Source organism: Falco cherrug, chromosome 15 (genome assembly GCF_023634085.1).
Source record: "Falco cherrug isolate bFalChe1 chromosome 15, bFalChe1.pri, whole genome shotgun sequence".
In the NCBI taxonomy this organism is placed as follows: domain Eukaryota; kingdom Metazoa; phylum Chordata; class Aves; order Falconiformes; family Falconidae; genus Falco; species Falco cherrug.
In genome coordinates, this window is record NC_073711.1 from 15,177,398 (window position 1) to 15,321,576 (window position 144,179).

Sequence of the window (144,179 nt, forward strand, 5' to 3'; positions counted from 1 at the left end):
CAGTAACGCTCAAAAGCAGGAGAATTTACAAGCAACTTTCTTACATATGAACACTTATGCCAAGAAGGGAGATGTTGGAGAAGTCAGCCCCTCTGAACACAAGGGCTTTTGTTCCACCACTCTCTGAGCTCTGAAGAAGTTTAATTTTATTTTTTTTCTCCTCATTTAACTTTGCCGGCCTGCCAGCTGGGTATAAGCCAGAAGGGTTATCCAGTCAGACCTTACTGCGATATATTTACAATGGTAGTGCATCTAAGGTTTGTTTATTTCAGGATTAAAATTCAAATGGCTAGAACCATTTAAATAATTAAAGGGCAATCAGAAAATGCCATGAAACCAAACAAATCAGGAAAAGTCATGGAAACCATCAGCAATATTTAATTCAGAAATTCTCTTTGTTAGGGAACTTAGCTGAAAGAAAACAGCTGGATGTAGTTCAACCCTCTAAATTAAAAACAATCTAACAAGGTCTATAGGGATAACTCTTTCAGCTACATATTGGAGACCAGATTCACTTCTACCAAGTAAATGTAATAGCACTCAAAGCTAGAAAGGAAATTCCTCAGAACTGAGGTAGTTTCTAAGTATCAGCACATTTTCCAATTCCTTGCAAAGCAACTTAGCTATTTACAATCCATTTTTTCCCACACATAAATTTATAACTTTTTCAACTTTATGGTTCCATGATTTATTTTCTAAAGAAAAATAATCTAGCCAGAATATCCCTAACTCTACTAACATCATGTTTTAATAAATAACTGGCTACTTCTAGTAAAATTAAGCCTCCAGGATTGTTTATACCAGCCAAGAATACTCCCGTCTTTATAGCTTTGCAGAAACTTGGTGTGAAAATAAAAGTTGAATATAACGCTGACCCTGAGCTAACAAGTAATTAATGCTTCAATATAAAAATAGAAAATTATCCTTACAACACAAGGGTGGAATACAGCAAACCCTCTCTCTCTGGATTGCTCTCCCAGCTGGATCCCAGTATCCAGCCAGACCTAAAGGCTACCTAAAGCAGGAGGAGACATGCAGAATAATTTTGAGTCTTTCCAAAGACTTTGTTTTCCCTAAACTCTTTTAAAAATTATTTAATCTCTTTTCTTAAAAATATACATTTCTTTTATTAATGAGTTGCTGTTCACCACAAAACTGTTCCAACTACAAAAGCGCAGGTAGAGAGGAAGGTGTCTCAGGTAGTGCCTAAAAGCTACAGTCGCTGGGCATCAGCTCCCAGGAGACCAAATACACTGAAAAAGAGACATCTTCAGCCCTGCCAGCTCCTGACTGCTCCTACTCCGACCTGCCTGCAACGGTGCCGCGGGGCACTGCCCGCCTGCTCCTTCCCTTTTGCCCCCCCATCAGAGAGAAAACAGAACTCTTGCAAGAACAAACTCGGCACCCCCCCGCCTCCCCCTTGCCCGAGTATTCCTTAAAAACAAACAAATTTTAAAAAATCAATCCAACATTCATCTTAACAAATTTGCAGACAAGACACATGTTGGCATTCGGATCTGCGAGACGACACGTTGCTTCCAACCGAACAAGTTTAATGCCTTATTCCCACGGGGGATGGACGTCGGGAACTGACCTACAGGTTACAGCTAATTGCAAGGATCCCGGGGAACAAACGACAGCTCTTCTTAGCGCCTGCGGAACTGGAATTCTCTGTAGACTCTTCCAATTTAACCAAACCTCCTGTAAAGAAAGTACAACCTGCTCCTCGCATTAACGCCCTATGCAAACAGGGCACTTGGCACACCGACCAGCTCTGCCTTCACCTTCTGTTTCACCACGTAATAAAGACAAATTACTTCCACTTCTTTCCAGATAAGGCAACTAACATAATGTGGATAAATGGGAAGTTAACTACATGAAACATGTTTTCTGCTTGTTGGGCAATTATTTTTTTCCCCCATAAGATAACATGATAAATAAAACCTGCTTCTGTACAGATATTTCTCATTTCAGAAACACATACTTGTTACAGGCCAAAAGAAGACCCTGGGTTTTTTTTTTTGTTTTCATAAGAAATATAGTAAAAAAAAAAAAAAAAAAAAAAAAAAAAAAGGAAAAAAAAAAGAAAAGAAAAAAGTCATAAAGACACAAATGCAGAGCTAACTACAGGCTTGTATATACATTTTTGTTATCCACCTCTAATATGGATTCTTGGTGAACGGGACAGACTGGTAGCCCCCGTCCATTCCTGTTATTCCCAGAATAGCAAGGGAAAAAAAAAAAATACATCAGTATCTTAAAACCAGTGGCAACGTAGTAAAAACTGTACACTGTTGTCCATTAACTTAAAAAGCAATGTCCCTAGATGGTATAAAAGTGAAAGCAGGTGCCTTCTAACTTTGATAATTAAAAGTCTTTCCCCCCCCCCACCTACGCTGCACAATTATCTCCATTGTCTTTGCATGGCCAAGAACAAAATGCTAAGGAGCAAGGCTGCTTGTGATAAACCGCTCCTGGTAGCGGCAGAAGTGTTCACGTTCTTATCACTCTTGTTGGAGTTCCCAGTGACTTCGGTGGCATTGAATTCGAACTCTGAGGAGCACTGCTGGAGCTCGCAGCCACTGCCGCTCTCCTCCCCGCTGCTCTCCTCACCTGTGGGAGACAAACACACGCACTGTCCTCCTCTGCCACCTGCAGCACCAAGCTTCGCTCGCAGAAGGCAGCGGGGGCAGCGAGGAAAGCAAGCGCATGGATGTTTCAACATTTACGCAACAGAAGCCCAGGTCCTCTGGTTAATGTGGCTTCGGCGTGCCGTCCATCGCACCCATCCGTGAGCTGGCAACGTGTGCTCATGGCCCAGAAAGCCAACCAGAGCCTGGGCTCCCAAAAAGAACCATGGCCAGCAAGGTGAGGGAGGTGGTTCTGCCCCTCTGCACTGGTGAGACCCCAGCTAAGCACTGCCTCCAGCTCCGGAGTCCTCAGTACGGGAAAGACACGGACCTGTTGGAGCAAGTCCAGAGGAGGGCGAGGAAAATGGTCAGCGGGCTGGATCACCTCTCCTATCAGGACAAGCTAAGAGATTTGGGATTGTTCAGCCTGGAGAAGACAAGGCTCCAGGGAAACCTTATTGCAGTCTTTCAGTACTTAAAGGAGACTTATAAGAAAGATGGGGACAGGCTTTTTAGTAGGGTTTGTAGCGATAGGTATAAGGGGTAATGGGTTTAAACTAGAAGAGGGTAGATTCAGGCTAGATATAAAGAAGAAATTCTTTAGCGTGAGAGCGGTGAAACGCTGGAAGAGGTTGCCCAAAGAGGTGGTAGATGCCCCATCCCTGGAAACATTCAAAGTCAGCCTGGATGGGGCTCTGAGCAACCTGATCTAGCCGAAGACGTCCCTGCTTATTGCAGGGGTTGGGCTAGATGATCATTAAAGGTCCTTTCCAACCCTAATCATTCTATGATTCAATGGAAACAAGCCTCCTCACACAGCCTGTTGGAGATGCTGTTTCCCACCCTCTTTACCAACATGCTTTACCCACAGCTGAAGCTTAACCAGCTACTCTTGTGTTAGCATGAAATGCAATTAAAGAAAAAGGCAAACAGGAGCACACATACTTATGTCAATGAAGTCGACATCGTTCCCACTGTACGCATTCTTCAGCTTGTTGGTCATCACCCGCAGAGCCATGATTTGCCGGCGAATCACCATGTCTGGTTTGGTAATATCAACTTCTACCTCCGGGTTATTCACTTGACTTGCTAGGCCGTTCCCAGTCACCGCAAAGTCATACCTGAAAAGAAACCACTCCTGCTGGTACCAGAGCTGCAGCTTGGCAGGGTCCCACACCGATGGGCAACAGTGTGGGAACTTGGTGATGCCACCTTTGTTCCAACCTGGGAGATACTCTGAGCCCAACACGATCTTCCCACATAATAACCCTCATGGAGCCCTTCTCCAGCTTCTTACCCCATCTCCCCTCCCTGCAATCTGAGCAGCATGTGGAATTAAACATTGTTTTCACATTCCCCTGCCTTTGCGGCACAGGGTAAGGATTTTCTCCCCAACCTGAAAAGTGAAGGAATGTCTAGGGCTTATAGTAATAATAGCTTACAACGGCATAAATCAGCTCACTGCAGGCAACAGAGAAAAACAAGCTGCTGAGATGCCTAGGTGCCTCGATGCCCAGTTAGATGACACTTCCAGGAAAACAACCTTTGGGGCCATAGTTATCCCAGAGAAACCTATAGTAACTGTTGGAGCCAAGAGTGTCATTCTGGCTTTGCATAATGCACCTTAACCATCAAGCTGGGGTATTAAATGTGTACTTCCCACCACGCAGACATGAGATGCAATTTCCCTAATAACCCCAGCAGGAGAAACATCTGTGATGTTGAAGATGAGATAACATAACCCCATGCATTGAAGCAGAGAAGAGACGAGCTGCTCAGCCTGAGGAGGTGTGCATGCTCAGAATTGAATACACATACAGCCTCTGGGTTTAAAAGAGACTGAGCAACAAACCCCAACAGAATACATCTCCTGAAACAGGTATTTGGAGTATCACCTTACAGAGCAGGGATATAACAATTTTTTCTCTCCTCCAATTACCTGACTTGACAAGCAAAAAAAAAATAAAAATCATTGTTTAACTGAAGAAAGCATTGCTTTTCTTAGTTATGATGCCAATGTCAGTATCACGAGAAAAAAGCCTTTAGCACAACCTACTGACCCTTGAGACCAGGCAGCGAGATATAAGCATACATATGAAGGGCATGCTCAAATCCTGTCCTATATATGGAAGGCTTTATTATTATTATTGGTTTTGTTACTATTTGTGATCAATATTATATGTTTCAAAGAAGTCAGAGAAACCACTGAACTTTTAGCTTATTGGAGCCACAGAGAAAATACTAACAACAAAGCAAAATATAAGATATCCAGCCTCCCCTTTGTCTCCTTGCCCAGTGCTGCAGAGTCTCCATCTCCCCTCCTTACTGGTGCTGGCCCCTGTGCGCACTGGGGAAATCTGCTGTGGAAAGCCCTGTACGTGCTGCTGATAAACAAAACCTGAAGAGGACTGAGTCATTTCTTGTCAGAGACACCTAAACCATCACCCCGGCCAAGTGAGACGAAGTTAAAGGCGCGCACACAAAACAGCACAAAATTTATGCAGTACGGCTTTGCCCTGTGCCCCAAAAATAACAAAGGTAAAAACTACTATTACTTAGAAAAACTGCTGAAAACCCTGGTAGACTGTCTTGGTTGTTTTTTGTTTTTTTTTTTCTTAATGGAACATCTTCGATTTTGCTTATTTCCTTAGTAAGCAAACAAAAAAAAGAAACTTCTATTTCCAAAACAAAGGTTAGTTACACAAACAATATGACAGAAAACCTTTGGCTTATTCATATGTTGGCAATTTCTTCCTCACAAGAAAGAAAAGAGGGGGAAAAAAAGCTTTGTAAGTATTTTTCCACAAAAAGCATGCAAGAAAACCACGGGCCCCCTTGTGTCACTGACCTCAGCAGTGGAGAAGAGGACCTTTCACCAGCCTCCATCTCCCCTGCTCTTGCTCAACAGGGAGCCCAGCAACAGCTTCTGATAGAAACACCAGCTGGGGGCACTGGGGCCACAGCTCTGTCAGACACCACAATCATCCCTACCCTGTGCCCATGATACAAGATTTTGTACAAATTGCCTCCAAAAACCCGTAAGCAACCAGTAAGAGGTTTAAATCCAAGGAGAGATGCCATATCTGCATATCTAGTCTCAGTTCCCTCCTTTAAAACAAACCACTACGCAGAGTTTGAACAACCCTTTAGCTTTGTGTTCAAGCTCTCCCACCTACAAAAAACAAAGGGGTAATAGCAGCAACCTGTCTTGGGGGAGCTGGGATCACTCCTGTAGGAGAAGAACACTTGGGGAGAGGGGCCAGTGGGCCAGGAAAGGCTGGGGTGAGGGGGAAAGAGTTAACTGGGGGTGGCCAAACTTCGCCAAACCTGCTCTTGGCGCTCCCATTCCAGCACTCGTTCTCATTGACTGTGCCTACAGACATCTTTTCATCATTGCAAATGTTGCCAGGGAGAGATGACCAAAATTTTTTGGCTTGCTTCAACTTCTCTTTCACATCAGTAACCTATTAAGTAAAACAAACAAAAAAAAAAACCAAACAAAAAAAGAAACACGGCACATAATCCAGAATACCAGTCATTAAAAGTGAAGCTGGAAAGGTATTTTTTATCACAACAGATGTGTATAGGCCAGATCTTCAGGCTGCGTGTTTTGATGGTTGATTTACTTTTTTAATACAAAATTAAACATGGCTCCTCACACACATATTACTCATAAGCCAAGCCTTAAACACAGGCACTTTTCTAACATAGAAGTGTTGAGGTAATTCATGTCTAGAGCCATGGGCAGATTACACCCCTCAGAGAGTTTAAGACAGCCAAGGAATATTAAGAAACCCTATAAATTACAAATGGAAAATTATATGCTATGGCACATGGGTGCAAAGCGCCTGTGCAGCACTAGCAGGATCAGGCACTCACCAGTCGGTCCAAGCTCGTGCCGGCCGCTGTAGTTGGCCGCTCCTCCGGGTTGTAGGGTCTGAAACGAGCGCTGAAACCGCTTTCAGAGACAGAGCGAGCAGTCCGGCCCTGGGCAAGCGTTTTTGGCTGGCCACATCCTTGGAAAACCTACACAAGAGGAGGAAAGGGTTTTATGAAATGGGAGGTCACAAGAGCCTCCCTTCTCCAGGCTCCAACCCAGTCCCTGCCCAAAATAATACGTCAGCTTTATATACCTACTTGAAAAAGCATCAAAGAAAAAACATTGACAAGAGTGTGAAAACAAAACACGTTGGATAAATAAAGCCTCAGTGTCTTCTTGGCCCTTTTACCTTCTGAGACACCTGCATGCTGTTCTCCTGCATGTTCATGATCGCATCTGAAATTTTCACATCAATGGGGTCCATGACGGACTCGATATTGAAAGGACCCTCTAGCCTCTCTGCTACCAGCAGCATCGAATCTAACACAAAGAAAGAAACAAAGGCTTTTAATGGTGGCGCTTCAGGAGTAACAGTAACAAGGATAACAGATTGAGCACACAGCCATTACCCACTGCAACACCGCTTCTGACCAGCACACATCTCCAGGAAACATTTTGCTGTTCCCAGAGCCTACAGCTTCACCAGGCACGTACAGGCTGCCAGCATCGAGCCATGGGCTCATATACATCAAACACTACATTAAATGAGGGAGAGCCATCGCAGCCTGCCAGCAGGCAGCCTGTAGTCAGCTCCTCCCATTAGAACGAGCATTACTAACACTCTCCTCTCCGTGCCTGTTTATTAAAAGTTGCCTTGTGTCATTTGTTTTTCAAGACTGCTTTCAAATCCACTGGCTTCCTCAGGCTGGTCCTGAATACAAGACACCAATGCAAAAGGGCCACAAGATGATCACTGCTACCATCTCTCCCTTACGGAAGGCTACAGGCTTTGTCGTGCATTGGGAAGCCAAGGGGTCGCACCTTCTGCCATTACATGGACAATCTGCACAAGGGAGACTGCATGAGACCAGGGTAAACGCTGTGCACTACTATTTGGCACATTTCCAGGCAAGGGGAGATGGAAAAGTCCCTCAGCCGACATGGGGTCACTCCTCCTGTGCAGACATGCACATCTTCACCAAATACATCATTAAACACAGCAGCTACTGAACATCCAGCACTTCTTCTGAGAAGTTATTATTGGCACAAAGGCCTTCACCCTGCATTGAATTTAAGCCTTCTCTCTGGTTCTCCCCTAGAAGGTGCCTCCAGGTACACACCTGGTGCTCAGCACTTGTCTCTTCTCACCCATCACAACCTTTATTTAGTTTTCACTGTGGTCCCTCAACCCAAAAGCACTCCGTTTGATGGCCTCCTCTTCTGCGTCACTTCATGACACTCTGCCATAAACTGATTTCCCAGTTGTGTTTTTTTCCTAGCCTTGTGACATGGAAGGCCAGGGCACAAGGGCCCCACTGGCCCAGAGGTAAAATAGTCTCCCGAAGAGCTCCTCCCCACTCCCAAAATAGGCTTGTTCCCTTCCGAGAAGGAGAAATGGGCATTTCACAGTCAGTCTATTAATATCTCATGAAAAGTGCTTCTCATGACATTCACCTTTCTCCTAAGCACAAGAAGGTACTTCCAACAAGCAGAGAACTTCTGTGGGCTCCAGTTAACCTGTTAAAGCCCTATAAAGATATCCCACATACTGAACAATTTAGTAATACCTCTGCCTGAGCACCCAAGTCATGTTAAACTACACTAAAAAAATCCACAAGCTGACGACAACTATATAACTAATCTACTTGTACTTAAATTATTATTGTAACATTAATAAATAGTAATAAAAATAATAAAAAAATCGCCCTACACCAAAACCCCCACTTAAATTGCAGGTGCTTTCCTACCCTGTAAATCCATTTTTTTCAAGACAACTCAGTATCCTAGAGATTTGCTGGGTGTTAGTTAACGGTCTATCAGTTGATCAATCCATCCTAAAAACCGTGTCAGCTAGGACTCACAGAGCTCCACTAAGGTGCTGGTGGTGTTTAAGGAGTGAACCCTGGGAGGAGCTGGAGCCCCCAGGAAAGCCACTCGCCCCGCAAGCACACACCACCAGCATCAATGATGGAGCTGTTGCAGGGCATGGCTGGAATTTAGCCGTAGGTCTGAACTAAACACATTTTTTAAAAAAAAAAAAAAAAAAAAGGAAAAGAAGAAGGTAATAACAAATGAAACAAAGAGTCTTAGACTGTATTGTGGTGGGCTCCAATAAAGTGATGCTTCAAATCTCTGAGTAATGACCGCTAGCATGAATATACCATTGTGCCGGAGGGGAGAAAAATGCTTTTGATGTGCTACCAAATGGAGACTTTTGTAAACAAGTGGAGCACAACTTAAATGTGTTCATCATTGTCAAAGCTTTTGGGGTTTTTCACGTGCATAAAGAACATCCCAGTGCAGTTTGCAGGAAGCCGCTCATTTCAAATAAAAATATTATGAATAGACAGATAATAAAACACACAAAATGCATAGTTTAAAAAAAAAATCATTCCATTTTGTAACTACTTAATTCTCTGAGTGGCCAGGAAAGGCCGCAGATCAATAAAGTGTTTGTGAAAGACTGAAAGGAAACATAAACCCCAATTCTTCTGGCTGTTTGGCGTCTTTGTAAACTTTGAGCCGGGCAGGCCATCCACAAGACCATGGGAATGTAGAGCGAATTGGGTCCTTTGTTAGCAGGGGTGCCATGGCGTTACATGTATCACAGCCCAGGAATGCAGCCTCCGCTTTGACTGCCGATAGAGAAAATGCATTCGGCCTCCAGCAGAGCTGCCAAAGCTGGCGAGAAAAGATAAGGAAAGTAATAATTGCCCTTGGAAAATATATTCAACTGGAGCTCTTCAGGAGCTGGGATTGATACTGGCAAGGAGCACTAAACGAAATAAACTTTTATTAAAATTTAGAAGGGAGGGGGGGGTGGGGTGGCTCTACCTCATCCACAATTTTGATTTTGGAAACATCCTGCAAAAACTTTTACCTCCCACCAGGAGCTGGCTGGTGTCCCCACCAGCAGTCGTGGTGAGCAGCGATTCCCTCTGGCAGCCACGTTTGACATTAATAAGGTTGGCTGGGGTTCAAGATAACGCTAGCATCACTGCGCGTCGAGAGGGGAGGCACGCTGCACTGACACCAGAAATGAAGCTTCAGTACAATTCATCTCCCAAAAAGACTTCCCACTTCTGGGAGAGACAAGCTGATTATAAATATCAATTATTTTGCCCCAGCTGTGGTGCAAAATAATTGATATTTATAAACCACGGTGAGGCGGCTCAGATCTGCGTCACCAAAAAAAAGTCTGGCAGAGTGAAAAATGTACCCTGGGCACTTATTACAAATACACAGCACGACAAAGACTGTCTCTCCTCCCTGTGATGGGGAGACAGAAGTGGATTTGGCGGGGGGTGGGGTAGGGTGGGGGGGAACCCCAACCCACACCATATAGGCCATCACTTAAAGACCCTTTTCCTCCTGCATACATTTGTCCTTGCTACTGGCATTGAGACAATCCTTGGCGACAAAGCACCTCACTCTCATGAAGGAAAGCAATTCTTTCGCATTGTGCCACCAATAATCAGAAACCCACATCTTCAGCCTCACTGTCTGACTTGAAGAACAAAAGGCAGTTTTCAGTCTTAACCCCAAGATCTGATTTAAAAGGGGAGGGAAAGAGGGGGAAGACCTTGACCATTCATCAACAACAATCTTTTCTTCTTTTTTTTTTTTCTTAAGGGGAAAAAAATTCTTTGCACACAAAGTAGTACTCCAGATATGTGTATGGAACCTAAATTTGACATCTCTGAGCAGAGTGAACCTTTGGAAGGGGGGGCAGGAATTATGAAAAGGCACTGGAGATTAACACTGTTCATTCAGGAAAGCTCTAACTCCCCCCGAAGAGCTTGTTTGAAACAAAGTCTAATTGGTGTACAATTGTGCCAGGAATAGAGGGTGAAATAATTCAGATAGTTGAATGGAAGAAAAGAGGGTAATTCAGTCATTATTTCATATACCACAACTTTAAAAGGTACTTTGCAGAAGTAAGGAAGTATAAAGTCTTGTCTTGAAAACCTGACAAACTTTACATCCCAGTTTGGAAATGCTTTACATAACTGACTTATATATAGACCCATTAACACATGCACATGCATATTTCATATGCACATGCACCCAAATTCATATATACTTGCAACATTTGTTGCAAGTTCTCCCATTTACCTATCTTTAAATTATTTTGCTAGGTTCAAAATCTGGTTTTCACATGTAATAAGTAATTGTCATAACATAAAACTTAAGTTTTGACATAATTTAAACCCACAATGCAAAACAGCATTGACCCCATGCAGGTGGGCTGATTTTTATGGGGGGGGTGTGTGTGTATGTAGGATTTTTTTATTTTGTTTGTTTGTTTATTTATTTATTTAAACCTTTGTACGCACATGCAGGTTGTATTTGTGACACATGCCCTGCCCCAAACACCAGATCTATTTAATTTAATTTGCCTCAAGTGGCAAATTGCAATAGAAACCAAAATCTGGAACATAACCAGCACCTGTTCAGGTATTAAACCATCTAAAAAAGCACAACTGAAGTTTTCAGTATACACACTCCACTGCACGAATCAACCCAGAGCGCAAGAACCAAGTAAATACTGCCAATAAATGTAACAATGCTTAATACCATACTTAAGTAATGAGCAAGCAAGAAGCCCCTTGGGGAGGAAGCACTGCAAGAAGAAAGCTTTGCTTCCAAACTAGAATCACATTTATTTATTTTGTCTTGTTTAATAATCTTAATTATTGTATGCAGTCCCTGATCAGTCTCGTGTGACAGGGCTCGCCAGCTTCCCCTGAGGTTCGTTTTTAGCTGCATACCACCTACAGCAATTAGCTGCTTGTGCTTTTGTCTGTTTTCTGGCATTATGCCCTTCCCTTTCATGGGATTCCTCTTTTCTACTTGGACTAGATGTTTGCAAGTCTCCTGGCTTTGAGCTATTTCAGCAACAATTGTAGCTGAAATACTTAATATTCTCATGAGAAAGACGGCTGGGAGGAATGGGGGGGGTGAGGGGTGTCAGCCTCCCAGAGAATGACTTGGAAACCAAATTTAATGTCACATTTAACTCCCTATATGGAATACACAGGCAAAAAAATGCCTTCTGAAAATAATACCCTGCACACATCCAGTCGGCATGGGCAACGAAGTGAAAAGCCAGTGCACAAAACATGAGAAAACAAGTTCTAAGATTTAAATCTAGCTTGAAATGCCAATTACCAGCAAGTTTCCTTTTTTTAATCTCACGGCTTAGTAAAGGGAAATCTTTTCTTTCTAACAGTCTTTTTCTTCCATGAGTGGGATGGGAAGAGTACTGCAGCCTTGTCAGTAGCGGCAGATACTTTACATGTGCACTTCATCACACATCAACTGGAGTGAAATGACTGCTCCCAAAGGATGCTCATTCAGAGATAAATCAAGCCTTCTGGAAAAGGAGCACAAATGAAAACATTAAACATTGCCTATTGCCTGTGCCCCCAAAACATGATGCATCACCAATTCTGCTGAGCCTTGACCCAAGGTAGAATATAACATCTCAGTCTAAATTTCATGTATCAAATAACAATGTTCATGAGCAGATAAGAGACAAAACAAACAGGAGGAACAGGATGGTGAAAACACTTGCAGAGCACCACATAAGGCCTACCAACATCTCAAAACAACGGTGGCCAAGCACCAAATGAGCTGTTTAAGAACAGATTCAGACACATGTCCCATTCAATTTTTGAATGTAAAATAGAGGCCTACAGCTTTTCCCAAAGGTCACCACGGCTGGCAAGGAGACTCCCAGGCTGCTGAGCAAAAACACTGGCTTCAAGGAAGGACAGCTGTATGGTGACAACAATGTATAATGAGTAGTATGGAAAAAACATTTGCATACATGTTTGGTCCAGCAAGAGGAGACACCCCAAGCCTACAAGCACACTGCACCTCCACCCTCCTAAAGCTCGCTGCAGCAGAGGTCACAAGCATGACAGAAGTCTTATTCATTTAGAAACTAACGTGAACAGCAAAAGGTGTGCCGTATACAGAGATGTGGAAGTAAAACATACCCATCAAAAACCTGCTACAGCTCAGCACAGCCACTCACAAAAACTGTTCAGGTGAGGGATGCAGTATCAATATATACTCATGCAGTTTTAACCCCATGTTGCCTTACCCATAAAGATATTCCACTCGGCATCCAAGTCCCCTTGGTTGGCCAAGCAGCCTCTCATGACGTTAAAGCAGTAGTTGTAACAAGGCTTCACCGATACCAGACCTCGGCAATGTGGGCAGTACATCATTTTCAGCAGTGCTCGCGTACCCTGCGGTGTGGGGTTCACCTTTAAAAGGGAAAAAAAGAGAAAGAAGAAAATTAGCCCTCTGTCACTGAAGCAAAAAACTTCACGTATTTACCCCAGGGTGGGTGGGGACAGAGCTGTGCAGAGGAGATGCAACAGAGCTCCCCACTTATGTGATCCAGGGATCCGAGGAGCAGATGAAGAAGCCTGGCTCACCTCCTGGGTATACATGCCACTCCAGGGGGCACAGACAGTCCCCATCTCTGCAAAACATTATCTGCACTGCAATACACCTTGCGTATTTGGGCTGCAAGGACAGGAGCCCTGAGGGAACACGCAGCACTCGAGCTCAGGGAAGGCAGTAAAAAGAAACCAAGCCAAAAGGCATAACTGCAAGGCTGCACTACCCAAGCTCTGCTGCAAACACACACTGAAGACAACGATGCCAGGATTTCTTGGGAAAAAACGGATGAGATGAGATGTGTGCCGCTATCCCTGCGCCAAACCCGCCATGAGCATGCCCTCCTCCTCTGCGGAGCCCCGGCTCAGCTCTTCCCAGACAATTGCACAGCAGGGCTCTCCGGCAGAGACTGGCTCCTTTATCTTCTATTCAACTCCTGCAACACAGCATTTACATGACAGATACCCAGGTTCATTTATACTCAGCACTCATCATGCTAAATAACACTGTTCCCCACACCTGAAGGAGGTGGCAGCCACAGCCCCACTGCTGGGGACAAGCTGGGAGGACCCTCAAAGCCAATGTGCAACTGCTGGGCGCGCAAGCAAGCAGAGCTATCTGCAGCAGGCACGTCACCCCCCCACACCCCGAGCCCTTGACAGGGCTATTTTCCAAAGTGACTCATGGTCATTCATGTTTGATTCACTCTCTGGCCCAGCTTCAAAACATTCATTGAAACCATTTCCACCCAGCCGGTCTGAGGAGCATTCACTCCAGCATCACATACTAGCACCGACCACATGGTGGGTCCACCTAAAGCACTGAACAGAGAAGCTCCCTCAAGAGCAAGTTTAAGTGTTAATTAGCCACACGTGAAAAAGGAAAATTACGATATGATCAGAGATACACGGACAAAATAGAAGTGGTCTCTGGTGTTTTAAGCAATGCACTTGAGACTTCTTGTAAGGTGTTTATGGCGAGTGCTCTCAATACGTTATGATCCAAGACCGTGCTGAAGGAGACACACACACAGCCCCGAGGAAGAAGTCATTATGTCATTCAGTACGAGTGGCTGGAGATGTGGATGGCCTCCACACCTCATGGCAAAAAGGGTGACAGGACTGAATGGCAATGAACATACACGAGGAAGACCTGGTACCACATGTACGCTGAGGACCTTACTATTGTGAATCCCATCTCAGCACAAGGGCTATGGAGAAACTGAACACAATCAACTAGTTGGCAGCACATGAAACTAAGAGGCAACAGATTTTAACAGAAACAAACCAGAAAACAAAAACACCACTACATAATCAGGCTGGCTTTGCTATATCATCAGCAGATTCTTAAACCCTCTTTTCTTATGAAAAAAGATGACAGATAAAAATCTGTTGTGTTTCTGACAACTCCAGAAAGATCACAGTTTCTCTTCAGTAGGCAAGGAAACTTAGAAAGACAAGACAATTTTCTGCAGTTGATGGAACTCAGCGTTGGATTTTGGCTGGCCAACAACGTTTGTTCAGACATCGCTTTACCCCTCTTTTGTCCACAAAGAGCCCGTTTGGCTGAGCAAAAGGAGACAATGTAGAAAGCTGTTTGTGGGTGGGGGGAATCAGATTCAGACGTTTCAGGGTGCATATATATATATATATATATTTATATTTGGAAGAAGCAGCAGGAGCCCCAGCAGAAAGCTCTCTATTGGGGCAGCATGGCTTTAAAGCAGAGCTAGTTCAAACACTGGAAGAACTCAAGCAACAGAAACCAGCCAGATCAGATGATTTATAGTTAGAAAACTGAAAGCAGACAAATGTAAAGGTATCATCTGCCATCCAGATGGCGCAGTCCTTGCATAACAAAAAGTTGCGCGCGCGGGGGGGGGGGGGGAAGAACTAAATAACATCTCGCACCCAGAGACAGAGCTCTGAAGGATGCCCCAGTTTAGCAGTTTCTCTGATAAACATCCCTTTATGTCATTTGGTGGTAGATGCCAGGACCTCCACGCCTAGTCCTGAGGCTTATCAGTAAATCCTGGCTATCCTAGCACTACTGGCCCTCAAAGAAGTGCTCTGCATCCTCCTCAGGAAGAAAATTATGAAAATGCTGACAGCACCAGCCAGGTACTAGAGCAGTTTGAAGTGGGACAAGGAGCAGGATACTTCCCAGCCCCATCATGCATGGCACGGGATTGCATGGCAGCGTGTTGCACAAAATCACCTGCCCAGCAGTGACCCAGGAGGCAGCTTCCCATCTTAGGTTCCCCGCTTGCGACTGCAATCCTGCAGCATCCCCTGGCTTTGATATTTCATAGGGGTTGATCTTTATGAATCCCAGCAGATGCATAGGAAACTGAAGCCGCTTTCCCACGTTCCACGGCAGACAACTTGGGATGGTCAGTCGGATTAGGTCCTTTGAACAAAGACCCAGGATGATTTTAAAAGCAAAGGGGGTTTTGCTTCCTTGCCTGCATAGGTTTGCAGCTCTGAGCCCTACAGAGCTGAGCACAGGGTGATGGCAAAGGGGACGAAGAAAAGACAAACCCCAGCCTGCAGCAACTGCCAAACCGAGCCCTAACTAGCAATGGACGTAACCCACAGAGATGATGTTAGTTTGCAATATAGTTGCAGGTGAAGAGGAAGACAAAGAGGGGAAATTCATCAGTCCAGATCTGACATTTTATGGTGTCAGAAAGCAACAGGAAGGCACAAACACAGATCACCTCCAAGAGAGTTTCGTGGAAGATTATGAGCAATTACACCTCATTACAACAGTGATAAATGCTTAACTGCTGTGTATCGCAGCAATGAGAACCTTAACCCCTGGCAAGGGGCCCATACCCAGTCCAGACCAACTCTGGATCTGTCAGTGGGATGTGCCATATGTTGCACTGGCAATTCTTCACAAGCTTTTAATGTTCACTCTGCCACGCCAGGTGCAAGCTCTTAAAACACCATTGTATGTAACCGTAAACCCAGATATGCTTTGTTCTGGGGTTGTGTTTATCTTGGAAAGCAATCCAAGTTCATTCAAACTCTACTCTAGAATGACCCTCAAAACCAAATAATCTCCTTTCTAATAAAGCAGAAAGCTTTATTTGCTGAAGAGGATTTACTCTAGTAGATTTGAGCCCAGGTAGTACTACGCTATAGTGCTCATACCCTGTAAAAACTTCTAATAGAAGTAAATGCACTCCAACCCCTTCCTTTTATCTTGTGAAATTTATTTCCTTTCCGTGGCGTTCCACACCACTGCAGCAATCCATCACCCTGTGGTTTCATCATGTAAATTACAATTTGTCCGTATCTATATGCTTTGTCAAACGTGAAGATTAAAAGCTGCTAACAGATGTGTTTTGGCACCAATCTTCACATTCGTATTGAACTTGCTCCTTAAAAATACAGATTCACACACAATTCACAAAAATTAAGTGAAAAGCAAACAATTCTGGGCTTAATTCAAATGCTTCATATCACGTTTGTTGAAATAGCCCCCCAAATTCCATTGACTGTTGAAGGTACAATCACGTTCTTGTAAAAAAGACATGCTCTTGGTATAATAAAATCTAGTTTTAGTTGGTACCTTGTCATACCCATCCTGCTTCATTTTCACATAAGGGAAACTGCCTTACATCCTTAGCCTTTTCCAGCTTGTTGGCAATTACATCTGGATGCATACATCTGGTAGAAACTACACCACTGAAGTACACACCTATCAAGTGAAACGCCTTGTTAACAGCCTACCACAAAGCCACCAAAACTCAAGATAAACCAATCTGTGCAAGCAGATAAAAACTCAAAGAAGCAACCAGCTTCTTTTCCCCCTCTTTCCAAAGGCAAGGAATAGCTGAGGAAGGATGAAGGATGACAGAGCTCCAGCCATGGATGGTCCTGCGGGGAGCTCCCACCAGCTGCCAGACAGCCAGAGCCACATTCTATTCTCTCACTCTACCCTCAAGTTAACATTAAGAATGTTAATAACAATATTTAAAATCCTGTCAGCTTTAATAACTATTTATAATAACACTGATAACTCAGGCTTTCTTATTTTCCAAGCTTGCGCAACAACAGTGTTGCCATGCCAGCAGCACAGCCACCAGAAAACATAAAAATCCAACAATTTGAAAGTAAATGCAGTAAAATTACTTTTGATTTATACTGTGTTTTCTTTGGAGAAAAAAATGCATTAGGGCGTATATATGCAATACTGCATAAGGAATACTGAAGGAGTAACTTCCCAGTGACATGGAAAGATGATTTCATGACTTAAAGTAATTCCAAAGCTGACTGAAGGACTGTGGGATGTTCCAGGTGAGCAGCCAATTTAGACAAGTGAAGTGTCACCGATTTTTGGGACCAACACAGCCTTACTTGTATCACTTTTTCCTTCCCTCAGTGTTGTGCAAGAGCATCATCCTGGCCCGTGCCAGTCCAGACATTCAGCTCATTGTGAAGCAGAGAATCACTCCGGAGGCTCATGGTTTGCTTCCCCACCCCAAATATTCCAATGAAAGTGTTCTGGAATTCACTACACATTTAACCAATTTTTGCTGGCCCAGTGCTAGCACACAAATAATTTAGAAAGCATCTGGTTCAACCACAAAGTTGAGCCTCCGAGGTCTTGCACAAGGGAGCACATTTAGGAGTGATATTTGGGAACTGCACAGCTCTGTGCCTTGTCAGTACTTGCTACCCATGGCAGTGTCTGCTGCAGCTTTATCTTGGGCAAGGAAAATTTCAAGACTACACTTATGCTCTACTCCCTACTTACAGCTTGCTTTACCTCCCCCCAACCCCACCCAGATGTGACACTGCCAGAGAGGAACAGCAGAGCTCCCAAGAATCACACCACCAGTCACTCAAACAGCTCAGTCTTAATATTAAGAAGTCAAACAGAAGCACTGCGTGCTTGTCCTCCCCATTGGCACTCCCAGCCTGCACAGGGCAGAGGGGACCCCAGGGTGCCAAGTGGATGCCTCTTCCACTGAACGCTTATGGAGTGATGGCAGCATTAGCATCTTCTGCACTCCGTGTCCTCAGGACCAATGTGCCTTTCACACAAAGCTTGGTCTCCGCAGCACCTGCCTTTCCTTGACCCAGAGACACAGCAGATTTTTAGAAGTGTTTTGTTTGCTTTAATGAGCAAAACAGCGAGAACATTTCATCTTGGTAGCTATACCCAAAAACTTCCTTAGTTATCCCTCACATCGGTTCTGCTGCTAATGTTGAAAATACAGCGCAGGGCAAGGCAAAGAAAGAAAAAAACCCTGAAAAAAACAAACAAAAAAATACCCCCAAACCCAAACCAGTGGACTGAAACACTCCTGCATGATGCCATCAGCTCCAAACCCACCGTCACATCCATGTGCACCCTCAGCCTGTCAAATCCGTGACGATTGCTGCTCGAGCATGCTTTGAAGGCTATGCCTAGTGCAGACCCTCAGATCACGGGAGCAGAGGCAGATGCAGCCACATTCTTGGCAGGTCTTCTCAGGGTCATCTTTGATATGGAGAAGTGCTTGGTATTGTTTTCTGCATTGATGTTTGCCCTTGGCACATGGAAGGCAACATCCTTATGTACGGCAGCCCCTTGGTCTGGCCTCACAGCTTGCAACTTGCTGCCTGGACAGTGTTGCTTCTTTGGAGGTCCCTCCGCAACACTGAAAGGGCTCCTCGGCTCTTCCTCAGTTGCCCATGAAGCAGCATGATCTGCACCCCATCTCCCCTCAGTGCACGCAAGCAACACATTTCATTTATTGTCACTTCCCTGGGAGGGTTCTCCTCTTGTCTGAAGGCTGCCCAGCTTCATGGGCTACAGGGATATGAACTTCTTCCTGAAGAAGGATTAAGGTCACATTCCCCTTCAAGTCAAACCAAGGGCAAAGACTGCACAAAGGGAGACTGGACCTTTGCTCTCTGCCTAAACTTTTAGAGCCTCAAAAGGTAATTAATAGGGGCACTATTTTTAATGAAATGGGAGCTCAGCGCCCTTATGTTTTTGATGATACAGGCCTTAATTCTTGTTTCATTATTTTCGTCACCGCGTTTCCTAAGCTAATGTCTGGTCCACATGCAGCATCCATGCCAAGAAGGGTAGGAGCCACAGTTCAGGAGATGCAGCCGGAGGTAAGGGAGCTCACACAGGCCAGCAATAGGTTGGTTTATGCAGGTTCAGAGCTTCAACTTGTGCTCCATAGAAGCCTGAGTAAAGATGAGGCAGCTCAGAGCAAAAGAGGTTAAAAAAAGCCACCGGGCTCTCACTCCAGCTTTGGAACAGCTGTGGGAAGGCAATCACCTGTCCCCGCTGCAACCATCCACCATAAACGCTTTGAAGAACATGCCCTCCTTGGCTGCTATCATCACAATTTATTAGGGAAGAAATGCTGATACCAAGGAAGCCGAGCCTTCTCCACCCACTGCGAACATCTCCAGCAGCTTCCTCTCAGCTGTTAATGTCTCTTGAGGACAGCAGAGGAGGTAGGTGTATTCTTCATAGGAAGCTGTGCATTATTTCATACAGCTCATATTTGTGCTTCGAAATTAAACGCTCTTTCTTGCATACAACTTTGAAGTTGTCATCTTTCCACGTTTCCCATGGCTGGGCTGCAAGCCCCTTTTCCAATGGCCCTGCTGCTTTGGTTGCACCTCATGTGGCTCCCCAAGCACGCAAACGCCCATCGGGGAGGCGATTTGGGAGTCTCCAGAGCTCCCAGCAGTTCCTCACACCATCGGACACAAGGGCAAAAGTGGTAAAAGAATCCCAAAACAACAGTTCATCATCATCAATCTCCTGGGGGGCTGCAGAAAATTCTCACCACCACTGCAACTGCAGGAGGTCCCATCTGCATGTCCCCATTCACAACTCTGCAGAGACACAGTGACACAAACGCAGGGATTTGATGTCAAGTGGCTGCACACTTCACCCTTCACACTCCTCCGCTGCTGACCTCCCCTCCCAGCCCGTGGGTCAAGCAGGCTCCTCCTGACCCTACAAAATGCTGTCAGGGGGCTCAATCCTCGACTTCACCTTCTTCTCCCCCCTCAACAGGGACCTCCACCCCATACCTATAGTTGACCTGCCCTCAGCAAGGCCCCTGGGCACTTTGCTCTCAAAGGTGTCATGACCCTCGACCAGGCTGGGATCTAATCACATGTTAACTAATTAAGGGAACATCTCTGCAGCTTGAGAACTGCCCAGTTGCAGGTTCTCATCCTTTTTCAGTCACTCTGGGCTCTGGCTTGTATTTGTTCCTTTTTTCCACCCCTGACTGGGGCAGGAAATGTCACTGCTGGCAGCAATTTAACCCGGCTGATTTTAGTGCTTGTCGAGGGCCAAGTAGCAAGTGAGCGATTAGGGGATGGAGATATTTCCGTCTCCCAAAGGCAGGGGCAGGAAGGTCAGAGAGAAAGCACCACGTGTCAGCAGATGGCAGAGGGAAGCACTGGAGGCCCCCAGCCCCTTGCAGCCCACCTCAGATGCAGGACATCTCTAGCATCCTAGGTTTTCTTCTCAGACCTGCTGTTCAGGACAGATTTGGAGAATTTTCTACTTTTTCATTCCAAAGGAGGGAATTTGAGGGGTGAAGACGAGCATCAAAACCATGGCATTTAAATGCAGTTTGCAAAAGTCTGTGCTTTCTCTCAAAACCATACAGCTTTCTCACTGTTGTGTGTTTGGGCAGCAGCACACAGCTTCTGCTTCTTCCAAGGTCAAATTCAAAGTTATTTCCTAGAATTCTGGCTCAGAAATCAAGCATACTCACAGCTTTTCAATATTTCCTCTTCCTTTCCCCCTTTACTTCCAAACTCATGCAAGAACAATACCTTTTTAAATGCATCTCCCTAGTGAAGATGTAAAAATATATAGGATCATTAAAAAAACATCAAGACCATTCTACCATAAAGTGCTCTTTGCTCTCCTCAGAGCACCCCAGGAAAGTAAAAAGCAGCTGGGTCTTGCAGTAGTTTGTATTTCTCCTCCTGAAGATTTTCAATTAAGCATTTTTAACTTCCTTGTTACAAAACACATTAAAAGTAAAACTAATTTGCATTACTTTGGACATTTTTTCATAAAGAAGAATAGAAGATTTATCCCTCAAGTTAATCCCTGGTATAAGCAGTCATTCCACTATAACTCCTGAGTAAAAATAATAAGAAAGCAGAGTCAATAGAGTCATTATACAGAGCTCAGCAAAGCCAGGCTAATCTATATGTAATGTGGGATGCCCCAAAACACAACCACAAAGCAGCAGGCATAAACACATCAGCTTTTAAACTCACATACAGAATTTCCCATTGTGTCTTGCAGAAACGTGATGTTAAATTTCCACTGAATCAGATTAGAACTCACAATTAATAGAAGATTATTATTCCTTCTACTGCCGCAACTAAAGCTTAGGTGACCAGCAGCAGGGAGTTTTGCTGCTGCTTGGAAAAGTGTCTCTGTTGCACGATTTCCAGTGCAACTTGTGAAAGTGAAGTGGAAAGTGCAGTAACTGTGATCGTCCACGGTGTGTGAGCTATTTTTGCAGCTGAGTGCGTCTCTGGGTAACCTTCCACACTCGAGCAATTAATTCTAGGGTTGAAGGCAACTCTACACTCAAGGATCTTCAAAAGGGAAAGAGAAATCACGATGCCACCTTGGGTTCACGACTCTGATTCATAACAGATGCGGGGACTGTAGCCCTCGTGGTCCCGTGTCAAGTCTGGAGACGATTTGATGAATTCTGAGCAGATGGAGCATAAACACGATCCCTCACCCATGCACGTTTACTGCCTATCAAGTGATTGCACATTCCCGAAAACCATACTGGAGCTTAACAGACGGACCTCCCACCCAAATACTTAATCTGCTCTCTCCAGCACTGAAAACCCCATCCCCTGACCACAGTATCTGCCACACAGCCAGAAATAAGAGCCACCAAATCTGAAACCCCAACCAAAAGGTTGGCAGGCTTGGCCAGTGACCTGGCAGGGAGACACGATGCTTAGCCTCACCCAGCACCGACCCTCCCTCCCACATATTCTTCCCACCACAGGACAGTGTTCCCGAGGCTGAAGGATTTTGTGGTCTTATCCTCAACCAGCAGCATGCAGACATAACATGAGAGTCATCACTATTAAACGGGGAGTCAAAGTGCCCAAGGACCTAAACCTGCCCCTGCTAACTTACAACTTGCTCCTGGAGCCTGCATATTAGTATAGCAACTCTTCCCTTGTTAGTATTCTCTGCCCTATCGCACATATACAGGCTTATCACAGGCTGTTTTCCTCACTTCTCTTTGAGAAAAATTAACATGGAAACAATTTTTTTTTCTTTCTAGAGAGATAGAGTATTTTAATATTACCCCTGTAAAGTCAAAGCAATATGAATTATTATCTCACTTAAGGATGCTGCTTGTGCTGCCTCCAAAATTGCATTCTGCTTCTAAAAGTACCGGAACGGTTATTCTTTTATGGTTTACTACTTTTTTTTTCGTGGCACTTAGGGTGATTCAAACTACTGCCTGCCCTTTAAGCCTGGTGTTTCACTACTCTGTAAGCAGGCAGACAGAAAGTAAACCTCTCTGCCCGATTAAATCATTAGACTAAATCTTCTGTAGCCCACAGGAAATGAGCTGAGTTTTTTAAAATCACTAATATTTATTATCTTACACAATCACTTTAAAGGGATTATTGACTACACCTGTTCCCTGTACCATACAGCTCAGACTAAAATTAAAGACAAATCTCGTGTCAAAAAAAAAAAAAAAAGAAAAAAAGAAAAAGAAAAAAATCACCTCACTTAAACCACTTCAAAGTGGTTTATAAGAAGAGGGAGGTAAACATTTAAGTGACCAACACATATCTATTTGATCAGAAAAAGAATTTACTTTATCATAAAAGTCTGAGCTGTAACTCATGCAGTGTGTGTGGCACAAAGTACAGCTGGCTCCTGCCCCGTGCCCATGGCTCCAGCTTACTGTTATCATAAAAGTACTGTTTGCTCATGCGAACAGCCTCTCCCCATGCCTGGGAGCAAGGAGCAAATCATCAGCTGCTCCATAATAGAGGCCCACAGTATCCATGACTCGCTGTAATTTGAAGGCAATATTAAGAAGAAGATAGGGCCATTACACAAGCAAACATTGTTATTTCCACTGCAGAAGATATTTAATTTCCTGCTCATTGCTGTACCCTGGACAGGAGGACAGCATCAACCTGGGAAACATCCCTGCTGCTGGGATGCAGCACTGGATGGTGGTGTGCCCAGAACGTGACCAAGGGCACAGCCTACACAGATGGAGTGCAGTCCCACCTGTGCTCAACTACCACCAACACCTTTGGGTACCTAGTCAGGACAACAGGGAAAGATGCTACCCATCACAGGTCCACGGGACTTGGGAATTATCACAAGACAGAGCTCACCGCAGACACTTTGCTCACAACGTCCCTTGCGACGGCAAGGCCCTGCGCGAAGGTGCGGGCAGCCACAAATGCTCGTGTGACTTGTAGCTTGAGCTTCCTCGGCACATCCCCGAAAGGCTTCAGCTGCTCGGTGTACTTGCTAACGCACTCGAGGTACTCGTCCGTGAAGTGGTACTGGGGATTGACCAGCCGGAACATGCGCTCCAGTAAGCGTGCCCAGAACTCGTTGAGCATCTCCTCCAGGTTGACGTTGCCGCCCACATAGTACCGCTTCAGCTCCACGAAGAGGTCCTTGAACAGCTCTGAGTTCTGCATGTACAAACGGCCATATGTCCGCACAAACATGTCATTCAGCGACTTCTCAGCATTTTCGAGAAGTTCTTTGAAGAACTCTAGAAAAGAGGAAGAGAAGATGTGGTAAACACAGGCATTGGATTGTGTGTTCACACACTTCTACAACCATTGCAATTGCTTAACTGGAAAATTCAGCACAAGACCCTCATCCAAATGAAACGTAAGGTTAAAGGACTCCCAAAGATTTTCAAACAATTTCTGTATCTCAAAATTTTTTTATTACACTTCATAAAACACCCTCCACCAAACCTCTCTCCAGATCAAAAGACTTGCATGAATGAAGTCTCTTTTGATGCAAATCTGAATACCATGACAAAAGGGGGGGGAGGGGGGGAGCCAGTTTCTTATGTTACCATTCAGCCATCTTAAAAGTCGTCATTTCAAAGCACAAGAATATCAGAAAGCAGAAAGCAAAAAAGGTGGTCTTTTTCTTAAACAGGTATTTTGCACAAAAGGGTCTTTCTTTTCAGTTCTCATCAATTAACTTTCTGAAATGATCATAAACCAGCCTCAAAAATGAACAAATTTTAATAAATTCAAAGACAAACCCAAAAATCTACCTGTGGGTTCTTTCTCTCATCTTGCAAGTTTATCATCTCTCAGGGCAGAGCCTGTCTCTAATTACCTAAATGGTCATGATTACAGACAGGGCTTCAGATGTTTAGCAGTACAAAAAAAACCCCACGACAATTAAGCCAGAATCTGCTCAAAATCCAAATGCTAAACACTTGGCATAAGAATGACGAGATTTTTCAGATTACAAAGGACACACAGGGGCCCCTGGGTTTCATCACTTAAAAGCAAATCCCCATTTCAGCTCACCCTCCCAGAGCACCAGACAGCCTGGTGCTAGAGAGCGGCCACTGCTGAAGCACTGTCACCGTGTCTTGGCAGTGTCACACACATCTCCAACTCCAGTAACAAGCTGATCTGGCACATCAGATGCAACCGCCAGGTCAGTTTAAAGAACATCCCTTGCCAAGACAGCACCACTGAAGCCTTGGCATGTGGCTCTACGCAAAAACACAAAGTCTTTGCCTTGGAGACTCTGTGCAGATTATTTAAAAGATAGGGGAGGGGTCCATTAAGCCAAGTGCATCTGGGCAATTTTGGAACAAAACTCCACACTATGTGGCCTTGGGAAGGAGCTAAGGAGAGCAAGGGTAGGTGCCACTGGGACAAACCATCACATGCCGGTGGTGCTCACGCCAGGCTGCCACCCGTTTGCCCCAGCCCCAAGCGAGACACTGGGGCACAGGCGCAGCCTCTCCACCGCCACAGCACAGTCAAGAAGCATATTATTTTATGCATGCCATCAGCAATTGACGATTCTGACCTCTGCTTTTCTGTGACTCATATTCAATAAATATTTTTTAATCAAACATGCCTCTGTGGGTTTTTTTAATCCTCAAAGGAGTAATGTTTAAAGCCAGAAGTTGTTAGAAGGGGGGGGGTGGGCGCGATATTTTGGCCTAGTGTGAATTTAAACCTTGTTAAAACATATTAAAAGTATGCCTAAGTTCAGCTTTTCGTCTTCAAAGTGCTCCAGTACAAACAAAGCCTAACACAGAAAACATCTTCTGGAAAAACTGAAACATTCTTCAAGTTCCTGACGAACAAAGTCATGGGGCTCAGTGCCTGACATGGCTGTATATAATGCAGCCTCTTAGGAGCACAAGAGAAATGATCCAGGGAAGAAGAGATTGATTTCAAACACCCAACACATCCTCTGTCCAATATCAGCAGGAACCTCCACTTTCGTTCCCATGACTGGCATTTCCTCTCCAGGAAGATTTTTTTCTGTTGAGTTTATACTATAGAGATTAGCTTGGTGTATATTAATTTCTAATTCACTTAATCATTTTGAAGGCTCACTTCCTTCCTTTGCTCAGACCTTTTAGCATCACAAATAAGTAGTTTATTTAAATACTTTTGTGCCAGGCACAAGAGCTGGCAGATGCATCAGCAAATTCTTCAGAAGAATTACATACTATATTGATGGGAAATCTGTTAAATAGTTCCAACCACCAGTCTAAAGGAACCAAAACCAGTGTTTTGAGCCAAGGAAGTTATCTCAAGTAATACATCCATATTACCATAACTGAGTTATTCTCCTGCCCAAACTCATTTTATTGGTTACACTCCAAAGTGGAAGTTGAATAAACCACATCCAGGCTTTAGAGCCCTTCATCTCTTAGCAATTTTTCATGTGGGCTAGAACCAAGTGTGTTCATTAATTATCCTGAAAAGAAAAAAAGGCAACCTAATTAGCAGCATATACCTGCACACCTGCAGTCTTCCAGCCAGCAGCTTCTCCTTGCCCAAAAGGAAGGTAAATAAAAGAAACAAAAACTTCACAAGAAAACCAGCCACTTCTAAAACCCCAACACAACACCGCTGAAGGAGGCACCACTTACTAGCCAGCACTTCCATATGCAGAAAACACCCATTTAGGTGCCACTTTCCAACTAAGAAGGGGAGGGGGACAGAGGAGGGGCTGTGTGTCTGTAGCACAGAGGCAGCACCCACCCTCCTGCCCAGTGAAGCTTCCCTGCCAGCATATGCCTGCATCCCCAAACTGTGCTGCATGGGATGCCCTGGTGACTGGCACCAACGGCTTAGCCCACGGGGGGCCTCACTGGCACCTCACAGCTCCTGGAGTGGGCATGGGGTTGGGAAAAGGTAGAGAGGAGGGGTGCTGAGCACGGCACCAGGGACAAGGAGCCACCCCACACCAGCAAGCAGGGATAGACCCAGCAGTGGGATGTGCATGGCAACATCTTCCCCCATGCAATGCACAGCACTCAACTTGGGCAGCAGCAGCAGCAGCAATTAAATGAGATTATATATAGATAAGATTTACAGTATGCCAACAGCTCGAGTAAAACTTCATCCTCAGTTTCTGTCTTCCCATCAAGAAATCAGCTTGGGCACAGGAAGGAACATTAAGCTTTTCTCTGTGCAAACCATGGGCAAAGGCGTCTGCAATGAAGAGAAGAAAGCCCAAGAGTCCTTTTTATGGTTTAAATGCTAATCTGACTAGTAACTCCCTACATCTAATTAGATATTAATTCTCCCCTTCACAGAAACGAGCTGATTAGCAAACACCAACATAACCCAGCATTAACCTTGCCACCACAAGAAGAAAAATGGCAGCTTCCTCTCTTACGTCTTGACTGTTTGCTGGGTGAAATAAATGACCACCTTTCATTTGTATTAGAAGTTGACTTGTTCTCAAACAAAGCAAACACACAAAAGCCTTGGTTGCTTATTTTACAGCACTCTAAAAGCATGTTTTACAGCTGTGTCGCAAGCAATCTGTACTCATTAAATTATCACTCTGACAGGCTTCCTGTGAAAAGCTGTCAAACGCAAACGTTTTTCACAGACAACGAATCATACTTTGCCAGTACTCCCCAAGACACTGCTATCTAGAGAGATGGCAGGCTCTCTTTTCCCTCCAGTTATCTTGTTTAAACTCCCAGAACAAGGGCTGGCCCCTCTGTCCACAAACAGGCATAAAAGCACACACACCGACGGGAAAGGGCTTCACAAACTGACCTGCAGAAGCAGCACGTGGCTGGAAAGTTTCCCTGGTTCTCCCAGCTAAGAGCAGAGCACGGAGAGATGTCTGGGTTACACAGAGAGGACGGACCATAGAGAAGGTGCTGGACTAACATGGCTCAGCCAGCTCTGGTCCAACCTGATATGGGAGCAAGTCCACATTTTACTGCTTCAGCCCATCTCAGCTAAGCCCTGCTGATGAAAAGTCATCTTGTTGCTCAGGGTGATGCTCAGGAGGGTGAGTGCAGGGGCAAAGATACCAGCGCTGCCACCCACAGAGCCCAGCCAAGCTGTCCAGTGGGACCAGAGCTACAAAACCGTTCCTAACGTCAAGAAGAAAGTTTAAAATTTGTCTGTATTGCAAAATAAATCCTGTGGATGCTACGGACTTTGATGTTCAAAGGAAGATGACATTTCCAATGCAATTAACTTTTAGAGATAGAAGAGGCTGTAATCTGCAGTCAAGCAATCTACAGCTCTGGGCTCTGTTTACTCTTTTAACACATTAGAATTTCAGGTTAGAATTTAAATAGCCAACACTCAGGAAACCCTAGAGATGTCATAAAACTGTAAGAAAGACTGGATGTGACATATCTGGTATTTCTGCAATAAGAACCCTGGGTGGGAGTGGGTGGAATCTTTGCTTTTGAACAAACCCTTCCATAAAAGGGCACAGTGGGAAAAAAAACCATAGTTAGTTGGCAAATTCCTTTTTTGAGGTATTAAGATGTATTACCTGTTTGCAGCTTGAGGGCAGACCAGCCCTGCCAGTAACCCAGTGCAGGAGTGCACCACACCTCCCCAAGGTGCTTCCACATGACGTTAGCTTCCACTGCCAGAATAATTCAAAACAATTTTTCTTCCGAATTGCAGATACACGAGCTACTTGAAGAAATGCAACCGCTCCACCCACTGCGAGGCGCAGGGCAAATCCACCTCCAGATAACATAGCCACTTTGATTTTTGTACCCAATATTTTTTTGACCTTGGATTCATAGGTCTCATCTGAAAATACCCTTTTTTTTTAAGTAAGAAAGGGATGCAACATTTTCCTATTCCTCATGCTAACGTTTTCATGTGAAGAGTGAGATTTTCATACAAGAGGGCTTTTGATGAGGACAACCTGCTGCTGTAGGGCACAGTCCTACCTAAATCAAAGGCAGCTCCTGGAAATTAGATGAACACATCAAAGGGGCACATTCCCCTTCACCCACAGGCAGGTATGGCATTTCCCCAAGAACACTGGTGACAAAAGCAGCAGCAGCACAACTGCCTGGCCTGAGCTGCCTCCTGCCACCACCAGCACCCGCTGCCCCTCGGCAGCAGTGAAGCACTGGCATCCTCTGCCCCTCCAGCCATGCCCCAGGCAGGGAGCCCTCAGGATTGAACCCATAACCACAGTGCAAAGTTTTGCCTTGATTTTGCTGATCTTCAGGAACGAAACACATTTATTTCAGAGAATAATTTCACACCGAGAAGCACAGTGCTCCATGGCACCCCACTTGCCCCTCTTCCAACTGCAAAGTCAAACTGTAAGCGATCCGGAGCTCAGCACAAAAATAGCAAACATTACCTGCAGTGCAAAAAAAAGGCTGCAAGTCTTATCCAAGAGCTCAGCAAGGCTGTTGAGCCAACATGCGCTCTACAGATGACCATCTGTTGGCCATGTTCAGGTGTGCTGGTGTCCTTCCAAAGGGAGACCAGAGCTACCACGCACATTTCTGCTCCCAAAGGCTACCAGACATGTTACATTTCCCATGCACCAGGTTTGCTTAAGTTTAGAGCTGAGTTTTCAACTGGCCTAAATTTGGAAACCTCAAACAGAACAACTAGGCAAACAGATACCAGGTAGACATGCAATTACTTGACACACCTTAAAAACCAAATAAAACCCGGCTCAAGCATGCAGAGGGAACATGATGAATTTTTATGGACACAATTAATTAGTTTCAGATAATTTGCCACCTAGCTTTTTGGGTATACCCTTAATACGTTGTCCAGATTATTATTAAGGACTGTTTTACCAAAACCTTTAATTTGCTTGTCTGTATAGACAATTATGCTTTCTAGTATGTACAGGAGAACACTGCCACAAAGACATTAATTATATTTTCTTGTAAAATGGTTTACTCATAAAACGTCCACAGCAGCAAGATGGATTCCTAGACGAATGCTCTTGCCCAAGCCATGGCCCCAAAGGCTGTGCTGCAGAGGGGCCGGCACCAGCCCAGTGCCTTCACAGAGGTGCATCTGCAGATGCAAATTCCACCCTGCAGCTGCTCCTACCATGCAAAGCGAAATTCAATCCAGACAGATAAAAGGAATTTGGAGGAAAAAGACAAATTTTCACAGCTCTCATTTGTAGCCACACCACCTACTCCAAAGGAAAGAGAGATATTTTTTTTCTAAATGTGCCTCACGATTTTTAATATGCCTTCACTTCCTTTATTGCATATACCGCATTTGTAATTTCCACCAGGGAAAAACAAACCATAGCTTAACAACCTTTTTCCAGAAGTGTTGAGAAACTGATGAATACATAGTGCTAACACATTTATTGAATATGAACTCAGGAAGGGCAGGGCAAATCCACAAGCTGTTTCTCTGTCCTGTTTTCAAACATATGTTAGCACTTACTGACATGGGAAGAACTCTTCCACAGAGTTTGAAATAGTACAGGCTTAAATCATGGCAGTGTCACAGCAACAGCACCGACATGTAAACCTTGGAGAGCTAGGAGAGACAACAACATCTCCTCAAACTCTGCTTGATTAATAAAAGGTTTCACAACAATAACAATTGGGCTGCAGCCTCACAGGGGGGGGAAAAACCAGAACCCAGGATTTCTACAACTTCTTGTTTCTGGAGGGCCCATGAGCATGATCTCCATCTGCACCCTGGGGCTGGCAGAACCCCAGAAGAGCAGGGCAGAATGTAACACAGCACAAGATCACCACCATCACACAGAGACCAAGCTTGTTAGAAGAATAAGAAGCCATGAAGGAGGAGGAAAAACAGCAGAGACTGTAGTCTTTGATTCAAGAAGCCAATAGCAGTGCACTGCATTCTGCTGCATCTAGCAGCCACCCCACAAATTAGGAAAGCAGCGACAACAGAAATGCTCTTGGTCCCCTCTTGGTCCATCCTGCTCTCCAGCATCCCACATAGCAGGACAAGGCAGACTTTGCAGCCTCCTCATCTTTATTTCCAGGGACCGCCACTGCTCATGCATCCTGTTCTGGATCAGCTATAGCAGGTTCCTCCCACTGTTCCCACGCTGCCTCCTCTCCGAGCAGCAGATCCTTCATTCTGAGCTCTTCCATCCTCCTCTTAATGACCACAACTCAACAGCAGTCTTCCCCAACACACCTCCCTTGCTGCCGCTTCTTTTCCCTCCATTTGCTTCCTCCATAGCCCCCCACATCTAATTTCCAGTGCACCCATTCCTCAATCCCAGCTGACCTTTCAAACACATCTACTACTGCTCAGCTGCTTTAGCCTGCTGACCTACGTCCATTTGGTACCAACACACCGACTTCCCACACCAAACAGCCAACACCACCTGCAAAATCTAGAAGCGAGCTCCTTTCAGGTTGCCTCCCACATACCCCCGATTCAGAGGGGCTTTCTGGGACACTCACCAAGGTATTTCACATACAGGTATTTCTCCAAGCCTCCCTTCCTATTGCTGTTGAAGAGCTTGAGGAGGACCCGTGCTGCTGAACAGTGGGGATGGTTTTCTCATTCCTGTTACCTCAGTTCCCCTCATCTCACTATATTTGCAAAGAGAGCTCTTCCAGTTAGGGCCACCTCTCTTATTTGTTCATCCAGCATGCACATGGCTGGATGCTAAGACATTACAGCATATTTAACACTAACGAAATAGTTCTAGCTCTGCACCAATCTAATATCTTATCCCGAAGCCCACCACAAGACCTCAAAATGCCACCAACTCAACCAGCATTCAGGGGAGCAGCCTGCAGGACTATGCAAGCACACCAAACCCACACATAGGCTAGGTGGCTCTTTGTGCAGGAAGGAGGAAAAAAGAGAGTTAATTTTAAACAGACAAACAATAGCTCATTGACCGGTTGACAGCAATTAGTAACCAGAGGGCACCAGGCACATTTCCTGTAGCCAAGTATAAAGGTCTTTGCTTTTGGAATAAAACCAAAAGGGTAACAGCAGTTTACCTGTGATCTTAACAGCAGAACTGCTGTTCTGATGGTAGAAGACTGATCCCTCGAACCTCATACACAAAGTGGTTTTGCGCACTGCTGAGGTCTTTGCTCACTTACAAAATCTAGTCTCCCTCTCTACCCCAAACCTACAGGGCAGGAGCCTCCCCCACTTTGAGATTGCCTTCTTCTGAGATAACTTGACCTCAGGATCTTTCTGAGCCTCCCAAAACAGAGGTTTGGTCCCCACGACTGTCAGACAAGCATCACCCTTCTCAACGAGCAAGACTAAAAACCACAGTGGTCTACGGACCTCCTTAAAAATCTCCAGATGGAGAGGAGCCAGTTAAGTGCAAACAAATAAACAAACTTCCACTGCAGAGACAGCAGACAATTTGTTTCATTATTGTTGTAGTGAGTGAGAAAGCACAAACAAAAGCCCACAAGTGGCATTTTCTAAAGGAAGCGTGTTGGTGGTTGCTCCCTCCAGCTTCTCCGAGATCACTCCATCCCTACACCTCTGGTAAGCACAGGTCTGAAAACAAGTCTGAAGGACTGGCTCTCAGCAACTGCTGCTTCTGCAAAACTTAAAGGATCTTCCCACTGTTTTCTGCCCTGGTTAGTATGAGGTTTGGTGCCATCCCTTTCCAGAGAGGAAAGGACAAGGCTGTGCCTTTATATCCAGACATGAGTGGCAACGGATAGACAAAACCACTCTATTATTTGTACGTTAACGATGCAGTCATCAGCGTACCTGCCAGGGGATGGGTTGTAATGGCAAGAGCTCTCTCCACCACACACAGATTTATTCAGAAGCACGAACACCACGCACCTCTGGCACAGTAGGCATCAAAGGTCCACCAGGTCTCTCCTCTCGGCGCTCCTGCTGTGCCACAATACCAGGAGCAGCCTCCTGCAGAGATGAATGTGCTGGCAGCCAGGACTAAGCCCACAGTCCTGGGTGCCATGGACATGGAGCAGGGGGGAGGACTGGCACACGAGCAGGATGAGGCATCAGGTCTCTGCTCTTGCAGGCAGTCTCCAAGAAAAGAGTTAATGCAAGATGAAGGTCCCCAAAGGGCAGTTATTTCAGTAAGGCAGAGAGCCCCTCTGGTCTGCCAGATTCTAACTATAGGAGCAGTAGGCTGGGCACCTGTGAGGCTTGTCTTTCACTGTTTGCATCCGCACTGCCTGGAGCAGCAGAGGGGAGACCACCAAAAGCTTTCCCTTGTCCCTTTGTCTCATTCCCAGTTATTAACACTTCCCAGCCATTCATCCTACTGTCCCAGCACACCTCCCCGCAAACTCCTACCTGGAGACAGCAGCTGGAAGCCAGGGGTTACCAATTCAGACATGACATTCCAGGGCATTTTTTCCCTAGTTTCAGAATAGTTTGGAAGGCATTTAGCCAATGCCCCTCCCTGACTAGTCACACGGACTCAGCCACAGCCTGTTACTGGAATTAATTCATGCACCCAGGAGTAACACAGAAGATCAAGGCCACCCCATGATGCTTCAAAGCAGCACAGTACAACTGCACTTTACACCTGAGGCTACTCTGCCCAACATAAACACGGAACTCACAAACAGGGGTCCCTCTCCAGCCCCTCTGCCTGGTCCCCATGCAGCAGAGGGGTGGACACACCACAGTTATGGGGACCCCTGGCAAGCTCCTGCTGCTTGGATTTGGTTTCATTCCACTCATTACCCCAAAGGGGGGTTGTTTTACACTCCTGTCTTTGTTTTATCTTAAATGCTAATGGAAAAGTCAGGAGGAGCAGACCAGAAACAGGACTCTGGGCATTTAATAGTTTCCCAGATGCTTGCTTGGGTTGTACCATTTGTAAAAATCTGTTGCTTGGGTGCTGGGAACACCAAACCTACTGCCAGCCCAGCCCACAAACAGACCACCTCACATCGGAGAGTTCATCTCTTACATCATTCCCACACAACAAGAGTTGCAGAAGCTTGCTTGCCTCCCCTAAATCCAGACCAAGCAGAAAGGACAAGACTTGGTTTAAGTGCAACAGCAAAAGCACTTGTCAAATGCAGGGACAGGAGAATAAGCATCCACTTGCTGGACTCGGCCCCACAGGGCAGAGGCTCAGCAGCCACTCTGCTCACAGGGGTTTGGGGCTCTGTCCTCCCCAATCCCTCTGCAACCAGCCTACAAAAAAACTATTTTTCCCTTCAGAAAAGGCCTAGCACAACAGCTAGGTCTTCTGGGAGATTCAGGAGGCATCTTTAATAAGAAAAAAAACCCTAAGAACATCTTCCGTAGAAAGCAACAGAACAGCAGAAATGCTCAAGAAGAGTTATGGGCTATGTCCTGTCCCTGCTCCAATTCCTCAAAACAGCTGAACAATTTCCCCAAAGCACTGCTTGGCTAGCACAGACCCCAGTGTGGAAAACTTCAGCCTGAAAGGGCAAAAGAGGTGAAAGTTTGAGTTTAATGAATGGGACCAAGCATTTATGCAGTCTTAATGTCACCATTAATCCTATTAATGCTATTAATCCCTCGGAGAGGGAAGGGGAGAGCACTAACTGCTGAAGATGAGACAAGGCAAAAGAAATTTTAAAGGGGGAAGGAAAAGAAAAAAAAAGAAAAGAAAAAAAAAAGGAAAGGCTTAGCTGCCATAGCTGCTTCTGTGGCATGAGATGTCACAGTCACACAGCTTTGTGGCTTTCCCACGGCTGTCATTGTCAGAGGGAGATGCTTACATAGTCAGAGAATCTCACCTGCTAGTTTCTAAACGCAGCCCATACACATATCTGAAATCAGGTATGCCAGAGAAACCAGCAAATTTTCACTGCTAAAAACATTAGCAATGGGGAATCCAACAACTCCCAAAGTATTTTTTATTTTATCAAAAAGGCATTTCCCTTACTCCTGAAAATATATATCTTACTGCTACACTGGGATCAGACTAGTGGTTTAAATCACAACAGGAGACCCCCAGGAACATACATAGCTATACCGTAAGCAAATATTTAGACAGGATATATACATTATGGGACTCCAAAGTTCCAGTTTTCTCCCAGTGTCTGCAAACCAAACAAATGCAGGAGGATCTGACGCTGTTGCATTACGCATTAGGAGCCAAAATTACTTCTGGTCAGCCCTTTGGGGACGGATAATCAGCAGCTTGTTCCATGCTCCCGATTAAGAGGAGATAATCCATTTCTGTACGGCTTTGGTGTCAGATCAGAGCAATTCTGGCAACGGTTCCAACAGCACACAGTGCTCCAGCAACAGCTGATGCAAACGCTCCAAAAGCCACAGGGCATCACAGCCTCCATCCAAAGGACATGCCGCCTTTTTGACTATCCTTTTGCAGCAGCAACTGCTGCAAAGGTCAAGCACATAACGGAGGCAGCATGGGTTTGCTTCTCCTCTAGGACTGGAATGTCAAGGCTAAGAGATTAGCAGCCAGAGAACCCATAAAGATTCCCAAAATGCTGGAAGACACAGTTTGCTGCTTGAGCTGCATCCTGGAGTAGCCTTTCGCAGCATGGGCATGTGTCACCCTGCAAGAAGAATGTTCATCCCACTTTCTGGGAGGCCAGTTAAGCAAAGTAAATTTGGTCTCTGCAGTATCTTACCTGCTCAGTCCCCCTACACAGCTGTAGCACAGAGGATTTCTTGTTAAACAGAGGAAGGTGCACAGCTCATGAATAGCTTTGGCTACTAGTAATGAGGCAGCCCCAAAGAGCTGCAAACGCTAAAATCAGAGCATGGGCCCATGCACAGGAAAAGCTCTGGAGGGGATCACGTGCTTTTCCAATCTCATCCCTAGAGGTCAGGACAAATATATGGGTCTTGATTGTCTCTCCTTCCTGTAGTTTGGGCACATCACATCAAAAAGTGTGGGAAGAATTACTTTGGACAAGAAGTCGTCAAACATGCAAGGCAGAACTGACCAGCTGATCCGATGACCAAACACCAGGACCAAAGGAAGGGAACACCACACCACAGGCAGCTGATCACTCAACAGCAGGCTCTTGACCAAATGAAACTACCACGGCAGTCTAGGGCACAGCACTCCAAAATGTTTGCAGAAGAGTCTGAGGACCTCAGAGGGGAGACTCCTCAACGAGCCCCAGCCACCAACAGGAGTGCTGCTGAAGATGTGCCTTAGGCCTCCAGGTGGCTGGGCTGGAGAGAGAGAGGCAGTCACTATTAAAAAAATTCCAAGAGGTAAATGATGGACGACAATAATCAGTTAATCTCTGCTTCCACCCCAGGTAAGATTAAAGAATCCCTAAATTAGCTTTGTCTGCAGCAAATGAAGATTTAGATCTGCTATTAGCAAACGCTCAGAGACAGGGCCATTAGGCTTTGGTACAAGCTGAGGAGGTTATGAATTCTCCTTCATTAGTTTTGTGCAGGGCAGAGAAACACCCTTCGGGGACAGGCTGGGCATAGTAAATCCAGCTTCTAGGAACAGTATCGCACCATCCCCTTCCAGAGTTGCCTGTCAAGGACTCCCAGGGCTAAGACCAGGATGAGACCAGCACAGGGCATGCTGCGAGGGGCTGGTGGAAAAGCCATGCAGCACAAATTAACTAGCTCATACAGGGCTCCCTAGCAAAGCTCACCCATTTTGAAGCCTTGTGCTTTGACAGCTATACAGCTCAGCTTAGCTTAATGTCCCCCTACCATCATGCAGCCCTGCAGCCATCTCTCACCCTACAAACGGGCAGACACACCTAGCAGTATGTCTGCACCACGTAAGGGATGCTAATACAGCGAACCATGCATGCTCTTTGTTTCAACACAGCATTTCAAAAAGCCTCATCGTTCATTTAAGGTGAAGTAGATGCTGCTCATCTAGTCTCTTTGAAAGAGCTTATCTATGGGCTGGATTTCATTAAGTGTCTTGTTCTGCATTTAATAAGCTTGCAAGTCCAGACACTTCTGTTCTCTCTCTATCACTCCTTTGGTGTACCAGCAGGTAGAGACAACAGAGGTTAAGAGAGAAATATTTAGCTAGCAGATTTAGATGCTATCAAGATGATTGCGTAATTCCTCTTTGACTCATTGCAATTTCATACCCAGGGACTTCTTCGCTCACCCTAGTGCTAATCTGTTTTGAAAGAAAGGGGCTGCAATAGTGTAGAGGAGGCCCTGGGAGGTTCAAGGCACAGACTTCAGGATGTTAGTAGAAAATCCATGTCAAACCAATGACCGAACAAGGGAAAGAAAGGTCCAGAGGAGCTGTGCAGTGGAATTGTCCTCTACTACCAGACAGCGATGATGACCTATGAGCAGAACAGTCTCAGCAATCTAGTCCACCTGACTCTTCAGATATTTCCATGTGCAACCAGGTGTTGCCTCATTACTCCAGCCAACAAGGACACACAGGCAGGAGCCTGATACTCTGCTCCTCCCCTCCTGGGGATGCCCAGGCACAGGGGCTGCAGTGACTGGGAGCCCTGCAGTGCCTGCAGCACCCTGCAGGAACGGTCACAACCAAGAACTCAGCAGCAAAACTGAGACACACCGCTCAGACCTCATAAGGGTGCTGTGTCTGATGCCTGGGCATCAACTTCAACTCTTTGCAAGAGGCACTCCCAAAAGAAAGGCACCCGGCCGCAAGGTGGGTAATGCTGGGAAGGGGTGTGCCAGCTACCTCCAGAGGGAGATTCTTCCTGCAGCTTCCGTGAACTTGGCATGCCCTGCAGAGGCCCAGTCTGATGGGACACCGCTGCAGATCCCAAGGCAATTCTGAGACCAGTCATTTGCCTATCAGACAGCGTCACTCGAGCGACAGGAACTCAGCCAAGACTTTGTTCATTTTGCTTCTGATCCTGCATCACACTTGAACCCTCAGCCTCTGATAAACCACCTCTATCTGCTGTACTGCTTAGCTCCAAAGGCTAAGTGAGATAGATACAAATCCTGTTGGTTCACAACACACTGGGAAAGATCAGCATTTTTGTGGATCAGGGCTGCAAGATGCGCATATTACCGTTACACGTGCTGCAGGGACGTACCAACAAAACTAACTGCAATCTTACATTAAGAGCAGAAATTTTTTTTTCAAATGATTAATCAGAAAGGAAGATCTCTCTCTTTGGGAAACACACAGGCATAATCAGCAGATAGTTCTCTCTCACGGGATTGCAAAACAAGGCATGCTCTGCCCCCTGAGCCATGAACCATGAACTTTCCCAGCAAAGGGGGAGGCACAGCAGAATAACTACATAAAGAACAACAGGATGGGTGGTGTTTTTTGTTTGTTTGTTTGTTTTTTACATTTTATCCCAAGGAGAACAAGTTCAAGGTCTCTGCACTTACCATCAAACTTTTTGTATCGGGAACTAAACATGGTTTGTAGGTGATTGCTAAGCTCTACGACAGCGTTTCTGAAGTCGTGTTTACTCTGCTGGCTGTACTTCTCCTCCATTTCTTGAGAGCAGCATGTGTAGTCTTGAGAGCAGACTTTCAAGTGGTCACCTGAAAAGCAGTGAAGAAAACACCCCGAGTTAAAAAGGCCTCTCTATGCAAAGGCAAATAGGTCAGCTTACAAGGCAGGGGGCACGAGGACCCGCAGCCCCCTATCCTCCCAAGGGGACACGGCACACTTCCTCCCCCCTGCCACTGCAATTGATGGACCAGGCATATCAAAACTCGATTCTGTAGAGGAATTTCATAGCCACACATGCAAATACCATGCGTTGTCTTTCTGCAGCAACATTATAAAGTGTCCTCTTACTTATTCGGTTAATAAACAAAACAAACATATCTTGCTCAGTATCATTTAAGAATGAGCAAATTGACCTGTATATACTATGATATCTTCTATGAAGTTTCTGCTGAGTATTTTAATTACTTCTAATTCATTCAGTGAATACACAACATAGTATCAATGGCAATGGTCCTTTTTGTACAAATAAATCCTTTTTTCTTCACAACCCGCCCCCCAGTTACCGCAGGAGCAATAATCTCTCTCAGAAGCACAGTTATCACTGATACTAAAATATACTTGTTTTATGTAATGGCTTATGAAAAAGCTTTATATTTCCCAGCTCCTACATTTACAGTTTTTTGTCATCATCCTGGGTGAAACTGGTGGATGTTTTTGGAGAATTCAAACAGACTTTTCTGCCTTCACAAATAATTCTCTCCTAAGGGTCACCTCGCAAACTGGTTTGGTCAGAGAATCATAAAGTGCTTCAGTATCTACCACAGCTCCACTTCAAAACTTCACAATTTGAATACAGGGTCTGGCCCCACATAATTCGCTTTTAGAGCCTCTTGCTGCAGTGCGGGATGAAGCTGTCCTCTTCTAGCACCACCAATAAAATGCTGCTGTCAAGTATTGTGGACCAAGATAAACTCTGTGTAGCAAACCTCAAGCTCCAACTTCTCTGACATGCCCCACAAGGCAGCACTGTCACAGGCAGGTGGGCTAATGATAAAGTGGTTCAAAATTTGGGCAAATTGTGCAAATCTTTGTCAACGCTGAAGATATGATCAAAACAAGCAGTCAGGATGAGAAACTCATCCTTTCAAGTCAGATGGTATTTTAAAAGACACAGCTTACAAGTAAGCTGCTGCCTTCTCTCCCATTTCACACCCTGCTGCCAAACCGTACCCTGCATCCCAAGGAAGCAGATGGAGAAGCGAAGGCTCATCCCTACCTGCTTATATCCTGGAAGTCACCAACAACCTTTAACTACCACCAAGGTTCAGAGACTCACTACCAGAGTGCAAAGGACTTGTCAGCCCCTGCACAGAAAATAACATCTTCACGACAGGCCGCGAACCATGCACTTACTGAAGAACCATCCTACCTGCTAGAGAATCAAAAGTGGGTTCAGAGAAACAAAAACAGATTCTGCACAGTGCAAACCAAAGCCTGCCCGTGACTAACACAAGCAGCTGCTGCTCTGTCTGCCCTGCACAAGATCTTGTAACATCATTTGCCCAGCTATTGAACCTTTGCATCACTTTGCATGACTTTATAGCCCAGAAATGTTCTATCTCTCCTTTCAGACACTTAAGGACCATTTTAAAATAAGATACAAATATTTTTTTATATATAGATACAGATATATATAGAGATAATTCCTAAGCACCCCTCCCCCTAAATCTAGTTTCCTTTTGTGCTACAGGGTTTGTTTGTTTTCCCTAGCATTACAGAGCGACCTTGACCGACAGATAATTCTGCCACAGCTGATTTATTGCACAAGACCATCCGCTGCTCTTCAATTACGGAAAGCTCGAAGTCTGTTATGGGAAGTGGCACTGGTCAGGCACAGCCTTCAGAAAACACAGACAAATCTCGCTATCTTCTTACAGATACATTTTTTCTTTCATGGACTCTGTTTCTTTCAGTCTCAGAGGAGCACCTCCAGCAGCAAATACACGGCACTAAGTGGCACAGCACAGAGGGATGCAGCTCTGTTTAGCTTGCTAACTCATTTAGAAGACTCACACCCATGATTTTCAAATCCTGCCCACCAATCCATCCCAGAGCATGCCTGGGCACTCCTCTATAAGCCTGCCTTACTAGAAAGCATTAAATAAAAAAAAAGTGCCCGAGCACCACCGCTTTATTCCACTTGGAATCTTTTTGCTTCAGTTCGAATACAGGACTATGGCTCTTTGACACAACGGGAAACAAACAGCAGCAAAGCAATAATTAGAGCTCAAGTGACAGCTAGTTTCAAGGTGTCAAAATAATTTAGTTGCAAAACTCTTGTATGGGAGGGAGTATGTTGGAAATATTTCACCTGAAACCTACTTCATGATTTCAGTACCATTTCCACAATGCATGCCTGCCTTTGGTTGTCACAATTTACATACTTCCCATTCTTTTGTACTGGAGTGGTAAGCCTCTACCCTACTTGGCACATTCAAACCTACTGATAGTTGGATTTCTTTTCCTAGTTACACTTTGCAGATACTTCTGAAGTTGTCCACAGATGCCCTGGGATCCCTGAAACTGTGGTTTTAACAACTACTCTGATTTATTTATGATAAACAAATAAAACCCCACAATATTTCACAAATACAAGTTAACAGTTTTGTATCTATTTATCCTATTAAACTAAAGTTACCATCCCACCTAATGTTACAGAGCAAAGCCATTTTTCTTTGATGCCTCTCATCCCAGATTTGCATGGTGCCTCCCCAGGACATACATGCAAAGCCAAGCAAGGAGAACTCTACTGATAGTAAATCAATCTTGCACAGATTCCATTTGGTTGATCATTAAGAAATTACGCTCCAAAATGTAACTCAGACATTCAAAAATGAATGACCAAGCAATCTAATTATGGAAGATATTTCTCAGTCTTGTCAGCACTATGTGGTCTTGGCTTGTGATCAAGAATTATATCTACCTGTCTGGAGCTGAGGAGCTCTGGCTACTCAGTGCTAATCGTAGGAGGATGCACTGTGTTACTCAATGTTAAAAAACAGAAAGTTTAGGGCTGTGGGCTGCATTTCTTGCAGTTTTATTACACCACAGTGGGAGATACCAATGGAGAGTCACTGAAAGACACTGGGGGCCCCAGTTTTCCCACAGGAAGGGTTGTCTTTGGCACCTACACATCCCTGAGAAGATACCCTTGCTTGAGCAAAGAAACATGCACTGACATAATTTGCAAGAAACCTGATGTCTAGCCTTCATTTTAATATCGGCCAGCAAAGCTGATCTGTTCAGCATCCATCCACAGGACTCATTCCGTGCCTGAGTCTGCAGGGAGAACAATGCAACAGTCCAGCATCCCATTGCCTGCTCAGGTGATGGATCCATCACACGCCCTTCAAAGAGCGGTTTTAGCATTGGGAACTGCTTACACCTCCACAGACAGACCCCGAAGCATGGCACTGTCAGACAACAGTGCTACAGCCATGGTATGCAGAGGAATTAAAATGATGAAGCTTGGAAAGCAGCTGTTGCCAGTGGTCCACGTGAGCACAGACCAGTTATGCATGCAGAGAACACCAACCTAAAGCCGAGACCAAAGACAACACTCTTCATCTTTCCAACTGGCAGCTAACTCCTCCAAGGGAAAAAAAAAAGAGTGAAAAATACAAGCATTTAGGCCTACTTAAACAGAGATCTAATGTTTATGTATATTATGTAAAGAACACTCATGGTGTGCGCTCACTGTCAAGGACACATTCGGCAATAATTATTTCCCAAGTTAAAACTCATCAAACAATGCCCATACAAGGCAACTCTTCATCTACTGTTGAGTGTTAAAGACTCGGCAGCTTTTCTAATTTATCACCATGTGAGCACTGCAAAAATATAACTCTGCCACAGCTTCCTTTCAAGTTAGGCTTTTTATTGAATTGTTTGGCAGGGTGTGCAATCATCACATCGGGGGCTGCATGGCAAAAAGAGCTTAAGTAGCAGAGAATAACTCCAAATAAATATCTACCGCATATGCACACCATCACTGCAGCTTGTCATGCATTTACAGCAGATCTTTCCCATGGCCTGTTGCAGCAAGACTTTTTCTCTATTTTATATTGCATATGAATACAGAGGGAGAAATGAGGGACCAAAATTATGAAAGAAGCTTGCTCCTTGGCTAGTTAACAGCACACCTCTGGCGAACGGAGGCGGTGGTTTAAAGATAGAAATGCAATGGCACACGATGTTACCATCTGCACATGCAAGGAAATGTGCTCAGAAAGGTAATCTTGCAAACTTATGATTTAAGCCATTACAGAAACACCACATTTAGCAGACTCCAAGCACACAGAGTTTCTTCCAAACAAGTAACTATTTTGCAGTTTTCATCGAATGAGTAAGTGTGCAGCGCAAACTCTGGGGCTCCATGATCTTGAAAAGCAGTTCCCTTCACCAAACCATTTTCCAAGAACTTTTAAAAAATGTTGTTTCTGGATGTCTAACATGCCTTCGCAGCTTGCTTCTCCTCACCTTGATCAAGTTCATACTTTAAGTATAGCTATCAGCAAAACTAGCTAAAGTTTCAGGAGTGGTTTGCTGGGAGACAGGGGAGGTTATTTCTTTAAAAGACTCCCATACGCAGCCTAACCCTTCATTGCAGCTCAGTAAACAAGCCAAATCAGTTTACAACCTGAGATGTTACTTTTGGGCTCTGCTCCCATATGAGAAAACAGGCTGGGGCAAGGGGGACCGGTTGAGGAGCCAACCGGGAGATGAACACTGCTGGAGGACCAGTAGGCAGGGCTACCATTTCAGCCTCATGTTCTGCCTCTTCCCTCTAGCACACATGGGCTTGTGTCATCTTTAAAAGAGTTTTATGACTTCCTCTGAACCAACTACCAAAGGGATCCTGGACTGTAATGTCAGGGTCTAATCCGATTTCACACTAGACTTGCCATCTAATTATCACAGAATATTAGGCTTCCACCCATCATATATAATTGACATGCTACTGAGGCTTTACAAAAACCCCAACAAAGATGACAAGAAACACTAGCATCACCCCTGAGCACGGCTCTGCTGCTCCAGCCCCACATTAACAAGGGGCAAGAAGAAAGAAAAGCGTGAGCTTGCAATCAACTCCAGCGGAGTCATTGAGACAGACAAGGCTGCTGAACCATCCACCCAATCCGATCACTTTTAATTGTACCAAATATACCAAAATCTGCCCAGTTTTCCTGGCTACAAAATGAGCCAGGGATGCTCGGCACCTCCGGGAATGGACCATGATCTCTTGCTCATCTGCATCAGTGCCGCAACTTCTACAGGCTATCGGCACAACCACACACCCCACAGCCACCACTGTCCCAGCCCTGCAAGGCAAGGCTGGGTCACTCAAATCACTGCTTATGCTGCTTTTAGATATCTGCTATCAAAGAGCACTACTAAAATGCAGATAGCACCTTGGCATATAAGTATTTCCAGGTGAAAGGACACTAGGCTGCAAACACCAAAGGGAAGAAAAAAATCCTGCTCAGAGGTACACTGCAAACTCAAAGTGACCCTACAGCCTCCTCCCCAGCTGTCACACACGCACACTGCTTGAAGGCATGCTTTTTACCTAGCATAAACAGCAAACTTTAATTTTTAGTTGATGACTCTCATCGGAGTATTCCTTTTTCACCTGGTGGTCAGTCTTCCGCACTTGCTTTAAAGCTGTGCTGTTGTGGGACTTGTTTATTTTACTGGGGAGAATACTCCTGTGGAGACAGTCACGTGCCAGCAAGGAGAGAGATAAAACAGCACTGAGGTCCTGCATCCACGAACGGCAGCAGAGTTAGAAATTTCTAAGCTCACATCCTGCAAACACAGCACTGCTGGTACCCTATGGTTGGAGTGTGTCAAACTGGGGTGCGACATTTGGAAGTTGTATTTCCCTCAGTGCTCCCAAGCACACGGTGCTATTTCCAGCCCAAACCACTATTCCAATTGCACACTTTGTGGAGAAGTGCTTTGAGCAGCATCCTTCCCACATCTATCACCATCAGACACAATGTAACATATCCCATTTCCAGTACAAATCATTTCCCATGCTAAAGGCCACCACCATGCAACCAGTCAGATTTCCCTTCTCAAACACATTTCCAATTGCCATTGGGATCTCAAACCCAAAAAGCACCAGAAAAGAGTGAGCACCCCATGTACCCATACCCAGGTCCTTGCTGTGGAGGTCAGCAGCCAGCATTGCCTTCTAGCCGGGCACAGGGGCACCAGCTACAGAAGCCCTGGCCCTGAATTCAACCATCATGGATACCTGTCCCCACTCGCACCCCTTTCTTCCAACTGCCCAGGATTTTTTAGGCCAGAAAACATCCTCATGTGCAGTTGGCTCCCAAAGCTAACTGGTAGGGTTATGGAAATACTGCAATTCGGCAGCATGTGCCAGTGTGCAGCATATTTAACATCCCACTCAATTAGCAACCGTTTCATATAAATGGTTTATTTGCCTTATTAATGTTAAAGCCACTTGTTTCCCCTGCGCTTCCACTTAGGTTATTAATCAATGTGCATTTTGGTTTTCTGCTGATTACTCTAATGGCGCAGAAGAATTCCTCAGACTCACAGGGAAAGTTTATAATATTGAAATGATTTTTTTTTTTTTTTTTTTTGCAAACTTGTCAGGCAGTCAAAATACACTCTTTGATACGCAAACCAAAGCCCTTTCACCTACGCTTAACAACCGTCAACTATTTTCAGTCGAGCTTTACTGCATCTGTTAACTCAGCTGCTAATCCATCTTGCAAGCGCAGGGAACACCAGCGCACACAATATCTCAGTGACATATCTCCCTTCAACACAACAAATAATCCTAATTATTTCTATAGTGCGTACCTACAGTTACTTAAAATATCGTACACAACCAAAGTCTGTCTGGCTTCTGTTTTTCCATTTCGCTTTGTTGACAGCTGCGGGTTCCCAAATTTACTGCCAAGAGGGTCAGGGACTGAAGAGAACAAGAGAGATTTATATCCACGTGTGTACATTAAGCCAAATGCACATTAGGAACCTTAATTTTCCACTGGAAAGAGCAACTTAGGACACAAAAAGGGCTCTTGCCTTCCACCCATTCAGGTCCAAATTAGTACTGCAAAGCTGGTCTTAGAGCTGATGACAGAGTCAGGACCGAGTCTGGGCAAACACAGCCCATTGAGGCCAACCAGTGTGATTTTGGGACATCCCTCCTAGGGGGGGAAGACCAGGAAAGCCCTTCCCACGCTCCTAACGCAGCTCTTCAACCGTGAACAAAAAAAGACCAAGACCTTGTCTCCACTCTCCACAGCGCTGAAGAAGCATCACTGGTCAGCTGCAGCCCCCTCCTGCCCAGCTCTCCTACTGAGGTTGGGGCAATAGAGAGGTTCAGGTGGATGTCCCCAAGGACCAAACTCGAACTCCCTACAGTGCATCAGAGCCTGGGACTACACCCTTTGCAGGTGATGTCCAAGTGAAGAGGATGTAGGGTCTCACCTTCAGCAGGGTTTTAAGAATTCGTTTAAAGTTAAAACCCTACTCACCTGAGGAAAAATACCATCACCACCTCATTTCCACAGTGTAACAAACAATTTCCTTCCTGACAGGGTGGCCCGAATACTGCAAGGTTTTACACCCTGGAAAAATATGCCACGTTAGAGTGTGTTTTCATTCCAACAAACAGGATATTGAGTCAATTAGTGGCACACCAAACACAAACCAGACAGATGAAGATAATGCATTTCTGCAAACATCAAAAGAAAGAGAAACCACACAAAGACCTGAATATACAAATAAGGCAAGAGGGAAAAAAAAACCCTACATAATTAAAATTATTTAAACAAACCTGGAGAGTAAAACAGCTCTGGTTAACTAGAGGGCTCTCCCTGGCTCTAGCCAAGACAGAAACCTTCAATGAAAACCAGGAGTTGTTTCTTAATTAAAAAAACAAAACAAAACAACCCTATTTGACATCACTGAGTGAGAACTTAGGAAATGCAAATTCTCTTTATTATCACTGAATTCTTTAGGCATGAAATAGTTTTTGTAATGTGTGTCTGCCTACATGCACTAAGTGAGACATGTTACACAACAGACAAGTTATGCTGAAAATTATCTTTGCTTTTTTTCCATTTCTCTGGCAAGGAGGATGGATACACAAGGCACAAGAGAGATCCATCTCCAGGATGGCCGAGACAGGTAGTGCCCTGTCCCTCCATCAACCAAAGCACAGCTAGAAACCCCAACACTTCCAGTCAATAATTCTGAGTATATGTAAAAGGTAAGAATAAAAGTCATGACAAAACAAAAAAAAACAACCCTGCGCAGAGCCATTGATCAGATGTAAAAATTCAACAAAAAAGTCATCCAGCACATTTTACAGGGATAAGCCCCAAACACCCCACCAAGTATAACTTCATGCAATTAAAGAGTTGGGGGGGGGGTGGGGGGGTGGGAAATCCATTAGGAACAGCAAATACACAGAATTACTGAAGCTTCCTGCACAAGGAACAGTAAATAGAAGAGATCTGGATGGAAGACAGTTACTTTCTTGGTAAGACTTCTAATTTTTTCCTCAAACTCCCCATTAAGGCGGCAAAACAAAGCCAAAAAAACCTGCCTCTTTGGTTTTTTCCATAAAGCTTCAGGCTATTTGCCAAAAAAGCAGCTTTTAACCAAAACAAATTCCACCACAAACACTGTCATTCGGACTGGAATATTTTTCCTTCTTAACAATATTGTCTCCCTTCAGTTTCAGCCCCTCCATCAGGGAGGCTGCCTGGTGCAAGAAGGCGCCAGACATGGGCAGGCAGGAGAAGCAGGAACACACCACTGGCAACTTTGCCAGCAATGTTTCTTTTTTTCCTTTTCAAACATAGCCGATTCCAGCATCAATGCACAAAAACACGTTTCAGAGCCACACAGTAGTTTCTTGTGAGATGCACCTCACCTATTTGTGCCAACAGACTGGTCATCTGCTGGCAAGTCCCAGATCTGGCAGTAGATGACCCTCAAAAATTTCAGCAACATTTTGAGGTCATACAGTCCTAGTGATTCTGAGGATTATGCTTTATTTGGAAAAAAAGCCAAACAAATGACCAAAACAAAACCCCTCAAAGTAAGGTGTTCATGGTTTTGTGGAAGCACTCTGTCTGACAGAGGTCTCTCCAGTTGAGAGCTGCACCACCACAGAAAGTTGCAGCTCTTTCCTAATGGTGGAACCAGCACATTTCAAAGCAAGAGCCACTGTCCCAAGGTGCTGGTGCTGTGGCTGTGTGGTCAACCTCCCTGAACATCCCACCTTTCCAATGTCGCCAGCTATGCAGGGGCTCCACAGAAGTGAAGTTTTCCTGCTTGTAAACGCAAAAACAAGCATGAACCATTGCACAAAGCAAAGCTACCATTTCCACATGTTAAAAGCACACCAACAGGAATAGAAGTACTAAGGGCATGTGAGCTGGAAGCTATGACCCAAGCAAAGTTTTTAAAAAAATGCACCAAAACTTAAAGATGTTTTTAATTCTTTAAATAAGAAGCAAAGCTTGTGAAATTCAGCCACAATTTCCTGTTTTTGACTTAAGATAAAATTTAAAAAATATCCCAGGCTTTACACAAACAATAATCTAATCTATAAATTGGAATGCAAGAGATGTTAATTAAATTTCAGAGAGATTAATTCTGTATTGTGGGATCCAAAACAGGCACTGCAGAACCTGCTGCAATTCTGAGACCAACCTTACACAGAAGGGAAGGGGAAAAAAAAAAACCCCACCCCAAAAACCCGCAAAACACAACACCAAGCTGCAAGCAACTCTATTGAAGAGCAGTATACAAATAAATAGGCAAATATCTGGGAAGTTGCAGGGTGTTTCTCATCCATGAGGAGACACCTTTTCTCCCTGCCTTGGGTGGTTTTGGACAGGGAGGACAGCGGGTGGCATGCAGGGGCTTGGTGCAGAGCCAGGACCACCTGAAAGCCCTAGGTAACACGGACAGGTGGTCTTCTTTTGCTCCCCTTGCAGTGAGTGACAGCAAAACCCACACAAGCCCCTCGCTCTGCACAGCTGCCAACAGCAGGACTTACTTCCCACCCCGCACAGGCAGCCTGGACCAGCACCAGACTGGACCAGTCGGCAGAGCACCGACTCCTTCTTCCCTTCCTCCTGCCACCCCACGTGCCACCGGCCACCCACACAGGGCCACCCACCCACACTGCAGCACCCGGCACCACTGATCCCCAGGATCCCATGCCGGGAGCAGGGGTGGCGAGCCAAAGTGAGCCAGAGTATTGCCTGCTTGGGGTTTTTGGGGGGCAGTAGTTCAGATTTCTGGTAATTGAAAGCATAAACAAAAAGATGAAAAGCTTTAAGGGTTCAGGTGTAGCAAAGTCCAGCTATAACCCAACAGTTGGCTCATGCCAGGGAAGTGGGCACTCTCCCCTGTCTCTGCTCATGCCCCAGAGGTGCCCTGTGAGCTTTGGGCTGCTTCTGTCAGGAATGGCTGAAGCCCAAGGGCCAGGGAGGAACAAGTTCGCTCACGCAGGTTGCCCATCCGCACCCGCCAAGAGCCACAGACAGTTCCGCCCCATGGCCCTGCCCTGCAGGTGCCACAGCCGCCACCCAGGCGAACAATGGAAGGGTTTACCAGGCTGGGAAGAGCCTGACACCAGCATTTCAAGACCAGCTGGGTGTAATGTTCTTCCCAGGCCTGGTCTGGAAGAGATTCGCTCTCACCCAGCAGCACCGTGTCGGCACCCGGAGCCGTACCCTTATCCCGCTGCGCTGCTGGCCTGGAGGGCCCAGCCTCCACGTGCAAACTCCACTTTCACAGAAATACAATGTGATCAGCTCTTTGATCTGGCGGCCCAGCTCCCTCAGGTCCCCCTTGATGGACGGCTGGCTCCAGCCAGCATTTCACGCCCCTTTGGCTCGCCACGGACCAACCCTGAGGGCCTTCGCTCCCCAAATCCCCCCTCACTCAAGCTGAGAGATACCCATGGCCCAAGCAATGAGCCTGACCTGCGAGGGGCTGCAAGGTTCCCAAAACACCTTTGACAGAACCACACTGTTTCTGAAAACAAACTCCCTGGCATGCAACGTCCTCCAGGGAGAGAGAGGCCTGCAGGCAGCTCCAGCGCAGCCCCGGGCCGAGCGTCCCGCCATCGCAGGACGTCAGCTCCCTGCACAACCTGACAGCTGTGCAACGCCAGCAAAAACAGCCCGGGCATGGCGAGAGCCGATCATCTGTAGGACGTTTCCCACCAACTGTAGAAATATTTGCTTGAACAGCCTTGGAGTCTTTAAGGAAGAACTCTACCTTTTTTTTCTTTCCCTTTTATCCCGCCCTTTCCTATCCACTATTTCCATTTCTCCATACAGCCAACTAAACCAACCTGACCCACCCAAGCCCTCCACGAACAGACCCAAACTACCAACCCTTCCCCTCGCGGAACAGTCACCCCGCGTGGCCACATCCTGCTGCCCCTCGTCAGACAATTAGCCTTAATCCTCGTTAGTTCTGTATGTTTCCTTTAAATCCTGTTACCACATTCCTCCGCGCACTGGAGCGCAGCTCAGCCAGCCTCGGCCTCCTTGGTGGCGGCGGCGGTGACCTCGCCGTGCCTCCCGGCTCCTGACCTGCCGGAGCTGCACTGCTCCCAAGGGCTGAAACACTCCCCAACTAATCTATCTTCACTGATTAGTTCTTAATCAGGAAGGCAGACATGAACGAAAGGTGCAGATGAAAAGAGAAAGGGGGAGGGGGGGGGTCAACAGGAAAAAAAAAAAAAATACGGTTTTCTTCAAGGAAAGGTTCCCCTTTGCTGCTGCTTTAGGAGACCACTACGAAAACTTGCTCCAAAAGCAGCGTTTGAAGTGTAGCTACTTTCATATTTATAACATTTGAGTCACTCCAGAAAACCTCTGCCAAAGCAGGCCAAGTTGGACTACTACATTCATTTATTTTGGAAGTTTATCCAAGCCTTGGTTAAAGATAAACAGCGCGCTTGGATGTGAAAGAACATCAGAGCCGGGCTGCCAGAGCAGCGGGGAGCTTCCAGCCGCTTTGATAGCGCCAAGGCACGAGATGGTATCAGCGCAACCCAAAATGTACTTACTCCTTCCTGGAGAGGCACGGCAAAAAGCACCGGGAAGTTACTGCTTCTCCTTAGGAGGCATGCGTGCCATACTAACGTTATGCAAAGGATTCAGCTTTGAAATCTCAGGCACAATCAAGGCATTTAGACCTGACTCATTAATGGCTTACAGTTAATAGGCTGGAGCTTTAATTCCTCTGTCTGGGGGCTTGGGGGTATTTAAGCCAAATCTGTAAAAAAAAAAAAAGTTATATATATTACAGCTGCGCTATTGATCTCTTACTGCAGGTAGGAAGCACCTTCCAGTCCAAAACACCCTAAAAACCCAAAGTAAAACCAGACTTTATCAGGTCTCCACTGATTCCTAAACAAAGTAAGTGTGTCAGTATTCCTAAACCTGTTTCCAGCAGGGACATGGAAAAAAAGTAATTGGTAACACATCTTAACGCTCACTACTCAAACACGCCCAAGGAAAATCCTCCATGAAACAAAGGTTTTACAGAGTGTAATTCTCTCAAGAGCAGCACCTGCACTTCCAAGACTGCAAATTAAGTCTTTCAACTGAAATTTTAAGGCAACGCCAACACACCAAAACCCTGGATCTTTCTTGTGAAAAGCTGATCTAAAAACACATGGTTAACATATTGCCAAATTTGCGAGACACCCCGAAAGTGACGATGCGAACTTTTGGGACTTCAAATAAACAAATTTGAACTAATCAATCTGGAAAGTCTGTTTTCTATTTGTGGCTTCGGGTTTGCTGTTTTATGTTTCTTTTTTTGTCTTCGCTGTTTGTTTGCTTTCAATTACCCGGGCCCCTTCTTATCCTAACCTCTAAAATTCCCTGTGCTGTGTGCCGGCCGGGAGGCGGGCAGCAAGACACCATAGTCATGCAATTCCAAATGTGAGCTGGAGGATGAGCTGGAGCCTGCTCCTTCTTCAAAAGCTGCTGGTTTTGCTCTCAAATGAACATTATTTTTTGGTGTGCATCCCCCACAGCAAGAGTATGGCACTGGCAGCTTGGCGCCCTCTCCTCTAGAGCAGGGACTATTTGCTGTCTCCCAGGTCATCAGGAGGTAGCAAGCAAAGCTTACCAGATGCAGGTTTTATCACCTCAAGTGGAACTACTATTTTCTTTATGGGAACCCTGGTTTTTAAGGTTTTATCAGATCACTGCGATTACAAAAGCTTCACTTACATGCTCAAAAGCTCCTATAAAACCTCTAGTTCAAGGTTTATTTGGTCTAGGTGGTTTTCAACTTGGAGGAATGACTTGCAGACACAAGTAATTTGTCCTGTAAGCTTTGACTGACCAGTCGCTCCATGTGCTTGAACCACGCCTGCCTTCTGAGCAAAATTCCATCAACTCACTGACCAAAAGGTGTTCTTTTAAGAATATGTTAAAAAAAAATGGGGGGTGGGGGGGGTGGGGGAAGACCTTGCAGCAAAAAGGAAGTTTCAATTACTTTGTGAAATCAAGCAGAAAAATTAAGATCCAAGCAAACTTTATTAGCTCTGACAAGCAAATGCTGATGCCTTTGTTTCCGATGTGTGCAAAACTTTTACTAAGGAGGGAGGAGTGTGTGGCTTGGGGTTTGATTTTTCTTCTTTTTAAACCACAGAAATATGCTTGGTTTTTTGTTTTGTTTTGGGGGTGGGGGGTGGGGGTTTTGGTTGTTTTTTTTACAACGTGCTTTGCTACAACTGGGTTTTGTAAAGGTATTCAAACAAAGGAATTGGCACAGAGCTATTACTAAGCAGCTGATTCTTCTCTAAGCATCCACCAACATTTCCATATGTCAATAGTACTTCGCAACCACATTTATCTATCTAAGAATCCATATTAATAAGCCCTTCCCCTGCCTGCAGAACTTGCCAAGCAGAGTAACAGTGCAGATAACTTAAGAACTTAGAGCAGGTTAAAAGATTCCAGAAAAAGATATACAAAAGGCCAGATTTTTTCAAATGCATTTTGCATCCACGCATTTTTTTTTTTCCAAGGCAGTTTGGCTCTTATTAAGCATTTCAGTTTGTTCAGTTTGTGGTCTGCGATCCAGGGGCGACTGGAGGGGTCTCTGGAAGCGTACACAGAGGCAGCAGCCTGAAGCTTGCAACATAGGGAGCTCCGGGCCCCCCCCCCCCCCCCCCCCCCCAAATTAATTTTTAGAGAGCTCACAAGCTAAGTCAGTTCAAGAGCTCTACGGTATCCACTGCCTCGCTCAGCCCTACACCCCTCCTGCTGAACAAACTACCTCCTCCGCCAGCAACTCCCACTGGCTCCCAGCTCCCCCAGGGCAGGCAGGCTGCAAAGCTGGCGGAACCGTTTTTTCCCCCCCCACCCTCAAGGACCAAAAAGTCTCATTTGCTTAGAAAATAAAATTCAGTCCAAGAACAGGTCCTGGACAGACATAAATGAGACTTCAGTTATAAGCGGAAAGTTTTCCACAAGACATTTTCATAGCAAACTGAGACCGTTTTGGCACCCAAAGGGAAGGCAGCACACTTGCGCTGCTCCAAGCTTGCAGCTCCCTGGTTGTCCCCCCAGTTTAGCTCAGTGCAGGATAACCACCTCAGCCCAGACAGAGGCAAAGCCTTTTCCACAGCAAGCTACTGTTGAGCCCAGTATTTCAGCTGGGAACCACCCACTGCAGAGCAGCTTTCCAGAACAGGAGCCTGGAGGAACCACTGCCATCAACCCAGAGATGCTTTTCCACAGCATCACAGCCACAACGCAATTTTGAGTTTATCAGCAAGAACCCACATTACATGTCACTATGTAGCTGCACACTACAAACATCCAGTAAGGCAGCAAGTTTGTGGCATGCTGCATTTTCCAGCCTTGCCCACAAAAGCACAGAAAGCCTTTTCTTGCTTCATCAGTGACTCCAGCAATGCTGCCAAGCCCTCGCTTCAGCCTGCCTTCCTGGGAAGGAAGGTGCTGCTCTGCCACACATCTTCCCTCTGCTCATGACTGGAGAAACAGTTTCCCAGTTTCAGCTGGACTCAGAAAGAGGCACCAATTAAAGGGGTTTCAGAAATAATTAGCTCACGTCAATCTGATGCAAACCAGGGTTGGGGAAACAAAGGCAGATGAAGGGCTCTAGGAGAGACAGCCAGCAGAGCTTGATCTCACAGCAATCCTTCCATCGCAGCTGGAGGACCAAGGCACGCATGTGTGCTCCCCAGCTCACCCCCTCCCAAGGTCAGAGCTACCAGGGACTGTTGGGACACATGACAGGCTCCCAGTGGCTATCAGGTCCTGGCTTGCCAGGCCATCAGAAGAAAGGCTGCATGGGAAATTAATGAGCAATCTGTGTATATGATGTTGGGGGGGATGATTAAAAAAATAATCATCATACACTGCTGCCTGCAGCAAGCAGGACACCACGATTTAACATAACTTTCCAATTTTAAAGGTTAAAAGACACACACCATGTGTTATTACAAAAGGCAGGCAAGAACATATTGCTCAAAGGGGACGCCAGCACTGAAAACAAGGAGGTGGGTCAGATTTAAATCTAAACAGGTCCACCGCACATCCATCCTAGGGCCCCTGTTTATAAGTAGGGAAAGCCAACTTTATACACAAAGATCACATACTAGTAGTCCTGGCTGCTCCCAGGAAGAGAAGCTGCTTTTCAGCTGAACTTTGAGAACTGTTCGTGTAAATAACACGAACCTCCAAAACCACATGTGGCTGAGCCTGGAGCATCACAGAGAGCGAGCAAATAAGCAGCACAAGAGGAGACAGGGGAAGTGCAGTGCCAGAACACCTAAGGTGCAACTTTGCCAAGACCTTTGAAACACCCCTGAAACTGGGCCACCGTGCACAGCTAAGAGCCAGGGAGGGAAGAGAGAAACTGCTGGTGGAAATCCTCCCTCCAGCAAGCAGCACAGCCCCAGGTTTAGCACCCCTGAAAAAAGGGGAGCAGACCCCTTCCACGCCCCGGAAAGGCAGGAGGCACCAACCCCAGCTCTGCCTTGCCCCAGGCATGGCAGGCAGGACACCCACTGGGAGATGCCACCCTGGCAGAGCCCAGTGCCAGGGTTGCTGCCTCCTCACCTGGGGGTATTTATTGGGAGCAGCAGCATGGTGATGGGACCACAGCCCCCCCAGCACTGGTGACAGTCTGAACCATCCCCTCCACCTCCCACGTCTCAGCTTTATCTCCCCTCAGACAAACCACCTCAGAGCTAAGACCACAGCTGAGTTTGAGAATACGATTTTTACCTGGGGAAAAAAAAAAAATGTGCTTTTAAGCCCTTGCCTGCTACTCCCACCAAGCATTACTTTTTTTAACAGCCTGGGCATCTGCTGCAGAAGCCACCCAGCTCACACAAGCAGCACACTGTGCTCAGCCAGCATAACACGACCTACGTCCGAAAACCCATCCCGCTGCTGGAACAGACTCCCAATGTATTCATCCAGTCTGGAACTAGCAGCCCGCCAGTATTTGTGGAAAAGGCAAGACTCAAATAGCTTAACCTACCCTGGAAATGGTGAGGAGAGGGTGGGAGACAGGGGAGAAAGGATTAAGATAAGGATATCACAAAATTAAAAATTCCTCCTTCTCCCCCTATCACCCTGCTCACCTCGGCACAGCTGTGAACACCAGCCTTATCTGCCAGCAGGTTCACAGGGGCACTCCTCCTCCTCCTCACATTAGCATAGATAAACTCAGCATCTTTTCAACAAATTACAAGCCAGCTTCTTTGCCACCAAGTTCGTTTGAGCCAAGTCCTCCCAGGAGGGACAGCAGCATCCCAGACGAAGGACACAGCCCACAGGGAGAGCAGGAGGGCACGGGAGGCCACCTCAGCCTTTTAAGACGAGACCACCTTTTAGGTTTTCCTGCCCTCCCTCCAAACACTGTGGGGGCACATGCCTTCTCGGCACTGCTCTGCACAGGAACATGGCACCTCTCCTTCCCCACACCTGGGGTGGCTTCGCCTGCCCCACACGTTGGATGGCTCATGCTGCCAAGGCAAGCTGAGCCACCTGGTTTTGCAGAAACCCCTCCCCAGCCTGGAAAGGGACCCAAAGCTGGGATCTGCCCTGCAGCCAGCAACAGACCCTACACCCACCCAGGACAGTCTCCTCCCCTCTAGCTAACAGTGTCACCTTTTCTTAGGCCTTCCAGAAAAAGCAGGTTTGGGAGACCTCAGTCCCAGGTACCACAGAGCGTCCCCCTACAGACCCAAATTTTGATCCCTTCTCATGCACAGCAGCCAGGCTTGTGCAAACAGCTTTCGTGGGATGGAAAAGCAACACACCCAGCTGAAAAGCACCTTATCATACCAGGGCATAATTGCATCAAGGCTTCTGCTAGCAGGAATCGAAAGGGTTTATTTTGTCTTTTTAAGAATGGCCCTGAGCAGCCTGGGGGGAGCACCAAGTGCAAACAGGACCTTTGCCATCCACCTCCCAGGTGGTACCATCCAAAATCCACCAGCAGGAAGGCAAACAGCCCCTGGCACACTGTGAGCCCCAGGGAAGGGATGGCTGATTAGAAGGATAGGATGCACTTACCAGTTTTGTGAGTCCTTCCCAAGCAGGGAGAGGGGCTCCCACCCTCCCCACAGCCACTGCTCTGCTGTCACAGCACCCTCCATCAGCAAACACACTCTGTAAAAAATTTGCAGCTAAAATGAGCGCAGAGGAGAGCTGGGCAGCCCCCACAGCACGGGGACATTTAGCAACCTGCAGGTGACACGAGGAGATACTAGCAGGGCTGAGGCAAGGCTTTAATGCGAGGGCTGCCATCAAGATTTATTTTTTTAAATTCTACTCCCTCTTAAAAAAAAAAAAAAGAGAAGTTCCCTATCCTTCATTACCAAAGGGACAGAATTGCAGCCTTCCATCCTGCACCCTGGGACAAAAGTCCAAGTTAATTCTGAAGCCTTGAAGCTTCACCCAAGCCCCCAGGTAAGAACATTTCCAGGACTGCGGCAGGCTTAGGGACAGCGCCCCTCCTGCTCTCATGCTATTTTCAAACAATGACATTTTTTCCAAAACAAAGTGTTTTGCAATCCTTGAGCAATCCTTTCCTTTTCCAATAAAAAGTTAAATTCTTTTCATTCTCTGCCAGTCAAGATGCACAACCACAGGCAAAACCACCAGCTCTAAATCCACCCACCCCACAGCCAGCCATGTCAGAGCCCTCTCCCTGGGCTCCCGCACTGGGCTGGCACCAGGCAGGTCTTGCTGCACCATAAGCTGCTCCCAGGAGATTTGGGAAAGGTTAAATTATAACTTGAAATTTTCCCTAAACGGCTTGACTTGTCTTCTGAACCTAGCTCCTGTAATTGAGGGATTTCACTTAATCTATTTAACTTCCAAGTGTGCTTCTTCTGCCATAACTTGTTTCCCCAAAAAGAAATTGCTTAATGTCTCAGAATATTAAAATATATTTATTACTGAAAAGCCACAGAGCTGAAAATGATCTATTTATCATAGCAATATAAATATTTCCAGCTCCTAACAAAGGCACAGGAGAAAGAGCTCTACATCAAAACATAACTGAAGCCAATAAAGAGATTTGCTCTGAAAAAAAATTAATATGAATCAAATCCCGAGGAAGCGGATTTCATGGCACAATCCTCCTATGTTAACTGCCCGGTAGTCTCCCAAACTGCCAGTCCAAAGGCAACATACAGTAAAATTTACATTCTGTGGTCACTCAGACACACATCTGGAGCAAAGGCCTGCACTTTAAAATAAAAACCCATTGAGAACATTTCTGGAAGAGCTCTGCAGTTTAAAAACACCACCTAGGAACCAAGTGGGACTGAGCAATTTAATCCCAGAAGACACACAGTCAGCCCCAGCACACATCCCTGGATCCAGCTGGGAGAACACAAGGGGTTAAAACATGTGGTGGGCTCATCCAACAGGAGGAGCATGAAGAACCTATTTAAAAGGAAGGATCAGAAATAAGGAATTTTGCCAGTTTTTACCCCTGATAAATCTGCATTCCAGTCTGTCAGCTATCTTGTTATCCCCAGAGCTGCTGAAGTGTCTTTGGCTGTAACTATGCATGACTCCGGCTTTGAGTAATGGAAATAAAGTATGTGCATTGCAACTGCAGCGTTCCTTTCCCAACCCCAGAAAAAGACAGACAGAGCAGGAGGAGATCCTAGAGCAGCTCAGGGATTTTGTACAGAGAAGCTGGAAAGCTGCTCACACTCTGCATCAGCTGCCCACCCCACCAAACCTGCCTGGGGAAGGATGCCTAGAAGTTGTAAAGGAGATGCCAAGTTTTAGCCTAATACAGCAGCTTTTATTGTCTGCTATAACAAACAAATAAATACTCTTCCAGATTCACAAGTCCAGTTTAGCTGGCAATACATACCCGGCAAACATTTGGAAGCAGTATTATAAAATTAAACAAAGCTATCATTTACAGGAAACCCTGCCTCGAGTACAAATTATAGAGTTGTTAAGTTTATCTGGCAATGCCTTGCCCCTGAGTGCTATATAATTATTCCTAAATCTTTCAGGAAAGAATGCAAATATTTTAAAACCGTAATTCATTGACAAGTAGGAAGTCGCATTTAACCTTTTGTGCATATTTTGATACCTAGAAGTTAACCCTTGCTTGACACAACTGTTTTTGAGTAATCTATTGAGCTGGCTGGTTGGCGAGCGGACTCATCCCTGATTTCTTTCGGCAAGGCTGGCATCCTCACGGGCTCAGACACTGTGTTTTCAAAGCAGCTTTGGGGTTGGTTTGGAGCAGCATCGTGCCAGCCAGGTTGTTCCCCACGCAGGAGCCTTCCCAGTAAGGGAGGTTTTCAGGCTGCTGAAAGGGCTGGCTGTTCTCACGGGGGTTACGGCAAAAAAGTGGTATAAAGGGGCCTTTAATAAAGCGGAGGGCAGAGTTATGCAGTTTTTGCCAGCTAGGCGCCTGCCACCGGGATCGCCACATCCCTTTGGTGGGCTGGATTCAACAGGACAGAAACAGCCCTGAGCCCTGTCCCTTCAAGCCTCCTCTACCTACCAAGCCTGCTCTCCAACCAGCCCCAATTAACTCACATTAATTAGCAGAAGCCATGTGGCTAAGAGCACTGCCACCTTCCCCACCCCCACCCAAAAAAAAATATTGTTTTGCAAAGGTGGAGAAGGTCAACTCAGCCCCTGCCCAGGCCCTCCTTCCAGCAGCCAAGCCATAAAATCTACCACCGGCCGCAAATAATTTGGGGCATATTTCTAAAGAAGTGGTCACCTGTAGCCAAAGGGGAGAAGGCATGCATCCCCTGGGACAGGCAAGCAGCATCTGCAAAGCCACACACACAACCCTCCACCCTCCCAACAGCACCAGTCAGACAAGCACCTGCTGCCCTGCGGGGACTCATCCTGCTCCAGAGCAGCGCAGTGCCCTGCCGCTGGCGCTCAGCTCTGCCATCAGTGCTGCTCTGAAACCACAACACACCTGCCATTAAGCTAAAAAGGAAAAAACAACACCTCACAACAAAACATCCACCCTTACCTTTTCAAAAAGTAGCACCCACTCTACTGCATTCTCCCTCCCAGTGACATTACTTATTAGTAAGAGCTCAGCGGTGGGTTTTATCCCCCGGCGCTACGCAGCAGCTTCCCGGCACTGCTTCTCAGACAGCAGGATACTGCAGGAGGCAGGTACTAGCAGCCTGTCATACAGCAACGCCACCGTTCACAATTACTCAGACACAGAAAGCAAACAAGTACTGTATCAAGGTTAGGCTACAGCAGTTAATCCAGTAGCTTCACATACACAAAAGAATATCGGCGATGCACGTCAACCATCACAGATCAGCGCTTCTGACACGGTGGGTCTCAGGCAAAAGGACCTGGCATCTTCCTCCCTGTGGGAGCAGGTCAGTGGACTCCCTTCCTTGCAAACAGCTAAAACCAAGAGGTTTTAGTACAAAGATAAGCACTGTACTGAGATATCGCCTAAAATGAATTTAAACCAACCTCTGCCAAGATGCTACGATGCTCCAAACCACCACTTGGGTCTTTCAGAAGTTGCCCCAGCAGTACAAGCCCCCTTTGCCTCCTCTCCTTTGCAATGACAAGTCATAAGCTTTCTTCCACAACTGGAGCCAGGGAAGGGTTACCTCCTCACCCCAGTGCAAGCCCACTGCCCTGCTCAGGGAGCAGGGAGGCAGAAGCATGTAAAACTGAACCAGGAAGCGATTGCACTAGAAGAAAGCAATCTCATTATAAGAGGTAATGAAAGCAAACCACAATTATTATGTAAACAGCACTGAATCGTTAGCAGACACTATCAAAGCCATTTTTCCCCCCACTGAAAGGAAAAGCATGTGGTCCTATGGCACCCTCAGCTCCGTCTCTGAACTGAGACAAAACTCCAGAGGAAGCCCGTTTGTCTTCCTCCAGCCCAAACTAAACCAGTGGCACCACTCTGAGCTGCACACCAGGTTTCTGCCGGCTGCCCACTCCCAGTGCCTCTGCCCTGGCAGGGGCTATTGCCACTGGTGCCCCACCACCTCGTCCTGCCAGGCACCTTGTGCTCCCTCACAACTGCCAGCCACTGCGCTTCAGAAATCCAAAGGTTGGCAGGTGGGCAAAAAAAAAAATCCGTCCCCCACAGACCAAAGGCAAAGCCAGGGTGCCCATGCATATCTGCCAAGGGAATAATTTTCAATCAGGCTCGTAATTGTGCTGGTTTCTTTTATCACATACCTGCCCTGTCCTCCCATGGGAATGTGCCAAGGAAAAGCCAGGGAGGGTGCTGGAGGCTATTTCCCCCCCACTTACAGCTATCACCAGTCTCACCCTATCACAATGTTCTTTCCAATAGCACCCACTGGAGCTGGGCAAAGCTGCTTGCTCTTTAATCTTCCACAGGGCAAAGTTACCTTTAAAACAAACAAGCAAGCTCCCTTGTAAAGAGGACACTGCCAGCCAGTTGGCTATAAAGACACTCAAACAAGATCCTCGTGTTTGTAGAAGCAAAAACTGCATTTCAGTCCAGTAAAAATCCTGGCTCCGTCTTTATGTTCCAAGAATGCTGAATCAAAACAGGCTTCGCTCTTTAAAAAGAGGAGAGTACAAAGAAGCAAAAAGTTTGTATTAAAACCCATGTAATCTTTTTAAAACACCATTATTAGAACCTGTAGCACCAGCCAAGAGTGATTTATCACCCTCTGTCATCACAGCCTGCAACACAGAGCTTTTTATACCAAACTGTCAATGCTACCAAGCTAAAGCCCCAGCTCATAATTTTTTAAAGTTGGCCCTCCGTTGCCAACAAATCCCCTAAACCTGGGGATCTGGGGGTCCAGAGCACTGCTGCTCCCCATCACAGCCACTGCCAGGGGGACCAGCGGGGCAATGCGACCCAACACCGAGCGTCCAGCACAGGCTCTGCACCCTGCTTTGAGGCCAGAGGATGTTGTAAGTCAACACAGGTAAACAATTCGCCAAGGGTTATTTCAGCTTCTTTCAAAAGGAAAGTCAACGGGCCGTAAAGGCTTTAACTACATTTTCCAATGCGAGCACATCCCTTCGAGGGACGTACCAGGAGGTGCCTAGTTTTCACACAGCAAGTGGTCAGAGCTCTCCAAAAACCAGACACCCTGACATTTGGGGTTTTCCTGTGAAGTTGTTACTCCAACACACCCCAAATCACCAGTAATTTCTAGAATAGCTCTACAAACCACAAGAGGTTAAACCGACTGCACATTACTTAAACTAACCTAAGTGTGACCCCTGGAAGGGAACAGCTATTGGATGTTGTGGTTCTGTAGAAACTCAATTACCAAAGCCAATTTCCTATGAGCATTTTTAAAAAAAGAAGGAAAAAAAGCAGCAACAATGCTGACAATGTGTAAGGGCCACATATTTTCACCTCCTGAAAGCTGCAGCCTCGCCTGTATAAGAACAGTTCCTATTCCCACAAAAATGTTGAAACATATTTTAAACATTTCATCATTGTTTGCTCCCATCTGAATTTGCTTAAAATCCAGACAATTCTCAACTTCTAAATTGGAAACATTAAGAGAAATATTCCTTTGAGATCCTTCACTCAGGGCAGCTCCTCTCTGCTGACCACATACCCTTCCTACACCAAAACCAGCAGAGAGAGCAGTCCCTCACAGGGAACACACAGAAATCCAAGTCCATCAGCCACTGACGGCATAAGCCACAGAAAATACAAAGATGGGAAACTAACAGATTGTATTTTTCTGCTCAAAAGACGAGCAACAAGAAAGAAGTATTTCTAAGAGTGCCTTTCTGGGGGGGAGGAGGAATCGGGCAACGCTTTACACAGGGAAGGAGACACTACCACCCCAATTTCACATTAAAATCAACATTGAGCAGCCCTTAACAAATGCCGATGCCACTGGTAGGTACCCACACACACATTTCTTAAGCACCATCTCCATCCTTTCAAGCACTGCACTTGGCCAGTGAGGTGATGCACCACTGCCCTTGGGGGCCACCACTGCTTCCCCATCCCACCTCACGCCATGAGGACACAAGATGTGCCAGACTGCAATGCATGAACTGGTGGGGAAGATGCCTACACCGGCCATGGCCGTTTGCAAACACAAAACACCACCCTAAAAAAACAATGTCGCAGCCGCATCCTCATGGGGGCAAAGCCTGCTGACAGCCCACATGGCTGCCACCGCACCCATAAAACCTCTGACACCTCCTCACCGGCTCCCTCTTCCCAACGTGCTGCTTTTATCTGAGCACCATTCCTTGAGCAGAAAGGTGTAAACAAGAAGAAAATCCCCTGGAACAAACACCGCACTTCAGGTGCAGCCTCCACAGGACTGCACGCATGCTGCACAGGCAAAGGAACACACAGAATGAGCAAAATCTCTGCTAGAAAAGCAAAAGTGTTTCATGAAATGCTAAGGAATGTCCTTAAACTGGGAAGCAGGTAAGATGGGCGGCAACAAAGTAGTTCTCTTTTAATTAAAATGCTTGGCAATTAAAGAAAAAAATAATGATACAAGCAGCAGCTTTCTTCCAGAGATGCACAAATCCCAGCAAAGAGTACCAACTGCCCCTTCCAGGGCACCCGAGGGGTTTGCTATGGGGCATCTTGGAGCACACAAGGTAATTTAGGGAGCAAGGAGGAAATTTAAGCGTTTTCACAGGCCCTCGCATTGCTTAGCAAAGGGAGAAGGAAGTTATCTTCATAATCTCAGAAGAAAGAGAAAGCAGGAGGAATGCAAGGAATGCAAGGAGGTTATTGCCCCGGAGACCAGGGCTGGCAGCCCGCTCTCAGCCCCCCGGCTGACAGCGAAGAGACCCACATCCTGACCTCTTTGGCTAACAAGAATTTTCTTGGGGGGAAAAAAAAAGGTAGAACAAAAGCAAGGAATCAGGTCCCGAAGGGCTGCTCCTCTTTTGGGAGGAGGCAAAGGATTTTGCCCGATAATCCTGATGCTCCACGCCAGCACTGCCCAAAACCTGCAGTTTGGAGAGGAAAGCAGGAGGGCAATGGGAAGAATTGATCCCATGCAACTCGACACGCATGCACACCCATAGAAGCGCTGTGGTGAGCACCCCCTACTCATCAGGGGAGCAGCTACAGGTGGAGGGGACAGGAGGTGAGAACCATGCGCCCAACATCTCTCAAGAAGCGCTGGCAGCCTTTCTCCATCCACACAGGCTCCAGGATGCTCGCAGGGCTGGCAACCCATTGCACATAACCAGGACGATGGGGTTCCGCACAAAGCCTCAGGCAATACAACAGAGCAGGCTGAGACCACGGACATCACCACCCCGAATAACCTGGGACCCTTCCAGCCTCCTGAGAGAGGTCCCAGCCCCGCTGGGCAGATACCACCTGCACCTCCAAGACAGAAGATGCTTGTCTGGGACCTCCTCCCATCAGAGCCATCTCACACCTATTGCTTGCAGGCAGCAGGGATGCTTCAACCTGAACTTCCTTGGCTCTGCAGGTATCAAGGATAAATACCGTGGCAGAGGGGAGAGGCAGAGACCTGAGGCAAACCCAGCGCCTCGCTGCCGTGTCAGCCTTGCTCTGCTGCTGTTTCAGCGAGAATAAAAAGTCTGTTGACATATGAAAAGCCACAGAAAATCTCCCTGAAACTACAAAACAGTACTGAAAACATTGTGCAGCTCAGGCCTCTTGCACAATGTACACACATCTATTCAGCCTCTTAAAAAACAGCTACATGTCTAAGGAAACATCTGATAATTAAGGCAATTTTAATAATAGATAATAATTTGACTATGAATTGTATGGAATGTAATGACTGCTTATTCTGGCAGAAAAAACAGAACTTTCTATGAAGTGTCTGCCAAGGAAAACGATACTCCTACTCAGCCCAGACCACTGCAAGCAGTTGCTGCTAACCACATGCTTTGCGCTGCCGGCTGCTAGGACACAGCGCGCTGCTGCAGTCGAACAAAACCCCGCGCTGCAGATTTACAGAGAGCGAGCAGAGTCCCAGGCGAGCGGCGGATGGAGCCGTGACTCAGCCGGGGGCCGCCGGCAGCTCTTGCCAACACTGGCCGAGCCACGCAGCTGCCAGCACCGGACACCAGGGCGCTCGCCAGTGGCCTGTGGGCAACTCCACGCTGCCAGCTCCCCCCCCCCGTTGTTTCCAGTTGCTAAATGACATTAAGAAGCAGCTAAAAATACTTGAAGCGATTCTCTCATTTACTTTTCCATGCCAGCACTTGTGTTTGCCGTAGGGATGTTCTCCAATGGTCACTTCCCTACCCACGGGTGGTCAGGCAATTCTTCTATTAACACATGCCAGGCAGGAAAAACCACCCTGCAGGCCAAGGACCACTGCCTTCACTGGACAAGAGTCACTGCAGACAGCTACAGCTGGTGGCCAGGAAGCTCCACACCTTCAAACGGATGGCAAGGAGGACCAGGCGTTATCTGGTACTTCTCTTATCCCAACGAGCCCAGGAGCCGTCTTGTGCAAACTGCCAGACACAGCAGTGCCAGACAGCACAAGTAACACAGCCCTGGACGAGATCCAGAAACCATTTCTCAGTTGGAAGAGGCCACATGGAAGAGGAGCACATGAAAACCTTAAAAAGCGTTTGCTGAAGCTTATACATAAAACAGCAACGCCAACAAAGCAGCCTTCCCGGTCGACCAAGGCAGCACACCTGGGTGACGCATCATCGGCATCCAGCTGACAACCACAAACACGCCAGGGACGGGTGAGCAGCAGGACATCGGGGCACCCCTGCCAAAGTTACTGTGGGCAAAATCCCAGGAGTCTAAAAACCAAGGGCCAAGTGATTTCCTCCGTCATGGTGAAAGAACTGCTCTCCATCACTCCAGCCAAATAAATGCGGCTATTCCATTAATTCAGGGACAAAGATCACATCGAGCATCTTCACTAAGACTGAACACAGAGTCCTGCTTGTGCCCAGCTCCCTGCAAAGGCAGGCGCCAGGCTCATTCCGTGCTTCCCAGCAGGGCACCGTCCACTCGAGCCTGCCTCCACGCCACTCTGAAATCAGGACAGCAGTGCCAGTGAGAGAGGCATTGCACTTCTGCAGGAAATTTGCAGGTTAACTCATACAGTTTTCCACCAACAGGCAAAATTTATTCCCCCCTCCCCTTTTCAATCCAGGAAAAGAAACATCTATTTCTTCCAATTAGCAGGAAAAGGGAAGGAATTTCCATCCATTTAACACCTGATGGCAAGAAGGAGCCTCTTGAAAGAAACATTGGGGGTTTTTGTTTTTAAATCACAGCCACCTGCTGTGGGCCTCTGGATGCCACCAACACCAGCTTGCTTTGCATTTCATGCTGCAGCCGCACCAGACCAACCAGGGCGAGCAGCCCCTGCAGATGGTCACTCTGAGGGAGTTTTGCTCCATCACCACTACAGCCCAGAGACACGTACGTGGGTTCAATAAGGAACTTCGAGTAGCATTAGAACAAAAATAGCAGCTACAGACTGCAGGACGGAGACCTTCCCAAGATGTGCCCTTTCCTCAGGAAACTTTCAACATCATCTTAGAAAGCAGTTACAGGCTGGTGCTCTCCCCACACCAGCCGTTATCTATACACTATCAAAAGCCAGGTTTCACAAACCAACCATCTACATCAGCTCTACGCAAGCACTGATCTCTCCAGCAACAGCAGCATCAAGATTGTATCTCACCACTTTCGTGAGCTCTGCAAAATATATTTCACAGGGCTATAGGTGCAGAAGCTACTGAAGATCCCTTGGATACAAGGCAGTACCAAAGGGCCGTGACTTATGAAATGTTTCCGTGAAGATTTATAGCAGCTGTCTTTACACCTCTAACACTGAGTTAACATAAAAGGAAACAATTTCTATATGCTCCACACTACAAATAACACATTTTAGACCTCTTATCAAGCAAGCAACAAGCTGACCAGCTGCACACTTCTTTCAGAAATGCTTACGTACTTCAGTTAAGATATAACCTGCCATTTACGCATACTCTAATTGGGTCCTAAACCTGGTCTAAACAAGTATTAAATTGAACTTATGAGTAATTACAAACAAGGAACAGGTGTTTAATGTGACGGAAATAGCAACGATACAGATAGAAAGATTACTGAAATAGGCATTTCCTTGAAAGAAAACAAAAAGTTGTACACAGCTACTGCTCCAGAAGAATATAAGTGTAGCAAAAAAAAAAAAAAAAAAATTAAATCCATGTGAGATGCTGCTAAGCCCCAGATGACCCCTGTGAGGGGCAAGTTTCACTTGCGGTCACACAGCCCAGTGCAGGGGCACATCTGCCCTCATCACCAAGCTGCTGCACTTTAACAATTCAAGGACAACATTTTAAACCCTGACATGAGAGAAGTCTCTTACACTTACAGAAACTAATTTGCCACAGCTTTTAGGACACCTTTTTGGAAAGGTGTGAGGAAGTTTCTGTCTGTGCACTGTGATCTAAAGCAATTGTGTAGAAGAACGGGAGAATAAAGCGCAATCCACCAAACTGGTACAAAAATCTAAAGAACTTACTTGGTGGACTTCAGACTCGAGTTCACGCCAGTAACAACCATGTTTCCATACGTCATCCCATCAGCACCACAGCCCGCTGAACTCTCTCCAACCTGTTCTCCACCACAGTTCAGGGAGCAGAGAGGCATCTGTGGATGCCTTCCAAGTGGAAGTCACCAATTTCCACCATCACCCCAGCAGGACACTCCTCCAAACACCCAGTTCTCCCTACACAGATTTATCTCGTTCTCACTGATCAGCCAGGCTAACTGCCTTCCCAATTCACTCACCCACCTGGAGGAAAACACACTGCTATCACCTGAAACACAGACTGACATCAAAGGTTTGGCAAGTGACTCATTTTTCAAGAGACAGTACGCACCACGGACCTTCCACCCTGGTGCCAGCCCTCAGCCCCCAGCATCATCAGCAGCATCATCGCAGGCAGCGCTTCCCACCCAGCCCACCACACACCCTCTCCCTGCGCTGACTCCGCAAAGGCAACAGCAGGTGAAGCCCCACACGCTCAGGAATTAAAAACCAAAACCAGCAGTGGGGTGAGTGGTTACCACCTGCCTACACCAGCTGAGCGGCACAGGAGGGGAGATCCGGAGCCTCTAAATAGGACACACCACAACCACACGAATTCACAGGGGGAAGGTGAAACTGCAGCAGGTGTAGCACCCCTCTCGAGGTTTAATTTTAAGTGCAGCCGCACTTGAGGTACACCACACTCCGAAGCCGTACACAGCACACCTCCTTTAAAGGCTTCCACCATCCTCTCCAAAACACCCTGCGGTGCAGGATGACTTTTAAAAAGTAACTTTGCCCGACCTGTTGCTTACCAGGTGAGGCCAGCCGCAGGCTCCCAGCATCCCCCAAACAGTGACGTAACCCAGACGATATTTTCAGCGTACCATTGCAGAAAGCCCTTCTTTTGTTAAATAATCTTACCTTGCTCATCACATTTCTCCAACCCCTGATTCCAAAGGGACAGGGTCAAACCAACAACAGTTTCTGAGCCTCAAATAGAAGGCCTGCCAGCACGATCTACTCCCGATATCCTTCAAAGCTCACCAAGTCACCTTAAACAAGAGTATATAGAATAAGGACTAGGTCAAATCTTCCCAATACGGGATGTATGAGGAAGCCTGCTCGCGTCCTGATCCTACACCGATGAGGGCTGGACTCAAACCAAATCCAAGCCTATTTACTAGGGACCATTTTACAGAGCAGGGAGGGTGATGGGGAGAGAGTATTTTAACTGCAACCAGTCAGACGTTTCTCATTAAAATATTTCTTGGAGAAGTAAACGGGCCTGCAATTTTATTCCAACAGATGTAGGCTAAACGCATATCATTAGCCTGACAATATAAAAGCGCAAGCGACTGAAATCATTTCAGTTTTGTCAGTGAAAAGGATAATGTATGCATATCTGGAGGGCACACCAATGGTAAAGATTACCCCCAGCTTCTATCTCAGACGTCTAAAGGTATTTACTTGGGGTCTGTCTGTGTTGTGACAGTGTCCTAGACCGAAATGAATGCCTCTCACACTCCACATTTTTGAGCCATTCAGTCATGCATTTTTGTTATTGTTGAAAGTAGTGCGAAATTGCAGTGCATGAGCTGGAGTCCTTGGTGGTCTCCGAGGGTTCCAGCTAAAAAGGCACTTCCTTTGTTCAGCGGAGAATGCGGTCCAGTAGGTCATTCAGAAGGGGAAATAAAAGCAGCGGCCCTGGGAGGGAGATGAAGGATGAAACAAAAAGAATAAAATGTTTTGGGTGTGAGCACATTAGCTACCATTTCCTACTGCTGCCGGCTGCGAGCACTCCTGTCCCCTGGATGCGGGAGTACCTCAGGACGAAGGTGGAGGGAAGAAACAAAAACGGGGGGTGGGAAAGGAAAGAAAAAAGCGGAAAAGAAACCGTTCCTGCGGCCCTCCGCCGTGCCAGCGGCACCTGGGGCGCCCCCCCGCCGGGCAGCGGGGCCGGCAACAGGCGCGGTCCGCCCGCCGCCCCGCACGGGGGCCGAGCGCTCCGGGTCCTACCGCTGCCGAGCCGGGCCGGGATAAGCGCCGAGCCCCGAGGGAGCCGGGCCGGGATGGAACGAGCGCCGAGGCCCCGGGAGAGCCGAGCCGGGCCGGGAGAACCGCCGAGCCCCGGGGGAGCCGAGCCGGCCGGGAGAACCACCGAGCCCCGGGGGCGCCGAGCCGGGACAAGCGCCGAGCCGGCCGGGAGAGCTGCGCCGAGCCGGCCGGGAGAGCCGGGCCGAGCCGGGACAAGCGCCGAGCCGGCCGGGAGAGCCGGGCCGAGCCGGGACAAGCGCCGAGCCCCGGCGGAGCCGGGCCGGGCCAAGCGCCGAGCCGAGCCCCGGGGGAGCCCCGGCGGAGCCGGGCCGGGCCAAGCGCCGAGCCGGGCCCCGGGGGAGCCGAGCCGGGCCGGGACCAGCGCCGAGCCGGGCCCCGGGGGAGCCCCGGCGGAGCCGGGCCGGGCCAAGCGCCGAGCCGGGCCCCGGGGGAGCCGAGCCGGGCCGGGCCGGGACCAGCGCCGAGCCGAGCCCCGGGGGAGCCGAGCCGGGCCGGGCCGGGACCAGCGCCGAGCCGAGCCCCGGGGGAGCCGAGCCGGGCCGGGCCGGGCCGGGACCAGCGCCGAGCCGAGCCCCGGGGGAGCCGAGCCGGGCCGGGCCGGGCCGGGACCAGCGCCGAGCCGAGCCCCGGGGGAGCCGAGCCGGGCCGGGCCGGGACCAGCGCCGAGCCGAGCCCCGGGGGAGCCGAGCCGGGCCGGGCCGGGACCAGCGCCGAGCCGAGCCCCGGGGGAGCCGAGCCGGGCCGGGCCGGGCCGGGACCAGCGCCGAGCCGAGCCCCGGGGGAGCCGAGCCGGGCCGGGCCGGGCCGGGACCAGCGCCGAGCCGAGCCCCGGGGGAGCCGAGCCGGGCCGGGCCGGGCCGGGACCAGCGCCGAGCCGAGCCCCGGGGGAGCCGAGCCGGGCCGGGCCGGGACCAGCGCCGAGCCGAGCCCCGGGGGAGCCGAGCCGGGCCGGGCCGGGACCAGCGCCGAGCCGAGCCCCGGGGGAGCCGAGCCGGGCCGGGCCGGGACCAGCGCCGAGCCGAGCCCCGGGGGAGCCGAGCCGGGCCGGGACAAGCGCCGAGCCGAGCCCCGGGGGAGCCGAGCCGGGCCGGGACAAGCGCCGAGCCGAGCCCCGGGGGAGCCGAGCCGGGCCGGGACAAGCGCCGAGCCGAGCCCCGGGGGAGCCGAGCCGGGCCGGGACAAGCGCCGAGCCGAGCCCCGGGGGAGCCGAGCCGGGCCGGGACAAGCGCCGAGCCGAGCCCCGGGGGAGCCGAGCCGGGCCGGGACAAGCGCCGAGCCGAGCCCCGGGGGAGCCGAGCCGGGCCGGGACAAGCGCCGAGCCGAGCCCCGGGGGAGCCGAGCCGGGCCGGGATAAGCGCCGAGCCGAGCCCCGGGGGAGCCGAGCCGGGCCGGGATAAGCGCCGAGGGGGAGCCCCGGAGGGCCGAGCCGGGCCGGGCCGTGCCCCCGCACTCCGCGGGTCCGGGGCCGGGCCGAGCGCGCACAAAGGCGGCGGCGATGACCGCGACTCACCGCTGATCTCGTGGCTGGGCGCCTCGCTCTGGCTGAAGCCCTTGGCGGCGTAGAGCCTCCGCACTTCGGAGCAACTTTTGGCGCGGGGCTCGGCGGCCAGCAGCAGCGGCAGGCTGAGGGCGGCTAAAGTGCAGAGCAGGGGCGGCAGGCAGCCGCGCCGCCGCGGCATGGTGCGGGCGGGCAGGGGCCGGGCGAGAGCGCCCCGAGGCCGGAGCCGGCCCTCCGCCGAGCCTGCCCCGCCGCGCCGCGCAGCAGCCGCGCCCGCTGCCGTGCACCCTGCTCCGCCGCGGCTCCGCTCCGCTGGCCCGGCGTGCGGCGGCGCTCTGCAAACTTGGCCCGGCAGGAAGCACATGGGGTGGTGAAGGAGGAGGAGGAGGAGGAGGGAGGCGGGGAGGGCGGCAGCCAAGCAGGATCGCGCAGGGCCGGGACAAGCCTCTGCAGCCCCCGGGAAAATCAGGAGCTGGGATTCGCCCGCCCAGCGAGGAGGAGCGGAGCGCGGGGCTGCCCGCCCCCCCTCCCCGCCAGCAGGCTGGCCCCGGCCCCGAGCGGGCGCGCCCCGCTGTGCCCGCCCCCCGCGGGGAGCCCGGCCCGGCCTTGTCCGCCGCCGGGGCCACGCCAGCCCGGGGCCGCCGCGCTCCGCACCGCCGCGGCAGCGCTGGCCGCAGCATGGAGCCGGGGCTGCGCATCCCCCGGCCGTGGGGAGCTGCCACCCGGTATTCCCGCTCCCCTCCATCGCCAGCTCCGGAGTGCCCCGCCAGGGAAGGAGAGATTCCCGGGAAGGGGCTGGGCTGGCTGTCCTTCCTGCGCTGGAGCTGCAGACGGTTCAGCTCTGCACCAGGTTAATAGGGCCACCAAGCTGATGAATTTTGGCAGCGCTGTGACAGGTTTGAACTATGTACATGAAAGACTCGACAAAACCGACTGGTGTTTTTCTCCGATCTTCTGTGTCCAAGAGTTTGGCAGGACAGAGGCCTCAGGAGCACACACACACCAAGGTGCTGCGGCCACTCTTCCTCCTTCATACCCAGCCCTGCTCGCAGACACATGCACCGGTGTGTACAAGCCCTGCTAAACCCTTGGACCAGGGATTTAGGTCCAACAATTACTGCTTGCTTCTGTTTACTGAAAATCACAGAAACACTAGTGCAAGAATAACAGACACTGTCGCAATTCTGCAGGGCTGCAATGTCACTTAAAGGGACTACTTAAGGAGACCTTGCTCCCCACCTGGCAGGATGAGGTCTCGCTGTCCGTGTCCCCTGGGTGCAGATGCTGCACCGGCAGCCCTGTCCTGCTGCAGCATCCCTGTGTCTGCACCCGGTGCTGTGTCCCGGCACAACGTCATTTGCCCCATGACACTGTAATGGCCTTGTGACAGCAGCATTTAAAAAAAAAAAAAAAAGAAAGAAATGTGTGGCAGTTTACATTTCAATATGCTCCTTTATGATACTCATTTCTCTCATTGCCATGTTGGGGAAGGACAGGCTGAAACAACAGCAAAGGAAGTTGCTGGCTTCACCCCCTTGCTCTCAAGCTTTCGTCAGTGAAATGCCAGGCGGGTCAGGAGGAAAAGACCCTCTATTTATTTCCCTGGCCAGGGCCCGCGGACAGCAAAGCACAGCCATGCTGCCCCGCCAGGCACTTCTCATGGGAATGAGATGCTCGCTCAGCTCTGAGCTTTCCAGCAGCTTTCCTTGGGGCAGTGCAGGCGGCTGCAGTCAAGGAATTACTCCAAAAGCAAGGGAAGGCCATGTTACCACAGCCCAGCCCAGGTCAGCCGTGATGGAGAGGCTCCTGCTGCGGCAGGGCTTCCCCTTGGGCAGAGATGCAGGGAGCATCCCTTGCCTGCACAGAAGATGGGCTGCACCATCCCCAAGGGCAAAGAAAGCTCGAGTTTGCTTTATCATGGTTTAAAAACTCTCCAGAGACAAATCCAGTCATCCTGATGGGAAAGGGTGTAGGGTTCTCAGTCACCCTGTCATCCTCCGGGGCCACTCACACCCAGCTGGTGAGACAAGCCAGGCCAGAAGTTCTCATGAAATTATAAAGTGTCCAGAGAGAAAATAATCCTCTAGGATCTGGCCCTGCAATGTATGACTGAGTTCTGGTTTTCAAAGCACTACCTCACCCCCCCAGCCTTTATTTGAAGAGACAATGTGAATTTTAAAGAGAACTCAGCAGGGAGCACTGCATTTTTTATTCCAAAGTGAGAGAGAAAACGAGAGTGAGAAAGTCTGCAGGGTTAGAGACAGCTTGCCATTTGTTGTTTCTCATAATCCCATACCTCGGCGGGATTTAAGAAACCTCCTGAAAAACACGGAGGGTTTTGTCGAATACTTGATCAAGTAGTTAAATCAAAGGCTGCAGCAAAACAATAGGACTGCCTGAAATTTTTCATGAAAAACTTTTTTTAAGGAACACAAAAGTAGCCTCTCTCAAAAAAGAGATTTTTCTCTGAATTTTTCGCCTTCTCCAGCATTTTCACACATCTGACAGAACCTCCCCAGCCTCCTCACCCCAAACTGCTTGGGTGATTCCCCTTCCCCAATTCTCTCGCTTTCCCAGGATGAAAAGAGACAAAAGCAGAGCCAAAAACTTGCAGTTTAGTTTTAAAAAGAGGGTTTTTTCCAGGGTGAAAACTTCTAATTTCCCACCTCCCCCAAAACTCTTCTCTCTCCCCATTAGTATTTCTGCCCCCAGACTCAGTGTTTCTTTTCCAGCCCTAGAAGATACCTTGAGGACTGCCATGGTAGCACAGGATGCTCCCCAGTTCTGGGGCTCACGTCCCCATCTCCCCTACCTGTCAGGGAGCTGAGCTCCTGCTGTCTGTAGGGCTGCCAGAGCTGTTTCGGCTCTGCCCACACACAAAGTTGGCTGCAAGTCTCTTCTGTTATGTAGGGGGACCCCCAAGGTGACCCCACCACTGGCACGGGCACGCCTGGGCTGGGCAGACCCGGTGCAGCCGTTGCTGGCCCTGGTGCAGGAGACTGAGACACGGTGACATCACCCGCATTGCGTCTGCACGGAGCCTCTTCCAGCATATACCACGGGCCTTGCACAACTTGGCATTTCAAATTTCCGTCATCTCATTCAGTGGAAAAATTGCAGCCCTGCCAGCTTTTTGGAGAGAAGGAAGGGTAGGGAAGGAGAAACCAGAGGAGACCTGGTTACCCTGCAGTTTCTCTTCACCTTCCTCCAGTATGCCACCTCTCCTCTCCAGCACAGAGCTCCAGCCACGCTGCTCCTGCCCGAGCATTCGTCCGCACAACAAAGTTATGTCTTTTTAACTAAAACCACTTTGAATTTGCTCCAGACAAATTGGCACAAACCTTTCACAGGGGTGTGGTTAAGTCAGTATAAATCTTACTGGCATCGACCGAGTCCACATCGGCGATGTACGGGCTTACACTAAAAATCAATACAAGTAATTCCCACCTGTGTGGGATTTGCTGGATCGATTTTAACTTCAGGTCTGCGGGAGCGGGGCAGCCGTCTAGCACCAACGAATCTTGGCAGCAGAAAGGAACCCCAAGCTCAGAAGCAGCACCGATTATATCTGAAAATCCAGCTGGGGTCCTGTGAGGGCTTAAGCTTTCAGTTTGATCTAATTCTGGTCCTGGCCAGAGGTCTGCCACAGCCTGGTGGTGTTTCCAGTTGTCTGTCAGGGAATTTACTTGCGAGGTTGTTCTGGGATAAAGATTTCAGATGTAACCCTTTAGGAAAGCCTGGCTGAACGCAGCCCTTGGGCTGGCTGTCGTTAAGGGTGGTTAAATCCTACACTCTGGCAGGAAAGCCTGGGCCACAAGGAGGTTTGAAAGTGTTGAAAGGGAACTGGACAGGCATGTCTTCCCTGCTCCAGCTCATCAGCAGGAGATGGCTCACTGTAAAACTGAACCAGGTGCATTCACTCTCCTGAGGCAGAGCAGTGGGGCTGGAACAAGGGAGGCTTGAGTGGAAACAGTCTCCTTTGATAAAACCCCAGATACCACAAATTCAGGGGGTGTTTAACCCAGGGCATCTGTCACAAGGATGGGGGGATTCTGCTAGTTGCAAAGTGACGCTCTGAATCTGGGTTTCGAATGTCAACGGCCTGATATTTTAGGGCAAACAGATCTGGTGCTTCAGCATGGGCTGATGTCTCCATTTATTTTTATCGCTTATTTTTATCCTAGGGCTCCTTCACCCATCCAGCAGACGGAAACCTCCCGCAGTAACTGCTTGGCTCTGGGGTAAGGGGTGGGTTTGCTCCTCATTGCCTTCTGCAGGGGTGCTGACGCCAGCCAGGCTCTGCCACAGCAGGGTGTGAGGTGCTGTACACACCAAAGCAAGATTGAAAGATGCTAAGGGGATGGGGGGAACAGGCTGGGTGTGCAGCAAGGCTGCTGTGAGGGTGTCACTCAGCTTCCCACGTCCGAACCGGCTTCCAGTGCACGAGACTTGCTGTGCAGAGCTCAAGACCATCTCCATTTTAGGGAATGCAAGAGCTTGTCTCTCCCACAGCAGGACAAGAAATTGTCCCAGCTCCATCTCCAGACACCACAGGGAGGAGACTTGGGGACACATGGCTTTGAAGGGCACAGGAATACACTCTCTTTCACAGATTTTCATGCCTGCACTTTCCAGCTCTCCCAAAATGACTGTGTGGCAGATGGCTCTGACGTGTAGCACACTCACACCCAGCAGATAAAAATATTCCCCAACAGATTCCCAGCAAGCAAACGTCAGTCACTGTTGCTCCAGAGCTGGCCACGGCTTCCTCTCCTCCCCACTCCCCCATTGTGGGGGTGCAAAGGGGGTCCCCAAGCTGTACATCCTCAACGGCTACCACGGGGCTCACTAGACCAACGCTGGCAGCTGGGCTGGCATCCCATATCCACGCTGGCTCACTCACATGCCTTCCCACAGGCCAGCATCCCCAGCAACATGTCCCCATCCTCCCTGCCCCGGGTGGCCATACATCTGGCTGCCACCAAGGAGGCTGGATGGTAGGATGGGACCCTGCATCTGCCTTGCCCAGGCCTTCCTTGGTGTGAATTACAGCCACGATGTTTAATTCTCCAGCCACACTCGCATAATCTTGCTATAGATGTGAATGAAGGGGGGTGGGAGTGTACCGGGTGGGGTGAGTGCAGGGGAGAAGATGAATAGGATAATTCGGGGATGAGAGAGGAAACAAGCACACAAGTCATTCCTTGTATTTCCACCCCTTCCAAGCAGCAGTCCCATGCTCAGCCTTCCCCTGGCCACTCTGGGCTATATTTACAACAGCCATCATCGCCTGAGCTGCTTTTTTTGCCTTTTTCCCCTTTTAAGCGTTGGTTTGTTGCCAGTGCCTGCTTGGCACAGGGTGGGCGCTGGCAGGGCAGGGGCAGAGGGAGGTTTTTGGGTGCTGTGAGTGTGGCACAGCCAGCCCACATGCTCCAGCCTGCCCACTTGGGTTAGTCTTGCCTGTTAAATGTGCAGTCTCCTGCTCCACAGATAAGCACATCACCCACCTGGGGGGTCACAAAACCCAGGAGCTGCAGAGATTAGGACTGGAAAAGGGTTCAGATACCTGATGCCTCCCTCACTGGCCCAGCAGAATTGACCTCGAGCTGTCCTCTCCCTCTCTGTTCTCAAAATCCCTCCTTGATCAAGACTGTACAGCCTGCCCCAGCTACTGACTTGGGATCTTATTGCAAAAAAGCATTTCTTAATGGCTAACCTAAACCTCCCTGGCCACAATTCAAGCCGAGTATTTTTTTTTCCTCCTATCTCTTGTATGTGGAGAAAACATACCCTGCTCTCAGCAGAGCCCAGAGCTCTCGGCACGTGTGGCTGGCACAGCACAGCATGGCTGGAGGTGGCCCTGGCTGCTGTCGGTGGCCCCACCGGCTGCACAGCCTTGGTCCCTGCAGACCTGGGGCAAAGGGGAACAACCCCAAGCTCTGTCTGGACCAGCAGGAAATAATCTCCTGCTATGGAAAGGAGAGAGACGGGGAGAGGCATGTTCAGAGCAGCAGATAACCCAGCCAGTTGGCACTGCTTAAAAATTACTAATATATACGCGTTACCTGATAAAAACCCAGAGCAGAGCCAGGGAAGAAGGGAGCCTGTTGCTCTGCAGTTCTTAGCAAGGCTGTCGCGGTCCTCTCTGACGCTGGGCATCACCATTGATGGCAGTTGCTCCCTCTGGGCAGGAGGTTGGTTTCCACCAGCAGCACTGGTGCTGTGCTCCAGGTCAAGCTGCGCCTGTTCAGGGATCAAGCCACACTGTAATGGTCAGCAGAGCGACCAGAGTTGGCTTCTTAGAACTTGGAAGATCCACGTGAGCTTGCCAGGGGGAATTTCAGAGATCCTAATTACTGCACCCACCACTTCATGTAGGGCATTTCATTCCCCTCAAAGCGCTTCCACCTGGGCATCGGTCCAGCAAGTGCTTCGTTGGTAGACATCTGCCTCATTACAGCAGGGATGCGTGACAGCACCTTGGAGAATTTCATTAGCAGAGGAGAGCAGAAGTGGCTGCCCCTTTTAATATCACCTGGGATGCGGGAGGCAAAACAGGTCATAAGAGAGCAGGGGGAGCACCAGCTCTGAGCAAGCAGGACTTGTACCGGTCCTGTTCTGTACAGGGCTTCAGTATCAATAAACCACAATATAAATAAATAATGATAAAACAGTGACTTTCTTTTTTTTTAACCCCCAGGCATTCTCTTCATTTAGTTCAAAGGCTATTTCAAACAAATTTGTAAACACAGGGTGGAAAATATGTGTACTTACAGGAAACAAAACCTGCTGGCAAAGCCCGCTGCCCTGCCTGGATGGGCTGGTGCAGCCCTCTCCCCACAGCGCCCTGCTGAAAACAAACCCCATGCAGGAGCAGCCCAGGAGAATGAGGCACAAGATGAGTGCCCGCTCAAGCCCCGCTGCTTGAGGAGGACCCAGCAGACATTGCCTTGGACTGAAATGGTCACAGCTCACGTCGTGTCCCGGGTGCAATGCCTATCAGAGGGTGCAGCGTGGGTCCCGGAGGATGTAACCCTCCCCGCTGTCACAGTCCCTGAACGGACGAAGCAGGGCACCATCCATCCCACAGCAGGGATGCACTGTGGGGCCAGGCACCACTCCCCCATGAGGAAAGTCCCCCCAGACAGCAAACGCCATTTCTCTCCATCCTCTCCACCCGGCGGGGCCGGGGCAGCACGCGGGCTGCCAGACGTTCATGGCTATATCGGTGCTGCTCGCAATCCTTTTTTTAAAACTTCTTTTTTCATTCCCCTCTGCTCTCACCCCTCACCCCCCATGGTTTTAAAGTTTTCAAATGAAAATATGCGAGTTGGGACTTGCGGGTAGCAAGTTGGGGCTCGCGAGGAAAGCCTGGAGGGAGGAAAAGAAAGAGCGATCTGCTCCAAGTGCCAGCAATTGTTTTTATCCTTTCCAGATGAAGGAAAAAGATCATGTTATTTGTTCGGCATAAAGTCCCAGATTTTCAGGAATGAAATCTGAGAGCAACATGTCAACAGTCTGTCTCGAGAGCTGGGGTGGATGGCGGCCTTTGTGCTCCCAAACACCAGCGGGGCCAGTACGCTCGGCTGCGGACAAAAAAGGCTCCATTCTCACACGCTGAAGTGGTGGCATTAGATATCAGCAAGATAATGGGCCCAGGGCCTAGCCCTATTTCTGCTCCCAACTGAACGGCCACAGGCAGCTGGCTTTGATGTGCTCATTTATTTGCCTTTTCTTTTCACAGATGATATTTTTAACCAATATTGTGGTTTGGGCATAGACTGGGGAGAAAGAGGGGGGGTGGTGGAAATGGAAGTCATGTTGTTGCAATAGCTGATCAGGAGAGAAAGAAAAAGAAGGGGGGAAAGAAAAAGAAAAAAAAAAAAAAATCAGCCATTCATTACCCTGCAGGTCAATGTTTCCTGCTGTAAATCAGCCGGAACACGGCGGTCTCGCAGCTGGAGGGAGATCCCGCATCAGCCGGGGCAAACCTCGAGGGCCAGGCTGGTGCTAGGGGCCATACAGCCCCCAGCCCCCAGGCATTTGCACTTGAATCCCAGGGGAAAAGGAGGGAGATAGCGGGGTCAGGGAGGTGGCCAGTGGCGAGATTCAGCCAGGGACTGATTGATGTGCGGGCGGCGTGGGTGGTCCCACGCCACTGGGCTGGGAGCGTGCCCCACACGAGGTGGGGACGGTGGGAGCAGCCACTGCCCCTTTGATGTGCTGCCCTGGCTGTCCCCGCCGCGGAGGCACGGAGGACTGCGTGGCGAGGCTGGCTGGCCCGCACGCTCCAGTCCCCTGGACATCCAGCCGGCGGGCTGGGCGAGCCCTTGGTCCCCAGCCACATCCAGGACGTGATGGGGAAGCAAAAAAGAAGGGGGGAGCAGGAAGAAAAAAAAAAAAGGACTTCTTTCTGCTTCCCAGAGCCCATGTGGGAGCAGCACTCAGCACTGCTGGTGCAGAGGCTGGGAAGCCCCCAGGATGACCAGTGCAGGCACAGCCACATGTCCCCTTCCCCTGGGGAGCAACTCGGTGGGGGTGATGGGTCTGGAGAGCAACAGCCGCACAGCCCTTCAAGGGGGGACCTGGCATCCCACTGGCTGTTACAGCCATGATTTGCACCTCCTTGGTTCCACCTTGGTATGAAACAGCAGCTCCAGGGACATCACCTCCGTGCTGCGCTGATACTCCTGAAACTGCCTGCGTGCAAAACTGCTGCCTCGCCTTCCTGCAGCACATCAGCACCCCATACCCCCAACCAACCGGCTCCCACAGAGCCCCCTGGTACAGATGCTCACCGCAGGCTCTGGTACTAGGGGAAAAAAAGCACTCAGCACTTTTTGCTGTTAATGGCCAAGCAAAATTTCCCCATGGAAAGTTTCATTCTGACTCACAACATCTTTGTTTCAGTTGAGAAAGCAAAGCATCAAGTAGCTGTGTGCTCGCTCCTCTTCTGCGACACAGGTCTGAAAGTAACCATCAGCGGGGCTGACCTCTTGCAATTTAGGTTTCACAATACTTAATCTAAGTGCCCAGCACTTGAAATTGTTGTCTCAGCTCTTTAAGGAGGGTTGGTTTTTTTTTCCAAGTCTCATGGCTGCAGTGGGAAAACTGAAAACTCACACCCAAAACATGCAAAACCAGATGGCAGGAATGGAACTCCAAATAAATTATTTCTTAATTTAAAAATTCTTTTAAATTTAGTTTGGTTTCTAAGGCAGGCCTGGCTGCCTTGGAGCCTCATTCACCAGTTCATACACTGCTGGGATGACGATACTGTGACATTTACAGTGACTCTGGCTCCTATGGGTAGATTTTTCCAGAGCCCATAAGCCAGCACACATGTCCCAGAGACACAGACACTCACCCAATCACTTAAGCCACATCTTGACTGCAGGACCTGGCGCAGGATGGGCTCCTCCATTGCTGGGGCATGGTGCAGCTGCTGCCTGTGTCTTGCCAGAGATGAGCTGTGCAGACAGGAGGCTCAGCTTGGACCCTGCAGACAAGCTCCCAGCCCCCACTGTGTCCCAACTCTCCCACTGGTTGTGTCCCTTCTTCTCCGTCCCTGGACCCACAAGCTTTCCCTCCTCTCCATAGCACACCCAGCTTGTAGCTGGATGGGCAAAGGGTGCCCAGAGGCAGCTTGCTCCCAAAACAGGCTCACTGAAGGTGCATGAGCTGCAGCCACGTGAGCCCCCAGCATCACAGGGCTGGGGGCGCCTGGCAAAGCTGTGTGCCAGCCTCCCCTCACACAGGGCAGCTTCACCAGCCTCCCCTCCTGCCTCAGCACCCTCCTGGAGGAGCAAGTTGTCTGGAGCAATGACCTGTTTCGATGCAAAAGGCACTCTCTGTGATAGCAACATTGGGGCTGGGGATGTTCTCAGCTCCCAACAAATGTATGCTTCAAAAGCAAGAGCATCTGGCCTTGCTCGCAGGGGTGCTTTCAAGTGGAAAAAGATATAAAAATGAAGGTTTGCATTAGCTTGGAAATCAATGTACCTGCCCAGGGCCACATGGAAAGGGAGGCTGGCGGGAAAGAGCGCTGAAAAATGACAGGGGTGAAGCATTAGCACCTTCTGCACCAGGTGAGCACCTCAGTGCTCATCACATTTGGGAACACCAAGCAAATTATTTAACACTTTGGTTAACAGCAACTACTTTGGGATGAAGCACAACAAACTGCATAGAACCCTTGGCCAAACACTCCCCAGGGACAAGCAGCGCTTGTGGTGAAGACCCCCCTGAAAGGGGCAGAGCAGGTTCAGCTGGCCTGACATGCAGAGCACCCCGGATCCTTCCCACATGCACCAGGCACCCTCTGAAAAGCACCTTGGCACCGGCTTGCTCTGAACTTCTTTGCACCCCAGGTAGCAGCAATTTTATTGCAAAAGGCACAGCTGCCCCTGCTTATGCAGCTGGCTCTCCCGTGGATTTCACAGCAATAACGGGAACAAGAAGGGGGCTCAGGAGCGAGTCCCTCACCAGCAACCCAGAGCCCAGCCAGGCGCTGCCGGCAGCCCTGCAAACCATCCGCCCGCCCATCCCACGCTGTCAGGAATAAGATCAAGAGCAAACAGCACTGTTAACCGAAATGCCATGTGAGGCTCTGTAAAAGAGGTGGTAAAAGCTGTCTAAATAGTGGTCCAGGAATCCACTTATCCCTCAATCAGCAGACAGAGGAACAGGAGGACCTTGAGTTACTCGTTTAGTGATTGCATTAGCAGGTCAAGGTCACAATGACCAGGGGCTTCTGCCAGACAGTTGCCAGAGGTGGAGTCTGGCAGCTCATCGGGCAGTGGGATCAATCAGTCTCCTCAAAAATAATTAACTTATCCATATCTTGCCTAACATGATTATTCTTTAAATAAAGTTTCAGACAAGCAGCACAGGGACCACACAGAGCTTTGAGTGCACGTGCAGAATGAGCTACACAGCAGTTGTTATTATTATTATTATAGTTACTATTATCATGCCCTTACATACAAAGGCTCTTCCTCCCCTGGAGCGAGTGACCATTGCGGCAGTCTCTGCAGAGGGAGGTGACACTGATGCCATCCAACAGCCACACACAGAGCATCTCAGGGTCCCTTCCTGCTCTTGGTGCTCATACCCTACCTGCACCCTGTGCCAAGACCTCCCAGCGCACTCCTGCTTCTCCCTCACCCCCTGTTCTGCCCCCCAAAATTGGGAACACTGGCTTATGCCACCTGCAGCAGCTGCTGCCATCTCCCCCTGTGTCTGTCACCTGCACCCCACTGAGCAGTGGCCCCACAGGGGGACAAGTTAGTCCCCGACTTCAGTGGCCTTCTCCATTTGTCCCTAGGAAAGAAATTATTAGTGATAAAATCCTTCAGCCTTGCGATGCAGCAAAAGCAACGAGGGGAAGCAGGAGTCCAGCAATAGCTCCCCTCAAGCATCACCACACAGCTGGAGCCGGGGCACTGGCAACCAGAGGTTGCCTCCATTTCCCTGCCCCCCCCCTCCCTTTTTTTTTTTTTGTGTGGTCACACATTTGGTCTCAGCAGGGCGGTTTCCGTAAACGAGGCACAGCTTATATAATAATAAATAAAGCAGCATGCAAATCCCATCCCCACATTCAAGTCCGCGACATGTAGTGTTTAAAAGGTGCAAGACCCACATCTCTATCTAGTCTTTCACCAGCAGATACGCGGCTACTAAACATTTGTCTCCAGGCTGTGGGACGCAGCTACCCGACGCCGCTCAGCTCTCTTCCCTATCCCGCCTTTCTGCCCGAGCGCCATGGGTCCAAGGGCAATCCCTGTGATGCCAGTGAAGTTTCTCCCTCCTGAAGCAGCCCTGCATTATGCACCCCTGGACCGGCCAAGCCCCACAGCAGCATCACTGCAGGCTGGAGCCATGGCTTTCTCCTCCCCTGTGCCTTTCAAAGAGGTGTTACCTCTGCCATGGCTTGAAAAGTGTGGGGGGGGGGGGGGGGGGGGGGGCGGGGGGGCGTGTCACTCTTTTCTAGCTCAGCCCTTGGTGATCCTCACTCTCTGCAGGAGCATCTCGAGGTGCCCCCCCCAGCAGTACCCCCAGCATCTGTGGGAGCCAGTAGTTCCTCCCCCGTGGGCGAGTGGGAGCCAGTTGATGCTGCAGGCAGGAAAGCAGGGCTGTGATGGAGACACTCACTCCTTCCACCCCCTGCAAGGGTTTTCCCTCACATCTCTAAGCACAGCAGCACCAAAAAGGCTCCAGTGTGGCTCTTACCGCAAGGTGTGAGCCAGCCTCCTGGGAGGTTTCCGCTGCAGCCCGAGCCCCGGGGAGCAGGGCAGGCTGGCTGGCAGCCACAGGCAGGGCAGCAGAGCCTCTGGGATGGCACCGGAATCTTCCCACTGCTGTGACGGGGGAAAGGCCAAAGGCACCTGTCATGGCCAGAAGGCAAGTGGCTCTGTGGTTTGTGACTGGAGCACATGCAAGAGGAGGGATTGAAAATGGAAGTTTTCTGTATTTCCAGGTTTAGGAAAGATTTCTCTTTTTCCAGGCTCCAGCTTGCCTAACTGTAACACAGCCCCCACACACCCTCCATAAAGCACGCCCAGCTCCCCGGCTGCCTTTGTAGGTGCTGAGAGTGGGCAGCTGCAGCACCCTGCTCCACACCTCCCCCGAATCAAATCGTGTCCCTAGCAATAACCTCAGGGACCAGGACTCTGCACCCCGAGCACACGCAGCAGACATTGCCCCCCCTCCCAGCACCACAGGGAAGTGAAACAGGGCTCACCATGTACCCTAACCCTCAGCACCTAAACACATCAGGCTCAGAGCAATGCACCCACACCTTCAGGTTGATGGCTCTCCAGAACAAGGAAGGCTGGCTGGCAGCAAACACAGGGCAGCACCACCCCATGATCCTTTTGTACTGTAAGCTGTTAAGAGAAAGCCATCGAGAGCTCCTGGCCGCAGGCACAGAGCAGCCCCAGTCATTCATTACTGCCATCAGTCATTCATCACCAAATCAGGGTCCACCTGCAGACTTGGGTCTGACCTTCTATGCAATTACCCAAGCCAATTAGCACCTTTGCTCCTTGACCAGATAGCATCTCCATGCTGCCCAGCCTGGCCCTCTGAGCTACCAGCATCTGTTGGAAGCTCTGGGAAGGGCTTCTATGGGCCACTTTGGCTGCAGTGCTCAGCTTGGTCTTGCTCTGACGTGCAGCAAGGTGATGAGCAAGTCCTTTGCAGAGGACTTCACACCACCAAGGCTAGTGATACCGGTATGAAAGCTCCTCTTCCCTTGCCCTGCTTTATCATTGTTGCCAGGAGCAGAACAGCAAAGAACTGGCTGGTTGCATGTTCAGCACACTAAAAACTGAGCTGGAGCAAAGGCCCTGCTAGAAGGATTGCAAGGAAGCAAGACCAGGTTGCACCTTGGTACCTGTGTGGGCTGGAAATAGCATCCCTCTCCTCTGACGTGGTCATGGGAGGCCATGCACAGCAAAGTCGACCTCAAATCCTCTGTGGCACCACCACAGTGAAGCGCCTGCATTGGCTACCATACTCCGGAGATGTTTATCACACACATATTGACAGGCAATAGCAGTGACTCATGGCGCGGGTCTGGATCCTTGGGCCAAATGCTGATCCTTCTGCAGGTTTCAGCTCAACATTATGAGTCACTCATGTCACCATCCTCCCTTTACTTTTTTTTCTTTCTTTCTTTTTCCAGAAAACATTGTTTTTCCTTCAAATGGGAACAAATACACCCAATACCGGGAATTTTGCTAGACAGAGTCCAGATGACAAGTTCTCAGAAAATGCTGTCAGCTGCTGAGATTCAGCTTCAAGAGACATCATCCAACATTAACCATAAACAACAGGGGCAACGAAATGTCTGGCAGATCTTGAAGTGACATGAGATGCCTGCGCTCCACAACAAACCCATTTCACACCACGGGAAAGGTCACCACTTTAATCCACTTCTGGGTGGAATGTACACAAACGTCATTCTTCTTAACATCTGTAATTAAACAGCCTCTTGCTTTGCTATCCAGCCCGTGCTTATTTTCCCATTTGCTAACATGGTGGATGGTAATATAATATGACACTGAAGGGATACAGGCTGCTACAGGCGGGCTTGCGACTTCTTTTTAGGGATTTGCCTGCAGAAAGCTGGATGCAGAAGGTGGTTGTGCTGCTTGGATCCAGCAGCGATTTCCTTTCTGGATGTGCAGCATCTTTGCGCGCTGAAATAATAATAGCAAAGAGAACAGCGAAAGCAAACAGAAACCGCTGGCAGAGATCCCCAAACATGTTGACTCGTTGCAAGCAGTTGTTGAGGTCTCTGCTGGGCTCCTGCGAGGGAGGAGACAGCCACTAAACTCAGAGGTTGAGGCTAGGTCTGTACTTCTGCTATGGAAAAGTCTGGTTTTCAACACTGGTAATGTGCTGGAGCATTTTGGAGAAGTCTTCTGTGTCCCTGTGGCTACTGAGGAGCATCTGAAACAACCCTGCAGGAGTGGCACATGCTTTGCAGGGAGCCTCACCGGGAGCCAGGCATGACGGCATTCACGGGAATGGCATTAGCTGTCAGGAAGGGCTGTGGGACACAGCGCTTTGCAGCCCGAGGCAGGGATGTGGACTCCAGATCCTAGCACGCTCTCAGCAAAACACCACCAAGATGTTTATTTTCAGAAGGATACAATGTTTGACAAAATAAACTATATTTGATTAATACCGACTGCTTTTCAGTAAATTTGCTGACTGTATAAACATGCCAGAACTGCTTCATCTGCCTATATCAAAATTTCAGTTACGTCATCTCTGGGGAATGTCCTTGAGTAACATTTTGACGAGCTTATTTAGGGGGTTGTTTGTGGGCTTGGGTTGTGTTTTTTCCCCACTTATACTTTTGAGCAAGGTCTTCCATGAGCAAGCCGCAGGCTAACAAAACGCACCACTTGGTGTCACATGGAGTGTTTCACTGTATCCCCAATAGAAAACCCAAATTCCCATGCTGAGGACCAGCAAGCATCCTCCAACAGGGTAGTTTCACCTCATTCTACTCCACCTGAGGATTTCATCCCCCAGACAGCTCCATACCTGGCTCCTTGCTAAGGGAACAAATAATGCACAAGGAGGACTTGTGATTTTGCTGAAGCCCAGCCAAGTTACCCCCAGATGCAGAGCTCAGTGAAAAGTCCCTTGGTTTCTGGGAATGGACACCTGCTTCTGGGGTGTGAGTGCATTATCTGGTAAAGTTTTAGCAGCATTTGTCAATCATTAAGCTACTGGAATGGTCAGGAAAATTCCACCAAGGCACCCAAGTGTTTGGGAATCAAATGATATTTCTGAAATGCTTTAGCTTAGATGAGCTAGATAGTCTGCAGGGCAGGACTCATCCAGTGGACTTGGCCATGGCTGGTCTCACCACTGAGCTACATGCTCAGGGTTGGAAGGAGACGTCTCAGAAGTGCACGTGACTCCATTTAGAGCATTTTGAGGTCTTTGTGTAGTTTTGTTTTACTTTAGAAACGTACGCAACATGCCATGTCTGGTCCCTGCCAGCCACCTGCTTGTACACTGCTCCTCATGCCTCTTCTACCCTGGGACTTTCTCCACCATCACCTCCTGCATGGCTGCAAAGGTCTCACCATGTACCAGCAACTTCCAAGAACGCAGGACAAGGTGGTCACCTTCTCTCCTCCTGACCCAGTGGTCCCCAGTGTGCCACCTCACCAGCAGCCTGGCCTGTGGCCCAACCCAGTGCCCTCGAGGCTGGGGAGATCAGCATGCACCGGTTTTTGACTCAAAAGCAAATCAAAACACCTTGCAGCACAGGATTACATGTCCCCCCCTTATGCAAACCCACAGGAACACCCTCATGTCCAGCTGCCATGTTTGCAGACATGCTTGGTGCTCTCTGCATCCTCTGTCCAAGGGGCATTTTGTTTTGGTTGGAAGCCCTTGGGAATCCAGTCCTACATCCCTGCTGGGTCCCCGCTCCAGAGTGCTTGAGGGCTTTGCTCAGGGAGATGAACGTGCAATTCTGAAAAACTCCCTGAAAAACAAAACCGAGACGCTCTAGATTTCGCTTCCCAAAACAGCATGAGCCGTGAGGACCAGCTGTTTCTAGCAGCTGTTAAGTGCATTAGATTATAGCATTCCAGCACTAAACTATTAGCCAATTGATTAATGAACTGGGACTTCCCATCCAACAAAAATATTTTGGTTTTAAATTATAATTTGATGCATAGTTAGTACAGAAATACATTACACATGCTAAGCACATGTTAGCATCTCATCACCACCCTCAGACACAGGGAAAGGTGCCGGCTTCGCCACCTTTTCAAGGCTGCCTGCAAACCCGCCCGGAGAGGCAATGGCCTTGCATGCAGCACGCTGCTGCTCGCTCCTGCCTGCACACAGGACATGCCCTCTGGTGCCAGGCTCCTGGCCACCCCGCTGCTGCCACTAGAGCTTAACAACAGCTGCAAAACTGGCCAGGAAGCATTAAAGTTAACTGGCAGGGGGTAAGGGCTCAACCACCCGAGACTGGAAACCTTCCCCAAGGTCGCTGGCCCTTTAGCTGGCACTGGCATGAGGCACCGATGCCACGAGGCACTGTCGGGACACGGTGCTGGAGGGCGGAGGGCAGCCACATGCACCAGGGAGCCCATGGCTCTGCACGGGGAGGCTCGGGGTTCAGTCAGTGGCAGCTCAGGACTGGCTCTGGGTTTCACTGCAAGGCTAGAAATTATCTAGAAAATGTCCCGTTGTCCCCCCCCCCCCCTTTTTTTTTTTTCCCAGAAGCACCTCTGTGACATAAACCCCACTGTTCAGCTGCTTTTCCCACTGGCAGAAAACCAGACTGGTATTTACTTTGGTCACATGCCTTACTGGTCAGACACGGCCACCACCAGTCCCGGAGCCATACTGGCATGTTACGGTGCTGTGAGCACAGCCGAGACGCTGCCCTGCACCTACTGTCAGCTTAAGCCCCACACCTCCCCAACTCATATATTTTTGTATGTATGATATGTATACTCATTACTCATGTATATCCTAATATACAACAACAAAAATAGTAATAGAAATAGATTAAACTGCGTGTTAGTGGTTAAAGCTGCGACAAGGCGTGGAGCTGCAGGTCCACACACACAGGGGAGATGACAGTGCCCATCTCCTGACAGAGACATCCCATCCCATGGCAATACAGGTCACTGTAAGCAGAGGTGTGTGCAAAACCAGGGAATGATTATTCCTGATTTCTCATGACATGCAAATGAAACACTGCCCAAAACCGAATGCCACCTTTATTCCACTTCAGTGGCCACAGCATCCCTGGCAAAACCCCTGTTAAAACATGCACACAAACCCACTGCAGGGTAAAATTCAACAGCTGTTTTTTCAAGTTATAATGCATTATTTCAAAAACTTGGCAGGTAGCAGGTTCAAAGGCTGTTTTTTGTGATCTCTTATCATAACAAAGTCTCCAACCAGCATAGCTTTGCTAAACAGCATGTCTGTGCAATGGGAAGCCGAGCTCAGCGTGCTACAGAGAGTTCTGCGGAGAAGCATCAGCATTGCACCACGGTGATGCAGAGCAGGAAAACCCATCAGGCTGTGTGAGACACACAGCAAGGCAGAGCCCGTGCCATCTCCCTGAGAGAGAAGGAAAGCACGCTGGACTTGCACTGAAGAGCCAGTGCCACCATCCCATCCTACTGCTTATCTAGGGAAGCAGCAGCAGCACACAGAATATTTCCAACACAATATTAGAGGACAGAATGTCCCCACACTGGTACCAGCAGTACCTGGTGAGGCAGAGGCAGCGTATCATCTCTGAACAAACCCAGTGGCCTGCTCCCACCCCCAGCGCTCCAGGAGGATGAAAGGAAAATGATCAGAAGGGAAGAAGCGATGGAAATTCAAGTGGCGCTAATAAAATATTCCCTTTGGTGGAGCAGAGGCTCATGGGCACAGCCAGCTGCGGTGCGGAGAGCAGGGATGATGGGGAGAGCTGGGCCAGCGTGAGAGCAAAGCAGCACGAGGGTGAAGAAACATCTCTGCCAGCAAGCAGCGATTCTGAGAGACAGAGAGGATTGCAATTTTTTTTTTTCTGAACACGTGAAATACAAATACGCGTCACACCAGCATGGATGTAAAAAATCAGCACCAGCACTGCCCAAACATCCCCAGCGCTGATCCCAATGCGGATGGGACATGAGGGGTCCACAACCCAGAGGATAGTTCTCCGACCATTAACCAGCAGGTCATGCTGGGGCTCAGCCCAGATTCGCTCCTCTCCATCAGGAACAATGAATTGGGAGTGAACGTCCCCAGGCAGAGGAGCAGGGTGAGCAGTCAGCTCTCCCTCCAACACAGCTCCTGAATCACTCCATGCAGTCCCCAGTGCTTCAAATCAGGGTCAGGCAGAGCAGCCCCTCCACTGAGGCTGGGCAAAGTTTCCGCTCTGCAAACCACCTGGTTGCATGGTTCGGATTTATCTACTTTCTCGCAAACACAAAATTGCTTTTAAAAAGGCCTGACACACAAATATCTCAAGCATCCATGTGCGTGTGAGTGTATGCACGCATACATCCACACACTGCAGCTTAAAGATACTGTGGATGTAATCACTTGAGTAAAGGCAGCATCTTAAACAGAAATATGTAACCATTTTGGCCAGGAATGAAACCAAAGCAAACACTCCCCAGCCCCAGCCCATCCGTTTAATCAGACTGAGCCAAGCGCCAAGCCTTTCCACAGTGCCCCTGAGCCGGGCACTGCTGGCAACAGGAACAAGGCAGAGCATCGCCTCGCACACATGGGAGGCTACTTCCAGAGCACTGTTTATAGAGCAACCATCTTTATTTTAGAGATAGCTTAAGTAAAGTAACATGCAAAGAAACACGTAAGAGTCTCATCTGCCTCAGGTTCCTGCCAATCCTCTTCTTTTCCCCCCCTCGTAGCACAATGCGTTGGATGCCTGTTACACGTCCCTGTCAAGCACAGTGTGTGCATCCACGCTGCCTGTCCTTTGGCTGGAGCTGTGTTTGCAGATTTCCAGTGGGAAACGAGGTGCTTCACTTCTGAAGATTAAAACCAGGGCATTGCATTACGGGAATACCGTATGGCTCCAGTGCTCACCCCAATGTAGATGGGATATGAGGTGTCTGAAACCCAGAGGATAGCCCTCCAACCATCAACCAGCAGGTCGCAGCAGGGCTTAGCCCAGATCCACCACGAGGACGCTGGTGAGGACTGGCCACCTGCACTGAAGGGCTTTGCAGAACCTGGGTGGGAGGCAAGCAGCAAAATCACCTGCAACTTGCCATGATGCAAATGTGCTCTGTGCCCATGGGAACACATCTTCACAACAATCCCAGTGCATGACAACTCCTCTTCTGCAGCACCTTTCCTCCTGCTATATGTCTGACCTTCTCTCTCCCGCCTTCACACACGCTCCGTATTATGTGCCTGGCCAGATTCCTAGGGGTAAGCCTCAAATTTGTAGTTAGTACAAAACCCGCCTGAACTACAGACAAAATCTGTATTAAGTCAACTAAGATCAGAGGTCTGATCTTGCTGAGAGTATTTCATAAATCATAGGTTTTCTGTACCCCATGCACATTTGAACAACTCAAGTTGAAATACAGTCTTCAACTTAACAGCAAGGGAGACCTCAGACTTCAAAAACTGCAAGGAACACAATTTAAAACAAACCTTGTCATATTAAACGATTATTATCTTTAAAAAGCACTGTTATGTATTTACTAGTTTACCATGAACAAACGCTTTTCTAGGGAGTTTTTTGTGTGAAGATACCATATTCTTTTATAAAACTGACTCAAGTCTTATTTGCCCTGTCTTTGGAAATGTGCATATATTTCAGAAGAGGTTCTCAATGTCTTCCTCATTTAAAAAAGTCATGGAGAGACACAGAGCGATGCCATCGGCACCGCTCACGGCCGGTGTCCCAGCAGCAGCAGCAGGACCAGGGCAATGGCAGCGGCAGGGCTGGGGTGGGGGTTTGCGCTCCCGGGGTCACTGCTGGGGACCGCAGTGTCGTCTTTGCTTTGCTGATTCAGAAGCTGCTTGTTTGCGGAGGTGTCGTCCATATCCAGGTCGTATGCCAGCTCTGAAAGCAGAAGGAGAAGCGGTTAGCAGCAGACGCGCAGCACATCCTGCGCCCACCAGCACCAGGGTCCCCAGGGCAGCCCGTGCCAGCAGCTGGGGACAGCTGGGGACAGCTGGGTCCAAGTGTGGTCAAAGGCATCGTGACAGGGGTGGATGGGCCAGAAGAGCTTAGCAAACATGCCGCCAGTCCTGCCCCCAGCCCAGGTCCCAGAGTACCTCCCAGTACCCTGCACAAAACCCTATGCTTGGAAAGACCGAAAGCTCACAACTGTAAGAAAGCAAAAGAGATAAGGGGGCCTGGATTACTGCACAGCCACCACCAAAGAGAATCAGCTGAGCTTCAAAGCGGGTGTTCAGCAGTGTCTGCTCCCCAGACATGGCAAAGATGCGTGCAGGAGTGAGGAAATCCAGGCGAGCACAAACAGTTCCCCAAACCCAGAGCCAGCACAGGGCCTTGCTCCCAAATACCTCCTGGTTGGAGGACCTGAGGAGTTCTGCATTTCTGCAGTTTTATGTGTGCAAAATATGCTCTTTACAGCACTTAAATCCACCCATCCCCTGTCCACCTCATCAGAGTGCTCAAGAGTGAGGAATATGAATAGATCGCACATGGTGTTGCAAAACAGGGACTTTGAGGTGAAGCACATGAGAGCTCCAACCCAAGAGGTCCATTATAACAGTTTTGATAGTCTTGGCAGAGAAGCGTGACATTAACAGGGGAAAAGCTTGTGGCAACCCATCAGTGGCTGCAAAGGACCTGCTGAGCAGGAGTCACACTCACCGTTGTCTCCCTGGGACAGGGAAGAATAAAAAAGCCCAAACAGACAATGTGGAAAGGGAAGAAACCAGCAATTCTCAGGGCCAAGAACAAAAAACAAAAGGTGTTTTAAGATGCCATTAGCCAGATCTAGCTGGTGCATTTGGACCTGCTAAGCATCTGGCCCGAGTGGGTGCACCCACGCTTGACTCAAGGCAATGGGTCCCTCGCTCACCCCTTCTCATGCTGCTGCTGTCTCCTTCTGGGGTGCAGGTTTCTTGCCCAGATGGGATCAGTTAAGCCTGTTCACCTCATCCCCAGAGCCTGGCCTTTGGAAGTGGAGGAAGCTGGTGGTTTCCATCAGAAGAGACCCTGGCTCAAGCCTTTCACAAGCCCTGGTGGATCACCAGCATACTGATGGGTTTGGATCAACCCACCCCACCCCTGAGAAAGAATCCAAGAGGCTGAATAAACACTCTAGCTAAAAAACGCCACATCAATCCAATGAGCACCACTGCCAAGGCAAACAGGCTGTATTTCTTAATCAAAAATACCCAAACATTGCAAAACAAAAGCATAACGATGTTAGCGTGACACGTGAGTCAGCCCAGCCATCAAAGAGGGCCAGAAACAGCTGAAAAGGAGCAGATACCCATGCACACAAAGGGCCAGGTGCAACCAAGTCCCACCTGATAAGCTCTGCCTTCTCTAGGAGGTTCCCACAAATATTGCCCTTCCTCTTCTCCACAACTTCCCTTTTTTTCTTCTTAAAGAGCACAGATATGCTGCTGTCCTCCAGAGCTGCACAGCCACGGGCAGAGCAGGGAAAGGTGCCACCCTGAAAGGGATGCACCAGGAGGCCACCTCTGCCCATCCTGTGCTGCTTTCCAAGCACAGAAAGAAGTCGTCCCTCAGGCACAAGGATGTTCAGGCTTTGGGAAAGTTTGGGAGCAGCCTGGCCCTACCATCTTATTTCCCCAAGATAATTTCTGCAAAGTGAGTGAAGGGATTTTGTGTTAATAAAATCCCAGCAGATTATTTTGCAGTTGGTTGTTTTATACAAGATGCCTCAGCCAGTACGAGTGCTCAAAGCAAATACGGCCTGCCCTGGTGTGTTTTGGAAGGTGTTTCCACTCACTCCAAAGACTCCTAAAACCTAAAAGATGCCCCATGGCATGCAGTACCATAAGGCACTTCCAGGCCAGCGATCTGCAGCCGATCAGCAGAGCTTTTGGGGCAGAATAGTCTCTTATCGGACATCCTATCAAAACTACAAAAATCCACAGGAACCGAGTAACTACTCTTGCCTTCCATTTAGAATAGAAATTTGAATCAAAAGAGTGTTTCAGCAAGGCCCTTAACAGCACAAAGGGGTTTTGCATTCCCATTTAAAGTCTCATTCTGCAATGTAATTTACGAGATGCGAGTTCCTCTACGCTTTGCAATGCAGCAACTGAATCATGTTGGAGACGTTCAGCCAAAGTGTACCAAAGTGATTGTTTCAAACATTCTTTTACATGGAAAATTTTCAAATTCCGGGATTTCACCTGAACTTGAGTAAGGGTAATTGTTTAAATCATGGCATTTCATCCAAATGGGAATGGCAACTCTCTCTCATTCATCCTCTTTGACCAAATTAAAGAGAAGGGAACAGAAACCCTCTTGTCATCAAGAGATTTGAGAGCTGTCTTACCTAGCCCTGTTTAACTGCTTTAGAAGTTTAGTGCTTGGGTGTGCCGTTTGTTTTCACTGTTCTTTCCATTGTTTCCTTCTCTGAGCTTATTTGTGCCCAACTGTATTTTTAGGCTTGAAGGATTTAGCCAGACATGTTTTATTTTGTACTAATAATGGATCCGTAACTCTTGCAGATCCCTTTCACTTAACTTCTAATGACCTTTGGTACATCAGAGGAAAGTCAAATAAAAAGTATTAGTTTCTAACAGACCTGAGGTAGCTGATAAACCAGGTCCAGGCAATAACAATGTTATTTTTTTTATTTTATTTTTTTTTTTAAAGTGTTTCAAATCCAGGAATCCAAATTAGCAAATGTCCCCTGACTTCTTGAGAGTGCTCTGTTATGGTTCCAGCCTTCATCAGGATCCCTGGTTAGCCCAGGTCCCTGCCGCATCCCTGCACCTCCTGCTCCCACTGCCACCGGGAGAGGAGGATCCCCACCGCTAGGGATGGAGGTGCAGGCTAACAGACTCTCACCTCGACATACGCCATTTGGGTCACTTCCACCCCAAACTCTGCCTTTACACCGCGAAACAACCAGAGAGGAGCTGCCCCTGTGCCTCCCCACTCCCAGCTGTCTTCTGCATTAAATGTCTCCACTGCCCCAGCTCTGATCACCCACTTCATTTGCAAGTCTCTACTACAAAGTGGCCCGGTGGCCTGAAGGCTTTTTTTTTTTTTTATGAGGGAACACACACACACACACACACACACACACACACACAGAGAGAGGGATGGACGACAACAACATGGACAAACTAGAAAAATCTGTTTCTGTTTATAATCAGTTGGAGCCCAGAGGGTATTACCAAGAATCTGCACTAATTACATATTCAATCTTCACTCATTTTGGCCCCTCTTGTCCTCTGGGCTGCGGATTAGATAATCCCCTTAAAATAATAGTCAATCATTAGCCCTGGGTGTTTTTTTTTTTTTCCCCCTCATGCGAGCCAGGCGTGCCGTGCTGTTTCCCGGCGTCCTCACACAGCTGGTGAAAGGTCTCCAGCCGAACACAAGCCGGTCCCTCCGGAAGCATCTTTTGTAACAAAAGCCCCTCTAACACAAAGCTGCTGCGCTGTGCTCCCGGGACAGCAAAAGCATCAATGGTCTCGCAGCGCCGATGACAAAACCTGCCGCCAGCTCTACAACACACACTTTCTGCATCCGCAAAATAAAGCGGCGGCATTTTTCCATGGATTAGGACTAGAATTAGGCATACTGACTCTGCATAAGCTTATTGGGCAGGAATCATTAAAAAGCTCCTCTCGCTGCGCCGCGCTAGCTTTGGAGACTGCTACAAAAGGTGGCTGAAGTGGGAGGAGGTGGCTTTGGAGCTGGTGGGTTTGGAGCTGGTGTAAGTCCCACGGCAGCTGGCACAGAGGAAGCCGGGAGGATGAGTACTGGCACGCAGGCAGCGTTACAGCAGGCATTCCATGCCAAATCCACCGCTGCCCACTGAGACACCCCTTTTCACCCCTCAAAGGACAACGTGGTCTTAAGTAAAGAACTGCCAGCAAACGCCACTCTGGCAAATGACCTCCAAGCGGACAGTGCCCGGCTCCCGCTGGCTGGCTCGGCTGCTGCCCAGAGCCCGGAGCCAGGGAATGTCATCCCACAGGCAGGCATCTGGGCTGCCCGCCTGCCAAGCCAGCCCCGGCAGATGGCTCCAGCGATGGACCTAATATAGTAACAGCGTCGTAATGGATGGCCATGCATGAAAACCGCTTGGCCGTGTCACTCGATAGCTCTGCTGGTGCCCCGTGCAGCGGCGACGGGTGCGGAGGGGATCCCCCTCCCCCCAGGAGAAACCATCATGCCTAACCCAGCGTGTTCACCAAAGGAGACTGCCGAGTGGGCCAAAGCGCTGGCGGGGATGTGGTGATGGCCCTTGTTTGCAGATGATGGAAACTCTGTGGTGTGAAGGGAGTAGGGAATGGATTGTGACCATGTGTTTCCAATAAGCACAAAATGCATCGAGTAGAAATGTCAGAGACAAGTAAGGCAGCTTGGCAAGCTCCTGCAGCTCTCGTGGTAGGTTGTCGCAGCTGCCTGTGTCTGTCCTTCAGGACTTGTCTAGGAAAGCACATGCTACCATCACCAACAAGAATTACAATCTCCAGGGTGCATTGCTTTATTCGATTTTTTAAGTAGCAAGCCTCATCAGTGTGGGGAAAAAGTTGCCAACAGATGCAGTAGACACTGGCTGTCTCCAAAGCAAGACTGGATTGCTTAAAGGGAGAGATGTTTGAGTCAAGCCCAAGTTGTTGACTCATCGCAAGGCAAAGCATAAGAGCCTGTGATTCCACGGACCAGACCACCTGACCCTGGCTCCCAGCTCTCTCCACCTCTACAGCACCAACCACTTCACTCTCACAGGTGTTTGCACCTGAAATCTAGAAGAACAGTCCGATTTCATCCCAGACTCTTCCTGTTGGCACACCAAAAGCTTTGCTCACCTCAGCCTCCAGTCACCTGGCTTTCTCATGCGAACAGCTCATACTACAAACACAGCTCTGCCTCCACAAAGGCAACACCTGAACCAGTCCACGGAATTACACAGCACACATGGCCACAACCGCGCCGATACAGCCGGGATCCCCAACCCTCTGCTTCTCCAAAACACCTTCAACTCTTTCAAACACCTAGCCAAGCATGGTTTCATCTGACCAGGGAGGTTTTGCCCTCTGGCTTATTACCACTAAAATCCTGGAGCACCAACGAGTTTGCCAGTTGTCTCCTTGCACAACGAGCTGCAACAGCCCAGCCGTAGGTGCGGGCCGCGCCAGCATGTAATTAAAATGCTGCGCCGGGGCTGGCGCAGTGCTTGTGTTGGCACGGCTGCGAGATCACCGAGAAGGATGCGCAGCATGTGCATGGTCTTGTGCCTCTGCTTTTCCACCTCCTCCACAGCAATTTAGGAGGTGCGGCTCTTGGCAATACAGATTTGGGAAAAAAAAGAAGGAAAAATCCAGCTCAACATCATCCTGCTGCTGTCGGCAACGTGGCCGAGGGAGCCTGGCACGGCTCAGCAGTGAGCGGTAAAACCGAACTTCCTAGGCAGAAACCCAAGGGAATCGGGTTTGGGATTGCTGATTTGCAAACCAAAACTTTTCCCCCTCCTTGCCTCTTTGACAGATCCCAGCTGGCGGCGTGCCACGGATGGCCCACAGCCTGCAGCGTGTGTTTGTGAGCAACCCAAAGACTGCAGGCACCACCACAAAACCAGCACTGATTGGGGGGAAGTTCCCCCAGGATTGAAGAAATCTGGAGGGCAGCAACCAGGTTGATTTGGGGGCATCAAGTCATCCATCCAGTACGGAGAGGAGAGGAAGCTCCAGCTCAGCCTCACACCAGGGGTGCAACCAGATGCCGCTCAGGGTACACAAGGCCATGAGCTCTGTGAGGCAGCCAGGACCCACACCTGGGCTCCCCGACCTCCAGCACTATTACAAAAGTCTCATCCACGGATGTCCTCAAGCTTTCCATGGGGCAAAGGGACAAACCACCCCCAAAACCCCAACACATCACACGCTACAGGCAGAGGGGCTGCACCATGACCCCAACTGAAGCAACTACATCCCCACCCCACCCTGGCCAGAGGCTGGTGCTGAGGAAGGGCTATCATTACGACCTGGGCCTATGTTTACTTTCCAAATGTTCTGATTAAATTCCTCTTTGCTCCTTGGTGTGCTCTAGATTTACCCTGAAGAGAATCTGGCATCTGCAATCGCATTAATCATTTTCCCTTTGGCAGCAAGTGAAAGAGTTTCTGAACTGTACTTGCAGCGAGGAGCCACAAAAACATGTTTAGCAAAACATGCTCATGTAATCTATTAAAAATTAACAAATCTCATTAGCATTATTAATTGGAAGTGCCGGAGTCCTTGTAGTTTGAAGATAAAGCATCATGCCCCAGTCTGACATCCAGCTGTATCATCCAGAAAAAGAGCTGCTACCTAAAGGAACTTTGGAGAGAAGAACTGAAAAATACAAAGCTAAATATGGACAGCCAAAAGCATCTACAAAGGCAGGAGTCAAGAAAGAAAGAGAGGAAAAGATGGAAACAGAAGAGGATGGATGGAATCGAAGTGATTTATGAGGTAGCAATATAGGACTGGCTCAAGCAATGTTCTTGCAGATCCCCCATGTATCTCAGCCCACCCAGACACAGAGTCACCCTCTCCCTCTTTGGAGACCTTCAAGATATAAAGCTACATAGCGATCCCTTCTGATCCCTCTGCTGTCACCTGAGACATCTCAGGACAGTCTTGATTTTGGGAGGTAAGGGAACATTGACAGCAGAGCAAAATGAAACACTTTGTATTTCCTCCAGTGATTGAAAACAACATTATCACATCAAATTGGAATTTTCTTCTTCATCTTTGCTCCCCTAAAAAGCTCCCTGGATACGACCAGGACAGGCAGCTCTTGCTTGCTACCTGCTGGCCTTCAACTCTCCAAGGTCAGGACATTTAGTGACATTCATGGACTAGCAAGACCCACCAAGATGCAGTCCTCAGGGGAACAGCAGTTGTCCTTGCCTTCCAGATGCCAGCTGCTAAAAGCAGCCCTCAAGGCAGAAGGATATTTCTCAATGCTCGGTTAGAAAATTCCTGGTGGTGTTACAGCACCCAGGAACATCCGACATCTTCTTTGTGACTCACTATATGTGGAAACCAGACCTGAACAGGGCCCAGGCCATGGATTCCAGGGTTCGTGGCACTCATGCTCCCGGTAGGCAACCAGGAATGTGCCTCTTCCATCCGAAGGGGCCAGGTCTTTGTGCAATGTCTACGCTCAGTCAAAAATCCCCGGACATCCATCATTGCCTTACACTGGTAAGGAATAGAAAAATCAAAGGTAGCTGGTGTTTTGCTCCTTGAGCACACACGTAAGGAAAGCGCCTGAGCAGCGCTCCCAGCCCGAGGATCAAACTGACAGAAACTCCACCAGGCTACAACTCACGATGCCAAGGAAAATACCTGGAGCGAGACTTCAGGTCATAAGTCAAGAATTTGGGTCGGGCATGGACATACCTCCTCAGGCCACAGGTAGAGCTGGCAGGTAGACTCAGACATGGCGGTGCACAGGCATCTGCTCACCCTGCTTCCACTCCTGGAGAAACTCCCTGAAGTTTTGTGCTCTTACGCTGCCCAGGATCGCTGGCGCGGATAGAGAGCCAGCTCCCCCTGCCCATGCCGGGGGGACGTTTGCACAGAGCACAGGCTGAGGTGAGAGAGCTGCCAAGGGAAGGGAGCTGAAGCTACAGCACCACCCAGCTTTTTTAATTGCGTTAAGCTGCTAAAATAAATAAATAAACAAACCCCTCGCCCTGCATTAAAACAACATTAAAGTGACTTCAGCCTATAAAAATGGGGTAATGCAGGAGGCCCTGGGAAACATCACCATACCAGACTTTCCCACTTTATATAGAAAAAGAAGGGTTGGGTTCATAGGCTGGAACCTTTTAACAGCTTCAGGTCACGTTCCCTGAGCTGGAAGGAGCCCCAGTAACAGCCACTGTAGGCTGAAAGCAGGACCTGGCTTTGCACCGCCTTCTGCATGGCTGCAGAGACAGACTCGAACCCAGCTGCTCGCCAGGTGTAACATCTGACACACAAACAGGGCTGATTCCTGCTCCCTGCCTCCCTCCTGGACCATGAGCAAACCCTGGTCCCAAAGCACCAGTGGAACGATGGTGCTGGAAGCCAGAGGTGGGTGGCGGCAGCAGCTCCGATGGGAAACCCAGCATCACGCCAGCTGAGCACTGGGACACCACAGCTGCGGTGCCTGGGCTGCGCTGGGTCCGTGCCATCACACCTGCTCTCTCCTGGGGGCCAAAGGGCTCCCTGCCACGCTTGGGGATCCACGGATGGGATCTCACCAAACCACTGCTCAGGGCCGTGGGTGAGCTCAAAGAGACCACCTCGGCTGTCCCCACCCCAGGAGGAAGGAGTAAGGGAGGGAGGGCATCGGCCCCCGGCTCCCGCCCAGCACCTCCGTGGGTCAGCTTGTAGGTGGGTACCAAGGAGGGTACCAGGGACGGGGGGACACGGCTCACGTGGGAGCATCCAAACTGCTCTAGGGACACATCCATTGGTACAGTGAGCAGTGAAACGAGGAGATGGCAGCGCAACAGGGCTCCAAGGTCCAAGTCCACGAATACCTCCTCCTCCTCCATCCTATCTCTAGCACTCACAGCTCACTCTCAGGAATGTCACAATCGCAGTGGAAAATCAAAATAAAAAGGCTACATAATCCAGTTTGTAAATCCCTTGAAAAATACAAAATCCTCTCTAAAACGGATTACGGAGATTAGAGACAAGAGTTTCCTGGAAATCAAGAATTCCATTTCAGCCTCCCTCCTCTCCCACCCTCCCAGAAAAGAGATGGGCTCGTGCCCTGCACCACCCCATCACACTCTTCCTCGGCCATCACCCTGGCCTGGGGGAGGGAGCAACGGCATCTCCCTCTGGCCCCTGAAAACAGCACAGCTGCTGCTACCTGATTTTGCCCTAAGCACTATTTTGGAGCGTTATCTGCCGCATGTACCTGAGCCCATGGGTGCCATGCGTTGGTAGGACATCTGCCTGCACCAGGGAGAGGGGGGGATGCCTGCCAGCCTCCCGCGAGCTGTTTGGTCCATCTGTTTTCTGCACGGGCTCCAGGGGACCGTGCAATGTGCTGCCACAGTTCTGTGAGCTACAGGAGCTGCATGCGACCCTGCAGGTGCCCAGCAGAAGATTGTCCTCTTTAAATCAGGGTGGTCTTCCAAAAATCAAGATGTTTCTCTTGGCTGTGCCAATGGTGACAACGTTAGCAATGGGAGAAAGGTCAGACACTCACGTGCCAATGATACCAAAATATTTAGCAGCCATGCCATTACTATTCTGATACATTAAAATCAGCATTTTGTTTAATATTTTGACTCAAGTATCCAAAGTCAATGGAGGCAGGACAATCTTCTGTTAGGAATTTTTATTTTGTGAAAGTTTTTGTGCTTTTATTCTTGTTTGGAACAAAAAAAGAAAAAGAAAGGGGGGGGGGGGGGGGGGCGGATTGCAATATTAGCACTCCCAGAAGAGCACCCATTCAAGTTCCTGACCTGTTATTGCTCAAGGACTTCTGCAGCTGCAGCTGCCTGTTTGGAGCTACAGTTAGGTCACTTTGAATGATGCTCACAGAATAAGGATCAAAACACTTACAGCTTGATCAAAAGGACATTTTATGAACGTTGCAGCCCAAGCAAAGTGACGATGTGAATACTCACGTTCAGCCTAATATTAGCTCAGCTCAGTTCTAATAAAATTAACACCCATTTAAATAAGGCACTCAATTTTTATTTGTTTCATGTTTCTGTGCCTTATGGCTTTGAAACATATCCTCAAAACCTTTACATTACTCTGGGAACATCTAATTGTGTTGGGATCTGGAAATCAACAACTCTTCCAGAGGAACAAGGGGGGTTGCTGCTTTGTACCGTTGCTCCACTTGCTCTGAGCTGAATTTATCCATCAAAGGTTGGGGCTTTTCCTCCCACAAAAGAGGGTAACACAGTCAGACTCTTTCATCTCCCAGTAGGAATTACCACCTGTAAATAAACAACTAAAAACTGAACTACAAGCACCAGCAGCATCAATGCTTCTTTGAAAAGAGACAACAGAAAAAACAAAGCAGGGCAAAATCCAGTCTCTTTTCTGCATTTCACTTGCACATTAGAGGCAAAATGAACTTACCAGTCGAGGACAGGGGACGTCTTATTGGAGCAATACAGCCGTTTAACTGTTCTTTAGAGATATTCATCTCAAAACCAGAACAGAAAGAGCATTTTCCCCCCTTTTATTTATTTGTCTTTTTTTGTGCCAACTCACCTTAGCTGAAAAGCACATTGAGATTGTAATTATGGGAAGGCCTCATCTAGTAGATTTGTAAACTCAGCTATCGGCTTGAATTACTGGAATTAGCAAGGCTAATTTAATGTCACTGTTCAAAATAGCTCAGATTTGGAATTTCTTAATGGCCTTAGGAGAAGGAGTCTTTATGCATACTGCAATCTAGGCTTCATTCTTAGACTAAATTCCTTCTCATAGATTTTGTGAATGCCCTGTTTTGTAGCCAACACAAACTCTGTCCAGTAAAATAATGTAAGGACTCAGAATGAAAAGAGATTAGCTGTTCCCTGCTCCTGTTATTTTAAAGCAGAAATAACTTTGGCTTCTACTGATTCATAGACAAAGCTTGAAATGCAAAGCATGCTCAACTCCAGATTCAGCATGAAAAGGACCTTAAAATATTCCCGAGTGCAAGTAATGGACTTATTAGAGGGATGAAAAGAGGCACTTTTCACAGAACCCCAAGCTCTTTAGTCCTGTCATATCAATAATCTTGCTTAAGAATTTCATTCTATTTACATTTCTTTCCTTTCCAAATATCCTGCCTGACTCCTACGAAATACAGCATTTACGCTTTTAAAGTGTTAATTTATTTCTGTTAATGCTCAGTGGCAAGTGGTGTAAAATGTCTGCAGATCACCCAGAGCGTGAGCGGGTGCGACAGTGTCAGGATGGTGTGTGACAGGGAACAAGTCTGTACGACGACATGCAGTTTTACACCTGACAATTGAGAAACGGGGAGGTAATTTTAAAGACTTGGTTAAAAGCATCTTCTTTAAATAATGACAGTTGATTGTGCTGGAACTCAACGTACCTGCAATCTGTTCTCCTCTCCTTTTAACACCCACAAAAACAATGCTGACAGTGAGAAAAAAAGCTTTACAGGTATCAGGCTGGCTGTCCTTAAGCTACTAAAATATGCCTTTTTTTTTTTTTTTTTTTTTTTTTTTTTTTTTACCCAGTTTGCTTAGTCTTTGCCGGATCGTTTAATCTAAAATCAGCACTAAGCAACCAGTGGCAATTTTTTCTCTTTGTTTGAAGCAATGGCTGAAAAACAAAGGTATTTCAGGAACAAATTTCAAAAGCCTGTGTAGAAACACCAGGAAAGCAGAAGGAGATGTCCCCTTCTTAAGGAGTAAGGAGAGGTTTTTTTCTCCACGTGGCTCCATGTCCCCAGGACAATTTGCACCGGTCAGGGAGCGTTTTAGCATGGAGGTGTTAGGCTATATCTGCTCATGGCCCTCCCCAAGACAGCACTGGCAGACCAAAAGACCCCAAAACACTGTGATACCATGAGCAGCCATCCTGGGATGATCACGCATGGCATGTGGCAACAGCCAGTGATGATTTTCACAGACCTAGCTGTGTGGGTTTGCTCTGGAAAGGTGAAGCACAGCAATCGCGTGCTGCCTTTCACCCAAGGGTCTCAAAGCACGCTGCATGCATTAATTACACCCTCTGCTTTGCAGAGATCAATTAAACACTGAAGCCTCATGATCCCTGAGACCCAAGCGCCAACCTGCATTCACTAATGGCTAAAACTGAGCCAAGGTTGCAACGAGGCTTCACAAGAACTGATGGGCAAGCTGGGAAAAGCACCTCTGAGTGCCCAGAGTCACTTCACAGCAGCAGCCTCCTCCTCCTGGGATGCTTTTAATTCCTCCAGACACGTCCCAGCAAGTCCTCCTGTGAAGGCAGCCACTCAAGGTTTTGCTCTGAAAACACTCCTTATGGCAAGGCACGGAAAGCAGACACAGCAGGGTGCAGGGAAGGCGAGGAGCAGTTCCGTCCTGCAGCCATCCTCCAGTGCATCCACTCAGCCCCTGTTTCTAAGGACGCCTCAAGAGGTCTCTGGCATTAGTGGTCATTTTTCCTAGTGATGAACTTGACAGCTCTGATGAGACATCCTGCATCCATGTGCTGAGAAGCAAAAAACCCTCAGCAAATCATCCTCGTTGCTTCCTCGTGCGGTGCTGGCCACCGGGCTGCTGTGTCCCCCCTCCCTGGGTCGGGCAGGCTGCAGAAGATGACCCAGCTGCCTTTTTCTGCCCATCTTCCCACCACCTCCAGCCATGAGAGGCATCCCCAGCAGCTTTGCCAGCAGAGCCATGGGAAGGCACCCCAATATCCATGAGTACTTCAAGATGCTCCAGAAACCGCCCTCGCTGCAGCGTTTGCAGAGCCGGCGTCCTTCGCTGGGTCAAACTCACACACATCACACAGGACTTGTACAGCCCTGGTCCTGGTCACTCTGGAGGCCACTCCCGCAATGCTCCAGCCAAGCAGCAAAACCCTCTCTGCCTCTCGCTTCCCCCATTTTGCTCAGTTTGGGCTTGCTGGATGCCTCCCCATCTTTCCGCCTGTCCGGATGATTTCATGTCCCCTCGGAAGCTGGTCAACCCATTTGCCCAGGGCACAGGTGCCAAGCAGCGATGGATTGAGACAAGCAGCCTGCCAACCCATGAACATCTGCTGCCACTGTTTCTTTAGCAACAAATGCCTGAATGAAATAGGTGACAAGTGCATTAAAAAAATATGATACCTGTGCAGTGGAGAGCTGAAAGGCAAAAGGAGATTGTCAGCCCCTGCCGCTAACAAAAAGTGGTGGCTGTGCTGCAGCTGCAGCCTGGGAAACCCATTAAGACCACATGGGGTGTCAAATTGTATGTAACAGGAGTGCAGGGCTTGCAGGCACTGCGTGACGGCAGCCCCACAATGGAGCTGGGCGGAAAGTGGGTCCAAAGAGACCAGAGATGACAGGAGTTTCTCAGCACATACCTGCCTTTGCCTCCCAAAAATGGGGAGGAGCAGGTAAACGGGCCCTGCACAGCCCGCTGAGGAAACGCAGAGACGCTGGGGGTCTGCACAGCCCCAGAAAGCCTGAGCTGCAGGTCAAGGCAGGGTATTTCCCCCTGTGCATCCCATCCTGCTGTGGGATGCAGAGGGGGAGATGCCCAGGGAGGCATCCCTTGGAGCAGGGCTTGCTATGGGGGCTGCATCTGTTTGCTTTGCTTTAGGGTTTGTGCTGTCCTGCAGCCATTCAGTGCCCCAGCGTAGGTTTCAATGGGTGGGAAGTGATTTAGGAACCTCCAGGCAATCCCACACCGTGGTCCCAGTTACCCTGTATCCTACATAACAGGAACTGGTTAAGTATTTTTACAGACAGGTTTCTGCTCCTTAATGTACGTAACTGGTCATAGTCTTACTGCTATTAGCAACTAAAATCACTCTCAAACCTCTTGCTTTCCAACCCAAGCAGAGCAGTTCTTTTTGTTCAATGTCCTTATTTTTGGATTTTATCCTTTTGTGGGTAGACAGAACCATTTTTCTTTTTTCCACATTTTCTAATGAGTTCTGGCGGTAGGAAGCTGTTTGTAAATCACACAAGTATTTGTTTTACTGGAAACATCTGCTTTAACACATTTGTCTTGAAAAAATGTTTTTTTCTTTTTAAACAAAGGTATTAAGCTGCAATGTAAATTGGGCACATCTGTTTATGAGTCACTGCAATAGCACTGCCTCCAATCCACCAGATCACACGGATCTCCAGGGGCCTGATCCAGCTGAAATTGGAAACTTACAGCTCGCTCTGCTCCCTTTTCCGGTACTACTCTTCCAAAAGTATTGCTGCCTGATTTAATAAATTAAGGCCACTAAATAAGAAAGACCTATTTAGCATCTGCTAATAGCATTAAGTGCCTGGCCCAGCAGACACTTAAGTTTCAGCAAGATACTTAAGCCAGTGCCCAAGTCCACCTATACCCAAGGACTGAGTTCAGTGGAATTCTTTGTGTGTGGGGGATGCTCACAGCTGGGGACTCCAGGCTTCACCAGACCTACCTCTGCCCACAGCACTGTGCCACCTCTGCTGCCTTCAGCTGCTCAGTGATCCCATTAAAAATATCTAGAGAAGCAAACTAGCGGGAAAGGGATCAGACGAACCTCCAAGATCAAAATCTGACCCACCAGCCTGTACTTGTTCACTGAAAAACCAAGGGATCAGCAGACCTGGGGCACCAGTCCGGGGCCCAGGAGAAACCATTCAGCTTTGTTTTCTGGAGTGGCTGAAGAGCATCCCCCAACGCTGCTGGGGTAAATAAAGCATCTGGGGGGTGGGAAGGGGAAATCAAAACCAGCAAGGAGATGCCTGGGGTGGGGTAGATTCAGGACCTTCAGCCCCACAAAATCCAAATTGCCCGGACACACACACGCCACCAGGACAAAGCCTTCTGACTGCCACCAAAGCCTGCAGAAGGGCAGGAACGTCCCACCAGAGCCCAGGAGGGCAATGCCGTGCATGCAGACCCTTTCCTCCCTGCACTGGGCCACAGCGGCCCCCCTGGCACAGCCCACCTGTCTGGGACAAATGCCTCCCGCAACAGCACCAGGCTCCCACCGTGACACCCCACCCCACCCCCACCCCCCACCCCCGCCCCTGATATCTGCCACTGCCCCGCTTTTGGAAAAATCAGTTCATTAGCGACAGCACCCCTGGCTGTGCATAGCTATGTGCTGGCTGCATGGTGCTGTGCACACCGTATAGAATCACACGGAATGGGGTGGGCTGCAGGGGGCCTTAAAGACCACCCAGCTCCAACCCCGCCATGGGCAGGGACCCCTTCCACCAGCCCAGGTTGCCCCCAGCCCCGTCCAGCCTGGCCTTGAGCCCTGCCAGGGATGGGGCATCCACAGCTGCTCTGGGCAGCCTGCGCCAGCGCCTCACCGCCCTCACAGGGAAGAATTTCTTCCTAATATCTAATCTAAATCTTCCCTCTTCTGATTTATAGCCACCCCCCCTTGTCCTATCACTACCTGCCCTTGCAAAAAGTCCCCCTCCATCCTCCCTGCAGGCCTCTTTAGGCACCGGGAGGCTGCGATAAGGTCCCCCCGGAGCATCCTCTCCTCCAGGCTGAACAACCCCAGCTCTCCCAGCCTGTCCTCGTACGGGAGGTGCTCCAGCCCCCAATCATTTTTGTAGCCCTCCTCTGGACCTTGACTGTCTTTTAGGTCTTTTCAACGTCAGAAATAAAGCTACAAGTGCCAGGAAGGGAAATGGAAGGCGACAGCACTGAGAACAGACACTGGAGCACTAGGGGGAGGTTTGCCCTTAGCGGCCAGGGGAGAGCAGAGCATTCTTCCACATTCTCTGCACTTGCCTTAGCAGATGATTTATGTGGACAAGGGAAGAGGAAGAGATGTTGCAGGCTGTGTTCTGCGCTGACTTTGGGGACCACACCACTTTTTTTTATTTACTTTTTACTGGAACGATCTACATAGAACCAGAAGAGAACGAGCAAGTGTACCAAAGCTGCGGAGCAAGCGGCGGACAGTTATCAGGGAGGCAGAGGATATTACTCAGACTCTCATAATAACCACCAGCTCCCACCTGCCAACTGCAGTCTGCCTAACACAAAAAAGTCTGAAAACAGGCTGCAGCAGATGTCTGCCTCCCCATGCAGGAAGCGTCTCCAGTATCCACGGGACACAAGCAACTCCAAAATAGCTTTGAGTCCAGCAATTTTACACAGGCTCCAGATACTGAATTAAAACAGGAAAGGGGGGGTTGCAAGGGGGAGAAAAAGGATGTGTATCACATTGCAGTTATAATTTACATTTTAGAAAGCCTGCTAGGACTCCTGCGCTGGACTGAGATGGCAACAGGTGCCCTGGCACTCTGTTCAGCTGCCGAGCCTGACACAGCCAGCCAGGTCCCACAGCAGCCAGCAGTACCTGCCACCACCGTACACACATCCCTGCACAGCACGGCACAGAACCACCGAGGGAGCAGCCAGCCAAGGGGCACAGCAGCTCCCTGGGCATGCAGCAGTGCACAGGGTCCTTCAGCATCCAGAAAAGTGTCAGCCCCAAGGCGCCACTTCAGGCACAGCTCCTGGCTGCTCAGAGATGGGATACGGCAGAGAGGGCCCTTGGAGGAAGGAAGGTGTGGGAAAGAAAAGGTGCTGTCGGGTTTGCATTCAAGTTCTGTGCTGGGTGCACATCCAGCCTCCCATGGGAGGGGAAGGCAAAGCATCATCCCAGGGACCCCAGGAAGCAAGAAGCAAACAAAAAGCAGGAACAGACACCAAGATGTTGTTGAGAGCCCCAAATACCACTGAAGACATTTTCTGAAACAGAAGCTGGTCAAAGTGCCAGATTTCCATTCCCACAGAAAAGGGGGAATGCGCTACTGCTTCAAAGCAGAACAAGGGCAAAACACATCCAAATTTTCTGTTGTATTAAAAAAAAAAAGAAAGGCAAGTTGACATACTACTCCAACAAAGTCTAATCAATTCATTTGGATTTCATGTTTTTTCTGTGGTATAATTAAAAATGTAATCTCAAGTGGACTTTTAGACAAGAAGCCACTCTGGAGTGAAAGCTGACAGTATTACCTTGCGGTATGGGCAAACAGGCTGTTCCTGCATTTCCCTGCTGCAGGAGCAGAGAAAGATGTTTCAATTTATTTCCAAAACAAAAAAATCCCATCAAAAACTCTGGCATGTTTCACCACATTCCAGTTCCAGCAGAGAGGCATTTTGCAACACAAAGTCTTCCCACCAGAAGGTTTCCAACCTGCCTTAAAAGCAACATGGGGGGAGGTTAAATTTTGCAGTTAAGCCACTTTTGCCCCAAGTGAGATGCACCATAGACCCCTAAAAGCTGGCAAGGCCAGCAAACTTCAGAAGCACTCAGCTGCCTGAAATTTGTTGATATGGCAGAAAGCCATCTGGGCTCTCCTTGGAGCCACAAAAGCCCCAGGGCCAGGAATGGATGGCAGAGGCAGAGCACAGCCCGCCGGCAGCCACCGCGCAGGACAGAGGACATCCCTCCTCCAGTTAACAGCTCATCCATCCCCGCGTGCGAGGGGTCGGGGATCTGCTGGAGGTCCACCTGGGAATCGGGGGAGCCAGTGCTCAGACGGATACACCTGGTTCAGTTCATGTTACTCCTGGTGTCAGCTCCGGCAGATGTGCGTGCACAGGTCAGGGCTAATGCACAACAGTCGAAGATAGCTTCTGCCTGATGGATGATGAATCCCCCGTTTCTGGAGCGCACGGAGCGGTGTTGACTCGGTAAACAACTGCGTCCTGGTAATACACTGACCGATGAGTGATTTGCAGGCCGGACCCAAACGCACACTATTTTGCAGTTTGCAAAGCAGGTGGTGGAGAGAAGAAAGAAAGAAACATGGATTTAAAACACTGGTCCTGAGACATTTCTCTGGAGGAGCATCCTTCTCTCTCTTTCTGATATCTTTTTGGCAAGGACTAAAAAGACAGGCTGCTTTCTGGGCAGGTCTGCGCTTCCTTCTGCTGGAGACCATCCACCAGCGCACTTGAGCCCGTGTACAAGTCCAGCGTGGTCTCTCCCTTGAATTAATTTTGAGAGCCTCATCTCAGGTAACGCCTCATCCTCCATCTGGGCTACAACCCATGACTTTTCAGGGTTTGGAAAGATCCAGACATCTTCCAGATATTTAACTCACAGCTTCATCTAATCAGGTTTGATTAGTTCATAGATAGATACACTTATATTTATGGAAAGGTGTAAAAACTCATTTTCAAGAATGCAATGCTGTCATCTGCAGCAAGTAGGAACCTGCTGGATCCTGGGTAAGGAGATCACCGCCATGTAGACTCTCACTCAACCACATCTAAGTAAACACCAGCTCCCCAGAGCCTTCAGTTGCTGCCATAATGCAGTGCTGCAACTTGCACTGCTAGGTCATTGCCACAGTATCCTGTACAAAAACAAACACATTTGTTCAAAGCTGAAGAGGAAAATGAGAGATCAGTTTTTTAAGGCAGTTTGGAAAATCTCAGCATTTCCCATCTTCTTCCCTTTAGGGCTCAAGAATGCTCTGAATGTTGTACCCAAAAGTTTTCCAGTAAGTGGTGGCTTCCATGAAACATCATTTGTTTTCTTGGACATCTCCCTCAGTGCAAGATGACGGACAGCAATGCAGCAGCCACAGCTGAGAGCCCAGGACCCTCTCCTAGACACTTTTAATGAGACAGGGCCACCTGTCCCAATGTTAATTGTGTCTCCAGTTAATCACATAGTTGTATTTCCCCAAGACACCTGAGCAGAAGCACGTCAAGCTCGTCCTAAGCCAGGCTGTGTTCAGTACGTCCTTCATGGCCCTTGGTTCCATGAATTTGTATTCTTGTGTCTTTGACTGCATATGACTTTTGGGTGTCCCCACTGTGTGACATTCCCAGTGGCCCATAGCCAAATTCCCAGCACCACGGCGAAGTGCACCAAAGGATCCCCGTCTTGCTGACCCCAGCCTTGTGTTCAGCTGGTGGCTGCGATTTCTGAGTAGCACCACCCGGCAGTAGCTCAGCTATAGTGCTGTCCCCTGCCTGCTGCCCTTCAGCGGTGCCCAAGGTGGTCACAGACACCTGAAGCATAAGATGTGACAAATTGCAGCATGATCCCAAGGACGGTGAGCTAATACGGGCGCTCAGCACCCACCTGTCTTTGCTCTCATCTGGGCTAAAGACAACACAGCGAGGGACACTGATACAGAGTCCACCGGGAAGGGATCTCAGCTGGACCAGCTTGCCTGGGACCGCAGAGGAGTGGAAATGCTTCCAGGGGAGAAGGCAGTCCTTCGTCATCCACATCCCCCATTTTCTGAGACCAGGAGCCACAGCAGCCATGGGGCAGGAGCGGGATGGCCCTGCCTCGTGCCTGCAGGATGTCCCCACGATGCTTTACAGCCGAGTGCTGGCATACTGACACAAATGCTGGGCACATGCCTCAGCCAGCATGGCTGGGCCACGCTCCAGGGCTGGAGCCCTCTCCTGCAACACCCTAAAGCCTCATTTATTACATCCCCGTAATCACTTTGATCAGCTTACCTGCAGTAAGGCATTAGTAAAAGCCAAGGCACTCCTGAAAGGGGCACCCTCTCCTACGTGAAAAGTCAATCAACATGTTATATTGTTATCAGGCTCGCAGACAAACCTTTCTTTGTATGACAAACTGTGCAGATACGATGCCCTGACTATCAGCGTAAGGTTATCTTGTCGGTCCATTAGCAAGTAGCACCTGGTCTGCTTCTGTCTGAAGTATTTCTTTATTGTTGCCCCTTAAAAGGAAATCTAGTTAAACTATTTTGTCTCTCCACAATGAAAAATGGCACAAGAAGAAAAGCAAGTTTGTATCCGAGTCAGAAATTGTGTTTCCCAGCCTCAGAAGAATTCATGTGTTTTCAGCCACAGAAAAACAGATTCATCATCCTTTAAAGATAAATATGACTATCACTATTGCACCTGGGCAGATTTTTGCATGCTTGAAATTGTTTTGATGTGTAAAGTCATGTAAAATGCTGCACTTGGTAACAATTTAAAGATACATTAACTCCTAAATTACGCTGTTGAAAAGTACCTCCTTAGACACTCTGGCATAACACAAACTGTTATGCAAACTTGCAACCTGACTACAGGGTAAACCTTTTGCCAACGGACTGGCATTATAAACATCAGGGACCGCTAAGCAATCATAGATTTTTCAAAGACTTTTGTGCATCGGTACATGTAACAGCAAAAGCATCATCTCATTTGAACTCCAATGCGTCTCCAACCCTTCAACCTCACCCAGTCACCCTATACTGAGACCAAGAACCGGCCTCATCTGCACTGATATGGGCTTCCAAAAGAAGGATTTAGGCCAACGTCTGCTCACATTGGCAATGTGATGCATGTGATTTATGGATATGAGGATATCAGGGATTTACCTGCCCTCCACTGATCTTGCTTTAAAAAAACACTGGTACCTCATTCTTTGCTTTGGGTCAGAATAGACCGAGGCAGTGGAAGTCAGCTTCTAAAAATACTGGATACAAATTGCTCAGGTGGGCTTGGATCTGCAACCTGTAAGCACAACACTGGAGGAGTTAATTTATTTTTTTTTTAAATTAAGAAACATTGAACCAGAAAAGTAGGAGTATGGGATTAATATGTTCAGTGGATTTACTTGCTGATTTCATAGCTGGTTTTTGCATGTATGTAGCTTTTCTCAAAGTGCAAACTGATTCCAGTAGATGAATTTCTAGTTCTTCAGTTGTAGACTTGCTGTTTCTTTGGACGAACTCACAGCACAGAAGTTACAAGAACCCTTCAAAACGCCTACATTATGTACAATGAGAGGCCTAGAAGAGTCACAGAAGTACAAACAACCAGCTGAAGGATGCTATAAACAAGCCCATCTCTGAAAGCCACCAATAATTTTCCCAGTCTGTCAATAAAAAAATCATTTTTGCTGACGTCAAAAGTGAATTAATGAACCTGCCACTCAATTAGAGCTTCAGCCAAGTGCTATATGTGATTCCCTCTTCATCTTCTAGCTTGTATTTGGTCAGTGACAAAGAATTCTTGACTTCCAACCAAATCTTCATTAAAAGGAGAAATTTCAACAAACACAAACACTTGAAACAGAAAAGCAATAATCAAGCTATTGCACTGTTTTAGTTGGTACAATTCCAGCTGTTCCATCAGGATAATCTAGCTGACATTTGGCCTCATCATTTTTTTCACCCTGAGACAGGATGGATGTCTTGTAAAGCAGTATGTTTCTGCTATCCTTGCTTCAGTCAAGCATTCAACAGCACCCTCTTTGGAGAAAAAAAAAAAGAAAAGGGGGGGGGAAAGTTGCTGCTACAAAAATTGCAGTTTAAATTCCTAAAGCTTCTAGCAGAATAGAAAAATCCAGTGGAAGGATTCTGCGTCAAGAAGGATTCTGCGTCAAACTGACACGGCTCACCCTGTCACAAGAGCCAAGGACAGGGCACCTCTGTTGTCGGCTGAGCAGAGCCACGCACAATAAATATTGATATTGTACGCACGATATTTTTCAGTAGGACAAGCCAAGCCTGCGGGCTGTACAGCGGGAAGGCACAACAGCCACGTGGCCCCGTGCTGTCAGCAAAATTCACACAGACAGGGACATCTTCCACCTGTGGAAGGAGTAATTCAAAAGTCAATCAGGTATTGTCTTTCTCTGCAGACAGATCCAGACATCCCAAGACTCAGCACTAAATGGAGCAGAGCAGTATCAGCAGGTACCGTCAGCTCAGATAGGGCTCCCTGAAGGCATTTGAAGAGAAGCAATCACCATGATAAAGGATGGGAAAACATGATCTTGTAAATATTTTAACTACTGTTGGTCTGTCTCCCAGCCCAGGCACAGGCACAGCGCACAGTGTGAGCCCTGGCAGACTCTGATCACTCCTCCCAGGTTGGGACCAGCCCCTTTCCAGCATGAATGCTCCCTTCTAAGGAACCCTTCCCACAGGAGCGGGCTGCAGAATCCAGGAGGACTGCACCCAACGCGACCCTGCCTGGCACCCCAGGCTGCCACGCACCTCAGCAGGGAAACCCGCTGGTACCCACGTGCTCCCCAAAATGAGCATCCTTCTTGCACCTCATGAAAGTGCAATTCAAATGTCATCATAGCAGCAGCATCTCCTGTTCCCTGCCACAGCAGGGGGTGGAAGTAGCTCAGATTGATGGCACCTCCAGAAATAAACCTGGGAGAAAACGGGAAGGTCCCCAAAGGCTGAGCCACAGGAATGACATCTCAGCACTGAGACCTCTAAAACACGGAATGGTTTGCTGGGACGTTTGAAGATGTTTAAAAGCAGAATAGGATGAAAGTTGCAACTCACAGGAGTTCAGAGGAGTTTCCAAAAACACGGTGCAAGGCAGACAACATGGGGGTCCCGCTCCATGGCCACGAAGGGCGAACACAGAAACCCCTTCTCTCTGGGAAGGCGGCTGCCAGAGACAACACCTGCTCTGCGACATGCCTATATTCCCATTTGGAAGCAACAATGCCTTTGTAACATGTACAAAGGGGTTACCAACAAACAGCTTTTCCACCTGGGAAAGGACCACGCTCGGCCAGCCCAGAGGCGATGTTCAAGCCTGCAATTTGATGAGAACACTCAAAAAAACCCTGCTGAGAGGATAAATCTGTGGCAAAGCAAGCCAGAAGCCATTAAAGAGTTACAGATCTGGGTAAATCAAGGGACACACTGTGCTGATCTTGACTTTCATCCAGCGCCTGGGTATGGTGCGGATTGCTGGAAACTCGCACAGGAGTCCAGCCCACCCGGCTGGTCTGGCAGCATGCGGCAGCAGCCGGAGCAGCAAACAGGCAGGGTGCAGGAAAACTCAGGGCTTCCCTGGGCACTGCAAACTCCCTCTCCCCCTTAGAAATAACCGAGGGAGAGCAGAAAGGCATAACTAACTGCAGGCTACGCAGCAGGAACAGCCAGGCAGGGGAGCTGTTATACACACACAACCTTGCAGAGCCATCTTTATATATCTTTATTGCACACATCTATCCTTACATATCTCATGGGATGAGGCCAACTTCCCTTCCCAGGACAAACTATTTCTACTTAATTCTGCCAAATCCATCTGTTCCCAAGACAACTTTTGTTACCGCCTAGCACAGATATTTTGGAAGGGTAAATCTTCCCCTTCTCCTCCCCCTGCCCTGCGGTTGCTGGATCACTCAGAACATTCCTTAGGTGACACTCCAGCCACTAAAAGTAATTTTTTTCCTCCCAGCAAAGCCTGTGAGATACCTATGGAATAGCATCCCTACACAGGTGAGCTGGACCACACCGCCTTTGCAACCTCCTGCAAAAAGCCTGCACCTTCTCCCCCGCCGTGCCTGCTAAAGCTGCTTGCCCAGCACAGGAGCCTCTCCAGCACCCATGTTTTATTTTCAGGCTTCCTGGCAATGAGCTCGTCGGTTATAAGTGGCATCTTGAGTGAGAATGCCGGAGGTGATCTAATTAGTGGGTGGCTGACTGGAGCAGCAGCAAAGCGCCAGCCACCCTAGGCTCTGTTTGCTTTGGGTGCCCGATGCAAGACAACTGATCCCAGAGGGGTGTGAGCACATGTTTGTGCTGTAAAGTCTGGAAGACATTTGCACTGACTCGTAATTTGGGGGGAAAATACTGTAATTTATTCACAGGCATGATTTGCCATTGGTGTGGCATAAATATATGTGTGTGTATGTGCACAGCTCTATTTTTAGAGCTGCACGGCCAGGGTGCTGGCTCCACGGTTACTCCATTGACAAACAGGATGCGTTCTTCTCTGAGCTGGGAGGTTTTCAGTCCTCCCCCTTATTGTAAACATTATCTGCCTTCAAAATCCTTAATGTGTTGCAGATGTGACAAACAATAAAAGACCTATCATAAAAAAAAGCCTGCCATCTCCACGTTTCCCACTGGGGCAACATAATAATGAATTTATTAGCATATAGGGCTCACCAACATATGTTTATAGTCACTCACAAACTTTTGACTTGACAGTTTACAAGTATGTTTAAATCATTAAAGTTTAAGTTGACTGTCCAGTTATTACAGGCTCATTATAAATAGGAAACAAAGGTTACATTTTATACAACAGGCGATAAATCAAAACTAGCCTGTATTTGAGACTGACTGACTTCCCCCCGCCTCTTTTTTCATCTCCACATTTTCAAGACCTTCTGAGGGCACATCTCGGTGAGGCCAGCACCGAGCAGCTGTTTGCAGTTAGCTGGCAGGACCAGCAGCACCCACACCAGCAAGCAGGAGAAACTCCCACTGCATCCAAGAGATGCAAAGACCTCAGAGGTGGCAAACGCTGCCAACATTTTCGCTCAACCGACGGCCAAACTTAGGGCCAGCCTGAGGCTCCCACCTCTCCTCCCCACCAAGGCATCGCCAAGTCCATCTGCAAGGCTTGGGAAACCCTTTGTAAGGGAGGAGATCTCCGCTGCCATCCTGGGGCCATGGGAATCTCCTCCCAAGTAGAACAAAGCCTCTAAGAAAAGGGAAGCAAAGGACCCAAACTGCATTCCCCGACTGTAAACCTCCAAGGGCTGGCAGAGGCACTCAGACACGCTGGAAGGGGGTTTTGGGGTTTGACCACTATGATGAGACCCCCCCCCCAGCCATCCATCCATGTCCCTGCCTTAACACCGCAGAGCATCCAGCACAGGATAAAACCAGGGAGTCAATAACTCACCCCGCCACTCCCAGTCCTTTCTGCCTCTATTACGGGGTAACCACCTTGGGCAGGAGACAGATAAAGCCACACTAAATGTAATAGTTAACTTTGTAAACTATTTCCAGATTTTAAAGCCTGGCATCATTTCAAATCGGCATGCTAACCTAAAATTTAGAATTTGTGGAAAGTAGGGGGGGGGGGGGGGCCGGAACGTGGAACGGTTTCTGGTCCCTTTTATTTCATGCTATGTGCATGTGATATGATGGAAAAAAATAATTGAAAAATACCCTTTCAAAGTAAAAAGAAATATTCTAAAAAATGTTGAAAGTGAGTATTTCCACACCATCAGCAACTTTTCCTGGGCTTTTTTCCAAAATAAAACTTGAACGGAGTCACAGTTTGTATCCAATACCAGCCAAATAGGATTCTGTCACTGTCAGATCAGTTTCGCCTTTCTGCTCTAAAGCAAAACATAAAAAAAGAGCATTACGGCACGGGCAAGTGAGGAAGCACCAGAAAGTCTCCCTGGCCACCCCAACGGCACATCTTGTGTCCTCTGAGGCCAGCCAGTGCCTAAAAGCTGTGTTGGACAAACCTCATGCTCTCAGCAACCTGAAAGACTTCACCTGCCAGGAACACAATGCCCCAAAGCCACTGCTGCTCTAAAGTTAATATTTACCCATCCTGTAGCAAAGGCAGCAGCAAACACCCTCCAGCAGAGTAGCACAGGGAGGACAACTCCTCGTTTCCTATTACATGTTCACGTACCGCAGGGATAAGAGGGGTCCACACTGCTGGACAAGCAGGTTGTCAGGGAGATCAATACAGTGATTAAACTAGCCTAGAGATGGAAAAAGGCAGAAAGGATTATATACCCGGCTCCAGAGATCGTTGATGGTATTATGGGGAAGGCTATAAGAGGAAATTTGAAACACGCTAAAAATAGCATAAAGGTGTGACACAAAGATCGCAGAAAATGAAACACGTGCATCTGCTCTCGACTCAGGATGATGTGGATCACCTGTATTTCTTTAATGTACACTTTGATATTTAGTTCTTGGATGAAATAGCATACATTTTATCCTTCTCTGAATTCTGTATTTCTCTTTCAGACTTGGATTGGAGGACTTAAAGAGTCTTTTCTTTTCCTTATCCAATATTTGAATATATGTATTTTATATATTTGACATAATGTGTCAATAATCTTTGATATGAAACTGGCATTTAATATTTCAGCTCTCACTTCATTAAGGATATTTTAATTATCCCAGACCAATGGAAGGGAATTTATAAACATCTGTGCTTCGTTTAAGAGCCCAAATTTGCCTCTTAAACTTCAAAGCTGTAAAGCTGATTTTATCCAGGTTCAGTTGTCTGGTCTCTCAAAGAGCACTGGAACCAGCATTAATTGGGCCAAGCCTCTAGCCCGCAGTCCCATGTCCAGCAGACCCCACTCATCCACGATGGACACAGCCTCGAACAGCCTGGTCTTGCTCATGTGAATGAAACTGATGCTGCTGCTGAGCATCACGGAGCCAGGAGCAGGATGGCAGTGGTTGGGGTTGGTGGGTCGGGCAGAAGGCCCACGTCCACAGCACGTGTGACTGCCCAAGTCACAACTGGTCCTTCGCTTTCTCCTCCCGGTGGGTGACCAGGGACTACCTTATTAATAATGCAGCTTCAAAGCACGAGCATGGCCATTTTCAAAGCAATCAAAGACATGACTCATACTGGCAAGCAACGCAATTTTAGCCTCCTGAATTTCTCCAAAATAAGACTATAAGGTATTTGTCAAAAATTACCTTAGGTTCCTAAAGCCCAGATCAGAAATATCCATCATTTGCTGCAGTCAAACGATCCTTACCAACTTTCTGATGCTCTCCAGAAAGCTGAAAAGCTCATCTCTATGCTCATGAGTGTGGGCAGCAACAGTAAAGAGAGAAAAGGGTGGCTCTGGGACCCACAGTAGGTTTGCAACCTGTCTCAAACTTTCTCCCATGCATTGCCCTTAACACACCCCTGCAAAACCAACCTGGAAAGCATCAGCATTTATTCTCCAGCTGCTGCCTCAGCTGGCACTGAGGCCAGTCAGCATGATGCTAGCATCAACAGCCTCTGGACCGTGACTGTGGAGAGCATCAGCGGTACCTGCAGTGAGCGGACCTGAGCAGACCCCCGAGAGCAGCTCCCCACACCATCACCAAGACTCAGAACCCACAGAGGGGCAGCTGCTGTGGGACCACCATCCCCATCACCTGCTAAGAACCGGAGCTGGTTCCTCACTCGCAGCTCTCCATCCCCAGAGCCTCCGCCACAGTCATCTTCATCGTCGCAGTCTCCGCTCTCCTCCTCCTCCTCTGGGGTTTTTCCTGGAGCTTTTCGGTGGGGCAAAGCCATCCCTTTGAGCAGCTGAAAGACATGAGGTGCCACAGTCATTCAACAGCTTCCCTCCACCCCCCCTACTGCTTCATCCCACGCTCGCAGAGAGATCAGGTGACAAGAGGGGGACAGGGCTCAGTGGAGACAGGATGGGGGGACAGGACTCCATCACACTCCTCATGCCAAAGCAATGACAAGCTCAGCTTCATTCATGGACAAAGCTGCAGACAAAACCTCAATGGAAGAAACAAAAGGAGGAGGAAAAACCACACTGAGTAATTCTGCCCCTTGGCTTCTGCCCAGCAAGCATCACATGAGCTGGAGTGCGTCCAGCCAGCTCTTCAAGACCCCAGTGCCACCAAAGCTCTGGTGTCGGCTGCAAAATACGTGTCCAAAGACGGGGCAAAAACCAGCAGCAAGAGGAGACTCTGTTCAGGGATTCACACTACTTTCAGGGACTATCTCCCATCTGAGAAGTAACACACATGAAAGGAAACAGCAGATCTCTTGGGTCCATATCGTGGCCCACAAAAATAACCTAAAAATCTCATTCCTCACCCTGGAAGTGAAGGGGATGCTCGTCAAAGTTTTTGGGATAGCCAAGCAACACAGCAAAAGGATCTTTTAAAGGATGTTTAGTTAAAAGTCCTAACTAACAGTGACAAGTTGCGCATCCCCGAGACAGGGACCCGAATGGTTCCGCTGAGCACAGGTCAGGATTGCTTTCCGAACACAGGTGGGAGACCCTCATGCTGCCCCTTCACAGCACGCGGAGGGATTAGACACGTTTTAAGCTCTTGGCTTCCTCTTCCCACCGACTTTTCTGATTTTGCTGTTGCTGAAAGCAGCCAGCTATTTCATCATAAACTCAGATCCACTTTGAAAAAAGTATGAGTCAGCTGGTTAATATATGCCGAAAATTTCTATCATTACCACTCTGCTGTTAAAAGCCTTCTTGAATTTAATCCCAGCACTAAAAAAAAAAAAGAAAAGGATAAGTAACTGAGAAGATATTACAAAATGGGAGCTTTCCGCATACTTCAGGGGTTTAGTTAGTTCCATCTATTGCAGCAATATGCATGCCTTTCAAGGCATTTTTTAATATCTGGAATCTAGATTATATTTTTAAACTATCAAGGTAGCCTTAGAAAACAGTTTCTAAAATATTTAGCTGCTGAAGTTTATACAGCCTTGCAGGAATGCTTTCGGCATCTGGCTTGCTCTGTCCACGGCAATGTCCACATACCTTAGTGTTTATATTAGAGGAGCATAACGTAATGAAAAACAAATGGCTGGATGTGAGACCCCTTTGGGTTTCCCAGCTGCATCAAACAACACAGCAACCCTCTCCTTGGCACGTCCACAAGCCTTGCCTGGCGTGACAGCCGTACTGGGTTCCGCATCCACGATAGGAAGCAAAACCCAGCCCATCTCCCCGAAATTCAGGGGATGTGTTTCCATGGCCTTCAACAGGCTCTGGCTTAGACTGGTTAAGTTCACTTTTCAGGAATTTTATTGTATTTAGACATTTATAGGCCTTTCCCAGAATATGGCATAAACACAAAAAAGCAACAAATAAACAAAAAAAGGCAAATGCAGCTGGGGGCAGCACGAGGAAGACCTCGCACAGGAACCCAACACGCTGACCGCTCAAGCCTTTACACCATCACTTGTCTTGCTCTGCTCCAAACGAAGCCCACAGCTAACAGCGGTCCTCAGCACAGAGTCTATCAGCTCGAGGTGGAAGGAGGGTCTCCCGCACACAGCAGCTAATTACAGCACACACCAGTTCAAACCCATTGCCCCAGTGCACCACTGCTAAAAGCCCAGCCCATCATGGTGGAAGGGGACCGCAACATGGTGGAAGGGGACCGGAGGCAGGATGCTCACTCCGCTGCATCCGAGGCACCAAGCAAGCCAGACAGGACCCACTGCGCAGCTCAGCAGCACAACTTGCATTACTTACCCAAAACAGCAGAGGAACTTTCTGGCAGAACCAAGCTTTGGGATATTTTCAGATTTAATAAGCTCAGCAGGGGGCAGGGGAAAATCAGGACTTTTCAGTCGTGTGTTTTCAAACATTAAAATGACTGAGCATTTCTTGTATTACTACTTTTTTTCTTGACGTGCCATAAATTAGCAGCTTAATTTCTTTGCCTTTGTAGCCACAATAAAACAGGAACTTTCTGAGAAACACTGCACAGGCCCTGACTTTGGATCGAGTGAACGTGACATCCCTGTGCCATGCTGCTCATTTCTTTTCCAGGACAAAAGCTCCATCCTTGTTGACACACTCGCCAGCTGCTGAGAACCACAGGGAAGTTCAATGTGTTCAGTTTTGCAGCTGGCAGTGGAGAAATGAAGCCCGTGACACAAAACCTACTGGCACCACTAGCAGGAGACCTGACACAGGGTGAAAATCCCACCCCACTCGTGCATCCAGGCCCAGAAATGCTGTTGGATGCCTCAGCTTTGGCTGAAACAGCAGCCACAGTCCCAGTCATTGACCATTACACAACCTCCCCTACGGTCTGCACACTTTATGAAATTATATTTGGTGGACTGAACATAGATTCTCCATCCTTAAATAGCAAGCAGAGTTGACTGTACCCTAACATTACTGCTTATTCATGTCCTGTGGTTTAAAGTCTATGGTAAGAGACAGGAAAATACATAGTCTGGCAATCGCTAAAGTAGTATGTAACAGTGAAACAGCTTTAACTTAATCACAATTCATCCAGCTGTAAGAGTTTACAGTTGTACCTACTCTTCTTTGCTAAGCCATAATGGTAAAAATACTGTATAATGTACCTGATGTAAACTAGAGCACTAAGTGGGGAGTCCACGCACACGCAGGCATCTCTGAAGTGTCTGCAGGGCATTCATCTTCCATCTGCACAACCATCATGGCAAGAAACTTCCTTTGCTCCTGACTACAAGCTCCAACTGCTCAGACCTGCATCGGTTTTATTTCCAATCTCATCCCTTTTAAACCGTGACCCTCTGGACGGGTAGGGCGGGCAGCGCTGCGGTACCTCTGCTGCCGCACCAGCCGCTGGGGCATCGGCACGAGGGATGCTGAGCAGCCCCGGCTGGTCTCCGTACACATCTTGGTCGTTTGGCTTGTCTTGTGGTCTCCTTACAGCTTAAAAAACAAGGCAGATGGGAACGGCGTGCTGAGCCTTTCTGCAAGGAAAGTTCCCCAGGGCATCCCAGCATGATTTACACAATTATTCATAACCATACAGTGACCAGACAAAAACAGATGCAGCAACATGGGGTAATGACTCAGCTGGATTTGGACGGGCCACCGTATGTTGAAATCTTTATAACTCCTCATTCTTTACAACCACTTTACTCAGAGCTCACCAGCCCACCAGCCCACTGAGCCACCTGGTCTTGTTTTTCCAATTTTAACATAAACACTGAGAGCTGCAACATACTTTTTATCATTAATCTCCCGTCTCTGAAAAGAAATCAGTATTGTGTTTCTTGGACTGTAGTTTAATAGCTGTTTTCTTCTTTCAGAAACTACGCCCATGGTATTGCAAATACCAATGTGAGCAATGCCCAGAATTGTGCCCACAAATTCAAATAAAATATCACCAGTGAGCTACTAGCACCGTGCTCCTTTAGGGCAAAAATCATCCCTTTCAACATACTTCAAAAATATGTAAAGAGAACAGCCAAAGAGATTATTAAGGGGAATAGAAGACTTTTAGAAAAACATTTAATTCCTTCATGAGTTCAGGGGAGAAGTCTGATTGATATTTGTAATCTTTCGGTGGACAGAGCTGTCATTTAATTTAGCTTGCATGACTGAAAGAATTTAATAAAAGTGTTCCATAGAGTTTTGCTGAAATTCTTCGCATGTTTTTAGTAAGCCTCTGGAATACGATCAAACCTAAAAAGCTGGAGAGGACAGAGACTGAACTTGCAGCTAAAATAATATTCAGAATTGTAATATATGCTTAATAATCAAGTATTCACATCCAGCAGAAAAAGTGCCTGAGTGCAGAAACTCCTCTGGATCCCCAGCCGTGTCCATGCGCTGCTTGGCATCATGAAGGGGACCCTGGGAACTCAACCCCGCAGTGAAAAACAGCCCCTGGCTCTGCCAGAAACCTCTCAAAACTCAACCAAACCCACCAGCTTATGACTGTCTGCAAAACCTGGGATGCCTTTCTCCAGGAGCCTCAGTACAAAAAACTTTTGGGAGGAGCAAAGGTGTTATTTCCCCTTGCATCGTGCCAGCTGCCTGCTCCAGCCACGCATTTTCAGGTACCCAACACAGATGCCGCCACACTTCCCACACAACTCCCAAGATTCCCAATAGGTCAGGTTTTTCTATTTTAAATTCCAGCTTGCTGAAAACATTGTTTTGGGGGGAGAAAAACTAGATCTTATGGCCAATCCTGGCCTTGAAATCTGCAATACCGAATAATTTATGGGTGGCTTTTAAATCAGGGCAGCATCATGGGAAACGTGCAGATTTTCACACGATACTGTTCCCTGTTAACAGCTCATTACAATGTACAGAAGTATATTCCCATTATGAAATACAGCTGGGGTTGTTTTGCTTACGAAGGTCATTATCTGATCACAAGCAAGAATCAGGGAAAGGAACCCATTTTAAAAGGCTGAAGTTGTGGACTTTTTGAAAACTCATGTGTTTTGAATTTTGTGGCCTGATCATACACAAGCATGCAACAGGAGAATCGATTCTCTCCGCTTCCTCTGCTTATTAGCCCTGGAAATAGCATGGAAAAAATTATCTTTTATTAGCAAATACTTTCTTTATTATTTAACCAACCCTCATCTTGAGATTCGCTGGTGCCCTCCACTCCACTTTCCTATTTCCCAGCTCTGTTCAGTTTATCCTTTCTGCGGACAGGGGCCTCGGTGGCACCGGAGCGTGCACCAGCAGAAACTCAACAAACATCAACAGCAGCATTTTCAGTTGCTTCTTTCCAGGCTCTAGAGAGCCCTCCCCATCTTGGGCGGCAACAAAATGCAATGCGCACATTACAGAAAAACTCAATGTTCCCTGGCACCAAACGCCAAACACCATTTAAAAAGAAGGATATTTAAAAATTTTAAAAGTATCTGTAAATACCAGCATCTGTACTTCTGTCTTGCAAGAGTGAACACGCATGCATATGCACGGGGGCAGGTATCACTGCCCTTCCAGCCACATGGACAAAAGAGCCTGTTTTGGCAGGAGGACACCCAAACTGGTTTACTTACAGCCCTTCCAGTTAGATGCACCTTGGCAGCACAGATGTGGCAGAGAAGAAACCTGTTCCTAATTGTACTCCTATTTCAAGCTCAGCACAACAAGGAGCGATCGCTAATCAAATGTTAATAAAGTAGAAGCAGATTTTGGAGCTGGAAAAGTAATTTTCAGTGCTTGGAAAAACAACAAGTTGTGCATGTCAGCTGTTTTATCAGCTGCTCTGAAAGCAAATTCTGCACTTCCCCATGCTGCCTGCTTCGAGATGTCGCAGGTTTTGCCCTGCTGAAGCCATATCCAGCAGATCAAGACCCAGGCAGCACTTTCTGCCTGCTCTGGGCAGGGTGGGCAAGGGATGGTGCTGGGATGCCCTCCCCATGCACCGCTCCTGGGTCACTCCTGATTTGGGGCTCCACACCAACACACGGTGACGGGTGCCAAAAGGGGTGAACCATAGCTCTGAGTTTATATTGTGCCTCTTTACCTGCAAAAATGTTTTAGTCTTTACTTCTAGCACTAAAAATGCCATCCCCTGGAACAGGAAAAATCCCTACCATGCATCACTCGGGGTCTACCGGCACAGCAGGACCCCCTTTACTGTCTTCACAGGCTCCAGAGGAGATGCTCTCAGCTGCCAGTAAATCAGTTTTCCTGGTCATTCTCCTGATAGCACAAAGAAGCCGGTGACAGCAGTGAATTATTGGCAAAAGGGTGGCCCTACTTTATGGATCATCAGCCTAATTCCAGATTAGCTATGAAAACTGACAACATCCCTATGGGTAAAGGAAGACAGATAAAGACCCCTAAGTGCTGGCAGTAATTAAAATGGGTCCACACTGGACAGTAAATCTCTGTCGGCAGCAGAAGGGGCTGCCAAGCCGTTATGGATTGCTCTGGTTTGGTGAGGGCAGGCTGATGCCCGGGACAGGATGCTCCTGTGCACGCAGAGGTTAAGCCCTTGCTGGCACCAGGGCAGGCAGAGGGACCAGCTCCCGCCTGCTCTCCCCCAGGCAGGGGAGGTGTTACTTCCCCCAACCCGAACAAATGCTCATTCATCACAGGGCACATGCGAAAAAGAGATTACTCAGGCTTTACGATCAGCTCATTCACCTTATATCCAGTTCCTTCCCCTTCCACCCTGCAGCTATTTATGGCTTGTTTTTGTGCGGTAGGAAGGAACAGGACGATGTAGGTGCCGAGCAGGGCTACGGAGTCCAGCCCAGCCTGCTGGTGACCTGGGCAGTCCCCGTCTGCTTCTGGCCTGTCCCCTGAGCCCTGCATTGATGCTGATGCTGGAGAAATGCTGCTTTTCTCTTTGCGAGCTGCCACAGCTCCTTCTCCTCCTTCACAATTCTGAGACCAGTGGTCCTTCAGCAGCCCTTCCTGCACACCACCATCCACCTCCGCCAAACACAGACATCCCTCAAACTCCAGAAACCCATCATTAAACCAGTCATTGAACACGTAGTTGGAGCAGGCAGTAGATGATTCCTTCAGCACCTTGCAGGAGTCTGCCTGGACCTTTTCCTGCCAGGATCGGACAGACTCCCACGAGCTACCACTTCTCTAGAAGTGACGTAGGAGTGGAGCTATTTGCCGCAAACAGCCCCTTCCAGCTCTTCTTTGCTTTGCCTGGACTGACCTGCAACATTTCCTCAGTCCCAGTCTCTGCCACAGGGCCCATAACTGTTCCAGATCTGGCACTACTCATACCGGAGCAACTCCTGAGGATGTCTGGTGCACGACCCAGAAAACCTGTACCTTGAGAAAGGGGAGCAGAATGCCACGTTAATCCCATGGGGCACTTTTAAAGCTGCGTCAGGGCAAGATGAATATACCAGCAAGAGCTGGTATTTCAAGATTGCTTGGGCTTTCAGAGTGCCTGGAAGAACTAAAAAAGAGAGCTGTCCTCACCAGGCACATAACCACCCACACCTGTCAAGGGTGGAAAAGGCTCCACAAAGATGCTCCCTTCCTTGCTACCTGTAAGGGCTGCCTGCCTCAGCCCCTCCCCACACCACTTCTTCACTGGCTTTGTATCCCTGTTCCTTCTTCCCACAGAGTTTCTCAGTATCTTACCAGTAGCCCCAGCTGCCTTCCCTTCTCCCTTCCACCCACTCTGCATCACTAGACAGGAGAACCTGGACCAATTTCTCCACCTGTCAAGCAGCCACCCCTCAGGGGGCTGGCAACTGAGTGAAGTTGTGTGGGAGCCTACATGGGCCAGGACCCATCACTGCTATGATCCATATTTTCCATATTTTGTTTAGTTATGTTGGAGCAGAATCCCACTCTGCCATCCAAACACCGCTCAGGAAGGCCCAAAGCACACGTCACCGGAAGATAAAACATGAGACAACAAGCAAAGCAGGAGCACAAGGAACAAGACGACAACATGAGTAGAGGTGAAGCAATCAACCACCTCATCGCCATCACGTCCTTCAGACGTCTGAGCAGGGATGGCCTGGAAGAAAGGTGCCCTAGATGCAAGAGAATCTAGGAGGACATGTAGGTATCACACCACCTTGAACTGTACGCTAGAAAAGCCCCACGTTTCTGTAGAGGGGGACCAGCGTGCCCAAGGCAAGGTGGGCAGCCACGAGCGGGTCCCCGCAGCTTCCTCGCCGCCCAGCTCAGCCCAGCCCACATGGAAGCGGCTGGGAGATTTCCTCTTGGCTCAGGCTCCAGCACACGTGGCTGCTCTCCGGCTGTCAGCAACGTCTGCTGGGGCTGCCTGCAAGACAAACATCTCGTCCTTGGCACCAGGTAGGAAAAGGCAAGCCGAGAGCTGTGCCGGAAGGATTTTCTTCCCCCCTTCTCCTTCTGCCACACAAATAAGAGGCAAATCTCTGTCCTGGCCACTTCCCTGTTGCCCTAAATGCTCCCAGCGGAGAACATAATCTCAAATCACGTATTTTTGTGCAAAATGTTGTCTTGTACAGAAGTTTCTGCCAGAACACCAGCCCTGGTCACCCTTGCCTCACCCTGCCCTCCCTGGGGGCTGCTCCTTCTAGCTTTACTTTTGCATTCCCTTCACCCCAGGGCACTGGAAGCCCAAAAAGAAACGGCAAGCAGTTCTGCTGAATGTCCCCAGCCCCACAGAGCTGTCACAGGGGACTGAGCAACTGCCTCATAGGCCAGTTACCACCGGTCATACAAGATGACCCCAGCGCAGGGCTGATGACCAAGCTGTTGATTTCAGCAGAGACTTAAATCAAACAGGAGGAGGAGGACTCCACGGCTAACACCCCCAAACCCGTTAGCTAGGGAGCAGCCTGTCTACCCTCCCTGGGGACCCGCTCACCACCGCACTGGGACAGGTTGTGCCTAGTGGAGCCCGGGATGCGCTCCTTGGGAGCTGAAGGGGTTGGTAGCCTCCAGCATCCCATGGCCACCGCTCTGTCCTGCGTGGAGAATGGAGTGGGGGGCCCGCAGGCAGGACAGGGCTGGTGCTGCTGGGGAAGGCGCCCAGCTGGAGCAGGGAGCCCCGAGCCCCAAGCCTGGCTGCCACAAGTATTTACGCACTTCACATTAAACAGGCATTCAACTGAGACAAACCAGACCAGAAATAATCCCAGGAATGGGGTCTCTCCAGCCTCCGAGGTCCCTAATTAACGGCTGATGGCTGGGCTGGCTCCTGGGCAAGGTCACAGCTCTCTGCATTCAGAGCGTGGCTGCTGTAAAACCTAAAGAGGAGAAAATTTAACTTCATGGACACAGCTTTTCCAGTATCGATATCAGCACCGAGGATGGGTCTACAAACAGGATAAGGAAACATCCAGGCTGCAGCACAGGCACCACGGATACAACGGGGTGCAACTCATCCCCGACACTGAACGTCTCCCACAGAAACAGACCCTGCAAGGCTCAGGCCCCCTGAGCTGCAGGCAGGAGGAGCCCTGCCCGGGCTGGTTCTCCCACAGAGATGCACAGCCACAAACCGAGCAGCTGAAGCAACTCAGCATTTAAATGAGGTTCAAAGCTGGTGACTTTATACCCTCCCCCAGAGAGACCCAACACTCACAGAGGAAGCCCTGAATGCACCTACACAAGCCTCACCCTCAGCATGTAGGAGCTTATGTGCTGCACAAAAAGGTCAGTAAACTCCTTCCTCGCTCGTGGGCAAGAGGCATTCCGAGGGTCCTGCCAAACAGAAAAAGGTCTTCCTGCCCATCACGGTACTTCTTGATGGCTCAAACACCATCCTCTGCCAGCTGCCTCCCCCATCCCCTGCTGACCATGCTGCACAAGTCATCATCTTCTTACATGTGTCCTCAGAAAGGCCAGCCAAGCACATTTTCTTCTTTTAAATATCATTCCCTCGCAGTACAGTCGAGCGAGGCCATAGGCAATAAATACTGCTGCAACCTAAACTTCCCTGTTTGCTTGCAGGTTTTTCGGTGCTGCAAGAGCCATCTCTCGCAGCACGTGCTCCAAAAGCAAGAGCACTAAAAGGCAGCCCAGCCTTTGCCATGTCAAAACCAAGGTAAGAAGTTTAACGAGCAACAGCATTAACTGAGAGAGTCCTCCTGAGCCGTAGGGGTTTTTGACACCTGCCCCAATGCAGACAGGTCACAGCAGTCTCACTGACTGGGGACCGGGTTAGCCAGCACAGAGACCTGTCTAATTACAGACATCTGCTTCGTCAGCAGGTATAACAAAAGGAGTGAGATTGCAAATTATTCATTACCTAAAACGTACAAAACCTTTTGCACCTTCTGGCAGCAGCACAGCTTGCTTAGAGGAGAGCTGCAGCAGTCTGTGCCAGCTGCTGCCTCCATGGAGGTGGGGTAGAGCATCAGGAGAGGTCCCAGGAGCAGCTTCAGCTTCTCACCAAGCCAAGCCAGTGCTTTAAAAAACGGGACCACCCTTTCCCAGAGCCGGATTGCTGGGTGGGGTGTAGATCTGATGCCTCTCCTACTTCAGACCAGAAAATCTCTGGTAACATTTCTGGTAAGAGCGAACTTCTGTAGACAGAGGATGAACTGCTTCAGCTGGCTAATGTCTTTCTGCACACAACAGTAAGACACCTCACATGGCCCTTTTAATCAAAGGGATGCCAAACCAGCAAGTGCTTCCAGTTCCTTCAATACAAGATACACACAAACACATAGCAGCCGAGCAGACAGCACCTGGAAGGCCTCCTCCGCTACCCATCCGCAGCTGGTGTCATGGACCAGATACACGTTAATGCCTTCAGGAGAAAAAAAATGCCCTAAGTGAGCCTTGTTCCCAGTGCAGACAGAGTGGTTGGTGAAGTGGCAGAATTGCACTGGGAAAATCCCTACTCTGACCTTCCCAGCACATGGAGCAGCGAGGAATGGAGCAGGAATCTCAAAGGCATCCCAGCTCACAGCAACACTGCTGCACACCCTGCCATGGCTGGGCACAACGGTCCCGAAACAAACCGCAGGGATGCGTGACAGACCTCCCACCAGAGCTGGCCCTCCCTGCCCACGGCAGGTCTGACAGCGCTGTTTCTTCCTCCCTTCCTGAGAACATCATCACTAGGTGGTTACATGATGTCAGGCTGGAACCAAAAGTAACGTTATCGTTAACGAAGCTTTTTCTCAGGAACAAAAGCAACCAGATTTGTTCCCTGGCAAAAAAAAACACAGGTTACCTTCCAGGTCTGCTAATGAAGATTAGCACCCTGAATCTCAGTCCCCTCTCAGTCTGGACCACACTTCAAAAACCTTGACATTAAGTCAAATTTTGGAGAAAAACACATAAATGAGAAACCTACCAATCATCCCACTAACACCAGAGTCAGCTGCATGCTCGCTTTGTTACTGGGACCATCAGGGAGGACACCCCCCAGGACATCTAGTGATTAAATTACCAGCCTGAGTCACAGCACAAGAGGACACTTGATACAATTAACAAGGCCCAGAATAACTGTAATTAACTGTTAAATTGGTATCAATGGCTCCACTTACACCATGTTTTGCTGCACAAGGATTCCTCCAGGTTTGCTTCCTCCACAACAGGATAAACTCCAGCACTGGTACAGGATATCTGGTGTTTGTTTTAAAGCACCGCTGTGCATCAGCTGCATGTTATGGACACAAAAGCAAATGAAGCCCCTTTAATGGTATTTTTTTTCCAGCTGATTTCCACAGCATTGTTCGGAAGCTGGTCCCTGCAGGACACACCTGAGGCACCTGCCTCCCTGCAGGAGCTGAGGCCACAGGGGCAAAGTTGAATCCCTTCTCATGAATAAGACTGCAGCAACCAGGGAATTTTAGGGAAGAAGAGTGATAAAAATGCTATTTATGTCACCCAGAGGTTATGAACGCCAGACAATAAACTGGTGTGGAAACCAGCCAAAACTGCCACCCATCCAAGCTCAGCCCCAGCAGCTCTTGCTGAGGAAAGCAAGGAGCCAGATTCACTCCCCAGGAAAGCTTTGCTGCTCCTATCGCCTCAACTGAGCTGAACATCTTTTCCGATACTAGTGGTGAAGCACCACGGATGTATAAAGCAACCCCTGCCAAGGCAAGTGGGATTAGCAAAAAGTAAGCTCAAGCGAGATGTTCCTTTTTCATACCGATAAAGGAGATCTACAGCTTCACACGAGAACACATCTTTCCCGGTCCTCTCCTGTGTGTTCCTGAAATTCACTGCCATCGGAAGGACAATGGAAAGCAGGAAGGGACAGGAAACAGTGAATCTTGTCTCAAGAAATGACAGCTCTTCAGTCCCATTATTTACCAAAAAAAGGGGCACATGGCCATGGAGCAAAGGATTTGGGTGCTCTGAGGAAGACCCCACAATGAATTAGCTTCTCCAAAACCTGGCGGATACAAAGACTTTGAATATTGATGGGCATTTTGGCACTACCTTCAATAAAAACAGCCGGTCAGCCACAGACAGGCTTAGCCAGGTTTACACAGCACACAGGAGATGCTCAGCACAACTCAAGTTCCGTAGTCACTGAGCAGTACCAGAAACGTGCCTATTTACCACCCTTCCCTTGCTGAAAATGGGAAATAGCTCACATTCCACAGCACGGGTACCAGCACAGGCACCCCTCACACCCCCCTGCACGGTGCGAGCCTGCGGGTAAAACAGCCAAGCAACTTCAGCAACACAGCCCAGATTACTCCTCTGTTTAAAAACACGCGTGCAAACACACCGGCTCCAATTAATCTCCGGCCATTAAAGGAAACCCATTTCGGCTGACTTGTGGCCACAGTGTTCCCACAACAAACCCGATAAAGCCGGGATGTTTGCAGATAGGGTGCCAGCGGGCGATAGCTGGCGTGGGCAAACACCAGCTCTTACTGAGGAGGCGAAGGAGGGCTCTGGGTTTAAAAAGCAACCCGACAGTGAGATACATTCAAATTTAATTACGTTCTCGTTAGAAAGGGTCACACTTCCCCTGATTTAACTGGCCCTGGCAAAATCTTGTAATTGCCGCTTGCATATGGAGTCAGCGAGCATTTACCCGGCGCGTTAACAAGAGCCGAGGCACGGCTCAGAAGGACGAAGGATTTAGTTTTTAAATACCAGGCCTAGACTTGGTGGAGCTATAGATTATTTTGTGCAGTAAAAGAAGAATTAGCTGATCCATTCCAAAATGCATTTATCATTAAAATAAAAATCTTCTGTCATTTTATTTAATAGCCTTAGTAAGAAATAATTGCAATGTCTGGTTGCTTTCAACAACATGTGGTTTTAATATTTTAATTGTTACAAACTGTTTAATAATGTTCAACAAAAGGCGTGTCCAAGTAATTATTGTGTTTATTAACATTTCTTTTGAGGACCTGATAAATTATATTACACATATACAGCACTTCAGACATTGTAGCGTTAACTTATTAAAAGTGGAAAATTAGCCAAAAGCGACTTGTTTTGGTGCAATTTAAATATTGTATTTTCAAGTGATAAGCGTCGTGCGTCACATTATTTAACAATCTGGCAGTTTGTGCATTTTTCTAATTATTACGCCGCTTCATCTGGTCAGGAAATTAAAATACAGTGGGAATAATAAACTCGCAAAGCCTAGCAGGCCGCAGAGAAATGCTCTTCCACCAAATCTGTCAAAGTCACGGATTTTTCTGCAGGGGAAATATATTCCTGAAAACTCCCCAGGGTCTCCCATAATAAACTTAATGGCTTTCCCCGCGTCGAGCCGCTGGGGACAGGGTGCGAGGCAGCTCCCCGGGAGCCCCCGCCTGCCCCAGAGGCACAGGCAGCCACCCCCTGCCCCCTGCCCGGGGACCCCTCGTGCAGGCAGCCCCTCAGCAGGTCCCCCGGTGGCACATCCCACCCTTCGCCGCCCCCAGCATCGTCCCCGCGCGCTGGGCTCAGCCCCTCTTCGCCGGTCCCCCACACTCCACCATACTCCGTATTTTGAGCAAAGGGGATGAGAGAGACCCGGGCGCAAGGGCACGGCGCTGTTCCCAGGCCTATTTTGTTTACATTTGATTCAATCAAGTTGTGGCCTTTTGGCCTCTTTCCAAATTAACTTCTGGGTGACCTCCGCCATGCCCTCTCCCAGCAGCCGGGACGCAGGGAAACAGCCCATTAAACCTACAAACAAATATAGGGCACATTGCTTGATCAAACCAGCTTCAAACATGGCTATTTAACCACCAGGGCATGCTTTTTTGCAAACTTCAAGTCTATTTTGTCTTTGGTCATTCGCACCTCTGGGCCTCTTTTTTTTTTTTTTTTTTTTTTTCCCCCCTTTCCAGCTAGAGCTCCACGTTTTACTGCCTCGTAAAACTTCTAAATTTTGTTCTCATCCTCCTGTAAACCCCATGAAGAGCCATGCAAGGCTCTTTCACATGGGGCTTGCCACAGGAACTGGGTCTTTACACCGAGCACGTGAAGAAAGGCAGCAAGATCCTGCTTGGGGGAACAGCTGTAATACTCTAAGAAATTCTGCGTTCCCCTTATTTCCAAGGAAATAAATCAAGGCGGGTTTCTCAGGGTCTGTGAAAACATATTGCCTGGATTTTGATCCCCAAAGGGTTTATTTTTTCAAGAGCTTATATGGGAGTTAGATTTCTGGCTAGAGAATATGCAATATGATAAAAACACAGTCCCTATACGGGGCAATAAATTACAGATTGTTTGATGTGGAAACCAAAGAACTGTCAAGCTCCAGTATATCTGAAATATTCTAAATGAGCCCTTAACTCGAGTGTCTGGAAATGTACAATATGTTTCCAGGCCCTTCAATCTTGTAAAGACACATGTCCCCCAGTTAAGTTTCCTTTTATGGATTTTAATATTCATTTTTGGTGGGGGTTTTCCTCTTTCTTCTTGCAAAATTACGCTCTTCCTCCTAGAGAGGGTCCTATAATAAACCCCAGGATTCGTCTAAGTATAAAAAGGGATTGGGACCATGCACAAGCTTAAACAGGCAAGTGCAGTAAGGATGGTGTAAAGCATCGATTGCCACCTTGTCGGAGCCCCGTAAGCACTGCAGAGAGCACACAAGTCACCTCGGGACAGGGAGTGACAGAAGGGAAGACCAAGACATCGGCTGAGCTGGTACCCACAGTGTCTCCGTCCCTGCTGCATCCTCACACCACCATCACCCAGGTAAGCTCTCCAGAGCCTTTCTTGGAAAAGGAGGATCGACAGCAGGTCACCAGCGTGGCAGAGCATGCAGGACATGGGACACCACAGCTCCCGCCTCCATGCATATCTATTAAAACTTGAAGCTCATCCCCATCTGCCAGCCATCCAAATGTCCCCATGGTGGGAGGAAAATGGAGTGACCAGAGGAAATAGCTCACCTTGCAGACTGCTTTTTGCCTAGGGATGCTACCAAGTCACAAAAAAACCTGAGCAAGACCTTGTGCTGACACTGAATAACCTTTCCGTTTCAATAGTTTCACATGTGGGATGAGTGAAAACCCTTCTAGCTAGAAACAGACCCCATCCACTCTGGGAAATAAAAGTTAGGAACCAATTCCAACTCATTTTCCTGAAGGTGACCCTTGGCCTCCCAGCTGAGATAACAATGCTAATATTTATGGATGGGCTGTTCATGCCTCTGGGCACACAGCAAAAATAACTTAAATCAAAACTTGGTAGACATCGAACAGAACTGGGAGGGGGAAAAAAAATTCCTTACTTCCAACACAGCAACAATAAACCATCTCACCCACCGATGCACGAAAAAATAGCACCACCCACAATCACACATTTGGGTGAAACAAAAATGGTCTGGAGTCTTGCTGTGGTGAGTAGGCACCACTGAGGGGGACTCATCCCGAAAGGTCTGACTTGAGACAGCACACCACCTGGGCAGCCAAGCTTTACTCATTTATTTAGTTTAGCTTGATAAAAGATGCTTGAACCAAACTAATACAACCTGGCAAATTTTTACATCCCCTTCTCTCTGGGTTAGGTATCCTGTACTCCTTTCAGCCCCCATGGATGTTGTTCTAATGTACAAACCCCATCCTTATCTCAAACTGCAGAAGTTTGATGAGAATTTCTCACATATATATATATGTGCACAGTTACCCAGATTCTGTTTGAGAAGACATGAACTAACAAGAGAACACTATTTCTGCACACACACACACACACACACACACACTCACCAAACCCAAGCAAGCTCAAAAACGTGGTGTACTGCTGAAAGAACACATGTCTTTCAACAGCATGAGCAGTCTGGAATAAATTGAAGCCAAGTCATCGGCAAATTACAGGCATTAGCAAAAAACTACAAGCAAAAAGCTGTGGAATGCTCCAAGAATTGCTCCAACTAGCATGGTTCCTGAGTCTACCCACATCCAGAAAATCCAGGCCGCATCTCTAACACAACACAGAGGGAGGAAGTCATCACACGGTACTAGATGCACAATTTACTGTAGTCACATGGGGAATCCAGTTCACAGCTCTGAGCACTACACTCCAAAAGATGCTCCCTTCTCCGAAACCCTTAAAAGCCACTGTTGGCTTAAGCTTGGTGGATAAGGAGATTTTCACACACCCCCAGCCCAGGAGTCCCCACTGCTTCCCAGATCTGAAGCCAACACCTGAAAAACACAACTGTAATTCATCCAGAGCTGCTGCTCCTTCCACATTTCCTACTCTTTGGCATTCAAGATGCATTCCAGATGTGAAGGAGAGTGCAAAACTTTGGTAGGCCAAGAAAATAAGTGTATGGTGAGCTCTGACACCCCAAATCCCAAATTTAAGTAACCTGCACAGTTTTTTTCCCGGTATATAAGCCACTTACATAGACTACAGACCCTCTGCAAGAATAGTTAGGTTTATAAATAATCTTCACAGATCACTTCCTATTTTCTCCTGATTTTATTCTCAATTCCCCTTCTTTCTCAAACACAACTTTAGAACTTTACCTGCTCCCCATAACACGTCCCAGTCTGACACTGCAAGCCACAGAGGGGATGCTCTGCAAAAGATCACGACTGCGCCGGCCGTATCCACCCCCTTACCACTACTTTTCTCCGAGCAGCAGCTGACAAAGACACTCTGCTGCTGCAAACAGCTGAGTTCAGCCTGGCCATGTTTACCCAGGGTCTCTTGTTCCACAGATCTCGGCTCCTCAGCAGCCTGAACTGTTCAGCAGAGACCTAACTTGACCCAATCTGGCAGCCAGCATTTCACAACCACTTTATGTCAGCAGTTTCAAGTACACTAATAACCATGTTTTGTTCAGTGTGACTTTCTCACTGTGAATGGCAAAATATCATTATCACCTGCAGGTTGAAGCCTGCCCTCTACCCCATTTAATAGGGAGCTGATTATGCTATTCCCCCCCCCCCCCTTTTAATAATTATGGGCTGTTGGCAGATGGCACGGTGAGGCATGGGAAGGCAGAGCGGGCTGCGCTGCCGCTGCCCACATCAGCTCCCGTGTGGTGGGCTGCTCCCAGGGACCCCGAACCCCTCGCTGCATCCCGCTCCCAGACAGCACCTAATGAGGCGTGCCTGCATCGCAGGGCACGGGGGTTAAACTGGGAGCTGCTATGAAAACAGTCCCTGGCAGTCATGGGAGCAGGAAAGCAGAGGTTAGCAGAAAAGTCGCTAAGCCAGCAACTCCAGGCAGAGCAGCCCTTGCAGCCCACCCGGCCGGGAAGCAAAGCTGGGCTTAACCCCAGGAACCCGCCGCTGCCCAAAGCCTCGTGCCAGAGCGACCCTGAACAAGGTCCCCACTGGTAAGAACTCTCTTGGAGAGACTGGGCAGCTCAGCTCTATTAACAGACAGCATCACCACTCAAGTACTTGCCCTGCAAGGTCCCAGTCCTGTGTCCCTGAAAAGCTGAGAGGTCCAAGCTATCAGCTTACTGTAAAACGTTCCCTCTCTGAGTTTACTCAACGACATGGAAAGGAGAGCAGAGTCCAGAGCCGGACCCCAGACTGGCTGGCCCAAGGGAACACCACCGAAGAGCTCTGGGAAGTTAACAATTGCAAGCTGAATGCCGCGCGGAGGTGCCACCTAATGCCTTGGCAGCGGTGGGGCTTGTTCACAGACCTAACTTGGCCTGACACGATGGGGAGAGACAAGATACTGCTTGTCCCAGCATAGATGCCAGCTCTGAGATTGTGGGAGGGAAGCTTCCTCCAACAGTGAAAAGGGTCTCATCTAGCTCTGCCATTTCCCCATTCAACAGTAACTTGCTCCAGTAGTGACTGGGAGTGGATGTCCAGGGAGATACAGCAAAGAAAGAGGTGACCCTCTCTGCCAGCCACAAGCAATGCCAAAGGGGACTCCTCTGACCAGAGGGGACATCAGGCACGTGCCACATAATCCCCGTGCTCAGGGACACCACAGCAGTCCCATCTTTCTTCATCCTTCACCGTGCAGGGGACGGATGCCCAGCAGATGCACGCTGCAGGACTGCATCCACGCATCGCCCGGGCAGAGGCTGAGCCCTGGAGGGCTGCAACGCGCGTGCCCTGCAGCTCCCTACACCCACAGAGCACCGCACCAGCGTGCACGAGTGAGGACCTGCCACACGTGCCCTGTGAGCCCAGCACCGTGCAGGGCTGAGGTGGCACTGACTCCACACTCAGCTGCTGAAGACGGAGATGCCCCAGGTTGTCTGGCTGAGCCCAAAAGAAAGTGTGGGGGAGGCCAAACTGATTTGGAAACCACCCACTCTGGAGCCATCCCTGCTGGCATGCCTGCAACTAACCTGGTTGATGTGTTTCAGCTTGTCAATAATCTGGCTGATCACTGGCTCGGGACCTTTCATCTTCACCTCATGGTTGCCAGGCTGAGCTTTTGCTCCGTTCCTTGTGATCTGGGGACTGTACCTGTGGGAGCGAGAACAGAGGAGACCACAATGTGATAGGCTAATAGACAGGAGATCTTTAAAGTTCAGTACAAACAAAAGAAATCCCAAGATAAGCACCATCCCCTTCCAAAACAGAGAGCGCAAGACAGTTAATAATGGCAAAGAAAAGGCAGAAGATTTCCATAAACATTTCTGCTCTGCCTTTGCAAACCAGCAAGATGATGTACTTGTATCACTTGAGGACAATGAAGTCCTTTCCAGTCCATTAGTAACCGAGGAAGACATTAAACAGCATACAACAGAGATAAACATTTTCACATAACTTGCACCCAAGAGTCCTAAAAAAGCTGGCTCAGAAATTCTGGCTTGCTCATGTTTGTTTAAAATAAATCTTGGCAGACCACAGAGACTCCAGTACAAGAGCAGTAGTGTTGTGCCCACAGCCAAAAAAAAAAAAAAAGTGAGTGGGATGACCCAGTTAACTGCAAGCTGATTAGCATAATATCAACCCCCTTGCAAAATAATTACTATCACTGATGTGTGATTTCAATAATAAAGAATTAAAGAATCAGAATATAATTAATGCTGTCAACATTGCTAATGGAAAATAGGTGTTGTCAAACAATCCTGATTTCAGTCTTTGATGAGATCCAGCCTGGGGGATCAAAGTAACTGCTTAGACAGAACATACCTTGACTTTGGTACGGTGCTGGGCTCCGCACCACACGATACCTCAATTTACATGGGTACTGGGCAAGACAGTAAAGCACCCGTAGAGCACACTAAGAGCTGGTGGAGAGATCTCCAGACGCAGGTCTCCACAGGGACCCTCACACAGCTGCCACGGCAGCTCTGCAGAGGAGGGCGGCCAAGTCTGCGCTCAGCTTTTTCATCAGCAATTAGGAAAGAAATATAACTTCACTACTGCAAAAATTATGGAATGGCAGAGTTTATCAGAGCAATAAAAGTGAGGAGGGACAGAGGGATCACTGCATGCTTGCCTTTGGAGGAACACGTTTCTACACCCAGCACCTGGGCAACAGCTCGTGACGCTCAGGACGTGAGACAAGCATATCTGCACCAACCTCAAACTTGGCTTCAGGACCAGAGCAAGCGGCTGCTGCCACCGACTGCTGGCAGCCACGGCAGTGGCACAGAGCACACTGGTGCCTTCTCGAGCTGTGGGTTGTTGGAATTCATCACAGCCCCAGTGATGGGGTACGCTACAAGCACAAACCAAGTCCTCATCTCCAAGAGCTGACAGCCCCAGCACATGCTGCCAAATGCCAGCACAGCCTACGAAATTGAGATCGCTGAGATAACGCCAAGCATCAGTCTGCTCTACTCTACGTACGACTATTGTTCCAGTGCCGTGGGTAAACATGATGAATATTCCTTTCTTTCCTTTCTGCGACTCATCTCCTACACATCGTGTCCTTACCCAGCTCCCAGCACCAGCCCCAGCAACTGCCTCCCTGTCTGCCAGCTCCCTGCTTCCCTGCCCACTAATCTTTCATCCCCAGGCTGCCGGGCGAGCTCGGGCGATGACATTTGGCCCATTTCACAGAGGCTTTGGGAAGTGGGACTTCAGCAGGGATTTACAGGAGGGGAGGGAGATGGGAGGGATGGTGGGGCCAGCTCAGAGAGGATGTTTGCTAGGAGAGAAAGGCATGGGGACACTCAGCCACGACAGCTGTTGGGGCACACTGAGGGTTTTGGGGGTACACAGGGGGCTGGCCCCACTTCAACTCTAAATTAGGAATGAGACTCACTCAGACGTGTGGGGATGCAAAGGCAACCCTGGATTTTTACTGGTGCAGCAGGAATCTGCCCTGACCTGAAACGTTCGCATCATTTAGAATGCAGGACTGAGGCTGATTTCCACTCCGAGGCTTTTTCAGAGCAGGAGCTTTACATCCAGGAGCGCTCCGCATCCCCAGCCCGGTCCCCAGCGCTGGGCACTCCCCATACAGGTGAGGGCTGATGACCCCATGAGATGCTTCATAAAGATGACAGATGAAGATGAGAGAAAGGAGGTGTTTGTGCCTCTAACAGAACGGCACATGCCTGCATATATTCCTGTTACCAGATATAAAGAGCTTGTGCAAGTACAGGAGAAGCATCGCTGCAAAGCAGAGACATCAACTTGGGTCTCGCAAGCCCCACCAGCTCCTCAGCACCGGGGCAGCTGCCTGCCCACCCTGCAGGGCTCCAGCTGCAGCACCGTGCTGCTCAGGCGTGAGGGACTGACCCCAACAGCTCTGTTCTCCACCCAGACACCTGTCCCCATGCCGAGGCCTCCCATTAGGACTCAACATTTTGCAGAACATGTGCTTTTTTTTTTTTTTACTTTTTAATAGTTGCATTACCCTGGGAAGTACAAAACACAGCTACACCTGAGACACAATAGCTCCCAGTTCAGAAAAGCACTTAGACGTGCAATTAGAGGCTTGTTGTAGGCTGAAAGCTAAGGAACTGGGAGAAGTGGAGCCAGAGAGCGCCAGGCGGGATGGCAGCTTGCAGCAGCCGGTAGCCAGGAGAAGGTCTGGCCTCCTGGCAGGGATGGGAGGCAGGACCACATGCTCCGAGCACCATCTCGTGGGAAGACACTGCTGCCGCAAGCACAGACCTGCCTGGCTCTGCAGATGCTTGGGCTTAACTTTTTGCAGGGGAGTAAGGCATTGGGAGCAGTGAACTCTGTCACACAGTCACTTAAAGCCACCGTGCCAACCCCACAAACACATCTAGCGACGGAACGTAAGCATCCACAAGACCCATGGCTTTTTAGGTGCCGAAGAAATTACCGTTTTCAGTGTTCGCTGTAAATTTAATCTAAAACACTCTTCCGAACTTTAAAGTACATGGCTGAAAAGTCCCGTGTGGTTTAAAAGATTTAACTAGCAGGATAAATCTCGCACAAGCAAGAGCAGAACCTAGCCCATTTGATGTACACCAAAATTAATACAATCTCTCTCCTAAATAGTTTTATACAGAGAAACTCAAATAGCTTGGGTTTGCATGGGTGAAACTCCTTCTGAAATCCACACGGTGACTGCCAGAGAGGATTTCTGTAACCTACACAACATTGTACAGGAGGCAGGAACACAGTACCACAGTGTTGTACACCACAGTAGTACACCATGACTATGTGTCCAAAGACTGAAATTGCTCTCCAGAAGGCTCCACTGGGGTGGTGAGGCCCTCAGATCACCTTCCTCAGAGCAAAAAGTCTCCCAGAGAAGGAAGCAAACCTGAAGGCATTTGCAGAGGGATCTCTCCCTAAAACAGTGATGCTGGAGAAGCAGGGTGCCACCACCTGGGTGCTTCCCACCTGGCCAGGTATGAAGGTACATACTAGGGCCAAAATGAATCATCTGCGTTATTCCAAGAAGTCATTTGAAGTAGCAAGGCAGGGGGGACTGCAAGCTGCGCATCTGTGAGCATGAGTCGCAAAGAAGCAGATGCACAGGGATGTGCTACATCCAACTAGCCTGAGACATGCTCCTGTGTGCCTTGGGTGCTTCAGGACACACTGTCCCTGTGTTGCTGAGCCAAGGCCCCCCAATGTACCCAGGTATGAGGGGGACACAACTCGCCCTCCGCTGGGCTCCTCTCTGCCCCCGCACCAGGGCCAGGATAGCAGGCACTCAGCCATATGGGATGCAGCCAACCGAAAGGGTTAAAGACTTTGAAATGTAGCTTCAGTGAGAGATGAGCATTCCTGAAATGCCAGAAAAGCTAGAAAAGGCAGCTGGCACCCCTCCCTGCAGCCTGGGCTGAGCAGCCAGGCCTTATTATGGCAGAGAGATGCTTTTGCAGTCTCCACCAAGCTGGAGGATTGGGGGCTCCTGGAACAGTCCCAACGCAGGCTCCCCTGCATCCCTTGCAAGCTGCTGCAGGGCTGGCTGGCTCGCAGGTCCCACTGCAAAGCCAAGCCAAAGCATCACCTTCCTCCCATGGTCTCCAGCCACAGCGCAGAAAAGGAGAAGTCTCAGAGCTATCTCGAGCTGCTTTCAACATATGCCAATGAAACGGCCCCTTCCACAGAACACTTGTGCCACCCCATGAAACCCACGACATACCTCTGCCATGGTGATACCGGCACTGAACAGCAAAATATGCACAGTGGTTTAAGTCCACCCCGTGGTCCCAGGGGGTCCCTGCGCCAAAGGGATATCAGTGTTGCAACATGAGCATGGTCTGGCTTCCACTTCACAAGCAAAGCCCAAAATACTTTCCTCTTTGACGTGTCTCAACGTCAGCCAGCATGCATCTCCTTGCTCAGGCTCCCTGGGTATGGGCTCTTGCTGGGGACATGGTATTTTCCAAAGACAAATGTCACATTGTAAAATGTGCTGATAAGCAGCCCTCACTAAAAACGGTCTTAAAGACAACCACTGGATGAAAACACTAATGATCTGAGGTCTTCTGTTGGGGACAGCCCAGCTACAGACCCTTCCTGCTCCTTCTCATCCCCCAGCCATAAATTACAAGGTATGCAGTCAAATTAAGGGATTTCCCCCTCCTCTCCTCCCCACCATCCACAAACGTTTCCTGTGAACGTTTGGTCATTCCTGTCCAAATGCAGCTCTTTCCAGGCTCTCCATTTCAGAGCAAGGAAGACAAGATGACAAACGCAACTTAAATATATGGCAATGAATGTAAAATGCACTTTCATCCTACTTGGCCGTGCTAGGCTTAAAGATGAGTTACTGCAATGCCTGACGTGATTTAGATAAAGTAATCCTTTAAGTCAAATATAAAGAATTACACCTTTTAGAAAAATGAAAATAACTTTATTCAAATAACAATTAATTTATGCCTGCTTTCCAGTTGCAAAGTATTTATTCAAATGCAGTCCCACAATTTAAACAGCACGGTGTCCCTTGCAGGTTCTTCCCTACCATCTCTGTTCACTGAATCCTACTTGTCTGAGGGAGAGGATGGGGGACAAACACAACACAGGATGCTACAAGACAGGACTACAACACAAGACAAGGGGTTTACATTGCACGGGACTTCATAACCAAGCTGGAAAGAGCAGCGTTTCCAGCACCCACAATCCCCTGATGCTGCTCTGCATTTCAAGATGAGACTTACTACAGGCCACGTGGGCTGGTGACACAAAGTCCTCACCACATAGGAGGCACAAAGATAAGAAAAAGGGGAGACAGGAAAGAAAAGTGTCTCCCCCACACTCCCTGCAGGATCTCAAGTCTTCTCTCCAGCTGGTTTTCATGAGTTACTAAAGGTGGGCACAGTGGTGATGGCAACATTTTACTGTCTCTGGCCCTGCTACCTTTTGGTTTAGTGGGACAACTTAGTGTCACATCAGCGGTGTGAGTGGCAGGTGCCAAAAGGCTGGAAGAGCTGCTTCCAACCCACTCATCCCACCCTGCAGACAGGGAGTAACTCCTGGGTGAGTCCATAAGCCTCCAAGAAGAGGTGATAACTTCTTTCCCTGATAGTTTTCTCTCTAAAGAGAGAATTTCCAGAGATACCTGGTCAGTCATAGCAATTGCTCAGAGGCGGGCTGGGTGTGGGGTGCAGGTCCACCCCAGCTGTCCTCTTCCATATGGAGTGTGTGGTCCCACCATCCCTTAACCATATGCAGACATCTGTTCCATGGTGATGCAAGTGGCAGGAGAGAGGAGGGGTGTATAGCTCTCAGGTGCCTTCCTGGCTTGCAAGATGCACCCAGTTGCTTGATTGCAGTGAGTGCTAGCAGTCATTGCAGGGTTTGCAACGCCACAACCGATTTTACACCACCAGCAGCCCTGAGCAAGCTTCTTCAAAAGCAACCAGAAGGATCCAACGCTCTCAGTGGGGAAGGTTCTCACCTAAATAAAAAGGAGCCACTTTCTGCTGGTTTTCCAAATACCAACACCTTGCAGCCTGGTCTCAGTACCATGAGAGCCCTCCGAGATGCTGCTGTATGAGTTCCCCACCAAAGGGCAGTGGCTGCCTCTTCCCAACCTCCCTATGCAATGTGCTGCAGCTGGTGAGCGTGCTGCAGATGTTAGTTTGGTGGTAAACGTGAAGTCTCAGGTAATGACCTGGTTCTGGAATATGGGACTTTAAGAAGGAACAGCAAAAGCTGTAATATTCATAGCAAAACAACAGGAGTCTGTAGCATAAAAAGGGCAGCCTGAAGTCTCCCTCCATTCCTACTTAAGTTCAAGACAAATAGATTATGGAAAAATTGGCTAAACCTGAGACCAAGCAGCAGGCTTAACAGAGGAAGATTCATGATCTTAATTTCTGAAATACTCTGGAAACAATTATGGCCACTCAGTAACCCGCTGAATTTGCCTACTACCCTTTCATTATAGCTTACATTTGCAACAAAGCTGTGTTTTATGTGCTTGAAAAGTTATACAGCCTCACTCTTTGGGGACTCCATTGTATCAGATATTTTGCAGCACTGCCAGAAATAACCAAACCCTTCATGAACTAAAGGGTTATTGCTGGCATGGAATTTCCTTTGTTCCAATTACAGAATCTCATTTTTCTTTCTTGCTTCCAATTGTGCTTTCATTGTTTATGATTTGTATGATTAAAACAAACCGCAGTTCATTGGCAACAGCAGGGAAATCTGAGACTTCTAGCTTGAAGAAGAGAATCTGGCAAGGTGCTAAAAATATATTAATTTGGAATTGGTATAAAGAGCACAAGGCTTATGCCGGTGATAGAGATTACGGTACAAGTTTGTCCTGAGAAATTTGGAAATGGCAGAATCTAATACTTAACATGCTTACAAGTTTTGCAGTGGGCAAATGTTGCTGTCATTCTATTCAGAACAGCTTGAAAGGAATATATACTCATGTAAGCAGATTATTAAACTCTGAGAATCTAGATTTTTAATAGGCTTTTAGTATTAAATGCAGCAAAACCCTCATACAATATATAAGGCTCACCTTGGAGATTCAGACACCGAACTCCCATAGGAACTGAGATGAGTTCAATATCTCAACACCCACTTGACTTAAGCTGAAGTCTTTAAATGAGCTAATTATTCAGTCAGGACTTCAGCGATAAGAATCACCCTCTGGTTTTTCTCCGCATTGGATGGAGATAAGAGATGCTGGACGACATCTTCTCACCACCGGGCACCACCAGCGGCACCACCAGTGTGAGGGCAGACGGGAGGATGGGGCATGAAGACAGAGGTAAGGAAGGTCATGATAGCAACCCTTGCCTAGGCAGTTTTAAGCTGCTGCACACCCACCCTGCCTACGTGTCCAGCCCCTGCTACCTCAGGGAAGTGCCTGTCAATTAACTGAGTCCAGGAAAGCTGCAAAGAGGTGCACAGGGATGCAGAGAGACAGAGGGAGATCCAGAAGGTCTCGTCACCAGCTACCACGAACACCCAAGCACCGTGACTCCTCAACAAGCTCTTCACAAGTGGTGCAGTGTGCCATGGGTGGATTTGGCTGTGAACTTTTGTGGCATCCCATAAAAGCACAATATGTTTTTCCACACTTTGACAAGTGTGAAAAGCAATAATGTGTTGTCTTATTTTTTCTTCCCACTTTGGCTTATGTTCTTTACGCAGCAACAGCACAGCAAAAGACACAGGCACTGCTCTGCGTGACCAGAAAAATCAACCTTCCTTGTATGGTTGCCACTGTTTGCACACTGTTATTTCAAGGCACCATGTCCTAAACCCACATAAGGAATGGCAATTGAACTATTAACCCGCAGGTTAATAACAAACCTCAGGAAGGAGGATGAATTCTCACCATTAGATAGTCCAACTCGGAGAAGTAAATGAGATGGACAAAGGACCACAAAGTAAGACTCAGTAGAAGAAAATGAGGCATGAATCACAATAACATGCTAGAATACACACAGCAGGATAAGTGATGCTCACCCACCAGCAGAACACATTGCATTTCATCCCCATCACAAGCCACGGTGTAGAAAGCCCCCACTCAGCAGGTCCTCACAGCTCCTAATTTCAGAGGGATTGCAAGGGGCTGCGCCAGGCAAGGAGTGCTCCCGCTGCATGCACAACCCTGCTCCATCAGTGGGAAATCTCAAAAACCAGGGATGAAACAAGAACATAGCCCAAGCAGAGTTAGGTCTTGATCACCACGACAAGCGAAGTAGAGTCCGCATAGGACTGCACTGAAATGGCAGGGGAAAAGCACAATAAAATCCTCAAGCCAGCTGCATTGCTTTGGCATCCCAGACGAACACGCCACGTTCAGTCAGGGCAGAGGGAACTAAGGGCAAGGAGGAAGTGCAGGATGGTCCAAGGCTGAAACTGGGAAATGAGACCCAGTGAAAAGGCATTGTGCGTGTCCAGTCCGCAGCAAGGAGTGCTAGTAACAAAGCACTGACACAGTGCTGATAACAAAGCACTGGGATAAACAGGACAGCATTAATAGATTCAGAAAAACCACAAAAGGAGCAGCATCGGGTGCAGAAGGGATTGTTTGCATCAAATAGCAGGATGCACGTTGTCGGTATTGTCTGGTACTTGAGTGCTTTGGCAAGTAGCTGTGAAGTTGCTATTCCAGGCTTGATTTAACATGTTACAGGAAAAGAGCTTAGAATAACTAGCAAATTTTGTCATGACAGAGAGGTCAGGAAATGGATAAGCCAGTAAGACTCCTCTCTAACTTAATTAACGCTCAGGTACTGCATTAAAGTTGTGAGAGGTAAATAGCCACAAAGCCTACAGGAATGCCACCAAGGCCCAGATGTGCCCATAAGGATGCTCACACCGAGCTCACTGACACAGCCACGCCCGGTTTTATCCATCACCTCCACACAGAAACATGGCATCCACCCAACCATCGCTCTCCCCTGGGTCTTCACCTGATGCTGCAAAGCCGTCAGCAGCTTCAGCAGGTGCCTTCTAATGCACGCCTAGGGTAAGCACCTCATGTTGCTACAGGAACCGCAAGGCATCTCCCTCAAGCCCCAGCTGCCCCTCCACAGGGACATGGGTGGCCTTAGATCTGCCTATAGATGTCCCAGAAACGTGAAGGGGTCTCAAGGCTGCACGTGGTGCCCATGCTCAGGCAACTCAATCCTGTCCCACAGTGAAACGTATCCAGCTACAGCGACCACGCACAGCAGGTTACATGCAAGGAACGAGCGTCTCCTCCGGTCCAGCCTGCTGAACTTTCAGTCAGAAAGATCTGATTTACAAAAGCCAATATCCAACAAAGCAAGAGGGGAAACAT

The 144,179-nt window shown here is 48.5% G+C and overlaps 2 protein-coding genes across 2 annotated transcripts in view; both read right to left on the bottom strand.

Moving 5' to 3' along the window:
* Positions 1-230: 230 nt before the first annotated feature.
* GPC4 (glypican 4) lies at positions 231-69,987 on the bottom strand. The gene is made up of 9 exons (XM_055727476.1): positions 69,639-69,987; positions 37,887-38,045; positions 23,490-23,881; positions 12,782-12,947; positions 6,860-6,990; positions 6,510-6,656; positions 5,958-6,094; positions 3,576-3,751; positions 231-2,613 (listed from the first exon to the last, which is right to left on the bottom strand). The coding sequence occupies exons 1-9, from the start codon at positions 69,805-69,807 to the stop codon at positions 2,405-2,407; spliced, it is 1,686 nt and encodes a 561-aa protein (XP_055583451.1). The 5' UTR covers positions 69,808-69,987; the 3' UTR covers positions 231-2,404.
* An 18,446-nt stretch (positions 69,988-88,433) lies between these two features.
* The window catches only part of GPC3 (glypican 3), a 154,986-nt gene continuing 99,240 nt past the window's right edge, over positions 88,434-144,179 (bottom strand). The window contains exons 6-8 of the mRNA XM_055727739.1: positions 134,881-135,001; positions 116,386-116,539; positions 88,434-89,727 (exon numbers count right to left, since the gene is read on the bottom strand). Of these exons, the coding sequence (XP_055583714.1) occupies positions 89,552-89,727; positions 116,386-116,539; positions 134,881-135,001 (451 nt within the window). The 3' untranslated portion in view covers positions 88,434-89,551. The remainder of the gene's footprint in view (positions 89,728-116,385; positions 116,540-134,880; positions 135,002-144,179) is intronic.

Excerpts from the sequence above, each read along its gene's own strand:
- GPC4 (XM_055727476.1), bottom strand. The coding sequence starts at position 69,807 with ATGCCGCGGCGGCGCGGCTGCCTGCCGCCCCTGCTCTGCACTTTAGCC. Across the intron at positions 23,882-37,886 it reads CCGATACAAAAAGTTTGATG|AGTTCTTCAAAGAACTTCTC; the intron begins GTAAGTGCAGAG and ends CCTCTTTTCTAG. Across the intron at positions 6,991-12,781 it reads CGAGTGGAATATCTTTATGG|ATTCGATGCTGCTGGTAGCA; the intron begins GTAAGGCAACAT and ends TCTTTGTGTTAG.